Source organism: Charadrius vociferus, unplaced genomic scaffold (genome assembly GCF_000708025.1).
Source record: "Charadrius vociferus isolate BGI_N301 unplaced genomic scaffold, ASM70802v2 scaffold43, whole genome shotgun sequence".
Classification (NCBI taxonomy): domain Eukaryota; kingdom Metazoa; phylum Chordata; class Aves; order Charadriiformes; family Charadriidae; genus Charadrius; species Charadrius vociferus.
This window is the reverse complement of record NW_009648043.1, coordinates 3,891,273-4,035,451: the sequence shown is the minus strand read 5'-3', so window position 1 is coordinate 4,035,451 and position 144,179 is coordinate 3,891,273.

Below are 144,179 nucleotides of genomic sequence, written 5' to 3'. Positions count from 1 at the left end.
AATGTTCAAAAGGAAACACAGCCAACAGGTTCTCACTTGGTGTTTTTGTAAACATGATAATACTTCTTCTCCCCTGCCCCGCCCTGAGAAACTGGGAGATCACACTCTTGGAAGCCAGTCTGATACATAACATGGTATACTAGGTATAGAGACCCCATATTTTCTTAGCCAGCTGTTGGGAGACAGCAATCCTGCCTCTGTTGCCCCTGTAATATCTGCTGTCAGTGTAACTGTCAGAAAACATGACTTACTCACAGGAAATCAATTTTAACAAAGCCAACCATGTCCCCAGTCTGTGAATTAAAAGCAAAATTCAACTCATTGCAATTAACAAACCCTACATGCAATTTCTACATGTCTCTCCATCTGAACAGCCTAATTAAATCTCAAGAGGAAATGAAAATATACCTACCGGTTCATGAAGTTCTCAGTTCAGATTGCTGCTACATGAAAGTGAATGCAGCTTTAACAGCTTAGACATAGTGGTTTTCTAGATTTCTCCTGGTTGTCTTAAAAATTTTCTAGGTAAAAAACAAGGCTGAATTCTGCATTGTTTTATTTTCCATCTGTGTGCTTTGTAATAGTAAACAAGTAAATCAAGCAAGATAGCAAGGATATAATTATAATTATAGATAAATAATAGATAACAGATAATAATAAGAGAAAAATCTCATCTGAAATAAGTGTAAGTTTCCACTGATGAGCAAAGGGGAAATGTAACCTCCATTTTCAAAAACGGAAAAGAGGAAGACCCGGGGAACTACAGGCCATTCCGTCTCACCTCTCTGCCCAGCAAGATCATGGAACAGATCCTTCTGGAAAATATGCTGAGGCACATGGGAAATAAGGAGGTGACTGGTGACAGCCAATAGGGCTTCACCAAGGGCAAATCGTGCCTGCCAAATTTGGTGACTTTCTATGTTGGGGTTGCAGCAGTGGTGGATAAGGGGAAAGCAACAAACGTCTACCTGGACTCATACAAAGCATGTGACACTGTCCCAGATGACATCCTTGTATCTAAACTGGAGAGACATGGCTTTGACCAATGGACCTCTCAGTGAATATGGAACTGGCTGGATGGCCGCACTCAAATGGTTGTGGTTGGTAGCTTGATACCCAAGTCAAAACCAGTAATGAGTGGCGTTAATCAGGGGTCAGTACTGAGACTGATGCTGTTTAACATTTTTGCCAGTGACATGGACAGGGGGATTGAGTGTATCCTCAGCAAGTTTTCCAACAACATCAAGCTGTGTGGCGCGGTTGACATGCTGGAGGGAAGGTGTGCCATGTAGAGGCACCTGGACAGGCTTGAGAAGTGGGTCCATGCAAACTTCAGGAAGTTCAACCAGGCCAAATGCAAGGTCCTCCACCTGGGTCGGGGAAATCCCAAGCACAAATACAGGCTGGGCAGAGAATGGATTGGGAGCAGCCCTGAGGAGAAGGATTTGGAGGGGTTGGATGAGAAGCTCGATATGAGCTGGCAATCACAGAATCACAGAATCACAGAATGGTTAGGGTTGGAAGGGACCTCTGAAGATCATCTAGTCCAACGTGTGCTCGCAGCCCAGAAAGCCAACCATGTCCTGCACTGTATCAGAAGAAGCACGGCCAGCAAGTCGAGGGAGGTGATTCTACCTCTCTACTATGTGCTCGTGAGACCCCACCTGGAGTACTGCACCCGGTTCTGGAGTCCTCAGTACAAAAAGGAGATGGACCTGTTAGAGTGAGTCCAGAGGAGGGCCATGAAGATGATCAGAGGGGTGGAGCACCTCTCCAATGAGGACAGGCTGAGAGAGTTGGGGATTTTCAGCCTGCATAAAAGGAGGCTCTGGAGAGACCTTATAGTGGCCTTCAAGTATCTGAAGGGGACCTACAGGAAAGCTGGAAAGGGATTTTTGTAAGGGCATGTAGTGATAAGAGAAGGGGAAATGGATTCAAACTAGAAGAGGGTAGATTTAGAATAGATATCAGGAAGAAATTTTTCACTTTGAGGGTGTTGAGGGTTAACCAGAGAAGCTGTGGCTGCCCCATCCCTGGAAGTGTTCAAGGCCAGGCTGGATGGGGCTTTGAACAACCTGGTCTAGTGGGAGGTGTCCCTGCCCATGGCAGGGGGGTTGGAAGCAGATGATTTTTAAGGTCCCTTCCGATCCAAACCATTCTATGATTCAATGATTCTATAAATGAAGATCAGACCTCTACTCTGCTGACTTAAATGCTCCATTCTATATCTCAGAAACTGTCTGGCCCAAAAAACAGCTGGGTTCATTCTCACAAACTGCCTCAGAAAATCAGAAGTTTTACTTAAAATCAGTGTGGCAGTCTCTAAAGAGTATTCACTGTGGGGACAGGAGCCAAGACCAAGTCGTTGTTCTTCAGTTGTTCAGAACACAGGGTTTCTATCTTTTATTATAAACTTTCTGCAGATAATGCAGACACCATGCCTCCTTTCCCCTCTTTCACCCACATAAAGACTGTTTCCTTTTTTTTGTTCCTTTTTTGTATTGCCTTTGTCTTTCATCTGCAGGGCATTTTGCATAACACATTTTCATCACTTCTGAGAGCTGCGCTGGCAAGAAGAACTTATGTTTGATTTTATGTGTCCAGTACCCCGGTGAATCTCTGCTATTGGGTGTTAGATTCTGTTTCTGAGTGAAAAGAAACCTTACATTATTTCTTTTTGGTTATTACGGCACATATTAATTCACTCTTACATTCATTCCTAGTTAGTTTCTTGGCAAAACCTCCCATCATAAATTTTTTCTTGTCAGAAGCAACAGACTGGCCTAAGGCTTTTGGTAAATGCCAGCAAATTGTATTCCCTATCGTAATGTCTTGGAAAGGTAATTGTAAACAATTGGATTTGCTTGTGCAGCATATGAATGGAAACGACGACACCATTTTTCTAGCTGAAGCACAGTTCTGGATCAGTCTTTCACAGGAACAAAAAATTGACACAATACTAGAGCAAATGCAAAAGCTCATTTATTGGAACTTTCATCTTATCGTCTTAAAGAGTCTGTACTGCCATGACTTTATAAGCTCAGCTTTAGATCAAATTTATTAAACAGAAATGTTACTGTAACATTAGTACACTATGGTCAACTGCTATATTTATTGTGACGACAAATTCAATGTGCTGAAACAGCTTTCAGTTATAATTAGCTAGCTGTTGTAGATCTATTAAATACTCTTTCATTTTAATAGATTTTTATATTTTAATAACTTTTTTCTGCCTCTGTAATCCACTCAAAATATTATTTTGCAGTAAGTCAAACCATTATTTATCTGCTGCCTGTATAGACAACTTACCTTCATTTTTAGTCTATAAATAAACGAAATCAGGTTGTTCCAGACAACTTTCTGATACTCCATTTATTCCACAGCCTTGTTACTGAGCTTTACAGAACTTTGGTGTGTGAATTCTTTCACTCACCTCCCTTTTTCCTCCTCCTTCTCCCCCCCTCCACATGGTTTTATATAGTATGCCAGTTTGAACAAAAGATAATTCAATGCTTTGCAAACAGTTACAGTTTCCAAAACTGCTGTCAAAAGAAAGAATTATTAACCATTCTTTTTTCAAAGTCCTAGAAGCTGTGAGTAGTTTTATACTTGCATGTGGAAGATAGTGTTCATCTGTGATTGAAGTCTTAGAAGAACTAAGCGGCAGATTAAAAATGACACGTGAATTGCTGAAATCAATGTTATGCAAAGCAAACAATCTTCACTGAGCATGGATAGTAAACTGATTTAAATTGTCATGTTGTGGTTGGGTTTTTTTTCTTCACCCTTCTATTCAATTGCAATTCTATAACCCACTTTGATTTTGAAGGGTTTTTCCACATTCTTACCAAAGATGTGGCACTCCATCCATGCAATGAAGGTGTGAAGGTTTGAATTTCAATAAAATAAGACTGTTAAATGGTAATGAGGATCTGTTTGCATGATTTCAGGCATATCAGGTTTAATAGAAGTTTCATTGGAGTTACACAAAGTGATCACATCTAGGGAAATTGTCCTGTAACAAAATTAACTATGTGCACTCAAAGCACCAAAGCATTTTCTGAATTAGCTTGAAAGGAATAAACTGAAGTAAATATTCTAAAAAAGGTAAACAAATATACTGATGGAAAAATCTTTCTTTTTCTGGGATCTATAAAAGGACTTAATTCCATTGTTCTATATATGCTTATGAGGCTGCAAACTTGGACTCTCATGAAAGATTTTTAATCAGGGGTTATTTGGGGTGTTTGATTAAGTTTCAGGTGGGGTTGTTGTTGTTGTTTTGGTTTATTTTTTTCCCTTCAAATTCTTTTCTGTGCAGATTTTGGAGAAGTTGGAGAGAAGAGCAAAACATATAAAGGTATGGCTCACTGTCTACCTGAGTATTGCATTTGATTTTGTGGATGGCAGCAAACTTTCTGGGAGACAAAATCATCAGTTTGATGATGCTATCTGTTCTATATTTTTTGTCAGGTAGTGTATTATGTACCTCCAGACCAGGCATGATTACATCAATGGTACCCATCGGAAGGCATGCTTTTTCCCATGGAAGCTCAGTGTTACTTTGACGTATATTTTATATTCCTTATGTTATTTACATATTTTGTATTTATAGCACTGTTTAGACTTTTTCACTGCAAATTTTGCAGTTCATTTTGTAAAGATCAGAGCAACAGACTGCCAACAGCTCTACTTAAAGGTTTTTTATTGCCTTTTTCTCATACGCAAGGTGAATATCATTACTCTGTGAATCTATGTAGTGGAGCAAGCAAAGCTGAAAGAACTGCCCTTCTCATTGCAACAGCATGAAACAAAGCATGAACTCCAGATTATGAGTTTTTAGTTGTCCACTCATCTAAATTGTTGACCAATTCCTTTCCAACAGTAAAATATATCTGTGGGAACTCAGAGCAGCAAAGAATAAATGCTGGCACAGTGCAGCACTGTGTTTTGAAAAGCACTATGTTTTCTTCTTTTGTAAAGTCTGATTAACTGATCCAGATTTTGTATTGGGGTTAGCGAAATTAAACACAAAACACTCCAATGAGTGTTTTGGTTTTGTTTTGTTTTTTGTTTGGTTGGTTGGTTTTTTATGTAAAGAAGATAAAAGCAGTAGTCTTCCATGTCTTTGAAACATGGTTAATTAATGCCTGGGGTTAGCGAAAGCAGACTCTATTGGAGCCTTGATGGTACTTAACATGATTATCAACCTCTCTGTGATTGAACAGATTATTAGATTAGAATGGTCATCACAGATTGATTAGAATGGTCATCACTGATACTCTACATTTTGAGCATTTTAATGTATATCATTATTCTCTGAATCTTCGGTGTCAGTAGCATGTGGTTGCTGAAATCATCTTTTTGACACGAAGCAAAAAAAAAATTCTGGTAGAAAACTTTAACCAAACCATATTCTTAAATGGGCAGCATTTTTGTTTACTTGTAAAAAAGAGATTTGCCTGTTGACTTGACCAACAGGTGTCTTATTCCTATGCCAGTGATCAAATAGAAGGTAGATCTCATGAACGCAGAATGAGATCAAACGAGAAACATGTCAGGGAAACAAGACAAACCCTTTGATTTCTTAGTGAAGGCTCTACACATTTACCTATGAACATTTGTGGGCTTTAAGGACAAAGGTTTTACAAAAAGAAATCTAGATAATAAATACAACTCAGTGTAGATACCTGCATCTACATGTATGATAGTTATCTCTCCACCCTTCATATTTAGTCCAGGGAAACAGAAATCTCTAGAGTGTGAGTAATCGCATTTTACAATGGATGTTGTTATTCCAAAGTGTTTATCCTTCTCTTGACTAAAAATTGAATTCAGGAGTTAGACATGGAAGTCTAAGATTAGATGAGAAGAATACCTTCAAAGTCTGCAGGAAAATGTTTTCAGGGTTTGCTGTTCGGTTGTTTTTTTTTTTCTGTGTGTATATTGTAAACATCTTCTCTGAACACCTTGGAGAAAACTCTCCACTGACGGTTGCATCTTTTTCTTCATCAGAACATAGACTTACAAATCTATGCTCAGCACAACTCAGGTTAAATTTATAATGGTAGTGTATTTAAATGAGCTAATCACCCTGACAATCCTTCCCTCTTTGGAAATGTAGTTTCTAGACCACGACTTGTCAGATAATTACACAATACCACTTTTAGTATTCAGAGATGTAACTTAACAAGCTTGCTTAAGGAAATCACCAAAGTTATTCTGAAGAAATTTGTCAGTGCTGCAACTTTCTTGCAAAAAACAATGACAATTTAAATCCATTTTTGTTAGAGAATATACAGCTGAAATTAGGTTTTTTTATTTAAAATTTCATTTTTCAGTTCAAAATCACTTTTCACTTTTAAACATAAATTGTAGTAGCAATCACAAAAGACTACAAGGGTAACACATTCTAGTGAATCCTTTGCTGTCTTGGAATGTTTTTCCCACTTTTTGCTTTTCAATGCTTTTTTATATAGTAGCATTATCCTAACTCTTTAATTGGGAATACTTTTTAAAGAAAAAAAAATATTTTTAAATCTCAGCTAATTCAAAGAGTATTCTTATGCAAAAACTTGGCATTTTAAAATCAATTTACCGCTCAGTATGCAAATTCCTTTCCTACAACATCAATCATGAGGAAGTTCTTTGTAAACAAAGCAGTGCACTGTCGCTCATCAAAGGCTGTACCTCAGGTAAATACTGCTTGAGTAAGATGGGAAAAGAATACAGCATCCCCATACAAATTCTTCATGCATGCACCAATTAAACAGTTCTTCCATAAATATGTGGTAATTCCAGGCTGGAACACTTAATAGTCTTCCTTTGCAAAATCTTTGTAAAAGAGAAACAGAAGTTCCCATGCCTAAAATAGAAATATTGGAGATGCTGAGGTTATGTAATTTAGCTATCTAAGACATTTTGTGTGTCTAAATTTGACTCTTGAAGCTGGGTGGTACACCTAAAAGTATTATTTATACCGAGTATCTGGTAGTTGCCATATAAATTAAATTCATTAGATTGTCTGTGAGTGTGTCAAAAAATCAGTTCAAAATAATTCCATGGAGGAAAGTCTCAAAACTCGGTAACAGTAACCACCATTCTCCCCTTGCATTGCTCTGTGTTCACTGAAGACAGACTTGCTTCACACTGCTTGTCATTTGCTCAGTAATCAATACATGAACCTTGAATATGTTACTAACAGCCCAGTAAATGTTTTACATTTCTTATACTGAAGACATTGTGTGTTTGATATTTCTCTGTTTAGAGAAAGAGAGTCTGTACAGAAGGAAAATACAGACAGATGAATATATGAAGTGCAGCCTGCAGATTTTGCTCTGATTGACTCCTCTTGCTGGTCAGACAACTGAGATGAATCTTGTTTTTCTTGCTTTTATTGTGTACCTCTATGTCATTGACTAATGAAGCACAAAAGGATAGACTCTGGTTTGATTTGTTGCAAACCTATGCCCACATTGCGTTTGCCTACAGATAATGTGTTTGCTACATGTGGTAGCCTTGCAAACAGAGTTTGCACCAACTGTCAGTTGTAGGCACACATTTTCCTGATAACTATGCATCACCTAAAGGAAATATTTTCTGACAAAATTCCTCATGTTTTCTAATCACTGGTCTTCCAAAAATGCTAGAACAATCACGTGTCTTTCTATGTTACAGTTCAATTCTTGTTGTAATGATTTTTTTCTTATTTTAATCATTCTTGAAGGACTGAATGATAGGAACTTGCTGTCGTTTCTTTCTCCCTGATTGTCTGTAAGATGAAGATTGATTAGTGTAGATCAAGCATTTTTTTTTTTTTTTTGAAGAGGAATGATTCCAAAAGGTTTAGAATGAGCAAAAAATGTGTGCTTAAAGCAAAATTCTCTAGTACATGCTGATACCTTCTGAATAAGATTAAATAATCTTTCTGAGGCAATTATTGATATATCTTCCTATACAGTATATTGATTGCAATAGATGAAATATGAAACCAAACACTGACAAAAGCAAATGCATGTATAGAAAGGACTTTTTCTGATGCTCTTTTTTCTACACTTTGCTCATATGTTGAGTATGTTCATTCTCCCCAGATCATTGTCCTTAAGTCCTTCCTCAGTTTCCATTAATTTCTTTTAGTCATTTATAGTAATGCCTACTACTTCAACACACATTAAAAAGGAAAATTATATTCAAAATCTAAAGTTTTAAAATTTCAGAATTTCTTGCAAATAAGGGGAAAGGAAAACTTTTATACCATGACAATTTTAAAATGAAATAATGTAGCCGTTCTCCTCACTTACCTCTCTTTGTTCAGGAGTTTACACCAAGTAAAATATTATCCTTTTATTTGGGACACTAGAGAAAACACTAGAAACACAATAAAAAGGATGTCAGTGTAAACCTTTTGCTTTACATTTCCTTGACGATCAAGTAAATTAAAATAAATTACTTTTCAGAGAAACAAGGAAACAGCTCATCCAGCTACATCCCAGACAAATCATAGGACAGTTCTGCAGGCAACTTCAAAGCTGTTACATTGTTTCCTTGGGGATATGCCAATGAACCAAATGTTAAAAGCTGGAAAGGATTTGTATAGCTTAACATATGGCCTTCATCATGGCCAATAAAGGCTTCTGGGTGTCCTCAGGTGCTGTCTCTTCTGCAAAAAAAAAGGGAGGAACGGAAGGGAATCATAGCAAAAAGAGTCGCTTATTTCATTATGACCTAAAGCTACTCAAAAATAACTCTGAAGGTGACCTCTCAAGGCACAGTAGCAATGATGTGCAAGATCTTCACTCGAGTATTCTTCATTCAGTTCAGAAAAAGCAAAACTATTTCTGCTTATGTATAATGTTCACTGATTATTGATGATATTATAACATATTGAAGAAATATTATATAGTTGTTTGCTCTAAGACCAACGTTATCAGCCATTTTTTAATCACAGGTAGTTTACTAACACTTTTATTCTAATGTACTTGTGGTATATCTTGTATTTAAAGGTACTTATCATATAGTTCCACACAAAAGAATCCTTAGAATTGTCTTCCTTAATTCTACAGTTCAACATTACCCTTCCATTTTAGGTGGAATCCTCTTTCAGTGACACATTGAAAACTTAAAGAACTTCCCAAAACACACTTCCACTTTTCAGCTCTTATTCATTACTTTCATAGTAAATAAAGACTATCTTTAATTAAAGAACCCAGAAAGAAAAATGTAATGGGAATGTTTAGAAATGAATGAAAAATGTTTCTGCTCTTGAAATTTCCTTACAAGGACTTAGGTGGGTAGAAGTAAAGGAGATCCTACCATTCCCTTCTATTCTCGCAATCCTTCCCTTCTCCCACAAACTTATTTACCCTGCCTAATTCAGCAGATACTCTGCATCAAGTAGCAGGGGAAAGACAGCAAGGCACATTTACTGCATTATTCCACCTCCTGTCCTCTGATCCATTTTTCCTCATTGCCTGTGCTTTCCCAGTGGGTAAAAACCCACAAAACCAAACATTAAAGCAAATCATTATGGAGTGATATTACTCATTCAGCATTATTGGAAACAAATGTGACAGTACTTTTGCCAATTTTAAAAGTATTTGTACTTTTTTTTTTTTTTTCAACATCACCCATAAATCCACACTTTGCTGAGTCGTGGCTTTCAGTTAACATTCAAACACAGTGAACTGAAGAACATCACCTATGTCAATAGGGCTTAAACTACCCTATTATGTTAGCCCTGCACCTACAGTCTTTGAAAGGCAACTGTTCTAGATTGTCATTTGTCAACTAAAGCAGTGGTATTTAGTTCATTTAAACTTTCTTTGGATGCAAACACTTTCTTCTCAGATGACTATGAAGATTGCTGTGTTAACCATGTAGTAGCACTATGGGATGAAGTATTATTTAGCTGCAGCATGTGACCCTTATATGAAAGAATACTGAACAGTTCTCAAACTTCATTTTGACAAGAAAACAAAATGAGAATGAGACATACAATCAAATGTGATTTATCTTCAAACAAACAAAAAATACATATGTACTACAAAGAAAAGATCTTTCTATATAATGCTAAAAATGTCCTGAAAAAATACAGCCAAATTACTGGCAGCTGCAGTGCATGAGCAAAAGATATAAATAAACTTCTCTACTGTACATCAATTTAGATTTGGTAGTGACTTCTAATTCACTGTGGATTTTATAGGCACTTTTATGACATATTCATATTGCAACAAAGAAAGAGTGCTATTCTTCTACACAATACCTAAAGAAGAAACAAAAGTGAGTAATTGATCCCATGGCAGTAACCACCAGTAATTTATATTTTAGATACCCCATGTGAATCTATTTTATTTTATTTTTCCTGTGGTTGTAATCATCAGTGGAGCAAAGCAAGGAACAGGATAAGGTGATAAAAAGGGACCTCAGTTTAATGCTTAAATCTATTATAATAAATGTCCATTAAATGATAAATATTTTATGTATTATTAAATAGTGAATAAAATAATTTAAACTTTTTATTACCTAAGTCCATATTTTTTGCCTTATTCCTCCATAAGAACATAAGAAGTCAAGTTCCTATGCTGTTCCAAGATATGTTGCAACATAAGAAGTTCATATGCTGTTCCAGGACATGTTACATTCTATCCAAACCATTTTTTCTGATTTAGAAAATGGGAAGCTCAGTGAACAATTACAAAAAATGAGTTCTTTACCTACATTTTCTTCCCCCAAAGTATGATGTTCTGAAAGATTTTCGTGTCTAGTCTTTTCTTTCCTTTCCTGGTTTATACTTCCTTTTACCTCGGAGAATATTTCTTATACTTCAGTGTGGAGCTAATTAGATCTGGTCTCACCTTGAAGCAGCAAAACTACTTGTGTGTCTGCATACAGATTTCAGTGGCAGACATCAAGGAGATTCAAAGCAAAACTCTGTTAATTTGTCAGCTTTCTAATTCTCAGGAATGATGACACTAGTCATATTTCTCAAAATCTCAAAAAAGTTATGTATTCCATGATTGTATTTGCCACATAGTAAAGATCATAAGGAAAACCTATAATAAATACTTGAATACGAAAGGAAGAACAAAGACATGGCACAGACATAAGAAAAAAAATCTGCTGTTGGCCATGAAAATGCAACAGTTACTAAGTTCACTAAGTAATTATAAATTTACCTTAAGAGAAGAAATTATTCTGTTATATAAAGGGAGTATTAGGAACACCACATAGTAAAACATCAGAGATGAAATATTATGAACTTCAGAAGAAAAGCAGAAAGATATTTAAGTACCTGACTCCCATTGATTTCAATGGTATCTAGTACTTTTTGGATCTGGTCCCAGATCTTTAGCTGCAATTGAAACATGCTTAGTTTGCGGAGCTCTGCTATAACCATGTTTGCATTTTACCATTCTTAGGCTTTTAGGGAAGGATGATATGAAGCATAATTTAGAGAAATTGCAGGCCTGGTTTGTACTATGTGTGCATGTCGTAACACTTAAGGTATTTATTTGATAGCTCCTGAGGATGTAGTAATAAGGCAATACCCCTTTTCTCCTGGGACCTACTTACTCACTAATGGTCCTGGAAACTATGTACTGTAAAGTTACCCTGCCAGCTTTACTTTGCTGCAGGCAAAAGCCTTTCTCAGAAAAACAGTGAATCTAACCTTCCAACTTCATTCTAATGTGACACTGATGTAAACAACTATAAAGATCCAATGGTAAAACTGGTTTAAAACTCTTATAATGTTTATGAACAAGGAATTCAAAAAGATAACGTTAGCTTTTCTAAATCAGTGAGATACATTACTTGTTTCTGAAGTGAAATGGTCTATAGATTTTGGTAAAAAGAGCATTATAGATAAAAAACATCTCTGTGCTTTTTATAATGATATCAATTTGATCCCTCAAATTTGATATTAAAATGTCTTTAACATTCACTTCTTATTTTATACCATATGGAGTAAAATGCCATTAACTGCGTAATAAAGAAAGGAAAAGATGCTAATAGAGCTGAAATGCTAAGAGAGAAAAAATAAAAGACAGTTTTATTAGGAAAGTCTATTTCCCAAAAAGCGATATCAAGTCATAAATTTACCATTCAGTGGGCAGTTCATACCCATGGCTTAGGTGAAGAGATCTTTCTGTTCTGAGTGCATCTAGCCACCAACCTTCTACTGATAATGAGTTTATTATGTAGGAAGAGAGCAGAAACATTTAAGTAGATCATTTTATTATACGGCTTTTGAAAAAAAAAAAAAGTTTATTTCTTGTTTTGAAAACAATAATTAACCAGTAATTGTTCTAAGAAACACTTTGCAGCGTGACACAACCCATTTACAGAATTATGATCATGCAGTAAACAGTTATATAGCAACAAACTTATATGCCATAATTAAATAAATAAGATGTTGAACATATGCTTTAAAGAAATATATATTGTGGAAATATTTACTTAATGGTAACATTTCTTTTTCCTGGATGAGTGCACAGTAAGAAAAATCATATTCAAAGAGGTATCTGTAAAGAGGAAACCCTAAAATAAAAGCAACACAAAAAGTGTATGAGAAGACATTAAAGCTGGGAGAAGCATTTGAAGAGTCAAACTACTATGTAGAGGCAGAAGACAACAAACCTTGGTAACAAAGATTGGGAATGATGTCAAAGTTACTTCCACAACAGCTTCTGCAGCTGCCTAGGAATGACTGTTTCTGTTGTCTCTTGCAAAATGAACCCATTAATTTTACTTATTTACTTTTTAAACCTATTTTTTACAGTTTTAAATCCTAGTCACCATGCCACAGGGTGGGAAAGACCTGGGGCCTGCAGCGCAGGAACAGTGAAGAAGTAAGGGAGGAGTGGGGTGTCCTCAGAAAAACCTCTGCTCTTTCAGGGCATGCTGGGTTCTGTAAACCCTTTCACCAAACGCTGAGCACAGATCAGGCTCCCTTTTAAAAACTAGTCTGTTTTCTGGACTCCTTTACTCCTATTAGGTTGTTGTTCTGGATGTTAATATTACTTTAAGAATATGCATTCTCTTCATGTGTTTCTGTACTGGGTGTCCCTGCCCAGGCGGCGGCAGCAGGGGCTGTGAGGTGGCCGCTGTGAGGAGAGGCCAGGGCTGCCCCGTGCTGGACACAGTCAGTTCCAGCCGGATCCAACCCACCCACCGCAGGGCACAGCTGAGCCCCTCGGCCACCATGGCGGCGCCTCAGGGAAAACATGCTTAAGTGTGTAACAAAGGGCATAAAGGGTACATAAGCAGCGGAGGACCAGGGGAAAAAAACCCTGAGCAACACCACCTCTCGGAAAGGGCAAAACAGTGCCCGGCAGTGAGGAAAAACAGTGTGCAAAACAGCCCTGTGACGACCAAGGTCGGAGAAGAAGACCACACCAGAGTATGTGGTATTTCCTGAAGGACTGTAGCCCACAGAAATGACCCTCACAGGGGCAGGGAGAAAGTGTGGGGAGGAAGGAGTGGCAGAGAGGAGCTGTTATGGACTGACCACAGACCCGGGTCCCCCTCCCCCCGCACCCCTCGGCAGAAGAGTCAGGAATGAAGGAGTGAAGTTGAGCCTGGAAAAAGGGGGGTGGGGGGAAGGTCTTTTGGGTTTTTTTGTCTTTGTTTCTCAGTATTCAACTCTATTTTAACTGGCAGTTAATGTTCACCAAATCAAGTCTGTTTTGTCCCTGATGGTAACAAGTAAGTGATTTTGCTGTCTTCATCTCAACCGCCAAGATTTTTGATCTTATTTTTTCCCCCTATCCTGATGAGGAGGGGGAGTGAGAGAGCGGCTGGGTGAGCATCTGGCAGTCAGCCAAGGTCAACCCACTACAATTTCCAATGTAATACTTAAAGACATGCATATTTGTGTGTATATAAATATTTATGTGATCATTTATGAACAGTGTATCTACAGATATGTATAGAACTTTGCTATTACTCATTGTTCACAGTGAAAATAGACTTGTTATTACTGCATGTTCTTTTCAAATCTTTTATTCTGTTATTAATCACTAAGATTGAGGACCTTCTGTTTTGATGAACCCACAACAATTCAGTTTCTCATGACTTGTGGGAATTAAAGTTCTGTGAGAAGCATTGTCAGAAACTTTTCTGAACTTCTAAGTATATGATATCAAAAACTTATTCACATACTTCTGGACAGTTTTAGACAATTTTTGATCTGTTAGGTATGACTGGAATCCACTACGTCCATGTTTGTTTGCATTTTGTCTTTATTAGAACAAATATCCATGCATCCGCCAATTTAATTGTTGTTATGACATCCACCTGTTCGGCTAATATGGGAATAAAACTTTTTGATCTGTAATTTTTCATATCTGCCTTGGGACAAATTGGTGTTGCCTTTCTACTTGATGTTGCTTAGTATCAAGATTACTTTTAGCTACTTGTTTCAGGCTTCCATTAACCATTTATAAGTTTGACTATTATGCCTTCATAAAATATTTTCATGAACACCATCTAGTATGGCTATTTTTTCTGGGAATTTTTTGTTACTTTTTGACCAGTTAGACTAAAAAAGCAATTAAACCAGAAGTTCAAGTGAAAATGTGAAACACTAGCCATCCTTAAACTCTAATTATACATATTTAGAAACATTAATCCCTAAATAACTAGAGTTTAAATAACTTTAACAGTAAAAATACCCTTTAGGATAAAATATAAATGCTATGAAAGGGAAATATTTCCCTTACTATAAAAATCATTGAAGTGTAATATTTTTTAGTAAAGTTTCTAGTAGGACTATTTTAAAAAATATTTCTTTATTCTGTTAAATACAGATGGGTTCTTGGGCTTGGTCCTTAACTGTGTTGTGTTGACATTTACCTCCTTGAAATGTGCTATACCTCTTTCTTAGAGAAGAAAGAAGTAGCAAAGAGCAAAACATTGAAGAAAACAAATTGCACAGGTTCAATGGTCTGGAGACCATCATTTTCTTATTGTAATAATCAGTGTCATAGCATTTACTTACTGTAGAACTGGTTTACATTTCAAAACCCATAAAAATCTTTCAAGTATGATCTGTGTGCTTTCAGATGTCCTATGGGTTATTTTGACCTTTGAGTTTGATCAAATGTGCATTAAATATGTATCTTACAAATATCGAGTTGCCTCTTTTTTTTTTTTCTTCAATATTGAAGGTCTGGAACACCACGAACTTTCAATATCTTCAAAGCCAGATTCTGTGCATTTACCAGTAAACCTCATATTTAGTGAAAATACAGCAACAATAGCTCAATCAAATTGTTAACAAATGAGGATTTTGCACAATATTCTCCTGCACATTTCTTCCTTGGGCATTATTTTGTATTATGCTAAGAAGAGTAAACATTCCCCCAAAAATGTTAAACTTAAAAGAAAAATTGATTTCCACAGTGTGAAGACACATCATAAGAGGTATGTAGCAATGCTGAAGAAAATATATTTATTGCATATTTATAACTGTCTCCTTCTGTCTCCTTTAAAATAATCCTCACAGTATAATTTTTTTCAAATCTTCTTTGACAAACTGCTAAAGAATGACATAAAATTTTCTAATTACTAAAAAAATTTCTCCAGCAGCAATTACTCATGTATCTCGTATCTACAAAACAATTATTTGGTGGTCAGTCTAGCAGAGTGAAAGGAAATGTGCTTTAAGGGTTTCATTTATAGGGTGAAAAAAATGAGTTTTAACTCTTCAGAGAAGATGAGATGGGCTGAAACATACATATTGGCTGCAGAACAGATAAGTTATCCCCACTGCATAGATGTCATGAAACATGGAAAATGGATTACAAAAGTCCAAAAAAAAAAAGCAGTAATAAAAAGGTTACATACATGTTTCTTTCTAACAATATTTGTATTTAGAGTTAGATTCGTCTTGTCTAACTTTAGTTTCCTAACATTTAGACACTATCATTTAGTCACTTGCACTCCTCCATCATTAATGAAGACAGATAAGTATCGCCAGAGTATGATCCATTCCATCTCTTTCTGACATTTCTCTGGCTTTTCTCTAACTGTGAAGGAGATTTCAATTGAAATTCAGTACCTAGCTTTTACTTTGGACTAATTGCTGAGCTTTTAGTCTAGTTATCTAATTTCCTGAATGATAGATTATTTGAATGAAGGGAGCACACACTGTAAACCATTTTTTGTAACTTACACTGTTTCTTCAACTGATTTTGAAGTGTGATTTAAGACATTGGCTTGGCCAAACCAAAATTATTTATTGACTGTACAACCCAAATGACTTGTAAGTGCACGTGTGAACTATAAAAGGAGATTCACAGTTGATCTGAATAATGCCATAAGTCTGGAGAAAGGTATTGAGTCAGGTGGCAGTGTCTTATATCAAGACTACAGTGATAGGTTGCAGGAGATGATCATTTCTCTCTTTCCAGGAACTTTATGGGATAGTTTGATTTGCACCCAAACTCTTTGACTTAGATCCTTTCTCTCTCCTAGGCCTAAGATGGCTTGGATTTTTTTAAGAAATATAGTTTAATGTGCTTTCCTAGGGGATGAGATATCAAGGGGATACAGCATATATGGATCTCTGACTTTGAAAGAGCTCTTTATTTACGGCAGTTTGCCTTGCTAAGAAATTCATGTTTAGTATTTATATTTGATTTTAATATAATTTTAATATAATACAATTATTCCTTCTGACTGGTAGACTTACAATAATAAAAAAAATTGACTCCAAGAATAAAAATAAAAAATGTTTTCTATTTCATTGGTGTTTTTCTTAAATTAAATGAAAATTCACTTATACACTCCTTGGATTAATTTTTTGTCATATTTTATACTGAATATTTGTCATGGTTAGCATACAGATGCAGGTATATGAACTGTTGCATAAGAGTCAAAAGATAACAGTATTGTATTTGTAAGCATAGCTTACAGATAAATCATTGACAAAACTGAACATCCTCCATGGAGAAATGAAAAAAGTTGGGCCAGCAGCAATAGATAAAATGCCATCATTTAATCACATGAAGCATTTACCTACAATTCCCACAAAAAAGTATCTTTCTTTCTCCAAGATTAGAGAAATAGTGTAACAGAAAACTAAATGAAAGCCAGTTCCTTTAAAAAGCTATGTATATATATTCTAATTACATTATAACACATCAAAATAAGAACTAGTTTCAAGACGGAGTATCATCCATTTCAAATATTTTCTTATTCTTCTTCTATTTTATGATGCTCTGGATGGCTGATTTTTCCATACAAATATGTATCCATTTGTGTATAAAAGGTGACAGCAATAGTCAGTATACATAAACTACAGGCAAGTTTCCAGCTAGGCTGAACTATATCCTAAGAAGTAGGAGTACCCATCATTTTGTTCTTTGGGTGAAAATCTGTATGAATTTTGAAACTCAGGAATTCAAAATCATTAGAGAATAGGACGGTTAAGTAGAACTACATGAAATGCCAAGTATCTTTTTCAACAACCTGTCTCAGAGAGATGTTCTAATGTGAAGTGACATACAGTAATCCTGTGACACGCTGGACAAACCATATGCATTGAAGGATACACTCCCATTTATGCAGCCCCACATTTAATGAGATATCTGAACTGCAAGAATATTCATCTGAATCATAAACTAGTGAGTAATTCTGTTATTTGCGTAAAAGCATGTGCCTTTAATGCGATTTCAGGATTTTGTTAGGCAGGATCTTTGAATTGTGAGAACAGCTGGTAGCTGACGTGACAGTCTATAATCGTATTACGTAAAAAAGGTGAAAAAGGAAGAATTTTTCAAAAGTCCTAAAATAGTAAAATCTTCAGAATTCCTAAACGAGTTACAAATCTAATTTATATTTTTAGAAATACTTCAAGAAACTGGTCTCAGACATGTAGTTATGCCACTGTACATTGACAAATAATCACGTGTTGTATGAGCCTGGATAATCTCTTCCTTTGTGGCTTTCATTAAGACGGTCACTTTGGGTCTCCAATGGGTTGAGATTTTTGCTAACAGAACAAAAGTTAATACAATGGGTTTTCTGAGCCGTAAGTCTCTTTATAAGTCTCTTCTCACAATTTATGTCATATTTGAGAATAGGACCTGGGACTCAAATTTTTTTAGAAACTCATGAAAATGTTGTTCATTGTTGAGGTTTTGGGTTTGGGGGGATTTTTTTGTTTGTTTTTTTGGGGGGTACTGTGTGATACACCTTTCCTTCATATATTCTCTACCCTGACTTGTTTTCATTCAGATAAAATGAAATCCAAAAGATGCTATTATTCTTATTATATTTGCTCTTCCTTATTTTATTCTTTTCCCTTATTCTCAAATACACCACTTAGAAATATTTTCTTTTCTGTGCACCCATATGAGCACACACAAACCACAGTACGGGTTTACAAATGAATTTAAATACCTGCCAGGCAGACAAAATCATTACATAAAGCCATTTGAGGTACTTTTTCTTCTTGCTTGCCACAGTTTTAGCCTGACAGCAGTGATTTAAAGCTGCAAATTAACATTTAGTGTAATAATCAATAGCAATTGTTGTATTTCTTCTTCCTTTTTAAAACTTTTTTCATTATAATTTTACAACTCGTCTTTCCTAGCATTCTGTTCCCAAAAAGAGCTTCCAGCTGCTGTGCCTAGCCAGTGAGTCATGCTATCGAATGACTGTGGAGCGCATCAGCACAAAACAGAAATTCAAGATCAGGTAAGAAAGTCTCAATTTTCTATCTACCTCAGTTTTCGTCCCTTTCAAAATGAACACTTAGCAAACCCCTGTATGTAGCCCAGGGGTTTGTTCAGTTTTGCCATTATTACTCAAAGTATTATGATTCAGGGACACAGTACATGCAAATTGGTGCTGCAGACCGAACAGAAGTAAATCAATTAAGAAAGAAAATAAGGGAAAACAAATGTTTGTATAGACTTCTGAACCTCTTATTCCAACTCTGTACTTCAGAATTACTTACTGAGCAGAATTACTTTTCCCTCTTCTAATTCCCCCCGCCCTCCCCAGCAAAGACTCTCTGTGCCAGAGACTATTTTATTGCTTTCACAGGAAATCTGCTGGTGTGCTAGTTTGAAGATGGTTCTCTCTTTCAGGGGAAAAAAAAAACAAGCCAACAAAACCCCTAAGTGAATTCAGACTAAACGATATGGCTGAAGAGATTGTCTTATAAGGCCTAGCAGGCACATGAATCATTTAGGTTAGATACGGGTGGAATTACATAACCACCTTCAGTAAATTTTCATTTTTTACTTCTAAGCCACTAAGCTTTTTCTTCCAAATGTTGTGATTGGTTAAGAAGTCTTCCACTTTCCCACTCACCCAAATATTTCCCATTCTGGCAACGAATGGAGTGAGCTCTTAAGGGGCATGTAATTATGTCTGTAGGGAAGAGGACGTGAATATTTGGCTTGATTTGCTGTGGTTGCTCATTTAATTTAGAATTAAACAGGACTTAATCGGCAAAGCATTAGGCAGAACTGACATCTGTGTTGAAGACTTTTCTTTTTTGTGTCTTTCAGTAGCCTAATCTATGTAGCAAACAGAAAAAAATGAATTGAATATTTGTTAAAAACTGAGAAAAAAAATAGAAAATTGTTTAGCGTCCCTCTAGTTTTACAGCAGCCAGATCTCAATCCATTTTTCTGCTTATGAAACTCCTTTAAAAACACTATTTTACTTTTTTTTTAGAATTTTCTTTTTGAATACTTATTCACTGCTTTCTTAATTTGGGACCTGATTGTGGGAGTGTTAGAAACTAGACTGGAATAATCCAGACAAGTGAATTCTAATACCCCATGGCTTCTGCAGAGAAGCACATTAATGAGGTTGGAGGACACTGTGCTGGCTCCCTGAAATAATTGTCACTCAGTACTCATAGCATGGCTTGCTCACAAAGTAACAAGAATTTTTTTAGAGTTACAAGCTATATAGATACTACTGTCCCCACACTATTTTCAAGGATAAACTTTTTAGAGCGTACACTGAAACCAGAGAACCTATTTGTACTACGTTTGGAGTAGTGTCCCTTAAGTCTCTTCAAAATCACATGGGGTTTTTTTGTTTCAGATAGTGATTGTGCAAGAACAGGCATAGTCAACCTTCTGGGACAGGCCAGGCTGATAGTGTAGTTCTAACATACTATTGCTACCAGGACATTTAAGTGTCCTGGAGACTACAGAAGGGAGGTAAATCATCTGGGAGCCAGTCCATTTTCCCATCTCCTATGAAGACTGCTCTTTAAGAGCAGTGTGGAGCAGGCACAGCAATCCTTATTCCTCATCAATCTTTTATTGTTCCCTGACTTCCATGTACAACATGGTGCTCCTTGAGTCTCCTTTTTCTCCTGGAAAAATTGAATCACTTTCTTCTTCAATGTATTTGTTATTAACATCACTCAGAATCGTGACCAACACCTGGAATGGTTAAAGGCACTTGATCAATGATGTTTTCAGTGTTAACATTACCTGACAACCTTTTGTTTGTTCCTGGTTTCAACCAACTTTCTTTTGTACATAACTGTTAATCCAGGAACAAGAAATCTTGGGAGTGGAGAGGGGACTGCTTTTAAACCATGCACAAAAAATGTTGTCAGTGTGCTCATTTCAAATGATAAAGCTGCTAAATATGTTTTCAAGGAAGTTGCTCAGCTGGATCTGAATGGAGGAGGGTGGATTTATATAAATGGCAGTGGGTCTGTGAGTATGGCAGGCACCATTCCTCATTGTTTACCTGCTCTTCCTATGACATCTCTGGAATTATTTTCCGCTGCATTTTCACTCTGTTCAAGAATGCAGTAAAAAAGCATAGTGTGTGCATATACATTTGTGATGGGGGCTGAGGTGAGTGCAGCATACACATGTGTTCCCATAAACAAAAATACAGCTGCTAAGTCTAAATATAGGCATATCAGCCTTGACAGTATCTTTTTCAAGACGTTGCATTTCATTCTTATCTATTCTATTAATCACTTTCTTCCCATCAGTGTTATATTTATTATCTGTCCCTGAGAGTAACTCAGGCACATTTCTCGGTCACTCAGAAATTCAAAAATATTATTGATCTCATATAAAAACTCTCCGGAGGCACTTGCATGAAACAATCTTCTAAAGAAAGACATAAATAATGTACTACATAGCGGATGGCAGGTGCTTTGTTGGCTTGAATCCACACATACTGTTTAGGAGGGGTGTGAATACTTTTCAAAGCAGATGATCTTCTGGAGGAATTATTGGACAACAAATTATCAAGCAGAGATGTTAGAAATTCATTGGCTTTGGCTTGCAGCATCCGTGCAAAGGTTATATTCAGTTTCCATTCCTGTAACATTTGCAGCTTCATTTTTTTCATTAGAAGCTCACAATTTGGTCAAATCCATCCAAACTGCAGGTTAACTTGATTTGTCTTTGAATTTAGCTCCTCTCTGCATCTGCTGTATTCCACAATGAATATTTAAAACAGTGCTTGCTACTAAAGATTAACGTAAGCTAAATTCAAATGTTTTGCTCGTAAATGGCATTTATATTATTCCATCAATATCCCTTCCAGTGAATTTATGCTGAAATTTCATTTTTTTGCTACAAAAAAACAGAGCCACGTTTGAAATCTTTTAGGAGTTCTACCTTAAGCAACTGCATCTTGCCATGGTTTTCCAGAGGCACAGACTCCACTTTGAGAATACCTTAGGCACTATCAGTATTCTCTCTTTTCCACAGCATTGTTACCATTAGGAAATAGAAGTTTCAAAATAAGAGCTACTTGACAAGACTGTGCATGCCATCATAATACCTAGCTTTTGTAACCTTGTAACAAATAGTTTATTATAACAAATTAAGCTTTCTAAGGCTTCATTTAAATTATTGTACTCCTGTAGTGGCTGGTCCATTTTGCATGCCTTGTCCATTTAAACAGGTTGATTCTTTTATATCTTTTGTATCTTTTGTATTTGGCAGGTAAATCTCTGGCACAATTATATTGTTGTTTCTTTTAATTATTTCACAGGGAATTTTAAAGTTGTTTTTTTACCATAGTTTAAAAATAATAATTAAAAAATACTATGGATAGCATATATATAAAAATATATATAGGAGTAACAATAAGAATAACAATAATGCGTTACAAAATCACCTTATTCTACCTGTAGATGACTCTAACCCAAACAGACTGTGTTGTTATAGGTTTAATGACTCCTGTTTGTTAAACTGTTCTGGAGAATGATGGATACTCTTTACTTAAGATTTTTGATGGAGACACCTGATGAGATGTCTATATTGTACTTGTATCAGTCAGAACTAAGTATGGGTTTCATCTCACCCAAGTTTGGACTTCCAAAAATTAGATCTCAATGTCCGAATTAATCGTCCTACACTCTCTTTCTGAGTAAGAATGGATGGAAATGCAATAAGTCCTCTCACCTATCTTATGGTCCTCTTTATGAGGTGATAGATTATCCATAAGCAATACATATTTCTTTTCAGTGCGTATAAAAGTAAATTAGCTTAGAATTAAATATTTAATTTTAAAACTATTAGGTTAAAGCAGATAGCTGCTGTGCTAAGAATACTTTTCACAATAAAAAAAAATGTCTAAATTCTTTGCTAAGGGCATTACAAAGTATGCATAATGTGTCTGCTGAATGTGGATTTACACAATGGATTAAACCGCAGTTTAAAACACAGATATCCTTCTGATATTTTAATGACTGTTGTTAAAAGATCTTTTTCTACATCATAGCACTTGAGCTGATTTATTTAGATCAGATAAATTATTACCTGTAAGTTCAATTCATTTTTATAAATTGAGAATGCTTGCATGTTTTGAGTAAAGTTGAATTAGTAAAGTAAAACTACAGCTGAAAAAATAATTCATAACTATTAATTTATTTGACACATTTTGCCTTTTCTTTTGCTTGAAGATTATCCCAGCACAGGTGATAATATAGAGCACATATCTTCCATGTGTAATTATTGACGCACAGATAAGCCTAGCAGCAGTTTTTCAAAACCTTTCATATTTAAAATTCGTGAGATATTGGTTAATTTTGATTGCACCTTTGGGTTACCTGTTACTGTTCCTGTAATTTTCTTTAGGATGTTGTGTGAGCTGACTCAGGCAGGACACAGGAACGACCACAAGACCATGGATGAAAGACAAAGAACAAATTTAATCTCAATACCTCACTAACGGGGGAATCTTCAAAGCAATACCCGGGCAGAGGAACACGAGCAGGGTGTGCAGGCACCGCAGAGTGAGAGAAAGTCCTTGTTAGCAGGAGCGTGTGAGCTCCAACTTGCTGTTCTCACCTGCTTTTCAAGGGTTCAAGCAGGCGTAGTTTTCCACTGTGCTTTGATCTTCTTCAACAAGGCAGTGATCTCACCTATGCTAGATAAGGTGTCCCCGAGTCCATCCTAGGCTTACGTTATCTAAGTGTGGATGTTCTACTTGTGAGCACAAAAGGCTGAACAACAATTAGTGTGATATGTGTGTTGTCCAGCACCCCAGGTGTGAGTCACTTGAGCTAGTTTACAATCCTCCTCGCCAATCTTCTGTTATATTCCCACAGATGTCCATTGCAAAATCACTACTTTTGTTATTACTAGATTATAACTCAAATGTTACAGGATCAAAATCAGTCATGTACTTTATCTGCTTTTGCTGCTTCAGTTTAAACTGAATGGTGAAAGTCATTTTACTGTGAGAGTACACAGGGCAACATGGAAAAACATTTTTAAAATCTATTTCAGATTATTATGAAGTAGTTGTGAGTACCTACCAGCTTTATTTGATATTGGTTTTGTTCACTTTAACTCACTTTTTTCACCCCATACCAATAATAAGTTTCTTTAAGAAATGTTCCTGTTGAATTGACCTTTCATGTCAATTAGACCGCCTTATAGAATTAAGGTCTTGAGAATTGTCAAAACTGACAATTTAGTCTCTATGAGTTACTGATTTCTCCATACAGTTTCAATAACAGCTTCCTAAACAGAGTCTTTTCTGTAATGTCATGAACAAACTCTGCTGCTGTTCTTTTTTGTTGTAATTTATTAAACATTTTAAGAGTTTTAAACTTTACAGCTCCTGGCCTCAGATTAACACCAACACCGAGATTTGTTTTACTTTGTGGTAAACCACATCAGGATGACTGATCCAAAAGAATAACAGCTACTATGATTTTGCTGATTAGTTTTCAGTTGGATCTCTTCCCTGAATAATTCACTGGATAGCCACTGAAATGCTTGGTGCAGTACAGAGAAAGAGAAAAAGCAGAGGAAGGAAAAATGACTCAGTAAAATGTGAGGCAGATTGTTTCTCTTAGTAACAGCATTGTTTTATACCAGTGCCATTTTATACTTAAATTGTTCGATGGACCTCAGTGTGAAATGCCAGTACTGTTATTGACAAGCTGTTGTCTACTGGCAGGCTCATATGACCTTGAAAGTAGAAATTAAGCAGTAGATTTGGTTTAGTATATAGGACAGGATATAACGCTAGGATTCATGTCAATCAGCTTTTGATGTCTACCAGGTGCAGAGTGAGATCCTTGTGAGTGAAGATACTCAGATTTAGATGTCCATAGATATGCTGGTGACTGAGCTAATACTGACAGCAATGCAGTTGAACGGCTCAGATTTTTTGCCTAGTGGTAGGCATTTGAAATGCTACTTGAAATGTCCTGAAGTACTCTGCTGCCACTCCATAAAGGCACATGGATTTCGTGTCTGTAGTTTCCAGGCCTGGCAGGACGTCTCAGATTTTGCAGGGAGTTTAAAAGCTTCATTTGTGTGACAGATATAAGTTATTTTAGTGTTGGTGTCAGCCTCATCCATGATTTCTGTATCTAGGAAAGACTGTTTCTGTTTCTAGTAAACGAATTTCACTTACAGTACGATTTACCTCTTGTAAAGCAAAGTCTAGTGTGGGTCAAATGAACTGTGCTTTCTACTAATTGCAAAGGAATTCTAGACAACTATCTTGGAGGTCAAGTTGGGTGAGACAGATGTGACACGATATGTCCTTTCAGGTAGAATGTCCTTGACCTAATAAGACTTGGAGCGTGGAAAATAGTAAAATCACACATTCTTTCTGGCATTTTGTACCTTTGTCCTTTATACTTCAGAGAGTTGTTTCCAAACTCTCTGAAACCAGGTCATTTATACAGAAACAGGTGACTAGCTTCGGGCACACAAATTCAAGCATGTTAGATTCGATATGAGAAATAAAAGCCTCAGAATCCATTTCTAAATGATCTGAGCACCCAGCCACTGAAAATTACAACAGAATAAGTCATCCTGTAATTATTAATCAGTTTAGCCTCCACTATATGAGAATGAAAAGCTTAGTGACTTTTGGTTGGGATTATGACTGTCTCTTTTGAAGATTATGTTTGGGAAATAATAAGACCATCACTTCCTGCACTTCTTGGCCTAGGAGCAAGAGATCAGCCTTTGGAGCACCTAGAAGTGTAGACACAATGGCTGTCACACACATCTTCAGCTGTAGTAACTTGTTTATGCAAAGGATTTTACAGGGGGAAACAAAGCCATAAAGAATTGTGTGGTGTGTCTGTGTCTGCCAGTGTTCCCAGGGGTCATATTCAGTCATATAATGGGGTCATATAACGGGGTATTTAGTTGCCAATGGCCCCAGTGACAGTCTGGTCTATAAAACATATTTTAACAACAATAACAAGCTATAAATTATAAATAATTCTCCATTCTCCATGTCTGTTGATATTTCAAGCCAATTATTGGCTAATGCAATGTTTTATTTGCAGTATTTTTGAGGCAGCTGAAAGGAATCTAAGCATAATAGTTTCAGTCATTGTTTTGTTTGAAATAACCCTGGCATTGGGAGATTGGGTCTTAAAACACTACCACTCAAATTGCTGAAGAATTAGAAAGGGTGAGTATCTTGTGTGAAACTAAAAATGTTATGCAGGCTGGTAATGGGTAAAGTTTATCTGGTTGTGCATTAGAATGCCAATTAATATTTAGTCAAATTTCTTAAATGTCAGAGAGCAAAGCAAGACTTCGGCAGTGTGCTTAAACACCTAAACTTTGGGCAGGTAAAATTAAGTTCAGTTCAGGATAGCTGATGGAAGTAACTTCTGACTATAAAATATAAAACTGCTAAATAGTATAAATGCAATAGTTACCTTTGTTTGATCTGTCAAGCAGTATTCTTCTAATATACACAATTCTTTTTTCTGTAATAAAATAATTTAAGTAGAAAGGACTATAAAATATGGGATAAATGTGACAGGTGCCTTCAAAATACTTGAAATGTCATGGGGACTCCAAGCATTAGATGTTGCCATAAAAAACAAGTAAAAATACTCAATACAGCACCTAAGATACACTCTCAACTTAATCGTGTGAATAACAGACTGCCTCACTTGAGATATTTTGAAATAAAACTTGAGTTCTTCCTTTGCAAAAGTATATATTACACTTCCAACAATCTATATGGCCACTTACTACTAAACCACTTTTTAACATTCTAGTAAATACTATGTCAAGGAATGTTACCATTATTCTCTTACTCTTTCATTTCCTTGTTTGTAAAATGTATTGGAAAATCCAAAATAATAACACTTATTGTAGAGGAAAACTTATAGATCAGAGAAAATAGTTCATATAAACTTTTCCAAACTTTATTTTGTAAGATTTGTTTACTTCTTCATCTGATAAATAATTCCCTAAATGTTTTATCATTTCTTTCAACAAATGTTATCATTTCATAGCTGCTGATATATGCTGCATAAAACCAATTTAATGTATGATAATGGCAGAAACATTACAATGAATTTAATCCTGCAGGGAATGCTAATAATTTGCAATTTTTCCTCAAACCCTGTCCTGACAAAGAAATAATAGAAAAAATGGCATGTGAAAAATGTTACTGGAACTGAAGAGCTGAAGGAAGAACAAAAGAAAACATGGATTAAGAAGTAGTAAAACACTTAATTCTGAATCAGTTAAACAGTAAAGTCAATCTTTGCATGACCAGAGTCCCTTTTGCAAACTATAGTTCAAATGCAATTTGCTGTCACTGTTTCTTGAGACTATTATGGCTGCACTACCTGTGCTGAATATAACATCTCAGCCTGAGAAAGAGGTTTGCAGAGTCAGATGTGTAGGTTGTTCTTGGGCTGCAGTGTCTATACTGTGTGATAACTGCTATACAGGAGTTAAGATCAAAGTCAGAAAAAGATTAGCGCAAGTAGTAGGAGTGTGCATGGATCAAAATGAAATACTTAGCTCATAGCTTTACAATAACAAAATTAGTTTACACAAACCATATGTTTAGTTGAAATTACTGTTTTGATTTTAATTGGAAATTACTGATCAGTGCCAACTGCAGAGTTAGTTAACAGGATGATTATTATACTATTGATATTCATTATTTTTAAGAGCCAGCTTTTATACACCTAATCACATTGAACAGCATTTTTTTTCCATAAACACTCTATGAGTGTTTACACAGGAACCTTACTCACTGTGAGAAAGTTGTAAGAGTTGGGAAATCAGAATGTAAATTGCTATGATAAATTCTGTGATATAATAGTGAGTGATTATCTCCATATCTGATTCCATGCGCTGTTTTAATCCTCTGATGTCTTCTGTGTATCTTTTTATTGACTTGGACAACATTAATTTCAGGAGACAGTCTTGTTCATCATCTTTGGCTCTTAGTGGTTGAATTTACCTAATCAGATACAGCTGTCTTCATCTAAGCTCATATTTAAGACGTCATTCATAGTGAAAGTGGATCAGGTGTTTCTTAGTCATATCCTAGGAGGAGCTATTTCTCTCCATCTCCTATGCAGTCTGGCGTGATCGTTCTACTGATCAGAAGCCACTACTTAGAAGGAAAAATTCTAAGATAAATACCGTTCTACATGTGCACGTGCATATGTATGCATTGGTGCTTATATTTTAAATTTCTTTCTTATGAAAGGTAAAAACAAACAAACAAAAAAAAAGATTGCCAGATCTCTAAAGATTATCTGCAAAACTGTTGCAGTTTGGTCCTCACAGATTAACCACTGACTGATACAAATAATTTTGTCCTATAAAGAGAAAGTTTTGCTTGTCTTACTGACTATCAACATGAACCTTCGGGAACCATCTCACAATGTGGTGGCTACAACAGAGGAAAATCAGACAAAACCAAATCGCTGCCACCTCCATTGGACTTGGGATTTGGGGATATCTCTTTTCTGCAACATGCCAGTTTCTGAGAGTGTGACTACTTCTACAGCCAACCATTTAATCTGTCACAATTTATCTACTCCCAAATGTAAAAGTGCTGAGAAAGATCACAGAGGACCACCACTTAAGTGCTGCTTGGCAAATTGACTAGATTTGCATGTCTTATTATTTAATGTGCACAAGATCATGTAGGCTTCCTCAGATGAGTTTAATGTTTTGAATTCTTTGTTGTTTATCTTTATGTCTGTTCAAAAAATTAAAGAATTCAGAACTCTGGATGATATTTTGAAGGTTATTAGTTAGCTGTTACTGATCGCCTGGAATCACACTGTATCATTTGTTTCTGGTGCCCATGCCATATACATGATCACCATACACATGATCATCATATTCATGATTGCTTCTGTGTGTGTTTTTGCTATATAATTTCTCACGTACATGACATTTAAAGTTGCCTTCCTACTAAACATATTCACCAGAGAACTTCAATTCTTCAGGTATTCACTTAAATGGAATAATAAAGGGCAGGTAAGTGTCGCAAAAAAAAGCTTTAGATATAAAACAGAGTGGAAAGTAATGGAATCTATTTCTTTTTATTATTGCTATTTCCACTTTGAAGTTACCATGTACAGAATGAACAGAAGATATTTGTAGTTTTGTTTCAGCAAGCCTTTAAACAGAGTTTAGGTATCTTTCCTTTCGGAAGCTGTTATATCCACTACATTTTGTGACATTAATGAAATATATTTGCTATTCTGATAGAAATAGATACAAACCATGACCCTATACTATAATACAAGAAATAATAAAAAGACTCATCCTTATCTCCTCAGTCGCTAAATTCAGCTTATGGGCAAAATGGGAATTTTTTCTAACGCTCTCTACAATATTCTTTGTAGCCAAACACTGACTACATGTTTTACAGTACATGCAAGAAGTATTTCTACTAATTCTGCTGATAATGTGATAATGCCTGTTCAATGATTATCATCCCTCAGCTATCAAACAGGCTTGTTTATCTGGCGATAACCTGAACAGTCCAACTGATGGTCTTTAACTCAGTACACACACGATTTTAAAGAAAATTTTGAAATGCAGGTGGCCTTAGGATTCTGTATGGAAATCATTGGTGTTTTTTGATTTTATGTAGGAAAGAGAAGCCTGCTAACTATGGTATAGCCTACCTGAAGACCAGTAAATTATTTTCATGTTCTCATAATTTCCTTCCATCTTTACGTATGTCTTCATTTTAAAATGAAACCTGCACAAGCTATTGATTTTTTTAAGTTTTTCAGCACCATAATTTAGTGATTTTTAATCTGTTCATATTGCAGATACTGCAGAATGTAGATAATTTGCAGTTGTTATATGTGGCTATTACTGTTAATTCCAATTATTTCAATTGCTGAACTACTTTACTGTGTTGTGTGTTCTACATAAATGTTGAGACTTTTCAAACACAAAGGTTGCTGTTTTAATTTTATTTACAGCTCTTTTCCAATTTTCTGTTTTCCTTAGTGAGTGCCTTTTAAATGTTTTGATGGTTCTTTCTTCAGTGAATTTGGAAAACTGCCTGTTTTTTTAATGCTAAGAGTGAAGCTTTAAATATTAGACAAGTCAGGGTCTACTCATTGAAAAGAAAAAAGAAAAGAAAAAAGAATGTTGAATTGTGAAAATAGTTTTAAAGCCCTGAAAAAATGCTGTTTATAATATTCTTACACAGTTTACCCCATACAAGACTTTAAGAGCACTTAGTTTTGTGTTGGATATACTGTAGATAAGTGTTTATTTTGACATTTGCTCATAACACTGAATACATTTTAGTATTTTCCAAAAAGACTGTAACGTGATTTAAGAGCTTGATATATGCAACAGGAGAGAGAGAGAGAGAGAAAAGAAGCTTACTTCCATCCCTTACACAGCTACGGAAGGACTTGCACTACAGCAATCTGTGTTTAGGTGTCTCTCTATAAGGTTTAAACACAAACAAGAAAGTAAATTACATACTCTATATCTTCAGTCCCTTAACTTTTATATTAATGTCAGATTTAAGCTGGTCTGTAAACAATTCAAGTTCACTACAAACAGAACAATCATCTTTTTTGTTTTACTTCATCGCTGTTGTCCTCATAGTAATACTTAGTTACTGTACTTAATTACTGTCTTAGACCCTAATCTCTCTTCTCCTTCACACACACAAGATTTTTCTTCCTATCAAAACCTGTACCCCACTTCTTTTACCCACAGATAGCAAAAGTAATCTTCACTGCCATTTATGTTCTGAGGATCAAGCTCAATGGATTGTAGACATCTCAGGTGCTACTTACCTTACATAGTGCTGTATATCCATGCTAGTTACCCCATGTTCTCTTTTTGGTCAGTGGCAAGAAATATTTTTTCAGTGGAAAGAAATTAGGATTAGATTAATCAAATCTATTAACACAACTACTGTATGATGCTCAGAATTACGATGCAGAATTTTTTATTGCTTTCCATTTACTAGAAGGTTCTGCCTGAGTTTTATAAATCTTAATTTGATAAGATTATTATTGCTATTCCTTCTTAGTTTATCTTTTTCTGTCTAGTTCTCATATCATTCTTCTGCAATGTATATAAAACTAGGCAAAATATTTAAAGAGGAAACAACTTTGCAGGCGAATATATTGGACTTAAAATCTATCAAAGGGAAGATTTTGGGTCTAAGGCATTATGTCTGCTCAAATTGATAAAGAAATGGCAGAATTAACCTATGGATTGTGTATTCATTCTGAGCAAATACATGAATACAGATATGTAGCCCAAGCGAGGGACTTTACAGCCAGTTTTCCTGTCTCTTTCTCTGACCTAATAAGTATATAACTATTTCTACCAAAGAGAAGTTGAAAAAAATGAATGCAAATTCAATGATAATGGGAAAATGTCACTTAACTGAGGGAGATGAAAGAGTAGGGAGATACACTCCAGATTCTTCTGTTCAAATCAGGTACTTAACAACAGAATAGTAGCTTTGTTGCAGAGAAAGAACACAGGTTTTAATTATTTTAGATTGATTTGGTTTTTAGGAAATTTTAAACCTCATTGCAGCAAAAATAGATTGCAGGACCTTCTTTTTTCATCTTATGAAACTCCTGAGCTTTTGGCTTACCCACATACCTTTTGGGAGTCCTAATTGCTGTCAGCAAGTGAGTCAGTGTGCAAAAGACAGTCATAGAGCTTGTTGAAGCTAATGGGTTTGTCAAACACAGTTTCAGGCTGAATGAAAGGAACAATTAAGTCTTTTTATGTATCAAAGATAGCTGGAAGCAATGGAATAATCATCCAAGGCAAACAGCAGATCAGAGTTAGTTTGAACAGAGGCTTTGGACACATGGATAGATTAATTTATGTCAATTCTAGCTGTCCTGATTTTTAACGTAGTTGTGAACATGTGACAAATATAAAATATTATGCCACCACTTCTAGGTAAATGAGGGCTAAGCATCCGGGTTTTAAAAGCTCGTTTCTTAGTGAATAGTCATCACACACCTCACACTTCTCAATGCACTGTCTGCTTAGTTTTACACAGTTGACATGATGTAATCTGTGTCACTTTTAATACTCTAAATATTGCCTCTCTACATACATGTGAGCCTCATTGAGTGTGATACTTGTCTAAACTAAACAACTAAAGTTGCGATCATTAGGCATTTGGATGGCAAAAAGATGGGGTTTAGCGGAAGCTGGGAAAGACCTGAAGAAGTAACTGTCAATGTCAGTGTTCAGAGGTGCAAAGCTTTTTGGGTAAACAGTTCTCTGCCTCTTAGATTGTGGAGCAAAGCAATTGTGTCCTCTTCTACTTCAGTTGCACTTAGGAAAAGAGTAACTGGGTTCATATTCCTGTTGCAAATAAACCAGCCTATGCATGCTGGGAATATATATTTGGTATGTAACCAGTTCATCCTCCTAGCAGAAGCAATCCTTCCTGCCTGAGTATTAGATGGCTATTCAGACTGGCTTGGTAGTCTCTCTGTAAAGTTACAGCCAACATTATCTTCCTTGCCTGATGACTTTTACTACTTACTCCTCTCTCCAGATCTCCTTGCTGGCAAACCTTCACTGCTCTACTAAGTTTAATTTTCCAAGATTGTTGCTTTCAAGGCCCTGCACAACTGCCTGCATAGACTTTAATAGACTCACTTAGGTGAGCAAGCATTTCTCATCTTGAGTGAAGCTTGAAGAGCCTGGCCAGGAGAGAACAGCAGATTTTTTTCTACAGCCAATTTTGCTGCTATGCATTAAGTAGTCTTCCATGACCCCTTTTCATTAGCAGATCTATTTCTGCTGACAGACAGCTTTGAGTCTTGCCACAGCCTGAGATGAAAGCAGACACAAGTATTCATTTCACTTATATATCAAACTGCTAACATACAGGAACATGTTATCTGTAACCACAAAAGACAGTGAGTGACACATCTAATGTTATGCTGTATATGTATGTTTGTGTATTTACTTATATATCAGTAATGTCAATATATTTGCTCCTTTGCAGTTTTGCTGCCCAGAACATAGCAGGAATTTGTACATATATAATTTCAAGCTCCATCAGGCAGGAAATTCAATACTCTAAAAAAAACATTGTTCCATATACTTTTTCTATTTCCCATCACTGCTTTAACTACCGCAAAAATACAAGTAACTGAACTGAAGAACGTTACTCTGTGTTTATTGATTTGTGGATGGAATCACAGAACTTTACTTGGCCATGAGATTATGCCCTCTGCGCAGCCGGGTCTAGCATTGCAGGTATTCACTACCCATTAAAAAGCCTGTCACAGGCTCCAAAATCTGGCCATATGTGCAATACCAAACCTGTAATTCTATAACATGAGAATTTTGGTTGGTTGGTTGGTTGGTTGGTTTTAAAATATATGACTGAAAGTCTAGGTAATAGAAAGCTGTATAATATTTTCTGCTTTGAAAATACTGTTCTGACTCTGCAACTGTGGTTGGGATGACTAAGGTAAATGACAGAAACTGGATTTTTCCTGGGTGCATCAATTTCTTAAGGAGAAAGAGAAGATTGAAAGGCTATACCTGCTTTACATTCATTCTACACTGAAGAAGAAGAGATGACAAAACGATAACCCCCTTCAACATGCTACCTGCTTGCTTTGATCATGAAAACACCTCTAATATAAGGAAAAGGGTGTCCACATCCCATATATGTAGGCTTCTAACAGTAACGTCTGTGCTTTAAGCATCACTATCTTGCTGATGATTAAAAAAGTTCCTCCAGACTAGGGATACTGGTTGACCTCCAGGAGGAGCCTCTTTCTCCACTGATAAGAACAGAATACTGTAGAAGATTTTTCGAGTTTGTTGCACCTGAAAATAAGGTTGTGTGACTGCCTGCCTAAATATGTTTCCTGCAGAAATCTTTATCTTGCTTACAAACTTTCTTCAGCTTCATACTCTATTCATTTCATGAGGACTAAGTTCACTGAAGGGAGGAGGTGAAAGACCTGGGTAAGAAATTATGTTCTTCTTCCTTGTATTGTTTCTGAATCTACTTCCTGTTTACTCTGCTTTTTAATTTCTTGTATTTTCTTCTCCACACCATGCCAGCAGTGCTTATAACTAGTAGGATAGCATTTTAGTTGAATCAAAACAAATTTCTTCTTTTTTACAGAAGTTTTGCCCTTAAAACAGAAGAAATAGTCACCAACTCTGCTGCCTACTCCCGCCTACTCCTACTCTGAGTGTATCATTGATTTATTGATGCTAATAGTTCACTGGTTATATTAGAAAGGTTTTTCATTTTGGTTTTGGTTTTGGTTTTGGTTTTTCTCAGTTTCCCTTTAATGACAATTTCTCACTTGTTTCCAGTATTGGGATTACAGATGTATGTTTAAAATTTATGCCAGCCACCTATTAATCAGATGATCAATGAGGAAAAAAAGTATATTTAAAAAAAAAGAAAAGTATTTTTTTTTATTCTCATCCAGGACCCTTTATCAGTAGGCTAGTCTAATATTAATACTTTTTTCTAATATTCAGTTAAGAGTATGACAAGCATCATGCACATCCTGTGACTGTGACAGTTTTGAACTTCTCAAACTGTTCTAACGCTCCGCAGACTGGAGTATCTAAATATCTTGTTTGGGATATAGGAATGGAAGAGTGCCCTCTCTGCTTTTTGTGTTCTTTCTCCATTAGATGGCCACTGTCATTGGTTTTCTTAGGCTAAGCAGACTGTAAAACATGTAAATCTCAGATAAGCTTATTGCTGCCCTAGGTGAATATTTGAAGCTATACTTTTGCTATCAGTACTCATTTTCCCACTACATAAAACTTGCATTTAATTCAAATTATTAGTTTTTACATGACAGGAAGCAAAACAGACCTGCATTTAAATAGCCCTGTTAAGTCTCCAGTGACTGGAGAAAAGGGACTATCGCACCCATTTTTAAAAATCGTGGAAAGAAGGACCCTGGGAACTACTGACCAGTCAGCCTCACCTCAGTGCCCACTAAGATCATGGAACAGATCCCTATGGAAGATATTCAAAACATGTAGAGGATGTAGAAGTGATTAGGGACAGCCAACAAGGCTTCACCAAGGGCCATAGTTGCCTTCTATGATGAAGCGACTGAATCGGTGGACTAGGGAAGACCTACGTATGTCACCCACGTGGACTTCTGTAAGGCCTTTAATATGGCCCCCCACAACATTCCGCTGATAAATTGGAGAGATATGGGCTTGGTGGACAGACTTTTAGATGGGTAATAAATTGACTGGATGGCCTCATCCTAAGAGTTACAGTCGATGGCTCACTGTTGAAGCTGAAACCAACGAGTGGTATCCCTCATAGGTCTGTACTAAGATCAATACTATTTGTTATTTTCAGCAATGACATAGACAGTTGGATTGAGTGCACCCTCAACAAGTTTGCTGATTTCGCCAAACTGAGTGGTGCAGTTGATTCACCTGAGGGAAGGAATGCCATCCAGAGGGACTTGGTCAGGCTTGAGGGGTGGGCCCATGTGAACCTTGTGAAGTTCAACAAGCCCACGTGCAAGGTCTGCATCTGGGCTGGGACAATCCCCAATATCGATACAGAGGGGGGGATGAATGGATTGAGAGTAGCCCTGCATAGAACGACTTGGAGGTACTGGTGGATGAACCAACAATATGTGCTTGCAGTCAAGCAAGTCAACCGTATCCTGTGCTGCACCAAAAGAAGCATGACCAGCACGCTGAGGGAGGGGATTCTCCCTCTCAACTCTGGTCTTGTGAGACACCGCCTGCGGTACTGCATCCAGCTCTGGGGTTCTCAGCACAAGAAAGACATGGACCTGTTGGAGCAGGTCAAGCAGAGGGCCACAAAAGTGATCAAAGGGCTGGAGCACTTATCCAACGAGGAAAGGCAGAGGCAGAGAAGCCTGGAGAAGAGAAGGCTCTTGGGAGACCTTATTGCAGACTTTCAGCACTTAGACGGGATTTATAAGAAAGACGAGGAGAGACTTTTTACCAAGGCTTGTAATGACAGGACAAGGGGCGATGGTTTTTAATGGAAAAAGGGTAGCTTTAGATTGGACATAAGGGACATTACGATGAGGATGATGAGACACTGGAAAAGGTTGCTGAGAGAAGTTATGGATGCCCCATCGTTGGAAGTGATTAGATTGGATAGGAATTTGAGCAACCTGATCTTGTGAAATATGTCCCTGCCCATGGCAGGGGGGTTGGACTAAATGATATTTAGAGGTCCTTTCCAACCCAAACCATTCTATAATTCTGTGATTCTATGACTCTATGATTACTACAAAGCTAAAGGGTTATTTTCTTTTAAATTCATGTATAATTTGGGGGAAAAAAAGTTTAAAAACTAAAACTACCTCCAAAACAGGAGAAAGTATTTTTGTGCAGTATATTTTTGTCTCTGTTTTTAGTGTTTCTTTGTCTGTAGATCATTTACTGGGGCTATATTGATGTAAGAATAAAACAGAAAAAGCCCCTAAATTAAGGATCAAAGTGGGCTTAGCCACAAATTTCCAGGGAAGAGTGGCCTTTTCCCATGAGGAGCTGACTTCCTACGAGCTTTCCTACATCTCAGTTATTTCATGTCCTCCTCTGACACAGCAGTAATTTACAATAGGAAAGGAATTTTGGTACTAAGGAGAGTAACAGAAAAGTACTGCAATTCAACACTGAAAGTTCATAGTAAATTGTATCAAGTATGATGTCACCAGCGATTATGTGGTTAGGAGATAGAATTAGTAAGAAAATCACGGATCTGGAAGCCATTACAACAAACCAACACGCAGTAATACAGTATTTTCAGTAATTTTAAGCATGCTTGCATTTTGCAGGCTTTTTCTTTTGTTATTGCTACTCACTTAGCTATTTCTATACTATTAACCATGATAATGCCATGCTTCAAACCTGCCCTCATACATAGTATTATTCACACTACTGTTCACACTCTAAGGACAGATGAAAAGTGAAGCCATACAAGGTCTCACAGGATCTAGGATGTGGTACTACAGGAAACACTGGAAGAAATTGTGGTTCATTCAGCCTAAAGGTATCTTCCACCTTTTAAGAGTTATGTCTTAGATTAAACCCTTTCTCAGTCTTTGAAGAGTGCTAAAGAAATGTTCTCCTTTCATGCACTGTCTAATAATACTGCAAAGGTATAGCCATATTCCTCTAAAGTCACCATGGAAATAGCCACCTTTTTTAGAGGTAGTAGCACCAGTAGTGGCTGTGGGTTTGATTCTTTTCTTGCATGCTTTTTTTCAACACTTACATGTGTCTCTGTCTTCTCTCTCCATTCCTTGCACCATTTTAGTAGCTGGCTATCCAAAGAAAACACTGTGAACCAGACCTTGTCATTGTGTTTGAGCTGTGAATGAAATACCTGATGTAGTTCCAAGCAAAATAGTCACGTATTTTTAGTATTTTATACATATAATATGTTCTTTAGAAACATTTGTTGAGGTGAACCCAAGGAGTCTCCTCTCTCATCTCCACAGCTCCAGGACTGCTCTACTGAATAACATGCATCTCAGATGACATCAGGTGACAAGGTATGGTAGGGATTGGGGGGGTCTTTTGAAATGTGGGCATCAGAAACTGGCAATCCAATGCAACCTCAGGCTTTGTATTCTAAGCATGCAAGCAGGAAGACTGCAATCAGAAGAGTCACTCAAAGAGCGGGAATTAAAATTATTATCATGGTCACAAGTAGCAATCCATATAAAAAGCACACGTGCATATTTCAAAGTACTTAAATCTTGGCAGACGTACCTGTGCCACCTGTGTGCAATGTTCTCTGTAACACAGAAAATTGTGAGAAAAGGATTTGCAATGAAAGAAAAAAATAGCTCTTCTCCACCTGAAAAAGTACTAATTGCTGAAGCGGTGTGATTCAGATAAATAGATGAATATTTTATATTCCTCTTCATTAGAACTTTAATGCTGAGCCAAGATACATTGTGTTCCAGTGAATGCAATAGCTGCATCAGATAGTTAGCGGATACTTAATTAGAAAGCATCAGAGTTCTAATTGAATATAGAATTATTATTGAGCAACTGTGACGAGTCAGCTGCCTGTACATTACTATACATTAATGCACTTTAAAAGTAATCCAGACTCTGAATCAATACCTAATAGCTCAGGAGCTTTCCATACTTTATATACATATGTGTGTGTATATATATATGTATTCTGAACCAAATGTTATTCGGAGGAATTTGTACTGTCATAGTCTTGGACTTGGACCTAAGCTCAACATGAGCAAGCAACGTACAATCACAGCGCAGAAGGCCAACCACATCCTGGGCTGCATCAAATGTGTGACCAGCTGGTCAAAGGAGGTGATTCTGCCCCTCTACTCCACTCTCGTGAGACCCCACCTGGAGTATTGGGTCCAGCTCTGGAGTCCCCAACATAAGAAGGACATGGCCCTGCTGGAGTGTGTCCAGAGGAGAGCCACAAGGATGATCTGAGGTCTGGAGCACCTCTCCTATGAGGAGAGGCTGAGAGAGTTGGGGCTGGTCAGCCCGGAGAAGCGAAGGCTCAGGGGAGATCTTATTGCAGCCTTCCAGTACCTAAAGGAGGCCTACAGGAGAGCTGGGGAAGGACTTTTTACTAGGGCATGTAGTGACAGGATAGAGGGGAATAGCTTTAAACTGGAAGAGGGCAGGTTTAGATTAAACATTAGGAAGAAGTTTTTCACTGTGAGGGTGATGATGCACTAGAACAGGTTGCCCAGAGACGTTGCTGAGGCCCCATCCCTGGAGGTGTTCAAGGCCAGGCTTGACCTGGCCTTGGGCAACCTGGTCTAGTGGGAGGTGCCCCTGCCTATGACAGGGAGGTTGGAACTAGATGATCTGTAAGGTCCTTTCCAACCTAAACCATTCTATGATTCTATGATTCATACAGGTTCCCAAATGGTAAATCTGCTCGAGAGTTTAACCTGCAGTAGTGAGTGAAAAACTAACAGAACACAGGAAAAGCTCACACTAAATACACTTGGCATTACAAAGCATGAAATAGTTCATCTCTATGATAGACAAAAGAAGTAGTTTCATATCAGGATCACATGAATAAATTCACCTTTTGTTCAAGCGCATGCTCTGAATGGAAAATATATGTGAAGCGGTATGTTATCTTTACTTAAAAACATGGTTTTATTGGTGTGATTTAACAACTGAACTGTGGTCTAAGAAGAGAAAATTCCTCTGCTATTAATCTTTAATAGGCTATACCAAATAACAGAGCTATAATTCAACAAGATACAGCCAATAATTCCATATCACCTAGGATATTATATAACATTAATTTATTGAGAAATTATTGCCAATAAAAGTAGACAAACTCTTTGGACTGTATAGAAGGATGCTAGTTTATAAAAGGTTGCGACTAAAATTTGGTTAATGCTGGCAAAGAAACTCACTTTCAATTGCCAAAAGTATATATATTTGTCTGGGTTGTAATACTTCAGCTTTAACACAATAAAACAAATCCCTTACATGTAACTTTGTTTCAGGAACATTTCATGACAATATGCATGCAAAATCTTCAATAACCGGCATATTCCCAAACCTGATTTTATAAATGTAGTATGGAATAATCATTTGTATCAATAATAGTCATAGTTATAATTAATAATTTGTGCTGATTTGCACCTTGCCTTAAAGAAGCTGAGACCTGAAGTAACCAGAAGGAAAAAAGGATCCATACAAATGCAATAAATCCTAAGTCTTGTGGGTACCTTTATAAAATAAAATTAAAAAAATAATAATATAAAAAATTAAATTTAATTAAATTAAATGTTTTCTGTGATGAAAACTTTTATGTAGAGTATGGAAATATATCTTTACTTATCTGCACTTTGTTAGTAGACACCAGAAATGTGTTGGTAGAAAAATAAGAGAGCTCTGTCTGCTTAATTATGATAAGATATTTGCTTTTCTATATTATATATACATTTATATATATTTTATGTACAGAAAAGGAACTATTTGTGACAGTTAATGTGGGAAGACAGGAAGAAAATAAGAGTACTGAAGTAAAGAAAACAGGCACAACTGTCATACAGTTCATTTGTGCAAGTAAATCATTGTATTAGGCACAAAGTTTGGATTCAGGAGATCTAGATTCAACTCAAGACTCTCTCATGGGCTTCTTCTGTAATTTGGGCATATCACCTATTTTGTATGCATGTTTCATTTTTCAATCAATTACTGTTTTACATTTACACGCATAGTTCATTACTACAGGAGAAAGATATATCTGTTCCTCTAGACAGATTCCAAATGTTGATCACAGCAGATTTTCTTCTTGTTATTTTGCTGCTTTCTTAAACTCTAGGTTGGTCCTCTGAAGCCTCTGAAGAGAAAAAAGAGGTGGGTCACACCGTTTTTTCCCTGAACACTTATTATTCAATTTGTTCCAGCAAAGCTATTGGCATGGATAAGCTGATCTCCTGTAGGCAGCAATAATTGAAAGCAAACATTGAACAGCAAGTAAAATAAGAAAGAAAAATAATAGCAGAAAAACAACATTATGCAAATGAATAACTATTCATACAGCCTTGAACTTTATATATGTACACCCTTCAGTGTTGTTCTGTAGTACTCAAATGTTCTTTCATTTCTTCTTCAAATAATTAAAAGAACTATTCTGCACAACATGGAAATTTCTTCTCCCTGGATAAAAAGTGTTCTTTTAGGGGAACATATTCTACAGGCAGGTTTGAACCCCCCAAATTTGTCTGTATTTTCTACATTATGGTGATTCTCTGATGAGAAATTATCAAAGACTGAAAATAAGGCAAAGACCGGCCTATCAGAATCTGAAGTCTCTACAGAACAATCTAAACTTCAGAGGGTTTCAGAGGGTTTTGGTGGGTTTTCTATCCCCCCACCTCCAGCCCCGTGCCAAAATAGTTTGCAATTTATATGGAACATTCCAGACTATATTTAATGCCAGAATATAGAGCTGTTGTGCAGCCATACCACATGACAGAATGTGTGTTTTAATAAACTTAGTGAAAAATATCTTGGAAAACAAAACAAGTACAATATTGAGCAATAATTTATAAAATAAGGTCCTGTATGTGTAGCAAACCCAGGTTTCCATGACAAAAGACTAAAAATGAACTTTAGTAAAATGTATCAGCATTATCTGTAGGAATTCACAGATTACATTAACTTCACACTTTTTGCACTACCTCAAATATTGTTCCAAAGTAAAAGAGTCTAAACTAAAACTCTTTTCCTGAAAGGGACTTTCTTATTAAATATATATATATATCCTAGGGATTATTTTTAGGGATGCCTGATGAAAGCTACTTAAACATCATTTTTTCCTTGAGTTAAATCACTTTCATATTTCATCAGAAGCTCAGTTACAAATCAGATTTTGTAACTGATGCACCATAGCTTGCCATCCTAACATCAGTTCTCAAGGTACTTAAAATGATCTCTACTGACTTAAGTGGCAAGAGCAAATTATTACTCCTTTTTGTTCTTGTTAGCTCTACAGAGGCAAAACCATGGCCATATTATTTCTTCTCAAGTATATCTGAGAAAACAAAGTACTGATTTATAATCAGTAAAACCTGTGCAAGCCCAGTGGTTAGAACAATTTCTAACAGAAGAAAGCTGCTAAGTTTTTCTCTTCAAAACAGTAAAATGAAGAGTATGTCATGAAAATCTACTGGTCCGAGATTGTTATGACTGACCTGAACGGACCTCAAAACAATGAGTGATTTGGTACATAATTAATAAGTAACTGGAAATCTACTGTACAGTCTCCAGAAGTTTTGAGATTCTTCATGATTAATAAAAAATGCTGAGGTACTCCCTAGTTTTCTTAAAGTTTCCTTATGCTATCATACAAAAATTAGTATATTTTCTAGGGTAAAGTCCTTCAAATGCATGCATATGAATGGCTGATGCCAGTAACCTTCACAAGTATAAGCTCTTTATGGGCTGAGACGTGGCATTTTATGTGCTATATTTATGTGGCAGCTGGTATGGGTGGGGCTTGGCTGATAATAGCTTTAGCATACGAACTGCAATTAGCCCTATGGGGCAACGGAGGAGCATTTTGAGTGTAAACAACCTGTTGATCACTGCAAAAGTTGCAAACTTGCCAGGAAGCTTCTAGAGGAGCAGACTGTAAACTCCAGAGATGGCAACAGCCAGCTGTCAGGCACCACAGGTCAATAAAAAATAGGGTATTCTCTACCCAGTTCTGTAACTGAGGGTGTCCACAGTCACAGTCAGAGAGATTTCAGGGATATATGAAAGAGGTGCCAGGGAGACAAGCCCAAGAGATGTCCCTGGGGACTGAAGAAGAGAGAAACAAAGAATGAAACATCCCAGGAGAACCCGAAGCCCTGGCCCTGGACTAAGCACTGAAAGGCTGGAAAAGCTGTGCTGACCTACCAGACTTTTCTCCTGGAACACTTCACGTCTCCTGTGGGACAGGGAAGTTGTACGAGGAACCACTGTGCTAACCTGCACAATTCTGGGCTGCATCATATCTCCCACAAGCCAGGCAAGTCTTGTAATATGAAAAATTGAGTAAACTTCTGTTTAAAATGCATTGGTATCCCCATACACATAGTCTCCACACTGCCACTTTGGTCTTAAACTGTGACACAGTCATAAATAAGGCAGGGGGTACTCTGATCATTTAACAGTGACACACATAGAGTTTTGTCAGATAATAAAGAGATTCCATCAGGAGAAAGGTCTACAGCTATATAGGATCTTGACAGATGCATATCACATGGTAGAAAAATATCTATTTTATCAATAATGGATTTTTTACGCAACAGTTTTGAGAAATTGAAATAAAATGATATAATTTCTCTTTAGGCAGAATGAATGAAAAAACAAAGTCCACAAAATCAACATTGAAACTGCCATCTGCTTGTCTTTGAAGTTTTCTCTACTCCTGATTAGGGTTTTTAGACATAGCACAAGTTCCATCTAAGCTTTAAAGACAATGTAGAAAGCTAAAAAAAAATAGATTTGTAGAACATTAATATTTATTTGTAGCATGAGTGCATAGATAGTGATTTATTGGCATTCTGTTATAGTATTTTGTTATCTTATAAAAGATTGTAGCAAAAGATGAAAATAGTATCACAACTGACATTAATGCACTTTTAGAACAAGCTATAAATGGAGAAAAGAAATTAATATATTTTAAATCTTCCACAAAATCACTAGACTGTGAGGACCTTCTTTAATGACTTTACCACAGGCTACAAGAAACATTTTTTAGTATCTCTAATACATTTGAAATATGTGAGGTCTTTTATTTAAACTAATTTGAAATAAGTGTATGGCTTTTTATTTAAATTAATTTTATTTTAAATAGATATTTTAATTGATTCTGTGATAGCGTTATGCCTCTTGCCACAGGCACAATGTATTAGCATAACCAAAAGGTGATCTCTGCCTCATGAAACAGTTTATTGCACTGACCACCCATACCTTTTTCTCTACCTGCTGTGTTCCTGCATGACCACTGTATAGCCTTTGGTATCTTTACATTGTTTTCACCAGAAAATGTGATACTGTTCTCTCCTCACTTTAAATGTAATGTGGTCAAATCTGAGCTTGCTGTTTCCTCCACCAAGATCTCCATACTCCCTCTTTTGATATCAGTCTATGCTGGTGATAGAACATCAACCTTGCCACTCAGATCCACAGAGCAGACTCACCTGGATGGTTCTGTTCCTTTCCTGCACATGTCCACTCCCACATCCTGCTCTATCTTCTGCCTTCCTCCTGCCTGGTTCTTCTTCATCAAAAGAAGTCCAAACCTTCTCTTATCTTCAGGATCCACTGCAGCTCTGTCCCTTGCTGTTCAGTCTCTCATCTCTGTCAGCATCATTACCTTGTTTACCAACTTTTTGTTCATCTTTCCTCTTCTGATACTTTATCATGGTTCTAAATACCTTTTCTAATACCTAAAATTCTCTTGATCATCATAAATAGCTATAATATTGGCCAATCATTCTTCAGGTTCTTAGTTTTGAGTTAAGGACAGCCCTATTGACCTCACCAGGATTACTTTTACTTTAGAAATTTTTGCAATAATTCTTGAGAATCACCAGTCTCTTAGTTTGCTTTTCACTATAAAAAATATATAGTGGATGATATTCCAAATACATGATATCATGGTTTTCAAATTTTAATTAAAATATCTTCATGGTTTTGAGGAAAAAAAATAAATAATCAAGAACAGGCTTGTGCATCTAGGTAGTTTTCATTTACAAGAAAATAAAATTTATCCTAAGCTTGGAGTAATTGCCTATTATTTTTGTTTTCCCCATTATATGTTCTTTTTCTTCATTTTTTATTTAAATGGTGTTTTGTTCTTTTTCTTTGTTTGTTATCTTTTCAGAGATCACATTATGATGTATAGTAAAATCCCTACAGAGATCAGTTAGAAACATAACTTAACCATTATACAATTAGTCAGATGGACTGGAAGGTAGAATGGCTTTTCATTCATTCTCTGTATTCAAGCAGATAGCAAGCATTGTCATGAAGATCTTGACAGATGACAAATGAAAATTAAGGTGTTTTTTCTAGCTAACTTATTTTGATTGAAAGATAAACACAAATGAACTTTTATGCTTTATAGCTGGATTTACACAAACATACGGATACGAATGCAGGCAAAAAAAGAAAACCAGAGATATGGTAATGTGCTCAGGAAAAATAAAATCGAGGAAATTAAAACTCAAGCAGTTGATCTACACTGAAAATTCTGCCCCAGGCAACGGCTGTATTCACAGAGTGTGACTCTCAAGCTTTCTTTCAAAACAACCCCATAATGTGTAGAGATCAGTACTTTCAAATGAAAAAGCAGTGCTTTTCCTAAAATCTTTGAAGAGATGAGAGTGGTTCAAGAAGAACTCAGAGAAAATGTAAGCAGCAGAAATGACACGAAGATTTCTTCATTAAAAATAAGAAATTATACTAGCTTAAGACACAAAGATCTAGTCAGGTATTACTGACTAGACTAAAACTATGTAGTATAACTATATAAATAACTGTACTCCTTGGGTACAGTTATTAGATCTGATTAAAGTAATGATACATTATCATCTACAAAATCATAAGAAAAATAACCCCAAAATGTAACATAACATAGCAAAACTACACCAGAAAATGGATAACATGGATAGAAAAGAAGGATTCAGACAAGAACCTTAGAGAAAGATGAAGAGGAAGGAAACTAAGCTAATTTAAAATTGGGTTTGAGTGAAAGAAAGAAAAAAAAAAAAAAAGAACTTGGAAGAAATACACTAAATGTGTGAGAGTTAATCACGTGTTATGGGTTAATGCCCGTAAGCAGCTAAGCACCACCCAGCTGCTTGCTGACCACCCCCACCTATCCCCTGTGGGGATGAGGAGAAGAATCGGAAGGGTAAAAGTAGGTTGAGATAAAGATGACTTAATAGGTGAACAAAAGTTGCAATCACAAGTAAAGCAAAATAAGGAATTCATTCAGGCAAGTGTTCAGCCATCTCCAGGAAAGCTGGGCTCCATCAGACATAACTGTTGCTTGGGAAGACAAACACCGTAACACCAAATGTCCCCCCTTCCTCCTTCTTCCCCCAGCTTTTATTGCTGAGCATGACATCATATGGTATGGAATTTCCCTTTGGTCAGTTGGGGTCGGCTGTCCTGGCTGTGTCCCCTCCCTACTTCTTGTGCATCCCCAGTCAACTCATTGGTGGAGTGGGGTGAGAAACAGAGAAGACTTGATGCTGTATAAACACTGCTCAGCAATAACTAAAATATACCTCTGTTATCTACACTGTTTTGATCACAAATCCAAAACATAGTACTGTACAGCCAAAATCAGTACATCACCTTAAAGCAGGCATGTAAAAATAAGAAGGAATATCTTCTGTTTTCAGAGAAAATTTAAGAGTATGTTAAATTAAAATATGGATGAAAAAAGTAATATTTATCAAGGTTGTCATTGAAAGGTGGGTAAAGGCAGAGCCGCTCTTTCTACAAGAGATGACTGAACTCCAAAAAAAAAAAAGAAAGGTAGTGAACTAATGACTTTATTATGTTTTCCACGTCAGCATTTGAAAAACACAGAAGCAGCAAGTGCTGGGACCAGACGGTATTCTTACTTAGACCAGTACAGCTCCCGGTGGTTTTATCAGAACTCTGTGAATGAATGCTGCATGCCAGAGCAATACTAATTATCACATTTTGAACTACTAGCCTATCTCATGTTTAACCACCATGAGGTATCTGTTAACACTGTTTGTATCAGAACGTATCTACAACAATATATTTAGGCAAAGACATTTCCTGTGAGAGGCAAACAGAAAACAAGAGGTACCAAGGTTCAGATTCTGATTGACAAGCTAGTTATAAAAACTGTCAAATCCATGAAGACGAACCTCTGGGGTACTGTGGATGGATTACTACAATGTTTTTTATTCACACCTGTGTTTAGAAATGTGGAAAATACTGAGACTCTACACTACTGTGAATAATACAACAAATTTTAGAGTTTTACTACACATCACCAAAGACTGGTATTTAGCTATTCTTGATATCAGATGGGGATCCTTCAAGGAAGCTTTTGTTTGTTTGTTTGTTCTTCAGTATTTTTGTTTTGACTCCCCTCTGAAAAAAAAATGGCTGGACTTTAGCAGGGAAAAACATCTAATATTATACGGGTAAAACCTGAAATACTTGCAAGGTGTGATTAAGAGGACTGGACTAAGGTGTAAGAAGAGATGGTCTGAGGAAGTAACACATGATGATTTAAAAAATATAGCTGGCATGTCCTCTATAAAACTAAGAGAAACAGCTTTAAATCCATAAATCAAAAGAGCTCAACTATATAATACTAAATCCTTCACGCAAAATTAGACTATTTGTGAAAAAGAGGGGAAACAAGATATAAATAAATAGGATGGGTAAGCATGATGTGATGTTATAATGTGCATCATTAGTGGTTGTTCAGTGCTGATGCAGAACAGACACCAGAAAAATCATACCTAGATAAATTGTGGCCTTTCTGATAAGCACCACTTCTACATGGGCTGAAAAAGGTAAGAACCTTGCCTGAGCACAATGATTAAATGGTTTCATATTGGATTTCTATGGGTTGCTGGAAGCCAGAACATCAGACATTGTATTGATTCAAAAATCTTCCCATTCACAAAGCATACCTGTAAAGACTATAAAAGAAACTGCTTTTTTATTGGACAAATACTTGTCAGAGAAAGAAGAAAAGTTCTTCCACAAATCTCAATTGCTAAGGGAAGAATCTGTAAGAATAATGAGAGAAAAAGGGAAAAAGCTCCCGTTAAAATACCGTTTGTCACATATAAGTGCTCTGTGGTCTGAAAGACCTCGTGGTCTTAATCAGTTGGAGTTTTCCTTCAGCACATGTCTCCAAAAACCTTAATTTTAAACCTTTAAGTCATATTGCACATTTCTACAATATATTGACCTGTAAGCATACAACCGACACCAACCGCTGTGAGATTTTATTACTTCGTATCAATAGGAAATGAAACAAACAAACAAAACAAAAATAAATTAAAAACATTGTGTATACAGTAACTATTCATTAGAAAATGTTCATATTACTCTGTGTAAGAAACTTTTAAATCCTACAGGTGATATCGCTACTTCAAAATGTTGTCAAGTGTAGCTTCTCTTAGCTCTCTTGCTAAGTAGAGATGGTAAGCACAGAAACAACAGTTTCACTCTCAGCATTAGCAATTTCATTGCATTGCCTATCAACATGAAAAATACTGAGTCTGCAAATGAAAAGTACGCTGTCAGTTATTCATACGAGAAGTAACTAGTTGTCCTATTTCAGAATAGAAAGACTTAAATTTTTGTTTTACATTCAGTGCTTGACTTAAGATAATACCTTAATTAAACTAACCCAGAAGAATAAACAAATCTTTCCTGACAGGGATGAGCGCAGGAACAATGATTTACTAATGCCTTTATCGGTACAAAATTAGGGAAAAGAAAGTTAGAAAGTTAATGGATCTCATTCTCCCATCTCTTCTGAAAGTCTAGTACTAGACAAAATGTAATGGAAAAAAACCCCACCAGAATTCAAAGGTGAAGTTTTTGATTATCACAGCAAATTTTAAGGGGAAAGGTATAAGGACTTATTAAAAGTCCATTAAGAAGCTGAGGGATAAAATGAGGTTCCCAGAATTAAAAATATCTTTAGATAAACAAATCCAATGAATTACAAAACTTAATAAATGAACAATAAGACAAGTGTAAAAATGTTAAGAATTTTTAAATGAAGATATTGTGCGGCAGTTAGACCTTATTTCAAAAAAAGTCCCTTATCTTGAATGGATAGGAAAAATAATGCCTAAGCACATGCAAAGGAATCTATAGGACTTTGTACAGAAAGAATTTGCTGTTAAAGGTCCCACAATTTACCTTTATTAATATTTTTTCAAAAGTATTTTTAGTTACTTAAAGAAAATCCAAAACTAAACTGAAAACAAGTATCCCATTTATCATTTCAGATCTGAATATAGCCATGTATACCTATGGAAGGGCAAATAGAATGTAACATACAGTAATATTTATAGGAATTATCAGGAATTTGCTCCTGCCTTTTTTGCAGTCAGACTCAAGGGGATAGGCCAGTCTTTTCCTCTTTTAATAGAGAAGCTACTGAAAATGTTAATAAGGTTTAAAGGAAAAGCTTAAACAGAAATAGAAAATGAACTAGACAGGGAAAGTTGATGGGGTAACACTGGACTTCGGTTGCTTTGGTTTATCTGTCCTTTATTATCACCACTAATTTTACAATTTTTTCAGTAGTCGTTCACCACCTCTGCACCTTCCATTATAGTGGAAGATCTCTTTGTTTTAACTGAGCAATCTGGGTCTGTCTTTCAACCTCAGCAGGCACATGAAAACAGAAATCCACAGAGTTGTGCAGAGAAACATTTTGCTCTTTGTGCCAAATTTTCTGAATCCGTAAGCTTACAGTCTTCATTTTAAAAAATGGCCTCATTTGCATTGCAAAATTGTACTCATTGCAAGAGCATGGTTGTAGGAACCGTCAGTTCTGCTGAAGAATGCCTAATATTGATTTTGTTTAAGAAAATTCATTACCAATGTCAATAAAATTAATAAAATCAGAATAAAAGTGTCTCTACACAGAAGCTTCCATCAACCCAGCCAAATCATCAAGAGAATTTTTCTCATGGGCACAATCCCTAAATAAAGTGGAATATTCATGGACTATTGATGCCTGAGCATAAGATTAATAATCCTGTAAATGCTTATATGCATAGTTCATCGACTATTCATAGACTTCACATGGATCTCATAATTCAAGTAGATTAGAGTTGTGCTGATAGTCTATTGTTTTCTGTTAGGTGGACTCTGAAGTATCAGTACTACACTACTAATACAGATCCTCGTTTAATCACCTGAATCTATATGAGATTAATTCAACATAGCTTCAGTTTCCGTTGATACATCCTGATTCATGACCAGAGTTCTTAGGCACAGCAGTAACAAAAATATCTTCAGACTCCTCTTACTGTCATCCTATTGCCACATTGCTGCTTACTAAGATATATCAGTAAACTCCAGATCTGGAGCACAGAATGGAGTAACAGTAATATATTTATAATATGAATTGCACACAATGCTATGTGCATTCACAACAAACTTGCATGATAGAATACCATATGGAAGAAAGAAATTATACACCTTTTCCTCATACTGTGGTCATTCCATTTTTAATTCCCTTCCTTTCTAAATCTCCAAGTAGGGCAAGTTACTCACTAAAATCAAAGGGTAAGGTCTTATTTTGAAACACAGATGCTATCTCATAACACTTTTGTATTTGAAGAAATCACTCTGCAGATATTGACAGATGAAGTACGCTCTTGTCAGTGTTATTTGCAGGCACTTCAAATATGAGCTTCTAGGAGAAATTTTTCAAGAAAAAAAAAAAGATGCAATGAATGTATCACATTTATACTTAAACTAATACAGGGCTTAGAAGGATAAGTCATCCCAGTTGCAGATTGCATCTATTTCTGTAGATCCTTATTATTCTAAAGTAAGTACTGATAATAATCTGATCTATAATGCCCTCAAATGACAACAAAAAGTATGATGTAGGAAAATTTATGATTATGTTATCAGCATCATTAAAAACTAGTTGCTGTTACTTTGATAAACAAATTAGTATTTATGTGCTTCAAGCCAAAGAATTAGGAAACTAGAATCAACAAGTTATGTCCTCTTACATTATCCTCTGCTTCTCAGAAAAGAGAGTAGAGAACAGTCACAAATGAATATAAGGAGGTAGTATTTATATCTTAATTAGATCTCACTAAAATATGGGAATCTCATATTTTATGGGAAATGCTAAATGCTTTAAATGTTCTTTCAGTTGAAATAAAGGTGAAAATTAAAAATTTGGAAGACTTTTTTTCCACCAGAGAGACAACACAATAATGAAAGGATGTTCAACAGTAATTAGGAAATAATGCAAAAGCAGAAAAAAACAAACACTAAGTACTTCAAACTTTCAACACTCAGGTATAATTTGTGGTTGAAAATTCCAGTGTAATCCAGAGGTTCTTAATCCCTTGTTGCCAGTAAGCATTAAGTTGTATTTTAATATGAATAGCATAGTGACGTAACCAGCCAATATGAATTGAAGGCAATAGTGTAATCATTCATGAACTATAAATGACTATGTAGTATGAGGAAAGTAGCTAAATCTAACCTTGCTAAAATAATGAATCATTTTTCTTTGTAAAAAGCATTGATGTAAACTTATTTTCTAGTTTATGAAGAAAATGTAAGCTATTTAACATCTGAGTTTTATCACTTTGAAAAATGTTGTTTTCTTATCAAGCTGAAATTATATTAAGTCCTTAAAGAGTAACTTAATGGTTTCTTTTTTGTAAATATTAAGCACAACCTTCCTCATGCAAGAGGTTATTTTCCCTTATTTACAGTTATGCAACCTTTCTTTTATCTACTCCCATATAATTGCCTTTTTTTAATCGTTCCTTTACAGCCTGTATCTTTCAAATTCATGCTTACTTTTATGCTTACCTATGTTTTAGGAGTTGTCAGAATATGAAGTTATGGTATAAACATGGTTGCACTGAAATAAAAAACAATTCTTTGCGTAAGTTTCTTCTTAACAAACTTTAGCTATGTAAGTAGTAGGAATCTGACCTAAAATAGTCCATGAAGAGAGAAACATGTTGCCACAGGATTATTCTTCCTCCTGATTTCAGAAACCTATTTTAGAATGGGATGAACGCCTCTCTGGAGTTGCCTGTATCTTCCTCTTAAGAGTAGAAGAATCCTATACTACTATATTGTACTAAATATTTAAGTATAGAAGGGCTCAAATTATGTGATACTTAACTGGTGAGCTCCAGTTACTCTACAAACAAAATTACTCTGAAGATTTAGTCGTTCTGAGACCAAAAGAAAAGATCATTGCAGTCTTATCTGTATGATCACATCTTTCTCAAGCCTCTCCTGCTGGTATGCAGAGGGGAAAAGTGAGACCTTTCTAAAGCCAGCCTCCCTCAGTGGGAATGGTGATCTGCCTCATGGCAGCAAAAATTTCTCAGTGAGCAGGTGTACTCTGCAACTTTCCCCGTCAGCTGTAGACCTCCCTCTGGTCCAGTCAGCTTGGTACTATGATGTGCTCAATACCCAACAACAGGCTTTCCAGCCAGCTGCCTTTTCTACCTCATTGCTACCCCCTTCCACAAACCACCACATCTACCATATGTTTAGGGTGCAGCTGCACTCAGTTCTTTAAAAGGTAACTTGTAATAGCAGTGGGGTGCCTAAGGCACCAGGCACTTATTCGTTCTTGTCCTAAGCACATTCAGTGCTTGCACAAGCAGCGAATCCATTCAGAAAATCTGTGCACTTTTTTTTTTTTATCAGAATAAAGCTTACCTGGGCAACTATATGATAAATAGCAAATAAAGGTATAAAGTCAACAAAACTGTGGCAAATTGGGAAAGGATAAATAGAGGTTGGCCATTATTTGGGAGGGAATGAGGGTGGTAAACGGCATGAACCTGGGAGGAGAACAAAGTAAATGATGTGATTGAGATTGTAGGGTGTTCCTGTTGAGCAGACCTGCGCAAGATCAGTGGAGTTTGCAGCAGAACAACAAATTGGTAATTTCTTTGATATTTGCATCTGATTTCACCCTTTGACTCTGGCACCTGGTCTTCTCTCCCTAATACTGGCAACGGAATGCTAAGAGGGAATGGACCAGACATCCTCATTTCCTAACACCTGACACATACACAAACAGGGCACATAAGATTCAATTCCTAAAGAAAACAGGCTGAGGTGACTTTCTGTCACCTCGTTGTTCTTTTACTGGGAGCTGTTTTACATTATCCTGCCTCTATTTATACTACTGTTGTTAATTCACATTTACATTGGTCTGAGTTAAAAATCAGGTGCCAACAGAGTTCTTGTAACAATATTCCCCTAAGGCTTTGCTCTCCACTGTCTGTCTTTCCTGCAGCCAGGTGCCCTGTATAGAGTAAATATTAAGTACTAATATTTTTATATGATGAAAATTTACATTGAAATTAGAGGAATGTGGAATGATCAACATGTAAATTGAGTTCTCACACTCAGTGGCAATGCTTTTCATGATTGCCACTCAATCTTAACTGTGCCCTTGTCATTACCAAAGCCCAGTTAAGGATGACTTTACTTTGAATGTTCTCCTTTCATAAAAAGGATCCAGCAGGGGCTGATAATTGGCACAGTCAGTTATGTTACGTCTTTCAACATTTGTGGTATAGGGATTCTTCCAAAGTAAATGAGTGTGCCCTTTGCATGTTCGCACATTCTGATGTTTTCTGCCTGTCAGAGTGGTAGCGTTGGAGCAGAATTGAAGTAGCCACGCATGAACATAATTAGGTATATGCAGCACATATCGAGGTACAACGATGACAAAGTTCATAGGACAATTAGTGAAAATTCTCTGGAGTTCCTGAAGTGTTATATTGACGCTAAACCTAGCACTACTGGCCAGTTCAGTCAGGTGAATGGCTATATCCAGTTTCACTTGTCCTTGTTCATGTCTGATGTCTCATTGTCTGTGACTTCCTTAAGTAATTTTCATCTACTGTATCAATGGATCCTACATCTAACTCTATTCTTTTTTTTGGGAAACATGAAGTAAGTTTCAAAGCACAAAGAGAAAACAGTACAAATTAGCTACACACTTCGGACAGCAGATGATTTATGTAGCTTGACAAGGCGATTTACAGATGTTCTATTTCTGCATTCAGAATACGTTCCGTGTCTAACAGGAACTACTGTTAATTACCACACGAAACATAGTCATAGCTGTTGTGACATAAAATATGGATGATTATTTTAAAAAGTGCACATTTGATCATGTATCATAGTTGAATGAATTGAGAATCAGTGTAAAGGAAATTTGATAATGATTTGTCCCAGCTTGTGGTATATAAACCAAAGCAAAATCCCATTTCTCAGATAAGTAAAAAAAAAAAAAAAAATATATGGGCAATAAAAGGAAAAAAAAAACCCACAACCCAGCTGCGGCAAGTTAGTTGATTAAATATATATCTTGGCAGTTTCAGGCATACTTAAAGCCAACTTTAGTAGATGACAGGCCTGGATTTGCTGCATTTCTATTCTAATAATAATGCAACATAATGTAAGAGGATTTCTTCACTGGAGTATTTACTACTGAAGAGAAAATTGCTTTTATAATTATGCATCCCCATTAAAATTTACAGAAATGTTGAAGACCATAAAAAACCCCACAACAACAAATTATAAGCTTTACATTCTCCCAGTTACATGTGTACAACACTTTCACTACTGTTATAAGGATTTAGGTACATGCACTGAAGGATAAGCATAGCTGATTGGATTTTTAATTACACTTTGCATTGTAGTTTTTCTTGCTAAGTATTATCTACAGGAAAATTGCATTTATTATAATTTGTCATTTTTAAGGGTTTTAAAAAATAAGTTAGATATAAAATTTCTGTGATATAAAATATGTTACTGGCTCCCAGAAACTTAATTTCTCTCTTCTTTTATTTACTCCATAGGCAAAATTCAATATTTGAGCAGTGTGACAGATCGTCTAACTCACATGAGGTTGTTTCTGCACCCTGTATATATACCCTTAACCTGTCTTGATACTTACACTTTTTCTCCATCTGGAATTCATCTGGTTATTAAAAACCCCACTATCTCTCAGTAGAAGACCCTATATTTCTATTACAATAACAAATATAATCCTAACTGTTATAAACCTCTCTAACAACGACTTTCTATTAACACTTATGCATATACCTGTTACCTGAGTCGTGTTGTCCATAATACTTAATAACTTTCCAAAATTATTTTAAGCTTACTACTTAGCATCTTGGAAAGTCAAGATATTTGCTTCAGGAACCTAAATATCAATTTGGAAAGCTCTGCTACAATGAAAATAGTAATCTTGGTATTGATATCACTTGCACCAACCAGACATATTTTATGGGAGCAACGGCTAGGTTTTGTCTTCCCCTAGGGAGGGAAAAATGTAAGCAAAGAGTAGTCTCAACCAGATAATTTGCAGAAAATGAGAAACTAAATCTTCCCTCCTGTCTTTTTGAAGCTGGCGTAGCAGTTACATTTAATATTGAAGGGGATTATTGGAATATTTACCTGTTGTGCCATTGGATGTGTCCATGCAATGAAATGGAATGCTCTTAAGTTTAACTATAGATCTCTAAGTATAGAAAAGGCCACTTCTTGAGAGCCATCTGTTAGTTTGGATGCTACTCAATTTCCGTTTCCCACCAAGATCATCACTGCAATTGAGGGAATGGGTAAGTCATTGGCAGGAAAGACTCTGCCCGAGTTATTCTTATGTTGAGCATATGATTCCATTGTCTGTCACCACTTAGACCTGCTTCACTTTGTTGAAATGCTATTTGACTTCTAAATGTGCTTGAGATACAAATTATTCTCATGGATCAATATGATCACCAGGGGTTTCCTTCATGGGCTTCACAAGAATATTTTCTCTGTTAGGACCATGAATTCTATTTGAAGCAAGTAAAAGGAATTTTAAAAGAGTGCATTGTGCTTAATTCCACCAATTCTTTTTTTTTTTTTTTTTTCTTATGAATGCCTCTAATTAATTTAGGCTGCCCTTTGCCAAAATATACTTTAAAACCTCCATTCAAGGACTTTTTCCCTGCTCTGCCAATTCTTGCTTATTTTTTATGTGTCTGTGGATTTATATAGTATTACATGAACTGATCTTTTTTTTTTTTTTTTTTCCTCCAAGCTTCAAGGTAATTCATTCCAAGACTAGTTCTGTAAGAGTGGTCTGAACCATAATGGAGCACACAGAAGTGCCAAATTTTAAAGCGTATTGGGAGGCATCCAGTGCTTTGAATACTTAACTGAGTGGTATTCCACAGTGAAGAGCTGAAGTGATTATGAAGTCAACGAATAAAGACACAGAGAACTGCAAAATAATTGCAACGTCACCCTGACATGACCGAATGTACTTTTGTATTGATGCAACATCACAGTGAAAACTGCACAGCAATATCAAGGCACCCTGTTGTGATCACTTTGTGTTTCTCCATGACTATTCGACACTGGTTTTCTTATCTTGCTTCTTTTCCTCTTACTCTGAACTTCTTAGAGGAGCCAGGTTATTTCACGTTGTGTATCTCTTTCCTTCTATTTTAACCCCTTTTTCACTAATTTTTTTTTTTTTTTCTGTCATGGATGATTTTCAATGATCTAGGTTTATTTGTCCTAATTTTGTCAATATCAAGGAGCATTAAGGCAAGAGCAGAGATCTCACACTCTAGGTATTTTCTAGTCAGAGACAATAGAAAAAGAGCTTTATTATACAGGAACTATAGGCAGGAATCAAAAATATATATGTCCCTGTACTCCAGAAGGATCCCAGTAACTCAGCTCTTTGTGACCCTTGATATTACAAATATAATTATAATATAAGGAAATATGTGGACATTTTAAAAAGGAGAATCTTCAAGCTTTCAGTGTCTTGAATTTCAGCCCTGATGCAAGATGTGTGAGGTACAGATTCAGCACAGCATATGGCTTTAAAGATATTATTACAGACTTAGAGCATGCAGCCGTTTTCTGTCCTGTGAAATTACTTCCCATGAAATATAGTCTTTGATTTGCATTTTATTCTGCTATCCTCCATTATTTGATCCTCCATTTATAGTTTAACTCCCACAGCACTCACTACTGGGTAATGCCAGATGTTGAGTCAGCAACATGAATGCAGCTCAGACACTATGATTACTAAGTTTTATCTTCTAGTCTCTGAAGACGCAGCCACCTGCTTTGTTGCAAAGAAAAATGATTCATATTGCACATAGACAGATACCTGGATACTCAGGCTGAGTTTTATATGATGTTCAGTATGAACCTAAAAGGGAAATACAATGATATATCCCACAGGATGTGTAACAATTGCTAAAGGTAGATTTGGGGGATATATGATTGATGAATGTGCAAAATAAAATAAAGATGGGCCAACTTTACTCTCTCTGTTCACCTCACATGGTGCCCCAAAACATTCTAAACACAAGGATAGGAGAATATTTCTGAAATAAGTGGGCTATGAGTATCCTGGATGTGTTTTACCACATAGGCATGAATACTGCTTAAAAGTCAGGAGTAAGCAATGTTCATTTTGAGCTAGGAAGACTGTGGTTTGGATCCTAATAGATCAGATGCTGCTAATGAAACCTTGAAAGTAGTAATGCAGGTTACATATCTAATGTAAATTGGTGAGTATAAGAGTATCGTAGAAAACTGGAAGAATGACATTTTTCAAAGCCATTCAGTTCAATAAACGTTCCATTCCTGTTAGAAACTAGAGAAACTAGAAATTGAGGCTGAAATTAATCTGACATAAAATTTAAAGAGCTGACTTGTAAAGCTTAGCTGGTCACCTATGGTTCCCTTTACTGTAAATAGAGATGAAGCAAAACATCTAATTCATCTCATAATAAAATAAATACCTAAACTAGATTAAATTAATCACACCCCAAAAAGCACTTATTCCTCTTTTTTTTTTTTTTTTTTTTTCTATAAAAACAGCCTCTCTGCTTAGCTATGCTCTGGATGTGTACATCACAGATGTTTAAAGTTAAGCTAGATACATCTTATATTTGGTGCACAATTCTTCCATGAAACTGAAAAATTTTAAATGTTTTATACCTATAATAATTGTAAAATCAGAATTCAGAGAATTGCAACCTTTACATCTGTACCTTTTTTTTTTTTTCCTAAACTATGCTAGAAACAATCACAGATATAAATAACAAGAGGGACAAATCACAGAATCACAGAATGGTCAGGGTTGGAAGGGACCTCTGGAGATCACCTAGTCCAACCCCCAAATATTCCACATATATATTACATCCTATCAACAGTGAATCCACAAAATATTTCTGAATGTTAGAGACAAGTAAGTAAAAGAATAAAGTATTATTATTAAAGTTAATGGTAATAGAAGAAAAACTGTTGTATTAACAGCAAGCCTCCAGTAAAAGTAAGTAAACCTGATTATATTCTGCATTCTTTTAATAATTTGCTGAGAAGCAGAAAGTGATCAGAAATTATCATCACCTGCATTCTTCTCCTCTGTCCTTTCTCTGACCTTCTGTCACTCCTTATTTGCTTGCTTAGTATTTCTGTAATAACAGAATAAGGGAAGCAGCAGTTCACGGGAAACCCACATGGAGGTAGTGAAAATGATAAAGCACAGCTTGGGCTTTTTTCCATGGAACTAAAATATTCCTCTGTGTCTCTGACAGTAACATACCTAAAGAACACCACCTTTTTTCTTTATTCATGATGGAACGCTGTCATTTCAAAGATGAATGGTTGCTGCTGATGCTAACTTTTTAAATAATTTCATAGGAAAAAAGCATGGGCCTATGATGTTCCAGCAAAGATGGTTTCAGTTGTGTGGTTTGGAGTGCAGTTTGGGACAAGCTTCCAGGAGAGCACCCAGTGGCCGAGATTGAAGCATTTGTTCTAACTATTGAAAAGAGGTATCACATTTTCCTTGCTGTAAGTTTTTAAAACAACAGCGTTTCTGTCTTTCATGATCTTGCTCCTCTAAGTTGATTATCACGTGGCCTTACAATACCTCCCAGCAACATTTTTAACTTACTAATGATGACTTCCAAGTTCTGTCTCTTCTGCCTCTAAAGTAGAAGTCACCATGGTAGTGATGCCTATAAAGAGCAACTGATGTGAGAATCCCATGTGGTAAATGTTCCTATATTCAGCTATATATCCTATCCTATAGGATATATATAGGACATATATAGGACATATATAGGACATCCTATATATGTCCTTATTCAGCATCATTCATGGACTGGTGTCATTGAGTTTTCCTGAAAAGGAGAAACTTTCTTTCAGCAAGTAACATAAAATACTGGCCTGTGAACACTTGCCTGTAATTCTTGCCATCAAATTTTAGATATGCAATGCTTACATCTTATTTTACATCTTTACGTCTTATTTTTAAAGTGGCCCTAGACCTTTTCATCTTTTTTTTTCTGCTTATATATAGAAAATTTTGACTAGATGGAAGAATATATCATAGCTGTAACTCCTGATAACACATTTAGACAATCTATTACAATAAAATATTAGGCACAAAACGTCTGTGGTCATTCCCTCCAACAAAGGAAAAACAAGAGGAAGAAATTCCCGTTTCCAAAGTGAACACTCAACTACATTTAAAAGCTTTGCTTTCTGTTTCACAAAGAAAATGATCCTTCCTTTCTGATTGCATATGTGTTACACTAACTGCCTTAAGTCTAGTAGAGGGGTTTGGATTTTGACTTTCATTCTAAAATAAATTCTTCCCTGGGATGTCAAATAGGCATGGGGTCTAGAAAAGCAATGCAATTTCAGAGCCTGCCTTTGCTCCTTCCCTAGGTTTTTCCTATCAGGTCACTTGTGTGTATCCCGCATGGTATTAAAAATGTTGCTCTGAGATTTCCAGGTCTCCTCTTGTTCCATCTAAGAGATACTTTTTAATTTACCTTATCATTCTCGATTCCCCTTCAGAGCTTAAGTGGCTGGTTTATAGTGGCTTCAGTGTTTAATTTGGCCATATTAAAGTCTGCTTGTGAATACGTGTGTGGTGTTGGTATGTAGTCCTATAATACAAATTGCATATCATTATCCTAAAATCACCCATGGCTTTTGTGATCACTTTTTCACTTTACTCAACAGCTGATGGAATCTTTCCTCATAAATCTCATTAATCCATACATCACTGTCTATAAGACTAGCTGAGTCACTTGCAGTGACATTCACACTTACAGTGATGATTCAGTGGTTCAGCTGGAATATCTTCATGTTGTCTTATAAAACTGGATAATTCTGAGACTTATTTGCAGATTTTTCCACAAACTATACTTTCCACTGAATCTGGACTTTGCATGTTGAATATCTCACCATGACAGCTGAACCAGAATACATATTCATTGAAACGGATTCTTAAAACCAAAAGACCTTCAGGTTAGTGGCTGTGCTGCCATCCAGCGTGACCTGGACAGGCTGCAGAGCTGGGCAGAGAGGAACCTAATGAGGTTCAACATAAGCAAGCACAGGGTCCTGCACCTGGGGAGGAAGAATGCTAAGCACCAGTATAGGTTAGGGGTGGACCTGCTGGGAAGTAGCTCTGAGGAGAAGGATTTGGGGGTCCTGGTAGATAGTAAATTGTCAATGAGCCAGCAATGTGCCCTTGTTGCCAAAAAGTCCAATGGAATCCTGGGCTGCATAGGGAAGAATGTGACCAGTAGGTCGAGGGAGGTCATTCTCCCCCTCTACTCGGCACTGGTGAGGCCACAACTGGAATACTGTGTCCAGTTTTGGGCTCCCCAGTTCAAGAGGGATAGGGAGCTGCTGGAGCGAGTCCAGCGAAGGGCAACCAAGATGATTGAGGGACTGGAGCATCTCCCTTATGAGGAAAGGCTGAGAGAGCTGGGACTCTTTAGCCTGGAGAAGAGAAGGCTGAGGGGAGACCTTATTATTGCTTACAAATATCTAAAGGGTGGGTTGAAGGAGGATGGAGCCAGACTCTTTTCAGTGGTTCCCAGTGACAGGATGAGAGGCAATGGGCACAAGTTGGAACATGGGAAGTTCCATTCAAATACAAGAAAAAACTTCTTTACGGTTAGGCTGACAGAGCACTGGCACAGGCTGCCCAGGGAGGTTGTGGAGTCCCCTTCTCTGGAGATTTTCAAGACCCGCCTGGATACAGTCCTGAGTAATGTGCTCTAGGCAGACCTGCTTTGGCAGGGGAGTTGGACTAGACGATCTCTAGAGGTCCCTTCCAACTCTGAAAATTCTGTGATTCTGTGATTAGGATTCACTTCTGTAGGAAGAGTACACGTACTTTTGTACTTATGGTGTACACGCTTTGTATAATAATCTGGTGATGAAAACAGCCATGTGAGAAGTAGACCTTCTTTGTCTTTAACAGTTTTGGACCCACATCCTAAAATATATCTTCCTAAGAATAAGTTATTCACCCTTTTGGTGAAGGTAGGCTGCTGATTATCCCAGGAAACAAGGCCAAAGTGAAAGCCAACAAAGTAAAACTTTACTTCAGCCTACTGATTAGGTTGTTTAGTTGGCACTCATCCTGTTTATAGTGATGATATCCTATTCAAAAAAATGCTTATGCAGATACCCTACACGCTTCCCATCCCTTCAAATACTTCAACACTTATGCATTTTTCACCAAATCTTTGACAATGACTTGGTGACTTCAAAAATGAACTATGGGTTTTGGGCAGAAGACCTACTAGTGATCTACAACTTCTTCAACTGAATAACAGGAAAAGACAGAATCAAATGCTTCTCAGAAGTTCACAGTGGAAAGATGAGAGGCAATGGTCGCAAGCCAACTTAATATAAGGGAAATATTTTTTCCATGAAGCTGGCCAACGGTTGGAAAAGAGTCTTAGAAATGTTGAGGAATTTTAATTGAGCATGAGGTTGGACTAGATGGCCTCTGGAGATACCTTCTAATCTATATATTTTTATGGCCTCACTGTGGGAAACTTCAGGAACGCTCAGAGATTTCCCATCATTTTTAGGCAACATCTGCCTGTCCACTCAACATCTGCAGGAGACATCTCTCTAAAGTATGTGCACCTGCTGACAATCCATAATAGTGATGTGATTTTTAAAATTTTACAAACTCCTTATGTATTGAGGTCAGGGTTCCTTGAGAACATAGAACCTAAAAGTGTTGTAAGAAAACACCAAACACTGTGCTGAAAGGTATGTCAAATGGATATAATAATGATAGTGAACAGCTGGGAGGCACAAGGATAGTTGCAGATTTGCCATAGGAAACCAGAAAACATTTTTTCTACTTGTGACAGAACAATTCGTTCTGTTTCATTTTTTAAATACAGAGACAGTCTAATCTAAAACACCTACAGATTGCAGAGGCTGGGGATGACTAGACAACTGTGCCTTCTCTTTCTGAAAATTGCCTATCTTTCTTGCTCAACATTTGGTTCCAGGACACACTCATTCCTGGCTGCATAGTGGTCCAGATATGACATTTGAAAAAGGTTCAGTCCCACAGAGTGCTCACACGGGTTGTTGATAAAGTTGTTCTTAGATACATAGGAGCTTTAGGAAGTAATGCCTTGGGTTTGAGGTGTTTGCAAGACAAAATTCAAAATATGAAGAAATGGTTTGCCTGTTACATTTTTTTTTTTTAAATCAAAACAATTCTCTGCTTCATTAGATATCTATTCTCAGAAGCTGTCTATTGTTTCCTATCGTTACAAACCCACATTTCCCAAAGAGACAACAGTGTGCGCTGGGAAAACCAGTCTTAGAACAATAGGGCAGACACTCCTCTCCCCATTTCCTACAACAATTATAAAAGTTTAAATAAAATTCACACAATTTTGTTTTAAGACTACTAATAATTATGACCAACTATAATGGTATTACAATCATCACATTTGAGTGTTTTTGTGAGGGCAGCTCAGAGAGAAAAGAAGCTATTAAGGGCCAATCTCAAATTTATAAAGTATATTCTTTTACACAGAATAAATGGCTTATTTACAACACCTCAAGAGTGTTGCATAGTGTTGTTAGAGGGAAATCTTCTGGGTAGATTTATAAAAAGAAGTGCCTCTAGGACTCATCACACTGTTAGTTCCTCAGATAACCAACAGAGAAGAAAGACATGAGCGTTCTTTGGAAATCTTCAGAAACCTCAATCTCTCTTCATGTTTTTTATAAGAATTTAGGCACTTCATTTAGGAGGACCAACTGTCCATTTATGTATGTCAAATTTAGATGTCTAAAGTCTACAGTATATACATCTACATCCGAGATAAACTCAAAGATCTTCATGGTCAACAAAAACAGAGATTCCTGGAAGTCAACTGAATTCCTGCTATCATAGTATGGTAGAATCATAGAATTATGTAGGTTGGAAGGGACCTTTAAGATCATCAAGTCCAGCCATTAACCTAGCACTGCCAAGTCCACCATGAAACCATCTGCCTAAGCACCACGTCTATACATCTTTTAGATACCTCCAGGGATGGTGATTCAACCACTTCTCTGGGCAGGCTGTTTCAATGCTTGATAACCCTTTCAGTGAAGAATTTTTTCCTGATATCCAATCTAAACCTCCCCTGGTGTAACTTGAGGCCATTTCCGCTTGTCCTATGATTTGTTACTTGGGAAAAGAGACCAACACTCACCTCACTACAGCCTCCTTTCAGGTAGTTATAGAGACTGACAAGGTCTCCCCTCAGCCTCCTCTTCTCCAGACTGAACAGCCCCAGTTCCCTCAGCCACCTGGCATAAGACTTGTGCTCCAGACCCTTCACCAGCTTCATTGCCCTTCTTTGGATACGCTCCAGCACCTCAACGTCTTTTTTGCAGCGAGGAGCCCAAAACTAACCACAGTACTCAAGGTGCGGCCTCACCAGTGTTGAGTACAGGGGCACAGTCACTTTCACAGTCCTGCTCACCACACTATTCCTGATACAGGCCAGGATGCTTCTTTGCCTTCTTGGCCACCTGGGCACGTTGCTGGCTCATATTCAGCACCAACACCCCCAGATTCTTTTCCACCAGGCAACCTTCCCCAACCCTGTAGCGCTGCGTGGGGTTACTGTGACACAAGTGCGGGACCTGCCACTTGGCCATGTTGAACCTCACACAATTGGCCTCAGCCCATCAATCCAGCCTGTCCAGATGCCTCTGAAGAGCCCTTCCTACACTCAAGCAGATCAACACTCCCACCTAACTTGGTGGTGTCTGCAAACTTACTGAAGGTACACTTGATCCTGTCGTCCACGTTGTTGATAAAGATAATAAAGAGAGCAATCTACATTTAAAATAAGGTAAATACTGTTCTACCTATGACTATTTCAAATGCTTACCACTCTCCAACTTCTATACAAGTAGGCTAGACGACCACCTCAGGCATAAACATCCACATTGCACTCATCTTTGAGATAAGCAAGATCCATACCTTAAGCAAGCCCATCTTCAGTTTCAAAAACTGGCATATCGTGTCTGACTCTCAGTCAGGCTCAGTGGATCCCCTTTTTCATTTCTGTAATTCTAATGTTTCAAATGCCACCATTTACATAATGCTAGTAAAAGCAACAGTAGTTTCTTATGCAGACTTTAGCCAAGTTTTCCCTTTAAGATTTTTGTTATCTACGAAATAATTTACTGATTATTGTAAAGGTAATTAATATTTCTGAAGAAACTAAAGATGTCTATTGTAGTGACTTGGGAATCCTGATTTCCTCAGGTAAACTCATCTACATTTTGGTAACATCTGTTCCCTAGCCACCAACCGCTAAACAGAATAATGGATGATTAATCTTAAGAAAACAGGCTTTCTAAAAAAATTTACTGTGATGAGTAAAAGTAGGTAGATTGACTCTGGCCTACATATTTTCTCATTTCCATGGCATCCAGCCATATAATCCAGTAGACAAATGCTGAAACAAGGAAATCTATTGTCATGATACCAAAGGCTAAATGAACACTGATTGATATAATTCAGATTATTCTCACTGATTTCAAGTCCTATCTGAGCAAGAAAACTATCAAAACCTGTCATATTGAATGTGCTATACAAAGCTTCCATGTAAAGAGCAGCCTTTGGGTATACCTGTATTGAACAACTTTTAGTGTGGTCAAGAACAGCCTACCACCATATTCTGGGGACTTTTGCCATGCAATGATTCCATTGCATTGAGAGGTCTACTTAGTTAGGTATTTTGAGGTATACTTCTATAGCCTTCCATGCACTCACTGTTCATGGAATAAACACTCATGGACTACAGGAATAAAGAGGCAAACAACTACTGCATTGCTGGTAGAATAGACAAACTGAGGTCCTTGCATTTTGGAAAGAATTCAGATTTTCAGTTCAAATTCTGACATGAAGTTGTCTTCACTAAGATCTGCAAAGCTGCCTGACTTTTTCTAATTTTACTCCTGTGAAGAAGGAAGACCATAGTAACAAAAATACTGTCAAGTCTTGCAGTAACAGAGTTATTCCTTCTAAAGTGAAGAAGGTTGGGGTCGATCACTTTATATTGTCATATGCTTAGTTTAAGGAAGACATGTTAAAGTACCTTCCCAAATGAAGGTGATTGATAGACAAAAGGAATATAAATGGAGATCAGTTATGTTGCTATTTTAGTCTGTTTTTTAAAATTTTGTTTCCTATACTAGATTTTTGCGGATGTCACATTAATGCAGTATTTCAGTTTAATAGGCGTTTAAAATATTTGACTAAAATTGTCTTTAATTTAATTGTTAATGTTTTTTTAAAGCAATTTCCAAAAAGTGAAAATTACCCTTTCAGTGTAAATTGCATCATTTCATTGGAGAGATGTTTTCACTTCATGATTTGCTTTCCCTCTGCTGAACAACTAGAAACTGCATAGTAAAAATCCTTCTTTACTGACAAACTAAAAAATTGTCCACAAGAAAAATGCTGACTAGATTTAAATCCATCATTTCAATCAAACATAAATCATAGTGTACAGTGCTGATTTTTTTTTTGAGAGACAAAACCTTAATTGCATATGTATAGCACCTTTTCTTTTGATAAATTTTGTGAAGAAGGAAATTTTTGAATTATTTGCTTTTATAAACATAATCCAATGCAACAGAGGAAAGCATCATTATCCCTGTACTGTACATCAGTTAACTGAGACAGAGAAGAGAAAACTAGTATTAGCAAGGGCATACAGTTGTGCACTCAAATAAATCAGAAGTGTGGTTATATTTGAGATTAAGGTCCTGCTTTAAGGTGTCTTCAAGTAAAATTCTTTGTATGAGTTAGATATCTGAGCTTCTATTATACTCAGTGGAAAGGGACTACATTAGTTAATGGTGCCTTAAGTAGTTTGCTTAAATATAAGCCTCTAAAGACATTTGAGACACCCTAGGATATCCAAGACATCTGCAAGGGTCCAGCAGTGGGAGACTGGTTACCTTCTGGAATGGTAGATGGAATGGCAGAGAGAATACCCCAGGTCAACTCAAATTACATTAAACATCTCTGTGTAGGCAACTCAATCAAGTTCAAGATTTCCACATTAGACTGTTCCAACACTATTTCAGACTCCATGGACTGTATTGACTTGGTCTACACTAGCTATAATCTATGTCATGTAGATATCTACAGATGAACACCCAAATGTAGTTGTCTTATTCTTGTACTTGATTATGCCCCTTAAGCTAAGTCCAGCTGTCTAAACGTCATCATCTTATGCTGTTTGAGATGTCATACAGTATCCAAGATACTTATATAGTACTGGCAAACACAGTGCCATACGTAAATATTAATCACCATAGACTCATAGATTATCAGGTTGGAAGGGACCTCAAGGATCATCTGGTCCAACCTTTCTCGGTAAAAGCATGGTCTAGACAAGATGGAGCAGCATCCTGTCCAGCTGAATCTTTAAAGTGTCCAATGTTGGGGAATCCACCACTTCCCTTGGGAGATTATTCCAATGGCTGGTTGTTCTCATTGTGAAAAAGTTTCCTCTTGTGTCCAATCAGAATATCCCCAGGAGTAGCTTGTACCCATTACCCCTCATCTTTTCCATGTGAGTCCTTGTAAAAAGGGAGATTCTGTCTTCTTTGTAGTGACCCTTTAAATACTGGGACATAGTGATAAGGTCTCCCTATAGGTTTCTTTTCTCAAGGTTGAACAAACCCAGTTCTCTCAGCCTTTCCTCATATGACAGGCTTCCCAGTCCTTTGATCATCTTGGTGGCCCTTCTCTGGACCCTCTCCAGCCTGTCCACATCTTTTTTGTGTAGCGGGGACCAAAACTGAACACAGTATTCCAGGTGTGGCCTGATAAGTGCTGAGTAGAGTGGAATAATGACTTCTTTATCCCTGTTGGTGATGCCCTTGTTGATGCAACCCAGCATCTTGTTGGCTTTCTTTGCACAGCAGCACACTGTTCACTCATATTGAGCTTGTTGTCCACCAGGACCTCCAGTTCCTTTCCATGGAGCTGCTCCCCAGCCAGGTAGATCCAAGCCTGTGTTGCACTCCAGGATTATGTTTTCCTAGGTGCAGGATCTTACACTTGTTCTTGTTGAACTTCATAAGGTTCTTGTTAGCCCATGCTTCCAGCCTATCCAGGTCTTCCTGCAGGGTGGCTCTCCCTTCCAAAGTGTCCACTTCCCCACCCAGTTTGATGTCATCCGCAAACTTCATCAGGGTACACTTGGTCCCATCATCCAGATTACTTATGAAGATATTAAACAACATTGCCCCCAGTATCAATCCCTGGGGGACCTCACTTGTGACAGGTTGCCAGTTTGAAAAGGAGCTATTAACCACCACCTTCTGGGTGTGGCCTGTCAGAGAGCTTCCACCCACCACACAGACCACTTGTCTAGACTGTAATGCATCAGTTTCCCTAGAAGGTGGCTGTGGGAAACCATATAAAAAACCTTGGACAAATCTAAGTAGACAATGTCCACCACTCGCCCCACATCAACTGAGCAGGTTACTTTCTTGTAGAAGGCGATCAGGTTTGTCAAGCATGATTTGACCTTGGTGAATCCATGCTGGCTTTTCCCAATCACATGCTTCATTTGACTTGTGATAGCCCCCAAGAGGATTCTTTCCATAACTTTCCCAGGGACTGAAGTAAGACTGATGTGCCTATGATTTCCTGGATCCTCCTTTAAGCTCTTCTTGTAGAAGAGGATGGCATTAGCCTTCTCACAGTCTTCTGGGATGCCCCCCAGTCCTCACAACTTCTCAAAGATTATATAGAGCAGCCTGACAATGATGTCAGACAGCTCTCTTAACAACCTCAGGTGGATAATGTCAGGGCCTACCAATTTGTGGGGGTCAAACTCCTATAATAGTGCACATTCCAACTCTTCCTTCACTGGCGGTGGGTCTATATTTGCATTAACCTGGATTTTTGTTCCCAAGGCCTGGGGCCCAACACTGCTGGTAAAGAGAGAGGTGAAGAAAGTGTTGAGAACCTCTGCCTTTTTGGTGTTGTTGGTGACTAACTCACCTTTCCTGTTTAACAGTGGGCCAATATTTTCCTTCTGGTTCTGCTTGTTGTTTACACACTTGAAGAACCCTTTCTTTTAGTTTTTTTGACATTTTTAACTGCAGTTTTTAACCTGCATTTCTGCACACCCTGGCACTGTCCTTGTAGTTCTCAGTGGGTAGTTGTTCACTTTTCCATCTCTGGTATGCTTTTCTTTTGGTTTTGAGCAGACTCAGAAGCTCACAGTTAAGCCAAGGGGGTCTCTTGCTCTGCCTACTTCCCTTACCTTTAAAGCAGATTAACTGGTTTTGTGCTTCCAGGAGAGCATTCTTGAACAACTCCCAGCACTCGCTAGCTCCTTTATCCTCCATGGAAGCCTCGCACAGAATCCCTCCCTACTAAGCTCTGAGTGAAAACTTTGTCTTAGTACTAACCAGCTCAGCAGGATCCCAAACTACACAATACTGTGAACACTGCAGTCAAGGCTATCACTAACCGAGATATTACAAAGCAGATTTTCTTGGCTTCTGAGTAGGAAGTCCAGCAATGCCTCACTCCTGGTTGACACGGCTAATATTTGTATGAGGAAGCAGTCCTCTACACATTCCAGGAACTTGATGGATGACATGTGAGCTGTTGTATTGTCCTTCCAACAAATATCACCCATAAGAACCAGGTTCTGTTGACTCAAAGCTTGCTTAAATGACCCAAATATTGCTTGTTTGGCTTTTTCGTCTTCATTTGGAATTCAGGAGCAGATGCCTACTGTAAGATCTCCCTTGGAGACAAGCCATCTGATCTTGACCCAGAGGCATTTGATAGGGCTTCCACAATTACTTTAATTGACTTCTATACATTCAAGGTTCCCCTTAATGTAGAGCGTGAGTACTCCTCCTATTCTTCCTTGTCTGTCTTTACAAAAGAGCCTATAGCCATCTTTTCCAATCATCTAATCATGTGAGTTGTGCCACCATGTTTCAGTTATTCCTATGGTTTTGTCATTTTCTGACTGGACATGGAGGTCCAGTTACTCCTGTTCGTTTCCCAGGCTGTGTGCATTGGTATACATACACTTGAGGTGGTTGGTTTTCCAATTCTCATCTTGAGAGGCAGCTAAGGAACATTTGTTGCTGCTCTGGTTGGCCTGGCTTATTCCCTAGTTGGTTGCAGTGATGTGAGCTTTGCCAATTTGGACCCCACTCCGAGTCCAAGTTGGACAGCTTGTTGCCAAAGATTCCCTTGTCTCTTCTAGACAGGTAGATCCCATCCCTCCCTAATAGGTTGTATTCATGGAAGAATATCCCATTGTCATAAAAGCCAAAGCCCTCACCATGGCACCAGCCATGAAGCCAGAAGCTGATTTACATTATATGTCTATTTCTGGCAGGACCCTTTCCTCTAATTGGTAAAATCGAAGAAAAGATAACTTAGCACCAATACTTTTTGCTTGCACCCTCAAGGCTTTGTAGTCTTCCTTGATCCTGCTCAGGTTCCAGCTTGCGGTGACATTCACTCCCACATGAAAGAGTAGCAATGGATAGTAGTCTGTGCTCTTGACAAGTTGTGGCACCCTCTTGGCAACACCTCGGACCTTAGCTCCCAGAAGACAGCATACCTCTTGTGAGTCCCTGTCAGGCCAGCAGATGGGTGCTTCAGTGCCCCTGAACAGAGAGTCACCCACTATGAGCACTCATTGTTTCTTTTTGCGGTATGCACTGTCTGCTGCTGCTACACTTTCTCCTTGCAGACCTTGCTCGTGGGTGTCTACAGCTGTTAAAGTTTCATATCTGGTTTTGGATTATTGGATATATGACCGTCTCCTTCTCCAGAGAAGGAGCTAGAAGCCAGCCAGGACATCCTTGCATACCTCAAATAGCCCTGGGTGCCTATATTTAGATGACTAAACATAGCTGGGATTTTAATTTTCCAGTCTAATTAAAATAGCTAGCTGGTTCCAGCATAAGTGACCACCAATGAATTATACTGATACCAGCCAAGCAATCTTAACAATATATTGTCTTCAGGGGTTAATGCTTCTAAATCTGAATATTCCCAGATGGCTTATTTGTTCACGTAGTTTCTGAAAAGAATTAAGCCATCATATTTTTATTTAAGCTCTGAAAAATCCAGCTGACAAATTTTACATGTTTTAGCCTGAGTATGAAGACTCAGAAGCCATCTCTGAAAAGACAGCAGAGAGAAAGACCTAAGTCAGTATATGTATGTGCTAAAGCAAGCAATTGTAAATATTATGTCAGCTTTCTATTTCAAAGAAGCAGAGAAGGAAAGAACACTAGTAAATTTGCTTCCTAACAGTTTTTAATTTAAAAGTGAATCATTGTGATGTTTTCTTACTGCATTAAATCTTTGCTTACTAAGAAAAATAATAATATTAAGGTGTTCTGAAATTACTTGATACTCACCCTTGTCAAGATGTTAAACAATACAGTCATAATCATGAAGGGTTTTTTTTGGTTTTTTTTTTTAACAGAAATCTGGCTTTTGATTCAGCAAGGACTTAGGCTGAGAAGCAAGAAGAAATGCACAGAGCAAAATTATAATCAGGTGTGCTAAAGAAGTGTTCTTGATATATGGTAACCATATATATATGTATATAACCACATAGTTACGTATATATACCGTATCATATAGTAACCATACTATTGCAACAGGCTGCAATCATTGATTAGTGTCAGTCTCTTGAAACCCATGTTTCCCTGGTTGTTGATAACTGTGGCCAGTTGAAGGTTTCCCCATTTGTGAGACTGAGCAAGTGAGTCCTCTGGACTGCCAGAGGTTTATGGTCTTTACTTTGTTCTATGGCTTCCCCTCCTTACAAGTAAGCTGTGAATGTTTTGATTTTTGCTGCAGAGAAGTTGATGTAGGAACATCTGAAATGAATTTGCGGTATCTTCTAATTTGTTCTGTCTTCCAAATCCTTTTCTTTCCCCAGCATGCTGCTTTCCTTTTTGGAGATAAAAAGAAACTAGTCACCATCACACACCCATGATATTTCTGCAACCTTTTTGTAGACTTCAGTCCCCCTCTCATCATACCTACAGCAGAAATGAAAGAGCACCGATTCCAATTCTCTTCCTTTTCACAGGGACATTGGGAATGGGAAGGGAGTAGAAGAACTCTGTACATTACATGAGGGAAATGTAAAAGGATTGCTTTTCCTAATCAGCTATTTCATTCTTTCAATCTGTTGCAGGGTAGCTTGCTCAACAAAGCAAGCAAAGACATTGCAAAACTAGAAGATTAGTTCAATGATGTACTCAATCAGAGAATATGGTGAGTTTTTAAAATCTGTGGTATTAACCATTGAAAATTTCTAAGGGGACCTGGTTTCATAAGACTCGATAATATTCTGGTTCAAACAAACAGCAGTTTTTAGGGTCACTTAGTTTTAAGATTTTGGTGGAGAAGAAAGCCAGAAAGCCACTCCCTCACGGTCTTCTTTTAGTTATACATTAGTTGACACCTTACTTGATTGAAGATTCCTCAGATTAAGTCATTCTTTTTAACTACATCTTATTGATAGAAGTGAGAGGTGGAAACAGATAAAGAAGTGGAGAAAAAATGAATGAGAAGAGATGCTGTGAAGATTTCAGCATCACCCTTATTCTCAGGGAAGGCAGCAGACACTAGAGGTGGTCCAGGCAAGAGGTATATCTCACTGTTTTGCAAATAGTGCTACTGCAATGCAAGATAAGGAAAAGACAGTTGGAATTTGAGTTTTATTTTTACTCTGTTTGCATTTTAATATTGCTTATTCAGAGGCATGATGTATGTTTAATGGACTAGTGTTAAGTGAAGAATGACAACCCTTCAAACTAGAATGCATTCAAAAAACTAAATTATTGAGAAGAAAAATCATACAAAACTAGAAAAACTGAAGATAATTTTATAAGCTTTCTAACAAATCTGAATCTGCTGGGTTGATATATTATTTTGGAAGGTGTATTTGAGATTGCATTGTAATTCCTAATTTAAGATCACATTGTAAAGGAGACTAAAAACATCAAACTGAGAAAAAGACTATTAGAAGATCCCAATCAAGATTTTTTTAAAAAATCAAAAGAACACAGTAAAGTAAAGCACAGAATGAGAACTGATTGGAAGTACTGTCCAAAAACCCTAGATGATACCATGGTAGAATGAGGTACAAGAAGAAAAATCTGCACTCATACATAACTTGAGAAAACAGGCCTGTTCTTTCCCTTTGTCTTTTTTTTTTCAGTGATTGCATTTGGAAAGGATCAGAGGCTTTTTTTTTTTTTTCTTCTTCTGTTGTATAGCTTTGAGGTACAAATTATTTTTGCTTAAACACACAGATGTAGCTTTCACAGAGTGTGGGTTCTTTAATTGAAAAAAAGTCTTGAAACAAATTTGAGGTAAAGAAGTTTTTGTGTCAGCACCACATAACTGATACTCCTCTGAAGACACCAAAGAATTAAATTAAGGGGGGTGGGGGGTGGAGCCAAGATCCTCATGAAAATACTAAACACAAGTCGAGTTTTTTCTTGTTTTTTTCTTTTCTTTTGTCATTAAGAAAAAGATTGGTACTGCAAAACCAATTTACATAGCAAGAATATGCTGTTGATTTGAGCATTTAGTTTCTTCAAAACCTTAAGTACAATCTAGATATTTCAAAGTCACTCAAAGTTGTGACAAAGTCACAAGTTATTATTCATTATAATTATATTATTCAAGTTATCCATAATAGATAATAGATCCATAATAGATAATGGAAAAGATCAGGAAAGATACTTCTGGAAACACTTGTACAGAATTAAATAGCTATGACAACAAGTATTTTTAATCCTTTGATGTTCTGTGATGTCTAGCACATCCACTGAGGCATTATTAGTAAAGGCACAGCTGTGAAAAAATGTAGTTTCACTGGATGGTAAATAAACGACCCCAGCACCTGTCCATAGTGAAGTGCAGCTCTGACTCGGGAAAAGTGATTCCCCAGAAAGTTCTTCAAGGTGTCTCCCATAAGACCCTTACAGAGAAGCTGATGAAATATAGGCTGGATGAACAGGCAGTGAGCTGGATTGAAAACTGGCTGAAGGGCTGGGAATGGTTGGTGGTCAGTCACACTAAGTCGAGTTGGAGGCCAGTAACTAGTAGTGTACCTCAGGGTTCAATATGGGATCCAATCCTGTTTGTCATCTTCATTAATGGTCCAGATAATGGCGCACACTGTACACTCAGCAAGTTTGCTGATGATGCAAGGCTGGGAGCAGTGGCTTGTACACCAGAGGGTTGTGCTGTCATCTAGCGGGGTCTCAGGAGGCTGGAGAAATGGACTGTCAGGAACCTCATGAAGTTCAACAAAGGGAAGTGCAAAGTCCGACACCTTGGGGGGAATAATATTCCTTTAGTCCTTGACAGACTGGTAAAAGTGGTAAGATCCCAAGAGGGTTCTCCCAACAGAAAGGTTTGTGGTATGGCTCCCCAAAATAAAATAGGAAGAAAATTTGACCTAAACTGTAAAGTGTACAACCTCCATCTTGCTGGTTTTGCTCAACAGAGAAAATAATGAAACTTCCAGATTCAGAGACGGAAACTCATACGATTTAATCAGTCCATAGCTTCATTCATTCATTCATTCAAAAAATAGTCTATTTAACAGGTAAATATTTTGACTTTTCTTGTAAACACAATAAACTCTTCATGGAGAAAAAAACAGTAAAATCAGAAACCAGGTAAATGTTCTTGGAATTCTTTTTTTTTTTTTTTTTTTTAAATAGCACAAATCATACAGGTGAAAAGTTGGACATAGTAACTCTAAATATACAAGGCAAATATGTTTCACAGTGTCCAGTATACAGTCCCCACTCTGAGAGAACATGTAATTAATAAATATTTTGAAACTCTTTAACACTCTAAATTTAAAAATGTAGTTTCATGCCTTGTCACTGAGATGCTAATGATTTTGGCCTTATTTAACTAATTATTTTATGACTTAGTGATTTCTTGACTAATTTTTTTTTACTTCTTTTCTCCTCCTGACTTGAACTGTTCATTCCATGGCATTTTTCCATTCCTAACTGCTCTTATTCACCCACAAATCTATTTTCACATTACACAAACCCTCAACCAAAGCACATAGATGCCCACTCAGTAGTACCAGTTGCCTGAAACACTTCATTCCTTTGTTTCCTGATTATGCCTTCCAATGATTCCTTGTTACACTTCCTTATGCAAAACTGTTGATCTGAACTCTTCTAAAGTGATGAAGTTTAAAAAAAATATTCTGGTAATAACAGCTAAAGGTTATGTAAGAATACAGATTTTATTGCTTTGTGTCAGATTAAGATAGAACCTCATGCAAATATTTATTTTGTAAATATTCTTTTCTGTGAATATTTTTAATATCCTATGCATTTTAAGTTTGATTCATTTTATCATGCTCTCTATTCACTCTTCCTCACTGTCTTTCTTCCTACCTTTTTCTCCACTCTCTTACTCTTTAGCATTCTCAGTTGCCAAAAAATTTTGACTTTAAGACCATGTGGCATTTTAGTTCTTTTTGTTTAACATTTTATAACAGTGAAACACACAGAACTTCTACAAAACAACTTTCATGTTATAAGCGTGCTGCTGCTCTCGTTAAAAGCTCCTATTGACTGCACTGCATGCAGGTTCTGTATAAGACTATCTCTTTTAAAAGATTATTTTAAAGAATTTTTTTTTCATTTAGTATTCCCTTAAAAATGAACTTCAGACATAGTAGGAAAACAGTAGAGCTATTTCAGATGAGCCTAACCAATGTTTTAGAACTTTTTTACACCATTGTAGTAGCTGCAAATGAAATGGAGTGTCCAATGACAAACAGTGGTGGCAGCCTGTAAGCTGAGCAAATTATTTTATTCACTAGACCCCTATTCTAACATTCTATCTGCTGATACAGCTGGAAAGTAACTGTATTTTGGAAACCAAAAGCTTGAATAGCATATTTTTCATCATTGTTTGGGAAGAGCTGAGGATAGAAAAGTAATTCTCCTCCACAGATCTCAATTTTCTGTTAATAATAAATACATTCAATTTTTTTCAGTTTAAATTGGAAGGCAAAATGTTTCAAGTGAAAGAAAACTTCTCTGGGTGTGAAGCCATGGATCCTAGAAGTCATAAAGTATCTAGGTCTGTAACTGGAAAGGTAGACCCAGATCCCAGTCCATGAAAGCTTGGTCTGCTGAGCAGCTGGGCTCTTGGAGCTGGAAATGCAAGTTTGAGGGGCTTCTCAACACTCCACCAGGCAAGCTGGAAGCAAGCCAAAAGCCATGAAACTTTGGCTTGGCAGAGTGACGTGGGAGCCAGGACTCATAGCTCCTCAACAGCCTGCCAGGTGGCCTGCTGAAAAGTTGGAAGACTGGAAGTCCACCAACCGCCTTCATAAAAGGCAGGTGGGTGAGCTAGCATTTCAGATGACTATTGGAAACCTGCCTACTTTCCGTCACAACTTTGTCAAAATTGAACTGTCTCCTGCAAACACTTTTTTGATGAATATGTACTCTGCTCCATCCAACAGTTTCCAAAACACTCTGATTCTGGAGCCTACCATTTGGAAAATAAGGCTCTAGGCACTAGGAAAGCAAATGTTCTTGGGAAACACATACAGTTTTATGCAATTGACAAAAATCCACACTAAACTAATTAAAATATTCCTTCATGCATGATGAATGAAATCTTCTTTTTTGCTTGGCTTCTTTTAACATTTTTGGTTTGTTGGATTGCTCAGCTTCACTTTTGAGATGGAGGATATTGTCGCTTGCTTGTGCACTTATTTGTCAGATACGTCTGTTCTTAACATTATTATTGAATGGGATGGTAGTAACAGAGTACATTAGTGAAGTAACTCAGCTAATGACTACCTCATTAAAATGCTGGTATTTCTAAAAGTACGCCTAAAAAGTAAAAAGGAAAGTAGAAGCAATTCAGTACGTAATTTTCCTTTTTTGTAAACAGTCTACATAAATTTAGGGTTTGTAAAATCTATATTAATTTTTATTTAATCAAATGGTTCTATAACTGGAAGGACCAGGTGTAAAGAATTGAAGCTTGTTAGTAAAATATTGTTCTAATTTTTGAATTTTCATATTATTAGTATAAATTTTTCAACAAAAGAAATTTCATATTTTTTTGCCTATTTTTCACTATTTTTCATCATAGTGAACAACATAATGATAAATCACTTTATTTGTGTTATTTACCCTGTCAACATAGAATGACATTGAGATTTTGCAGGGTTTTCATCTCTGGTCTATGCAAACACTGTTTAAAAGTAATATTCAATATTTGTGTAATAGATTTCGGATAGTTCACAAGAACAGTAAAAACAGAAAACAAATAACACAATGGTAATACTTCAGCAGAGGTTCTGCAGTTCTCAAGAGTATCTTTCACACAAATGTAACCTGACTGCACTAGCAATTGCTAGATGTTTTGGATTTCAAAAGGACTGTTTGTTATTCATTTATTATGGGGAAATTTCAAAGAGACAGAAGGACTGAAATCAAAGCCACTAAGAACTGGATATTTGTCTTCTTTTTACATAACCTTGAAGAGTTTTTGCTAATTTCATGCCCTCTCACCGTATTCCTCTTTTTTTTTCAGAAGTTAACATTTCTGTGAGGGGTTGTTTTTCAGGGGTTTTGGGGTTTGGTTTGGTTTGGTTTGGTTTAAATTCTGTCTATGGTCTAATTTGGATTTCATTATGCTTTCATTTGCCATACAACTAATGTGTAATTAAATTTTATAGGTTCTGTGCAGTAGTACCTAATTATATAAGATTCCCCATCTATTTTTTATTAATCAATAATATTGGAAAATTTATAGCAAAGTAGTAACAATGCATCTCAGTGAAGCTTTAATGAGATATCAATGTCTGAGCCAGATGTTCATTTTTTTGTTCCTACAGGTGTCATGTGATAACATCAGGTTTTTCAAAATTATTCAAATTAACTCATAGTAATTTGTCTTTGTAACCTATATCTAGAAATTTGGAAGTCACTTCATCCCTATTTTCTAGTCATCAAATGCTGTGTTAATAAATTGATTGCTTTCTTTCAAAATGTATTAATCGTGTCAGGCAACAGATTTGACGACAGTTACATGGAAAGAGACACCAACAAAGGCACAGATTCATTTGTGCTATTTCAGTGTGAATGCATTAGCTCTAACAAACACCCTGAAACCACCAGGAATGCTATCATTTATAACAACGTGATGGATGTACCAATCTTCCCCATTGCTCAAAATCACCATACACTTACACAACTTTTAAGTGCCTGAATTTACTGAAATTAGTATTTTCCTCTATTTTTTTTCTCAGTAGTGGTTATGGTTCACATTTACTTGTAAACTGGTATAGACTGCCCATTTCAAGAGGGCAGTCAAATAGCCCGGCTATTCCAAGTATTTAGACCTTTTTTTCATGGTTCAAAGCACCCTTCCCTGAGAATGTAACACTTTGGATTAAACTCTGAAGAGATCATAAATACTGTGCAAACATGCTGCAGAAATTGAGGTATCAGTTTGATATATGAGTACCAGAATGTTACCTTCTTGCATCTCCTGCAATAAGAAGAAGAAAAATGAAGGAGAAAAAAAGGGAAAAGAGGAAAAGGTGTGTGTTGGGTAATACAGATATATTGACCTTGTTTCATGGGAAAGAGAGAGAGAATTGGGCTGTTATGCTCTTGTATCATGCTGTTATGAGGAAAGTCACCGCAAGGGAGAAAAGTTTAAATTGACTGCTGTAAGAAGTAAAAAGTTTCAACAGGATTTCTGTAGCAAATGATACCTTCTGATCAGACAATCTCCTCTTTTCCATGTTTGATCTTTGAACAGTGAGAAATTGTCTGTGCAGGCAAAAAAAAATATTAATTTCTTTCTAGTTTCCATTTTAATTTGATCCAGAGAATATTTTGTGAAGTATGACTAATAGGTTTTGAATATGGAACAAGGGTACTACTTTCAAATCTCAAAGTAGAGACAAAACTGAGTTTTCTATAGGTAGTAATATCAGGAATTCTCATTATAGGGCTGGAATAGCAGACAGGGTTTTTCTGCTGGTTTTGTCTTTTTCGACTTTCAAGAAAAATTCAAGGTATTGTATGGTATCTCAGAAGAAAGCTCCTTCCTATATCTTATCTGTCACTTTTTAAATTATCAAGAAAGAAATTTTCTATCACCACCCTCAAAAGGGTTATTTAAAAAAATCTCCTTAATTATCAAATTCAATTTTTAATATATATTTTTAATATCTTTCTAACTTTATTGCATTCTCCACCACACCGGTAACTTTTGTCACTAAGTTTCACAGATTGTGTGATGTAAGAAGTTCCTAAAACCTTTTACCTGAATGTGTCATTAAATACTCACATATTCTCCAATAAAAATCTGCATTTATGAGGACAAGTTTTTTAGTTCAAACTTTTATTATTTTTTCTGTCTGCACCTTCTTTCATCTGAATCATCTCATTGACTAAACAGTCTCAGTGTCTTTTATCTTTTTTATTACTTTACTACAAAATTTCAGGTCTGGTTTTAGGATTTGAATGATGTGAACAAGGAGCCAAGGTAGATCTTGTGGGTAGCCTTCTGATCTAGGCTTAACAGACTATATGAATTTACCCAAACACCCTTGAATCATTTAAAGTGTTTTGATAACATTGTCATAGAATTTGTTCTTTGCCTACAGTTTCCACTACTCTCATAGCCAAACTATGAAGTGAAAGTAGGTTTTATTCCAAGCTTGTCCCACAGACACTATCTGTTGTTGCTGCTCCTGGCCATTTTATTTCTCATTCTACACTCTATCTGAAAAAACTGAGTCAAATTGAGCAAATCCTTCATTCCATAGCTGAAGAAGGACCTGATACAAGACTCCACATGAGAAAGGATGCATGGCTTGACTTTCATGAAGGAGAGCTTTCTAAAGAGCTTTCAAAATGATGCAAGAGCAGACAAGGAATTCCATGTCTGCTATTGAGATTTAACTCGTTGATTGTAAATCCATTTGTCTATCACCTGCTGAAGTCTACATAATCTAGAAGAACTAAAGTGCATCATCATGTGTATGCAACAACATATCTTAGGTTCACAAATTTCAGGCTTACAAAATTATAGGGCTACGTATCTAGCTAGTGTTCATTTTGAAGCCTAAAAGACATCTGTGGTACTAGAGATTAACTTTTCAACATACACAAATCAGATCAACATTTCAGATGACTCTAACTCACGCTTAAATATTCAGTAAGCAACTGGATTTCTCTAAAGGGTTTAGTAACCAGTAGCTCATGGATCCAAACTGACTGCATGCTCATCACTAAGCTTCTTTGAAAAGCTAATTCTTAGTCAGTATCTAAGAGCAAAACTTTGTTAAAAAACAGCTGAGTTTTCTAGTCCACCTTTCAGGTTTGTGAGTGTGTTGGTTTTGTTTTGATACCTATTTTCCTAACTAATCAAGAAACACAGTGGCGTAATAATTGTGAAACTGAATGAATTCATTTTCAGTAATGAATTCCATATGAAAATGCATGAACACTCGGTGACTGAATAGTTGTAACAAAATTTCCCGTGTAGTACTTATATAAGATGTGTGCATCTGGCTTTGGTTTGCTATTGTATCTATTTTTTGGTTGTTTTAGTTAAATGCAATTCAGCTACCTGTCAGTTTGTGACAGATTCAGATTCAATTTCCAGTCTTATAAGCAATTTTGAAAATTGTGTTTCATTGTATCAGGTATTGCACACACTGTATACTTACCAGGCTGAAAGATCATTTCAATTTTGAGGCACAGATTCTGCTTCACCTTTCATGAAGAATCTTAAGCTGTAAACTATGGCAAGGTCACTTAGGTAAATACAGACCATTTTTATAAGGTGAGTTTTATACATTACTATACCGTGTACTGACATGAAAAGTTGAATAGTATCAAGCTACAAAACAGAATCCTGAAAAATACATGCACATAGTTTTAGATAGCTTTTATTACACATTGCAATGTAATAACTAGTTTTCCTTTTCTTCCTATAAAGACAAAGCAATGGATCAAAATCTGTTCATGCTATTTACAGGCAGAGAGTTAGATCAAATATAATGGTTTTTGAATTATCACTCTCTCATAGTGAGAAATATGGTTATAGAAATCTTTTCTTTCAGCAAGTTGTGCTGTTGGAAAAAAAAAAAATTGTTCATTTCAAATAACTAATCACAAAGATTACAGTGAACATAAACAAACCAGGAATTAGTTATTTCTGACTCCAAACTATCCTGAACTTGCTTCAGTCTTACATGTTTTTATGTATGTTCTAAGTTGGATTGAAAGAGGAGGAAACAACAGAGCAGAAAAGAGAGGGAAAAATATGGGGAGAAAAAAAAAAAAAAAGAGAAAAGATAGAAAGAACTGAAAACAAGTTTAAAATTAGACCAAATAAAGGATTAGATAAGGAAGTAAAAAATGATCTAATGAAAAAAAAAAAAAAAAGTAAGATCATCATTTACCCCAAACTGGATTATTTTTGTTTGTTTTATCCATGAACAACATATAGCTTTCTCTTTCCGCTAGCTATCAGTAATATTAGCTTTAGTTTTATTGATTTCCCTAGCAGGAAATTAAGTTGGCTGTAAACTTTACTTTTCCGTTTTTTTTTGCTGGAAAACAAACAAAAATACCCAAAGAAATGAATATGGGCTTGAATTGTACTAGGGGCTATAAAGCATGGCTATGAACCTTTGGCAGAAGGGCCTGTCAAAGCAGCGATCCGGCATTCATCCATGAACCATACACTTGTTTGTGTCAGCGCAAGTGTTTCTGCAGCAGTGTTGTTTTCAACCACCATCAGTTCCTCTGTTTGGTCTACCTTGTCCATCTCACCCACTAAAGTTTTTATTAGGTCAGCGAACAGTTTAACAGGGAAGTGAGAACACAGGGTATGGGAGGTGTAAACTCAAACTACGATGACAAGAAATGGTTATCAAATTGTGGCCTCATCAGCAAACTTTGAAAATCCAAACATTTTGCAAGAGTTTTGTTATCTTTTAACTGTTGCCATTTATTGCTAGACATAGAGCTAATAATGTGGTCCAAATGTGATTTCACTCACATTAACTTCACTATATTGAAGATTAATTTGACTTCAAATGGGTGTTAGATATTATGTTTGTCATCAGATAACTCTTTGATTCAATGAAAATTTCCAGATTGAGTTAAAAGTCAACACATTTACAACACTTTTTTCAATCTGATGGGAGCCTTTGCATAGAAGAGGCAAATGTTGCACGTATGGAAATGTTCGAGAGTCTGGGAATTCAGAGAGCAAAAGTGGGATGAGTTTTATTAACTAAGAGGCTACAATATGCATTTGGCTTTGTAGAGGCATGATATGCAAAGAATCCTTTGTGACTAATGCCAGGAATTTTCCATTAAAACTGTGGTTTGTTGTTAAATGTCATTTCACTAAACTAAAAAGACTGTTGTGAAAATGAACCTTCTCTGATGAACAAATGGCAGAAAGAATCAGGAATACCTTTCTATCTAATACCGATGGTGAAAGCAGATGATTGACACCTGAAAGATCTATGCTTCCATCTTTGATTTTCTTTTAATTTGCATTTTTACTTTGTTTATCCTTCCTTAGAGATTTCTGTTTCTGACCAGCTTGTACTCTGAGTTACTGTTACCACTTTATATTACTGAGGAACCCTATGACTCACACTCTTTGTGGGTTTTCAATATCACAGTGATTCTCTCCAAAACTTCATGCTCTGTTTTCCTGAGTAATGTAATGACCAAACCTCTGGAGCTGAACCTCTTATACTGTTACTTGGTAAAAAGTACCTCAAAATTTCAAAAGAGCTTTGAAATTCTAATGTTTGCCTTTATTAAAGCAAAAATTGGAACAAGTAACTCTTTAAATAAAGAAGATTCATCCTTTCCGGGTGATTAGAATAAAAGGATGCAAACCCAAGCTTTTCACCTTCCCACACCTCTTTGTTATGCAAGTCCTTTCCCAAGGTGGTGTTCTCTAGCCATCAGTTTTCGGTAGTTTCACGGGTTACATCAAAGATCACACAGACTTTTCCTGGTCTCTAGAGAAAACATCTTTCTTTCCATCAAGATTGAGGCTGATTTTTCTGTTCCCTTCTCTTTTCAGGGGTCTTCTCTTTTGTTTTTATTGCTGCTATATGTTGCATTCCTGTCTGACCTTACTTGAACTCAAGATATTTCTTCCAGTAGAGAACGACTTATTGTCCGTTTCAGGACTTACTGTCCATTTAAGGATGTACTATCAGGAGAGGACCCCTCATTGCAGAGAATTTTTTCTGACCTTTGATGCAGTTATGAAAACCATTTATATTTAGCAGAACATGAAGTTTCCACAGTAGAAACAGTCGTAGAAAGCGAAGAAACAAATCAAGCAGGTACAATGTACTGTGGGCAATGATAATGTAGACTGTCTGTCTCTTAATACATCTGTCAGCTTTTGTGTTTCTGTCCCACATGTCACAACATCTGTAGCGGTTAAGCTGTGTGGTTATGAACTGGATCAGTAAACAAACTTTGGATAAATATGATCCTTTCCACAGATTTTTTTAGTGATAGACCTCACAACAAAACCCTATGAGCTGCTGCACTTGAATAAATGAGGGGCAGTAACCTCCTAAACTGATTTTGCCTCTTGAAAGATGGAACATGAATTCACAACCTTATTAAGTCTTTGGGAAAGATCCTACCTACATTCTAGGCTGGGAGAATCAGGCACAATACAAGATAGCTATAGCATCTACTTTGTGCCCAGTATACTCTGTCTGTTCAGGGTCAGGTCACAGAACCAAGCTGTACAACACAAAAATTAACTGCTTTGTAATCTGGTAGCAGACGGAAGTCCTCGTGTGTTGCGTTTTGGGATTGAAAAGCCATCACTGCAACTTTTTCCACGTCTTCTTTCTCTCATTCATTCTCAGGGCATTCCAGCCATACTGAGAGTTGTTTCTTACCTGTATTATTCAAAGCTATTCTGTTCTTTTTAAGCTTGCTGAAGTAATGAAATTGCTTTACAACATATCTATAATAAACTCAGGTGTCGTGCTTCAGGCACGGGTATGACACATGTAGGGTTTGGGACACAAAATGGTATTATCTCACCTTATCTGAATGTGAAGCCAAACCCAGACTTTGTAGGAATAGAAATTCTTTTGCTACATTAGCAATGCAAAAAATATTTTAGGAGTAGGTATTTCTGTCTGCTATTTGGTTAATTTACATGTAGTGCTTTTGCCTCTCAAGAACAAATGACGCATTTCATACATGCTGGCAGGTATGTATTTTCAGATCTATTAGTAGTGTCACAGAATGCCCAGAGCTCTTAATTTCCAGGTTTCCTTCCTGTGTGGCAAATTAACAAACTACCTTATTGAGTACTGAGAACAGATTAACTGATCTTATTCCCTTTCTTAGAAGACAAACAGAATGGGTAGTCAAGTTAAACTATTTTAAAATGTCTGTCTAAACAGCATATTTTCATACCTTGGGGAATTTTTCAAAGTATTTTGATGAAAATGATTCAATGAGTTTTTTGTGATTCATCCTGCCCACTACCTGAAAAGCTCCAGCCAAACATTCAAAGCTCAGTTTGGGATCAGATGAGGGTGAGAGTGTGGGAACTGGCATGAGAGAACTTGCAGACCCTCAGTGAGAGCTGGGAGATAAAACCAGAATGGAGTGATGCCAGATGCATCACATGAAAGAAAATCAACAGCGGGTTGGTGCACATTCTGAGGGGACAGAATCTATGATGTTCAGCTGCGGTGAGGTCTAAAGATATACTGAAATAAGGTTTATATACATTTTCCACAATTTTCTGCCATCTGGATAGCCTATAACTTTACAATTTGTTGGTCTTTGAGTTAATAACACATTAAAGATAAAGATTTAGTAGAGGCAGAGGGGTACTGAGAGGACTACAAAACATTTACCAGCACTCTTTGATACTGAAATACCATACCTTTCTTCTCTTCAGGCAGCATTTCTGACTCCTGGAATTTTTCACCATCTGGGATTTGAGATTTTCAACTTCTATATACATTTTCACCCCACAGCTGGAAGTTCTCTGGGATTCAGTAATGTTTGCTGAATGCAAACAGATCAAATAGATTGACCCATTACACATTTAAATAACCTGTGATTTAGGAGACCTACTGCACTTACCTCAGCAGTCTGTATGGGCTGGCCTATACAGAAAGCAATTTGAGAAAGTTAAAAAGAAACATGGTATCAGCAACAGGAAGGGAGCTGATGCTGAAGCTGAATGTCCATCCAGTTGTAGGAAATGTGCTATTTAATTCTTTCACTGTGTTTTTGTTATTCTCTTTAGCTCAAGGAATCTTTTTACCAAAAATGACTATAAAATCATATTATACAACTACTAATGATGTCCAAGGGTTTGAATTTGTTTCCTAAGCTGGAACTGAGTTACAGCTAGAAATAAGGATTCATGATAGAAGAGTTCCTTATTTTAAACAGTGGCTAACAATTGGATCTGGTCTGTACTGCTATTACTGCTGTTTGGAAGAAGGGCTGGATGAGTCTTCTGAACTTATTTCCCATGTTTAAATGGAATTCAGCAGATGTGTGCAAATCTGGTTCATAAAGCTTTATATTTCTGCTTGAGCTGTTCATTTGCTCTAAATAGGAAGTGCAGATGAGGACTTCAGAGAGGACAGAAAGGTAACTGAAGGGCCTATTGATATATAAAGAGATGAAGCATTAATAATGTAGTAAAATTAACCAGAGTCTGCTGGGAGATGACAAGGAGAAATGTAACAGCATGTGAAATGGAGTTGAGGGAAGAGACTGCATGAAAAATTACATTTACCAGTAAGTAATTCATTCTTTCATTCCTTAAAATAATGCAAGACTGGGGGAAAAAAAAAAAAAAAAGTGGGTCAAGTTGTGGCCTGCTATTCTAACCACTTCATCTCACAGTCACTTTCATAAACATACTGAGCTCTGTCTCATAAGTGGAGATTTTTCTGCCTCCTCTGACCCCCAACAAGCCTTTCCTGAACATCTCTTATTTGATCATTAAGAACTTTCCTCTTACCCTAGATTAAATTTTTCATCACCTGTTTGCACTTCTGTGTGATGTGATAGTTTGTCAGCTTAATTGCTGCTGGACTCTTCTGCAGGGTCTGCTGGTTTCAGAAGTTAGTCGTCAGGGACCTTGAATTCCAGAACCACAAACTGGACTGGACACCAGAAATCTCACTCTGGTTTCTTTCACCGAGGCAACGTGGCTAGAATGGCAAGGCAAAGCATTGACAAAATGCTGGACAAATGATAAAAAAAGTCACATAACTGTTCAGCAAGGAGAATCTGAATGTGACTAGTCAAATTGTTCTTTCTTTACATGTGTTCCTATCTATTTTATATAAAGAGATGCATGTAGATTTGGGGCTTCACACTGTATTTACACAGCCTAGTAGCAATCTAGATCAGGAGTTTTAACTTTGACTTCTTACCCACAGTTTGGGCATAGTCTTTTGAACTAGACATAAGTACATAGTTTTCCCCCAGTCCAGTTTAGGGCAGCTGAATTGCATGGTTGTTTTTTCATTAATCTCTCAAGGTACACACTATCTAGCATTTCTCAGCCCTGTATAAGCTGCAATAGACGAGAGTTCTTTGCTAGTCGCTACATTTAGTTTTTCTTATTAGTTATGCCTAAAAATACTTTTTTTGATTGTAGCAGATAGCAACTGAGTAACTTCTCAGCCTTCCTTAGCTGGATTAAACAAGTCACATTCTTTAGTCTCCTGTCAAGTAGTAGCTGCTTCATTCCCTGAACACCCTCCTCGGGCTTCCTGTGTTTGTTCCATTTTGAGTTCTTTATTTATGAGCGTGAGTAACCAGAGTCATACATGCATTCTGCGAGAAGGGTAACCTGGCCTAAATTGTACAGTGGGATCAATTTCTTCCTACCTCTGCTGGAAGCCTCTGTTCTGCTGTACTAAGACTTCATTTGTCTTTTCCCCAGCTACATCAAGTTAGCAGCCTGAAATTATGCTGTGATCAACAAACAGATCAAAGTCCTTTCATCTTTTTTTTCTATAGATAAGCTCTTAGACTGATGTCATGGAAGTTTATGTTATTAGACCTGAAGCACATAATCCTGCACATTTATCAATTGCATTACACATTAAAATTCCTGTCATTACAGTAGTTAGTTCTTCCTGTATATATTAATTCTTTTCTTATGGACAACACTTCCCAACTTTATTTCATCACAAATTCTGAGTCAAATGCTATCCTTTGTGGTTTAGGTAAAAATACTCAACCATATGTCCTACAAATTCTTCTTGAGAAATGCCACTTTACTCATAGCTGATCTTTTAAAATACATTGTCATCTTCTTGTCATATTATCGTTTCTCCCTTGCTTTTTAATTCAACGGCATTCCCATCTTCACTATTTTTTTTCATAAAGAATCAAAATAGATGCTCTGTTCTAGTCCTAATACAAGAAATAATGTAAGTCTCATCAATGTTAAAAAAGAAAAAAAGGTATTTGTAATTTATGTTAGCATATGTTCTGATTGATAAACAAACATTACACTTATTTCATTTTTGTTTTATTAAATCTTTATGTATTCTTAATACGTTATTCTAAGATTGGTAGAACTACAGAAGTCAGAGGGCTTCTAACTAAATCTCTTATTCTTTCTACTCTCCTCTTCAGCAAATATTCTTTTAAATAAGAAACATTTTGCATTATACTATATAATGACACATTCTATTCTTCAACTGTACAGGACCAAAACATGAGATAATAAACATAATTAAAAAGTTTTCTATTATGTATATATTGTTGTGTGTTTATTCTTTCAAAATAGTCAGATGGCAACATCCAAATTTTATAAATAAAATTAATTAAGTAATTTTATTTTTGCTTCACTTGAATTATGATTATTTCCATTCTATACATTTAATTTCATTGGTCAACTTATTTTTTCTCTTATATTCAATATCTTCCTCTTTTCTGAAGACAAAAACTTGAATTAACTTTATGATTCAGATTTAACTACTCAGGCTTCTACTTGTAACTGATTTCATTTGCTGGTCCTGTTGTTAATAAAGACGACTTTTTTAATCTACATTTTACACACAGATTTTTTTATTATTATTTTTCATTTTTCTAGCTAAATTCAAGTAAGCCTGTGGAAGAGTCTCTTAAAATAAAAATTACGGTTTTGGGACTCACCTGAAGCATAAAACTTGGCTAATTTACATTTATATCTGAAACCTATTTAAGCCAGGATCTTCCAGTAGAAAGCAGGCTATGTGTTACTGAGAATGTATTGCGTGGACTTTAGATTGCCAGCAGAAAATAGCTATGAATAAGTTGAATTTTATCTCTGGGTACCTCCATTTCCAGTTCAACACAAGAGAAAGATTGTACCTGGATCTTTAGGTGGAGTTATTGGGCTGGTTGTAAGAGATTCCTGTACAAATGAACCTGAGGTCTCTGTTACATACCCTGGCCTTGTTTTCAGGTGAAGAATTTATTTGTACATTCTGTAAACCACCATTTTTGATTATTTTTTTTTTACTATTAAAATGTTCCTTCTAGAGCCAACAACTTGATTGCTTCATCTTTTTAACTGTTTTGCTTAATTAATACACCTAAATCACAATTAGTCAGATGTATGGGGGTTCTGATATGTCTGTCCCTCAGGGACATTCAGGATGCGAAACTTTCTTATATTTTAGACTCTAAAGTTAGGCAAGACAATAAATTTTAGATTTTCAGGAAGGAACTATTCTAGATCATACTGTCTATAATAAAAGAAAACAAACGCATGTTGGTGCGTAGTGCATATTCAGCATCTCCCTTAACAAAGTCTTGTTACAATCTACTTTCACCTTAGTATGACACTAAACAATGAACTGAAATTTGAGCAGATGCAGGGGATGACAGTAAGACTAAATAGAAAAACAGTATGTGTTGGTATAAATATTTTTTTAAAAGAGTTTTCACACATCAACTCTATGAATAACATGATGTAAAATATCAATATTTATTTTTCTTTTCCCAGGAATCTGAAATCTTTGCATCTATTTAGTAACAATAGATACTGTTCTGTATTACTGTAAGATGTACCGTAAGCATCAAGTAATGAAACTAAACTTACTTTTTTCTTTTTTCTTCTTTCTTTTTTCTTTTTCTTCTTTCTTCTTTCTTTTTTCTTTTTTCTTTTTCTTTTTTCTTTTTCTTCTTTCTTTTTTCTTTTTTTCTTTCTTCTTTCTTCTTTCTTCCTTTTCCTTGTCTTTTTTCTTTTCTTTTTTCTTTTCTTTTTTTTTTCAACTTTGTTATTGAATCAGTTCCTTTAAGCAAACTGTTCCTGAAAGAAAGAACTGGCAGCCAGTTGGAATAGGGAAGACAACATACAATGTATCCTGAAGCAAATTTTTTTTATAATGGCTTAATTAATAAGTCTGTTTTAATAGTTACTAAGTTTACCAGTTTACTAAAGTTATTGTAAAAAGAATATTATTCATTTCCGGAGCATATAGTTTGCAATGTGTTTTTCAACAGGTAAAATCGCTGCAAAATTTCTTTAGAGAAGAGTATTGTGCTACTTTGAGAATTATGTGCAAAAAACAGCCTTTTTGCTCTTAATATTCATTATATTGCAAAACTGTCTTACTCATATCCCAAGTGGTGTAATGAGTTCTACTGGAATGCTACAATTAATCATACCCTTTCATTTCATCCTGCTTGTGAATGATGAACATTTGTTCTATATTCAGTATGGGAAGAGAATTTTAGGTCATAAAACTCATATCAGAATAAGGAGTTACTTACTAACAGCAACTTTTAAATTATTATTATTTTGAGTTGATACATCCATTATTCTCCTTGGACAGAGGTTTTGTTTTTTTTTTTTTTTCTCCTTCAAAATAGGAAATCCATTGGTTTAATCTGGATGAAACTTAATGATCCGTGTTCTACATTAATTTGGACTAGAAAGCCTAACAGGATCTCCTATATCCAGCATACCTATGAAACAATAGATTACAAAAATAAAATAAATGCAAACCAATATAAATATTAATAGAAAATTGTTAAATCTTATATTCTGACATTTTTGAGAAGGGTATTATAGCTAAAAGTGACAAGCAGTTCTAACTCACACCAAGTAACACCATCAAGAAGTTGTTTGTTCAGTAAAACAAAAATGTAATATTCAAGTTATGATATCATATGTGTAGACTCTTGATAAGGCATAATTACATTGTTCTTCATTCTTGTTTCTTCTAGTTCTACTTCCTACTATTTACATTCTTTCTGTTTTTTAAGTCTCAGGAATTCAAAACTGTTTGTTATTTCCTGGAAAGTCATATTCAATTTCAAAATTAACCGGGGTTTGTCACAGAATTAACCACACATACTGATTAGCACCACATTTTTGAGTGTTTGCTTCTGAAACACCATCATACAGTCATTTATACATATCTCTGTGTAACAGGTTCTGCTGTTTAGTTTTATGCGAAAACCCACTTAGACTATTAGGCCTAGATGTGTTGACTGATTGTGTCACGGTTTTTATTAGGAAGGCTATGTTGTCTGTGACCTTGCACCTGCTTTTATTCAAAGAGCTTGTGATGTAACATGGATTATTTTAAGTCAAATAAATTTTCAGTTAACTGCTTAGGTAATTTTATACCTGTATTTTGAGAGGTGTCTAAGAAGTTTCTTATAGCCATAGGAATTTAAATCAGATTGTGATTGTGAATGACCTACAGAACTAAGCACATATTTACCAACTCTATTCCCTAAATTTCCTTACTCTCATTCCAAGATGCTCTGGGTTAATTTTAAAATGTAAGAAATATTTTTAGAGTAATTTCTTCTTCTGGTGTTCTAAAATGCTGGACACTTTTACAGGTATATCTCTCTAAAAAAACACACATGGTTCTTGTTTTCCAAGCTTTTCTACCAGTGTATTTTTTGTGAATTCTGAGAGCTTTCAAATCCAGACTAACATATTAAAAAATGACTTTTTAAAAGTTTTGCTTATATTCAAGGTAATTACAACCATTCAGACAAGAATAGATTCTCTGGGGCACAAGAATTGGAAATATTTTGTTTAACATTTGTCTTATTTATTTGGGTTACACGATCCATGTATGAATCTTGAAAAAATACGTTCTATTTTTTGGTGTTTCTAGTTTAATTCTAGAGAAGTCTTTGGTTTGGAAGACTTTGGTTTGGAATTCATTTTTTTCTTTTTGGTCCTGGCCTTGTCACAAGAGTTAGGAAGGGATTCTGATGCTTGGAAAACTCAACAACCAAATGTGGATAAAATTTAACAGTACCAAAAATTTCACGGCTCAATATTAATGGACTTGTTGCCATACTTGCCCTGAAAGCTTTTTCTTGTTTTCTTTTCTAGTTTAGCTTAGTTTTATTTTATTTTACTTTATTTTAGTTTTTTTGTATTTTATTTTATTTATTTCCTGTACAATGGGTTATGGAATGGGGTCCAAATGCAGTCTACAGACAACCCTAACCACTTCTCTATATACTTTTCTCCATCACGTCACTGCATGTTTACATTTACATAGAGCTTTAACTCACTAATTAAGTGAATTAAGCTTATGCTGGAGATATGATGCAGAACAGCTGTACAGCATCAAAGAATCTGGCAACTGATGCATACTATATTAATCTTATGGGACTCTGCTGCCTCCTGATTCAATAAAGTCCCCTATGTTAGGGATCCAGGTGGAAGATGATTATGCAACATCCCACTTGTGGTATGAATATTCCCCAGCCTCCTTCCTGGTTATTTTGGAAGGGAAGAGTAGGCGCAGACAGATAGACAGTGCTTCTTTACCTATTTTTTCAGCTTCAATAGACACAGATTTAGCAACTCATCCCATTTTACCATATGTTATGACCTATATCTAGGTCATATCTCTGGAGAGTCCAGCTCTGAATGATTTTCTAAAGAAGTCTAATTACAAATTTCAAACTTTTCTGTATTGTCTATAAAATAAAATCAAAATTAACTGGAGACGCTTGGGAAAATAGCCTAACATGAATAAGTCAAATAGGCAGGGGTCTTAAGATCTGCAAGAGTGTGAATTATTTGGACCTTTGGTAGAGGGTCACCCAGTAATAAAATTAGATTTATTATCATAGACCTCAAGATATTGTCAAAGGCTTTTAGAAAAGAAGCAATTTTATGTCTATCTATGCAATTTAAGCAATTTTGCATGTGACTGAGAATTCTCTGTAGTTTCTAGAAATGAGACCTTTAAATGTATCTTTAATTTATGCTTTCAGCACACTAGACTTTTAAGAAAAGTAGTGGTACTCTTAAAACATCAGTAATAACTGAATTTTTTTTCTGTGTTTTGCTGGGGGTGGGTGTCTGTCCGCCCTCCCTCCCCCTTTCTAAATAAAAAATTGCATAATAATACAACCCACTGGTATACTCTTTCTTTGTAAGAACAATACAATACAGCCCCCCAATTCAAAAACCTCACAAAATACACAAAATACCTCAAATCCTTTTGAAACTTTGACCAGTTTGAAACAGTTTTGTCAGAGGAACAGAAGTCACAGAAAAAAAGATGATGACTAGATTCTATCAAGTTTTGTGGGGACTAGCAACTGAATACTGAGAAGAGACCCACTAATGCCCACAGGCAATGCTTTAAGACAGAAAAAGATAAATTAGCCTTTCGAGAATCCACAAAGAACCTCTGTATGAAGAAACAAAAACTGCAGTAACCAAAGCCTTGTTGGCTCTGCTACTGACAGAAACATTCATTTTGCAAAGCTTCTATGTGTGTGTTGTAACAGGAATTCAGAAGGTTGAAAGAGTGGGTGTTCAGAATATAAACCACAATGTATTCCTTCTCTATTTGTCTGTTTCTTTATGTCTACTAGATTGTGTTCTCATACACTTGAACACTCTTACTTCATTTGAAAAAAGATTGGAGAACTCTTTTTTGATGGCCAGGCTCTCTAGAGCTAGAATGAAATATTAGCCATGTGAAGCAGATGACCTAGAGACTGTCGCCTCTTCCCTACTTCAGTTTTGCATGTCCTGTGAACTGTGTTAAGTGGACTTATATCAACTTGTACAAAGAAGTACTGAAATGAGGGAAGGCGTAAATAGAGGTATTGGACGGCTTTAGATTTTCACTTTAGGACTGAGGTGATCTAAAATATTAATCAAACCTATGTCTGGGTTTAAAACACATGAAGTTAAAAAACGTTCACTCATGTTTTGAGCATGTCTCTATATTTACGCAAAAACCAGTTTCCCTATATGCATATATATACACACACATATACATATATATGTTTGATATGTATGTATATTTATATTATCCTATATTGAAAAGCAAAGGCACAATTAGATGTTTAAAAAAAAAAAAAATCTGCAATGTTGCTTGAGAATAATATTCTCTGTAGCAAAAGGCAAGAATATAATAGGTGTGATTCATCATCAAAACAAATTTACTTGGTATGTTTATCTACAAGTAATGAAAGAACAGTACTTAGAATGTGAGATTTCATCTTTGATCTGTTTACAACAAAATCCTCCTGACACTAATGAATTTCTGTGTACAATGTTCACTGTGGAAGCACACATGAAATATTTAAGCAGTCACTGTCATACTATCACAAGGACACCTCAGCATGGACCTCTCTTCTAATATTTTTTCCAGGTAGATGTTTGAAGAAAGTAACAAGTTCAAATTGCTGAAGAGATAAGAACGTGCTGGAAGTTTCTGCATTTGTCATTCAACAAACGCTTTTTATTACATTCAAAGAAACAGCTCATTTCTCTGAAGGACAAAATGACGCATATCTTTTATACCCAAATGTATTTACAATTGAGAGACTGGGGCTGATGTGCCAAGGTTGAAAAGTTCCACCATTGTAACTACGTGCAGGTTATGTTGCAGGAGGCTCAAAACACAGGAAAGGTAATGGCATATTTACCATTGAGAGATGGTCCTGTCTGTTGAGATAAAGTTCTATTGTGCATTATGCACAGTAGGCTAAATGCTTCCCTGTTTGCTATTGTTAACAGAAGAGGTGACTTCACTGAGGTAGCATTGTTTTTTTTACATTTTCTGATGCATTGAAAATGATCTGACACCATACAAGTATTAAGAATCAACCTGGTTTACATCCAGCTTTCACAGAATACTTTTTTTTCATCTCCATTCCATCAAAAGTAACAGAATGTGTGCTCATGTTTAGTATATTCAAAGTAAAAATAAAATTAATTTATTTTGCACTCAGAATAATTTAATTTTATATTTTATCCATTTTACTTTACACTGAAATGGATTAGGTATGCTAGCCAGAGCAATGATATTTCCACTGAGAAGTAACTTCTTAAACAGCTCTCCAATAGTCACCTATAATTACCCAAATATCTCTTAATGTTTGTTGGTATAGGTTATTAAAGATCTGGTATTTTATAATGTAGGTTTGCTTTGTCCCTGCAGAAAATTTGATAATATATTAGATGTTCTCATGTGTATTTTTTCCAGTCTATCAAATAGATAAACTATCCCTATTCAAAACAGCGTGTCAGCATATGGTTAATCTTGTGTTTAAGATTGTACAACATTAACTTGAAAATAATGTGTGTAAAGTTAAGTGTTTTACATCATAAAAATACTTAATTTAAATGCTCAAATGTCTGGAAAACTTGACTTTAAAGATATTCTGCAGCTCAGAAAGTACTCCATAATTCACTGTTTATTTGATTATTCTCCCCTATTTTTCTCAACATTTATTGATTGTTTTCAAACAGATTGATATTTCTTGACATTTCTTCTCAAGGATGATCTTACAGAATTAATAACTTTCTATCATTATTTGATTTTCCATTCATGCCATCACATGTGACATTGTTTCTAATATATAATGAGATAAGCATTATCTAGGAAAACCACATTCAGAATCCATTGCTCATTAGTCATAAAGGGTGAAGCATTAAACTATTCTGTCTGTGAGGATTCAGAACATTAAAATCCAGTCACATGGATATTTGCAAATGATCACAGGACAGAAACCCTAAAGCTGCATACACTTTTTAAACAGCTTCCATAGACAGGCAGGGCAGAGAAGGTCTGGTAGGTACCACAAGCTCCATTCTCACTAAATGTCGCTGTCTCCCTTTTCCAGTACTGGTTCTTCCTGACTGACCCTGTAGATGGAAAAAGGAAATTTTGCTTTAGGATTAATCTGACCAAATGTAGACCCTAAAATATAGGCTGCTGTGTCTGAACTAATCATCTAAAACTCCTTTATAGCCAGCGGGAACAGGAAGACACTTTAGGATGAAATTAATGTAACGTCATCTGAAGGTACTTATCCATCAGATGAGTCACACCTTAAAAGAGCCCGTTCTCTCCAGTGACTTTAAAGGACACCAGAAGTTACTTTCTTGCATGTAGACATCTTCTAAATTTAGGTGAGAGAAGGTCTGTATTCGAGGATTGACAACACGGGGAGGAAAAAAAATTCCATAATGGCTGAAAATTGTATAATTTTAATAAAACTATTACAAGTATAGCATTTTGTAATAACATATGGCATATTTCATAACATATAGCATATTTCATCCATCACATAAGAAAGGCTAACCTAACCTTTGATCAGATAAAATACGTTGTAAGAACTTTGCTGAAAAGAAAAAAGGAATGAAAACTCCATCTTTCTTTTACCTCGATAGCCAAATACATATATATAAGTCATTAATATAATTTGAGTACTGAATGAATTGCAGTTAGTTTTGGAGCAATATGCTGTGGCAAATTCTTGTACTTGCTCTCTCAGACCAAAGAAATGTGAACAGTCCTAGTTAGCAGGCTACTGTATAGTTCAAAGGCAGAGGGAACACAGAACATTTTTTTGTATTAAAGGTAAAAAAGTTATATTTTACTATTAACTAATTCGGTCATTCTCTCAGCTTATTAAACAATGCAGGCAAGACTTTGGTCGAGGACATATTTTGAGGTGTTTCTAACTCTGTATTTGGTGAACTAGAATAGGACTACCTATCAATGTGTTATTTCATCTGTTAAAGTTCTGAAATAGAAATGATTTTCTGTCATGAAGTGCTAGATACTATTTAAAGTCAACAAAATATGCCCAAGGACATTGAGTGTGATGTGTTCCCATATCATCTGTTTTTCTCATGCAGAGTCTATTTGACTACCTTGTTGGATGGGAAACACAGAAATGAACTAGAAGAAAATAGAAACCAAATTTCATTCTTTTTGTTTTTGAGGACAAGATACTTTCAAAGTTATATAGAACTTCAGGACTCTGACATACACAACACAGAGCTAAAAGTAAGCAAATACAACCATTTTCATAGCCTACTTTGAGGAAGCTGTGATCATCAATCTCTTTCCTGTTAAGAATTTAGAAATCATTTTATCCTATGATTGAGAGTAAAACTGCCTCCTTCAATCATTCAAAATAGACTTTTAGAAACAAGCAGATATTTACTTACCTAAGAAAGGTACACCGCACCTGACCTAAACTTCACTTAAATATTGGCCTGATTCTAACCTCATTTACATTAGTTAAAATAAGCTGAAGTCACTGATGTTACAGTGTGAATCTAGGGAGAAGCAGTATGTATACAACTACAGGAACTTCGTGTGTTCACCAATATGGAATGAGCACAGCACGCTGTTGTTTGAAGAAATAGTGTAGCTGTGAGTTTTTGTCAAGCTATAGACCAAATGTGTGCTGTTACTATGTACTTTACCATTAAATGTGACATATGGAATTAGTTATTGCTGAGGTACCTCAGACTGCATGTGGTAGGTTGTCCCTGGCTGGACCCCAGGTGCCCAACAAGCCACTCTATCACTCCCCTCCTCACCTGGACAGGAGAGGGAAAATATAATGAAAGTCATGGGTTGAGATAAGGACAGGGAGATCACTCGCCACTTACCATCACGGGCAAAAGAGACTCAACTTGGAGAAGGTGAATTTAATTTTTTACCAATCAAATCATAGTAGGGTAATGAGAAATAAAACCAAATCTTAACAAAATATCGTCACCCTGCCCCTTCTTTCTTCCTGGACTTTAATACACTACCGATGTTCTCTTCCTCCCCATCCTGAGTGGTGCAGGGGAATGGGGGTCATTGTCAGTTCATCACACATTGTCTCTGTCACTCCTTCTTCTTTGGGGGGCGACTCTTCACACTCTTCCTCTGCTCCAGCATGGGGTTCCTCCCCCAGGAGACAGTCCTCCACAAACTTCTCCAGTGTGAGTCCTTCTCACAGGCTGCAGTTCTTCATGAACTCCTCCAGCCTGGGTCCCTTCCATGGGATGCAGTCCTTCAGGAACAGACTGCTCCAGCGTGGTTCCCCCACAGGGTCACAAGTTCTGTCAGCAAACCTGCTCCAGCGTGGGCTCCTCTCTCCATGGGTCCAAAGGTCCTGCCAGGAACCTGCTCCAGCACGGCCTCTCTATGGGTTCACAGCCTCCTTCAGGCAGCCGCCTGCTCCAGTGTGGGGTCCTCCATGGGCTGCAGGTGGATATCTGCTCCACTGTTAACTTCCAAGTGCTACAGGAGAACAGCCTGCCTCACCATGGGCTGCAGTGGAATCTCTGCTCTGGCTCCTGAAGCACATCCTGCCCATCCTTCTTCATGGAACTTGGTGTCTGCAGAGTTGTTTCTCTCATATATCCTTACTCCTCTCTCCGGCCGCAATTGCTGTCACACAGGCTTTTTTCCCCCTTTCTTAAATACATTATCACAGAGGCGCTACCATCAGCGCTGATGGGCTCAGCCTCGGCTAGTGGCAGATCCGTCTCGGAGCCAACTGGCATTGGGTCTATCAGACATAGGCAAAGCCTCTAGCAGCTTCTCACAGCAGCCACCCCTGTGGCTATGCAAACAATAAATTTGTATTATTTGACAACTGTTTTATATAGTGTGCCTATATACACACACAAAAAAAAAAAGAAAACCAAACCTAATACAGTTATATGTGTATTTATATATATATGGCTTTGTGTCAGTGTATATATATATATATGAGTATATATCATTATATACACAAATATACTAGTGGTTTATTTTCCCCTAAGAGAAAAAATTGTGACCTCATAATCAAGTCTCGTATATTTGTATACTGGTACAAATATGTACGTGTGTGTGTATGTAATTTGCCTTTATAAATTTCTCTTTGCTTTTTTTTTTTTTTTCTGATGCTCAGATCTTCAGAAAATCAACATTTATTTGCCCTTTAAAGGCCTTGGATGACTAATAATCTTAGGAAAAGTCATCTAATCTATTTGAGATGGATTTTATTTAGGATCCTATTTAGGATCAGATGAATCACACTCTGGAGGTACCTTCTTCTCTTTTCTAAGTACAAAGTGTTTGTAGGGTGACTTAATTGGCCTCGAATATCTACTTGTTATATTCCTATGTGAATGTAGATAAATATCTCCAGAAATAATGCAGACAGAAATTCATTATTTTAAGCAGAATACTTTCCAATTAAAGCACAGGCAGAAAAAATGAAGTAAGACAATTAAATCTTGTTAGAATTTCAAGAGTAGAGTAGAAAGGAATAAAAGCCAGTGGGATAGACTTCACGTGTATTTTCTTCTTAAAGGTTCATACATTTGAGAGAATATCCAAAACCATTATCAATTAATGAATTCCCCATTGCTCTGCCTACAGCTTTAACAATATCTAGAAAAAATAACATGCTTATTTGTACATTTCCATTGCTGCCTAATTCTGGAGGTCCTTAAAACTGTCTAGGATGTTACCTTGTCAACCTGAGAGCCACCCAGAACTTAACTGCATGTGACTTTTGAAAATCCTGATCTAAACAGCAACACCTTTACCACTTGCCAAAGCCCTGACTAATCTAAACACACCATAATTCCTTGTAATGGACAATTTATTAAACTTCTGTCCTTTCCTACCACAAAGCAAGAGTCATAAGTTCAGCACAAAGCACAGGGTTTGTGTCTGATTTCATTAAGCTGGATGAAAGATGTGGACATGTTGGGCAACAACTTTGGGGTTAATGACCTTTCCTGGGAAGCAAGTGATAAAAATTCTTAGGCCGAGAAAGGATTCAAAACTGCATTTCCTAAGACAATAATCTCCTTCAATAAGTTAGCTAATTGTGATATTGGGATGAAGATACTCATCTGCAAGTCCTTGATAACTTGAATATATTTATTTTAATATGATGTTAATGATATTAAATATTTAGAGACCTGGGGACTGAAGTCTAGCTGCCAGTTGCTACCTGAATAGCTAGTTCCTAGAATCAAGCTCTTGCTTCCTTGTTTTTCCTCTTGTAGTCCTTTTTATACAGTGTCATCTACAGGACTGGTAAAGACAGCCTGTTCTTCTTTTATGTTTTATACCCGAAAATAACATGCTGTAACTACTATCTTGGAATGCAGTTCACGGTTCATTTGAAGAGCCCAAATTTCCTATTTCTTGGATGACTGTTATGTAAAGAGTGGGTATTATCATTATCACGCTCTGTTCAAAAAGTTATTTGCTCTCCAGTGAGGTTTCAATATTCTGCACAGTGAGTGGACAGATTTATTAATCTGAGCTCAAATGAGGGTAGAATTTGAGACGTTGCTATGCCTGGCACCCCTTTATTTGCTACTGCTATGCTGGCTTTCCATATTTCCTTGCAAGCACTTTCTACTCCCCTGCAGCTTTGGCAATATGAAAAACATTTCACATGTGAAATATCTGGTTTTCACTAACATTCCAGTTAGCTCCAAAGCAGGCATTTTCAAAGTGATTTGCTCTACTACGTAGAGCAAAACAAGGAGCTTCACAAAACAGCTAGTATGAATCTGTGAACATGCAAACAATACTCAAAATACCAAACGAGAAATTATTAGAGGTGAACTGTGAATCTGTATGGGAATGTATTACCAACGGCTAAACCCTCCTTTCATTTCTGATTAGCATGTCTATTACTAGGTACTCAAAAATATAAATATCTGTCACAGACATGAAAGCTCTATGTTGAAACAGCATAACCAACATTGCAATGGTATCACAGAATCATAGAATAGTTTGTGCTGGAAGGAGCCGTTAAACGTCATATAGTCCAACCCCCAACTCTTTCCAAAAGTTATTAAATATCATTTCTATGGCAGTCAAAACACCTTAATTTTTATGTGCTTGCACTTTGATGCAGTCTTCTCTTATATGGTCACAATTTTTCCTACCTTTTTTTCCCACATAGTCTATTTCTCATTCAGTTAACGTGACAGAAAGCTTTTGAGACATAGACCATTGATTAATACTGGATTGCATTTTATTAATAATCATTTTTTAAGCCTAGCTTTTTTCTTTTGCCCGTTATCCAAACTCTACTTTGAAGACAGAAATAAGAATTTCCTCACGTACTTTTTATGGCATTCATCACTTGCTAGAGTGCTGAAGTTTTTCAAAGATGTCAATACATCAGTTTTCGTAACACTACTTTTCCATTATCTCTCCAGTAGGTAAACTGAGCTAGATTCTAGAATGAACACAGAACAAAGGTTCTGACCCTGTTTAAACAATTTATGCATGTTTTTTGCACCTTACTTTTCTTTAAATATAGTGTGTAAGTTAAAAGCACAGGCCTGATTAATTTATGTAACTCTGTGCTTTTTTAGATTTTCTGCCAGAAAAATCCAGGTTCTTAAGGCAGTAACATACAGACTGTAGGTACCTAGAAAAATTCTGTTAACTGTTTTGCCTATTATTACCTGGAGCTTCATGGTACAGTAAGTAATAGAATCCAGTTCACTAGGTCATTGTTCAACTACCCTAGAACACAATTTTTTTCTATTCCTTTGCTCAATTATTTGCCTTGTTTACTAGAAAAAACTCTAGACTACTTTTATAGCAACCTTATTCTGACAGAATTTGTTGAGATCAAACATGTTTAGACAAATGTGATGACTTTATCAGATCTTCTGAAAAATCAGTCCAGTTTTGAAGCTCACTTTCCTGGCTGGTTTTGGTTAGCTTCCCTGTCCACCTTCTTTGCTTTTTAGTTTTAGGCCAGCTTATCCACACACTCTTCTTCAGAGCAGGATCACAAAATTGTCTATTCTCCAGCTTCTAAGGCTTCTTATTTTTCACCTGCCTGGTCTCAGGCACCCTGACCAAGGAGACAAGGGAGTTTCCAAAATCTGTTATCTTACCCAGAGACAGGTCCTCGGCTCTCCATGAGTTTAATCACACACAGATGAAGTTTTACAAGCGTTAGTCTCAGACCAGCAAGTTCAATGCCTTAGGCATGAGATTCTGCCAGTGGGACACTACTCCCCTCCTGTTTCCAAATGCTGGAATTCCAAATTCCTGTAGTGTCCATACGGAAGCCTCTGCTTTGCTCTGGGTCCTAGCAAATCCCTGCATGCTGTCAGATACCCCAGCTCTTGGAAGAGATGTTCAAGGGCAGCAGAGGAGGGGGTGAGGGTTCAGTGGAGCTCAACCAGAAGGGCTGGTCTTCTGCGGCACCCCAGCTCACCGCACAAGCCAGTGTGCAATATGCGTGCTCTCCCTGGGCAGCAACTGTACGGAGAGGTCTGCATGAGCTAGAGGAAACTGCAGAAAGTGTGGGAGCAAGCATTCATTGATCTCCATAAGTAGATCATCTAAATGCGTGCATAAATAAGCAAAAAAACAAGTGTTGCACTGTGAAAAGACTTGATCACACTTCCAGACAGGCAAAGAACCCCCTTTCTTGGTGCTATTGAAAGTGTGTCACCTGTGGGTGTTCATTTAACGCTAGCTTGAAATTCCTTTCCTTGCTACTCCAGTATAAAGGTGACTTATTAGTGCAACAACTTTATGCATTCTATTAGATATACTGTTAGAATATTATTACAATGTCACTTTTTAAGTTTTCCAAAGAATCTATTTTCTCCAAATTTTTGTAGAGATATTATAGCCAATGAAATGTTTTAATAGCAAGTTTGTGAAAGATTGATCATTTTTTCCAATTGGCATTATGAAAAGCTTTTGTTCATTATCTCCTAAATGTTCCTATTATTGAGACATTTTACTCTAAATTTGCTTCTGACTTATAAATGTTCTGTCTTTGAATAATTATTGATTAAAAAGTCATTTATTCCTGCGATAAGTAAACATGAAACTAATAGGGTATACATATTTACAGTAATGGAGTCCTCTTGTTTTTCAGTTTCATTTTGGTTTGGATTTTTTAATTTCATTTTTGCTTTATTACTATCTTTCTTCCCATAACCTTTTCAGATTTTCCATTTTATTATTTTATTTATTTAGTTTTATTTCTTTAGTGTCTCAGTTTCTTTTAGTTTCACTGAAGTCTGAGTTACTCGGTGTCACACCATCTTAGCCACACAAGCAGCTAACAATGCTGGGAAAAAAAAAAACAGCTGGTGACACCTTATAATAAGGTATTCAAAATGCTGGCAAGCTCATAGAGAAAGTCAGGGAAGTTAATCTTACCTGAACACTAGCACCTGAAGAGCAGTCCCTAAGTAATTGATTACTACGCAAAATTCACCATTATAATGTTTCATGGGTTAGCGTATTTATTTGCTGTATTATTTCCAGCCTTCTTGAATTTTTTGTGTAAAAGTATAATTTTGTAGATCTTGATGTTAAGACACAGAGGCTATACATAGTGGCATTTGTGCTTATGTTTGGGACCAGCACATGGGTAGTCTCAGGGACCGCATCACCACCGTCTGGATATTCTTCACAGAGTAAGGCTACAAACATAGTTTTTCTTTGTATTATTAAAATTCAGTAATTTTAATAATGATTTTTCTTAGGAAAAAAGGAATTTCTGAGAAAAAAATTGATTTTCTGTCTCACTCAACTTTTATTGCTATGTATAGAGGGACAAAGAAAAAGTTGCAATTACAGTTTACCTATAGCAAAACAAAAGAAGTCAGAAATGTCAGGTGGAGTTCAAAAGAAGAATTCTCCATATTGGTTGTATTTCTCATAACACAGGTAGAGCTGTGTGACATTGTTTTTGCTATCCTATTCATATCTTTCTGTTGCTAAATAAGCTACATTATATTTGGCAATTCTAGTCCATCAAGAAACATGATTTATAGAAGACTAGTAGACTGAATTAGAGCTCCTATAACACAAGGACATAAAAAATACACTTTAATAATTTTGTTCCTTTGCTGAAGTGGGGGCACCTGCATATTGAGGATTATGTCCGTGCAGCAAAATATTCTGACCCAAGTCAAACCTACCCAAATCAAAATAGCAAATAATTATTTTTACTTTCTCTCTCTTCCCTCCTCTCTCTCTCAATAAATATATTTATACACACCTATATATGAAGCTGAAGTTGTTACAATTTTTTAAATTTACCATTTTCTTACAATACTTTTTAGAAAACTGTGTTCTTCTCAAGGATGTATTATAATATAAAAGAAATACATTGTTTATTTTATATCAGTAAATAAATATTAATACATTATTCAGGCAGCATATACATGCCTTTTAGAATTACTTAAGTAAATGTTCTACACTGTAGAAAAATACAGCTAATAAGAATTTATAGTTACATCAGTGAAAAAATCCCAACACAATCATCCTTTGAGACTTATCAGAATACAAAAAAGTTAGGAAATATGACTCCTTAATCATATGTCCCAGTAAGCATTGGGAGAAGTCAGTGTTCAGTAATCCTCTGAATCTCTAACTGCAGTTCCTGGTCATAGCACCTGCCTAGTAGCAAGAAAAGGGAAGACATACTGATATGTTAAAGTTTCATTAATTTTCTTATACATTTCATTTAACCTTTTATATATATATATTAGAAGAATTGTGTCTTTTAGTAAGAACGAGATGCGCTTGGACATTCTTTCTTTCCTTGTTTTGTGTTTAAGCAATTGGTTCACAAAAAGACCCAACTATTCTTCGATTTAACTAGGTAGAAGTAATGCCCTTTGCACTGAGAGAAAAAAAAGTGGAATTAACTGGTGTCTAACATGAACGGCATTTCTGTATCTTTCAGAGTTTTGTACACAACCAGCTGCAAAGAAGGCAGACAAAATCTTGGAAGAACTGGATAAAAACACGAGTTGATGACCTGTCACAAAAACATTTCCTTTGCTCAGTAAGATGTTCTTTGGAAGCTGTTATAAGGAGATTAAAATGATGGATGATGACACAGTCTAAACAGCCCTCAGTATTTCACTGGTCATATGTGTAAGGCTGAAAGTCACCTGGAACTTTTTCTGTCTTTGTCTTTTCAGTATTGATACATTTTGTTCAGGCCCGGAACAAAAAAAAAGTAACCTAAATTAAAGGAACCGTTTCACAGTAATAATATTGACTGTTTTTTTATCTTTCATATCACATCAGAACAGTGCTGACTGAACATTCTAAAAGCCTTTCAATATAAACAAATTGCTTTTCACTCACTACTGCAAGTTAAACTCTCAAGCAGATTTACCATTTGTGAACCTGTATGAATCATAGAATCATAGAATGGCACCTCCCACTAGACTAGGTTGCCCAAGGCCATGTCCAGCCTGGCTTTGAACACCTCCAGGGATGGGGCCTCAACAACCTCTCTGGGCAACCTGTTCCAGTGCCTCACCACCCTTAAAGTGAAAAACTTCTTCCTAATGTTTAATCTAAACCTGCCCTCTTCCAGTTTAAAGCCATTCCCCCTCTTCCTATCACTACATGCCCTAGTAAAAAGTCCTTCCCCAGCTCTCCTGTAGGCCCCCTTTAGGTACTGGAAGGCGGCAACAACATCTCCCCCGAGCCTTCTCTTCTCCGGGCTAAACAGCCCCAACTCTCTCAGCCTCTCCTCATAGGAGAAGTGCTGCAGCCCTCGGATCATCCTCCTGGCTCTCCTCTGGACACGCTCCATCAGGTCCATGTCCTCCTTATGTTGGGGACTCCAGGGCTGGATGCAGTACTCCAGGTGGGGTCTCACGAGAGTGGGGTAGAGGGGCAGAATCACCTCCCTTGACCTGCTGGCCACACTTCTTTTGACGCAGCCCAGGATACGGTTTGCCTTCTGGGCTGTGATTGCACATTGCTGGCTCACGTTGAGCTTCTGGTCAATCAGCACACGCAGGTCCTTCTCCTCAGGGCTGCTCTCCAGCCATTCCCCTCCAAGCCTGGATTTGTGCTGGGGATTGCCCTGACCCAGATGTAGGACCTTGCACTTGGCCTTGTTGAACTTCATGAGGTTGGCATGGGCCCACCTCTCCAGCCTGTTCAGGTCCCTCAGGATGGCATCCCTCCCTTCCAGTGTGTCTACCTCGCCAAACAGCTTGGTATCATCGGCAAATTTGCTGAGGGTGCACTCGATCCCACTGTCCATGTTGCTGACAAAGATGTTGAACAGTACAGGTCCCAGTACCAACCCCTGAGGAACGCCCCTCCTCACTTCTCTCCACTTGGACATGGAGCTGTTGACCACCACTCATTGAGTGCGATCGTCCAGTCAGTTCTTTATCCACAGAGTGGTCTATTTGTTGAATCCATGTCTCTTCAATTTAGAGACCAGGATATCATGTGGGACAGTGTCAAACACTTTGCACAAGTCCAGGTAGATGACATCCGTTGATCTTCCCTTGTCCACTGCCGCTGTAACCCCTTCATAGAAGGCCACCAAATTTGTCAGGCATGACTTTCCCTTGGTGAAGCCATGCTGGCTGTCAACAATCACCTCCTTGTTTTCTATGTACCTCAGCAGAGTTTCCAGGAACATCTGCTCCGTGATCTTGCCAGGTACAGAAGTGAGACTGACTGGCGCCACAACTTCTCAAATATGATGGCTAGTGGCTTAGCAACTTCATCTGCCAGTTCCCTCAGGACCCGCGGATGTATCTCATCAGGTCCCATGAACTTGTGCACCTTCAGGTTCCTTGGGTGGTCTCGCACTTGATCTTCACCTACAGTGGACAGTTCTCCATTTTACCAATCCTCACCTTTGCATATAATAATATTTTATATATATATATAATATACAACTTTCACTTGCAGCTAAACTCTTTTGAGGCATGAAATCTGTTCTTCTTAGATTTTGATAGACAAAATAGGCTTGGGAAATCACATTACATTGATTTTTTACAGCATGGTATTACACTTTCCACTTTATTCGTATATCTATGAACAATCAGGTGTTTGAAAGTCTGTAAACCAGGAATTTACACTGAAGAAACCTGATTAGAATAACTAGGTTTTGATCTTGTTGGTACTGTAGCACCACAGATTAGTTCCCTCTAAACTGTTACTGTTGTCTCCTATTGTATTCACTTGTATATACGAACAATAATGTTAGTCACCCCTGCCAGTGTACGATGCACTTTTTTGTTCTTTGTATGATCTGACTTGATGGATTTACAGTTCATGGGGTGACTGCTTTCAAACTGTGTGGTGTGAATATGGACTGTTGGCATTACATTGAAAAATGAATACGTTAGCGTCAAGGACTCTGATCTCAAGTCCCAGTAGAACCAATAGGACTTTATCATCTGAAAGCAAGCAGGTTCCTGACAGAACTAGGTCCTTACAGTCTCGGGACTCAGCCAAAATACTTTTCCACTCATGAAATAATGGCAGAATTTCTCCCTTAACAGAGGAAACTTGCAAAGTGTGATTAATGCTACCTGGACAAAGATCTTATGAAACAGCCATCCCACGTGATGTTACAAGAAGCAGAAAGAAACTGGGTGGAATAATGCTATCACTATGTAGCTTACACCCCATGGGAGAGTAATAGTGAATAAAAGCTGCGTACCGATAACACTAACCAGGGGTGTCGTGCTGCTGAATGATGTAGAAGAAAAAAACAAAAATACTGAGGAAGAATAGATGCAAAGCATGCAAGGTGGAACAGAAAAATAGCTGAAGAAACTGGCAAAAATGAAACGGAACAGATCATTTTTCAGGGACAAGGGTGCTTGACAAAATTGATCATCTTGGAGGGAAGAATAAACCATCGATTCAAAAGCAAAAGAACGTGGTAGCAAAATTAGATTGAATATATGTATCCTCATAGAGATAAATGGAAGTAAGAAGTAAAATGTGGAAAGCAAAAGAAAATTGTCATCTTCAAATTGCCAACCCTTCAGTGATACAGGGAAATGTAGAAATGGTATATTAATAATCTTTTTCTTTTTTTTCAGGTGCATTAAACTTCAAAGCTGGACATTATAAGAGTAAAGGAGGAAAACCTGAGAGTCAGTGGATGGTAACACATGCAGTTTTAGCTAGTTTCAGCCATATAAATGGTAGTTCCTGACAGACATTGTTGAGCTTTATCTGCCTTTGGGAGTCTAAGCCAAAAGTTGGATTCTGAAAGAAATATGGAAAACATTTCCCTTCTGACACAGATACAGGAATTTTTGAGCTAATACACTTATGAATGCAAGATTATAAAATCCACCCTGCTTTCTGTTGACAGTATAATAAAAACAGCGCTAGTGTTATAATGTGTTTATAAAGAAACTCTATGTGTGTAACTGGGAATGGGCTAACGGTGAATCCAGGTGTATTGGGCCATAAACTTATGGGTGGCTTGTAACCATTTTAGAAGACTGCATTCATTAGCTGACGTTTTCTCAAAGGGGAAATGCCTCCTGTTCACAGACCCCGATCCTGGCTCATTTAAATTGCTTTTATATTATCTGTTCTATTGGACTAATTTCTGACACACAGAGAAATGAATAAGAGCCGTCATGTGTGGCTCTAGCTTTCACAGTGCCTTTAAGAAGACCATTAGGAATTTTTTTTTTTTTTTTTTTTTTTTTTTGAGAAGAATGTTAGGGAGAAAAGCAGGAGAAAATGACAAAAGGAAGGGACTGAAGAGTGGTACGGATGGTTGCAGGTAAATGGCAGACCCGGAGCTCACTTTAGCCGCAGTTCAGTAACTTGGCTCCCTGAGGCTGGAACGATGGTGAAACTGGTGATAAGCGTAGAGCATGGGTACTGCAGGCAACATTTAGCTTCCTCAGGTCAGTGAAAATGTGATTCCAAAAGTATTGGAAGTGTCTGTTGTCAGCATGTCTCCTCTTCTGTGGTTTTGCCAAATTTGGGATGGATTCCTGAGGAAATTAACAGGACCCCACAATGGCAGGACAAAACCAAGAGACTTCTGTGTTGCCAGCAGGTGTCTAAGTTGGTCTAGGTTTGTACAAGCTGACTCTATTTTATGCCTGGACCTCTACTTTCTTCTTCGCCATCTGGCCTTTTGCCAGGACGAATGGTGGATCCAAGCCAACATGAGGGTGAGAGCAGGCAGAAGGTCTGTGATGCCCTTTCATGTGATTTGGTTTCTAAAGTGAGAAACATGGTCCAGACAGGAAATACGGTTTGGACTGTAATTTTGTCTTCCATAAAAATGAATCAGTGTTCCCAATTCCATTAAAAAAACTGAAATCAGAAAGATTTGGGTTATTTTACCAAACAATTTATTTAAAAAAAAAATATTTTGATCTTATTTAAAGAGACTTACAGTTTATTAAACTGTAAAGGATCTTAGGCAGTAGATAAGACATGGGGCTCTTTCTTCCCTCCATTCTAAATAATGAAAGATTCATATTATTATTTAACTAAACTTAAATGTGCAATCTCCAGCAGCTGCTCTGATGGTTCAGCCCCAAACTGGTTCTGTTCTTTTGTAATAGTCTTTCCAATTAGTACTGAAATTGTATTTTGTTTTATTTTATTTTATTTTATTTTATTTTATTTTATTATGAGCGTTTATGAGACTAGCAGTAGTCGCCTCCATTTGATTTGTATTTCTCTGTTACCATTATTATGATGCTGAAGTCAAGGCAACTTTAAGTGAAGAGAAGACTGTGAGACACAGAGAGGTTGCACAGATTTTCTTTCTGACCATGTAATTCAGTCACCAGAATAGACAGGCTCAAATAATACAATATTTGTGTTGCAAAACAATTTGTATGCCAGGGTTTTTATCAGGTTTAGTTTAGCTCTCGCTGAAGGTCAAGGTATGTTTCTCTGAATAGAAAACAACTCAGGATCCTCAGACTGACACAGCATAATTTTCATAGATCATATTATAGGATGATATGTACTCCTCTTACTACCTTAGCTCTGTCAAAGCCTTGGATAAATCTGAATATATCAATTTTTATAAATAATGTTATAAAAAATGAAAATATGCAAAGTTAACAATAACGTTTCAGCAGCTTTTATCTAGTTATTTGCTTATACGAGCCCTCAAGAACTAACTTGATTCTAAAAATGAAAACAGTAGATTTGTAGATAGAGGATGGTTTTGTGAAACACACCCGCTCTAACAGGTGCATAAGTATTTCAGTGCTTTGTCTCCTTCCTATAGGAATCACAAGTGAGTGAAATAACACAATCTAAATACAAATCCTTTTAAATTCATGCTAGTTTAGCCACATGGATATGAGAATATGATGTGTGGGAAATATTAAGTACAAGGCAAATCACGCAGAAACTATTAAACTCAGAGGTGTGACGGACACCTCTCTGTTGGAAGTGGTCACACCTCACAGCCCACAGTCCAGACAGCAGGTTTGGGATAGAAGCAGTGTATTTCTAATGAGTGATCTTCCTCAGCTGAGAAAATCACCTCCCACTTAGGCTGGAGCTTTAAAGCTAATTTGGAAACCAAAGTAGTGTTTGGCAACCAAAATAGCCTTTGAAGTAGTTTGTGTGTTTTGTCAAGTTCTTCAGGAACACTGGTATCACTCAGGATGTGTTTGTTGGGGTTTAAATTATCTCAAATAATCAAATGAAGACAAGGAGTTATAACTGTCAGATTATACATTTAGTGAAGTAAGTGAAGTATGGGTTCTGCTCACTTCCCATCCTGCTCAGGATTTCTTTGAAGGTTGGTGACTTCAGCTGCAGGTTTTGCAGTCCAAAAAGTGATGGTCTGTTACCACTTTCTCATATACAAGACTTCTCTCTCTCATAATTTGTGTATGAACAAATCAGTTCTGCTGCTTCTTAATGCTTGATGCCCAGTGGATACTGGAAGCAGTACCTTGTGCTAGTATCAGTGACTTTTCCATCCTGCAGGAAAACTGTTCTTTCAGGTAACTATGACCAGTCTGTTACTTGGAACCTCAACATACTTGTTTGCCTTGTTGCCTTCTGCAGTATCTTGAAATACATTTCAATAACACTTTTCTTTTGCTTTTGTTTCATTCCCTTGCAAGAACGTATGCTCATTGCTAGTATGAAATACTAGCATTTTCCACCTAACTGGAGGTTTTCTAGGAAATGCAGTACTGTAGAAAAGAAAGGAGGCAAGGAACCAAAGGATCTCATTATTGTTGATCAGTGCCTTGCATATGTCCACTATTTTACATAAGTATATAAGTATGTAGGCATATCTGTGTATGCAGATTATTTATGGTAGAAGAAAATGTTTATCTATATTAGAAATTCTATGTTATTATCAAATAGTACCTGACCATCTTACAAACGCAAGAATAGCATATTTATCAAAATTTTGTCTTATGTATTTAAGATATAGTTTAGTGGTGGATTTGGTAGTGTTAGTTTAACGGTTGGACCTGGTGATCTTAAGGGTCTAAATGATTCTATTATTCTATTATTCTGTTTCAATGTCTTCTTGTGAAGGCAGCTGACGGAAATATTACATTTCAGATCTCTCACTGAGAGCATACGTGAATGTACTTTACAGTAGCAAAATCTTGCACAGTATCTCATAAGCAGCAAAAGCTGTATTTCACAAAGAATGAGTTCCATCAAGTTAGTTGTTTCAGGTTTTATTATCATGCTTTATTGATTATTTTTTTTTTGGACATGAGAATAATATATACCAAATTAATATATGTGCAACAAAAGCAATTTCTTATTCCTAGGAATTTATCAATCCTTGAAATTGTCTTTAGTATTATGAACTTTCAGTGTGTTAGTAATTTGTATTTTCCTACAAATTTTGTTAGTTTACAGCCTTAGAAGAAGATATGTACTGAGGAGTTTTTTAATATTGAATAAGTAATATTTATAATATTTTCTTATTGATATATGTTGATTATATCGTTACAATATCTGAGTTTTTCATTTTCTCTTCTTGTCTACAGAATTTAATAAACCCCTCTAGCTTTGTTAAATCAATGAAAATCTGTTCATCAGTTATAGAGAGTAGGATTCCATTTCAGTAAATAAATATAGAATATAGAAGAATATCAATCTATCTATTGATCTATCTATTGATCTACATAGCTATCTATAGGACAGCACCCAAATATATTCTGGTCAGTCCTAAGGCATCAATCACCTTGTCATCTGGGAAAACTGGAGCAGAAAACACACACTCGTCTTTTAAAAATTCTTGTTTACTTCACTCGGTTGTACTGTAAAAGATCACACTACATATAACTACTGTAGCAAAGTACAGTGAATGCAAATGAAAAAGCAATGTTCTTTGTCTACCAAAGGGAATGGAAGAATTACTGCATATAAGTAGTAGCATTGATCAGGCACAGCATCCTTAAACCAGGGGCAATACTAGAACATTTCTTTTCTTTATTTTTTCATTCCTCCCTCCCTCTTCTTGTAGAGCTTGTGACCATCATTAAACTTCCTTGTTATTAGCTTTGTTTTGGCAACATGTGTGGCAACATATGCTGTATGTATGGGTTTTATTCTCTTTGTTTCACCATAAACCAGCTCTGTCCACCCTTCAAAGTTGCATCCCTTTAGTGATCAGCAATTGGCTGTTTCTGATTTGTGGCTATATCCCCAGAGCGCTTGGTATCATCTGTGCCTGTATTCTCAAAGCTGCTGTTATTATCTTGTGCTCACACACTTAGGGCACCATGTTACAATCTACATTGTATCTGTCTTGATAGATAGATAGATAGCTTGTATTTCTGTGTGTGTGTATGAAATTGTAATTATGGTTTTCTTTTGCCAGTGCCAGTTTTGTATTCCATTACTACCTGCTGTGCTGTCAATTTTGTCAGAAGTACTTCTGGGCATAAGGTTGAGGCTTGAGCAAATGAAATCATGAAGAGGGAAAGGATTTCTGGGTTTTTGAGTGAGCAGAGGAGTGTAGAAGGAGTTGATCTGTAGCATATGTTGAAGCGCTGATAGAAAGACTGGATTGTTTACTGAGGTTGTGTTCAGACTGTGGAGAAGGTACGCATAGCAGCACACCAGCTGGAATGCACTGAGGTCCTATCAACCTCTTCCTGCTCATGGTTTTCACTTGCAGAAGAATTGGGTGCTGTCATGGAGTCAGGACATGGTAATGATCCAATTTTGGAGCTGTGATCGTAAGCCAGGAAATGCTGCCCTGTCTCACTGCATATACAGAGACTGACTGAGCAGACGTCTTGTCCCAAATTCTGGACTACCATCAGAGAACTAAAATGATTTAATGGTAAATAAAACGGGAAAAAAATCAGGAGTTGACCAAGCCCCACTTTAGTGTAGGTTCTGTATCTATTTAGCAACTGAGTCATGTTATACAATCCAGGAGAGGGCATCAGCCCCTACTAGTGACTGAACACTGATCTTGCAGTAGTCCTCTCAATCTGCACCTGTAAAATCATCGGGTTTTGCCATAGGATGGAAACTGGGCTATTAGAAAAGATCTTGAAACGTGATTATTTTTCTGGACCTGCTATGTATCTCCAGGAAAGACATTCATCTCACTCTGCCTCACTTTCTCATACTTTTGTAAGTCATGTTACAAAGCAGAATATCAGGTCCAGAACGATACTCACTAATACTCAATTCAATTTTGATATGGGGAGGTTAAAAAAAAATACTAGAATCCATGTAGAGTTCCAAAAAGGGCTTTGGCATTGGTATTCTGAACATTACAACACATAATTTACTGGCAGGTGGTCCACAGAGCAGGGTTCACAGCTCACAGATGTCCTCAGGAAGTGTCGACTGCATAAATACAGGATAGGAAATAACCGGCTTGGTAGCAGTTTTTCAGAAAATAATTTAGGTGATGAGTCAACAGTGTCATGCTGTTGAGAAATAAAACAAGCGTTACACAGATGTATGTGAACAGGAACCCATCTAAAAAAAAAAGAAGAAAAGAAAGAGAGAGAAAGAAACAAAGGAAGAAAGGAAGGAAGAAAGAAATATGTGCACTACACATACCCAGAGAGATGACTTCCATTCCTGATCATGCTCAATTCTGTTATCTTTAGTTTCGTATTAATTTATTCAGTGTTACTGCTATTTCAAATAAATAACACAAAATCTTTTTTAACATTAAAACTGCTATTTAAAGTACTGATATTTTTATGACATTTGCAGCCTTTACATTGAAATAGCCAGGTTTGCAACTTCTATTAACACTAGCTGAAGTTATCTATTTATAATCCAAAATGGTTTGATATTATTGTCAATAGCTTTTATTTACAGATGCTCAAAATTAAAATGTAATTTTTGTAAAGCAAAAATTTCAATACTAATTTCCATGAAATGTTGATGTTCAAATAGAATACCATTTACAAGAACATCCTGGAGCTCAGCTTTGAAAAGAAGAAATGTTGCCTGTTTTCTGTGACCAGTATGAGGAGTAAATGCTTGGGAAGTGCTGAGATATATCCTTATTGATGACTCAGTTAACATCTTGAAGTGAAGAGAGTATAAACCAGACAAAATATGTCTTCTTTTTTTTGTAACTCAACATCAAGGGCATGCAGTCATTAAAAAAGGAAAAGGAATGAAATCAGAACAAGTAAAAGACAAAGTCAGACTGTGGTGCTGATGACTCATTTTCAAACCCCTTTTCAAATTTTCACTTTATTTTCTAGGGTGGACAACTTACCTGTGCCAGCTTATGTGACACTTATTAAAAAAACCATGGAATTTATTTATGTAAAGTACTCCTAATGTTTTATGTGCATCTGACAGATACAAATGTATTTCTATTACATCTTTGGATACTCAAGATAAACTATTTCAAGCTAAGGTGAAGACTGCACAGTGACAGTGAACCCTGAGTCACAGGGCAGACAGCGGGTATGACGTGCAGCAGACATCTCCACCAAGGCTAATAGACTGATACCCGCCGTGACTTTAGGGCCCTCCCAGTAATGTTGGGATGTGTCTTACAGGAACTTCCTTAACTTGGATTCAGACTGACAGATACAGTATTTGCGAGGCTGATGAGAGCCTAGGATGGCCAGCTCCACACTAGTCTAACAGCAACCAGCATTGCAGAGGAATTTCAATTAGTCAGGTGACAATCAGCTGCAATCCCCAAGGAGCTGGCTACCACCTCTTCTGCACAGTGCTCTTTCACCGCTCCGAAAATCTTAATTGTGACACCGCTTACATTGTCAGGTGTAAAAATAGCTACTTGTCGCCACTTTTCCTGTCCACATGCGTTAATTTAAAAACTGAGATCTTCTGTACTGTGTTCCCCTGAATATGAATCAGTTAGTTTGTAAACTAACTGAAAAAGATGAGTTTAGCATGGAGAGACAGCTGAGTCATTCTGTAATCCCCGTCCCTTGAATGTATATGTCAGGGATTTTCTTATTTTACTTAATAGCATCTATTTTAGCTTAATGAGCTCTGGGACTTTTGTAGTAAAATGGTTCAGTCAGTGCCTGCACCTTTAAACTTTTCTATCCAAGATTTCACTTTTTGCACACTATTAAGAGAAACTTAGTATATTGTCTCCAGGAATTTTCTTTACTCCTTTTCTTTCTCCTTATTTTAGCTATTTATTTTAATAAACAGTGTTTGAATTAATTTGAGTACATCTCTGTCTTATGAAGATAGTGGGTTTTGTTATGCTATGCCTTTTATACCATTTACAAAGGAGACACATTCAAATTTTGATATTAAATCTTTGGAGTTTTGATTCTGAAGCAGAAGTTATCACAGAAGATTATTTCTAGTTTAGATTAAAATAGCTAAACATACCCACCAGTCAAAAGAGGAAATCTTTCACAAAACATGAATATATTTTTTTTTTTCCTTCGGCACTACAACTTTGAAAAAAACAATATGAATAAAGCAATAATGTTCCACAGAAATTGACATAATTAATCTTCTGTGTGACATTATACTTATTTGCTATATTGTATATATCCTTTGAAATAAAAGGAAAATTCTGCCTGGTTAGAATACCTTACTTAAACAAATTTACTGCTTTAAAAGGCTAAAGAAAGTTTAACATCCTCTAATAAATTCTTTGAAAAGAAGTAAATACTATTTTGGATGTACGTTTCCACCAAAAATTTTATTTCAAGCAAAATGGAAATCCAAGTCTAAACATTTCCTCTTGTCATTGATACTATTGGTAGTAGCCACATGAGAGAGGGTACTTCAAAACAGCTGACTATATTCAGAGAACAGGAGTCTCTAGGGTAATAAGTTACAGCATTAGTCAGCAAACACCTTTCTACACCTTCCTTGGGTCCATAAATAGCAATGTTGAGTATAAAACAGTGATTTTACTGTGTTCAGAGCTGATAAACCCTTAGCATTTCAAATCCAGGGCAATGCAAGTTGAAAGAAGTGATTCAACTAACGAGACTCCCAAGGAGAGCAGGAGGCTTTTCAAAGGTCTGGAAAATCAAACATCAAAAGGAAGATGAAAGGTATGTTTAGTCTAAGGAAAGGAAAAGATAGTAGCAGTGTTCATATATGTAAAACATAACTTTTAAGGAGTTTATTCCCTTCTCAAAATTCACTGCAGATCAGAAAAGTGACTTTAAATAATGGAAAGAAATTGCGTAATGTTGAGGACAAAGAAGTACTACAGTGGTTTGTTGGGAGGCTGTGACAACTCCCTCAGCTCTAATTTATTTATTTATTGCTCATTTTATTATCCAAATAAAATCATGAAGAAATTAATTCAAAGTGCTGAAGTCAACAAAGAATTTTAAAAAGACTGAAACACAAGGCTATGCCCTGGACTTTAGATGGATATTCTTTAAAAAATTTTGCTTAAAAAATAACAGTATTTTCATTTAAATTTTACAGCAAATATTTTCAGATTGAACTAATATTTTGTCTTCAAGTGTTCTAACTTTTCCATAATTACTGTATTATTACCCCACCCAGTGATGGAGTCTACTACAACATTAGCAAAATATTTTTGTTATTTGCCCACTATCATATATACATGCCACACATCATATATACCAGTATTAAACACTAACAAGATTGATAAATGCAATTTCATGTTGCAAACTTGTGATAGTAAGGGGGTTTGAAATTTCATGCCAATCCATCTAAATACCACAAAATATAGCTGTGAATTGTTCTTTTTCTTTTTTTAATCTCCCTAAATATTTTACGCTGCTCAATGAGGGTGAGACAAATTATAAGTTCATTATAAGAATTATAATAGATGGCAGTTACATTTGTATTATTGCCCATTTTCATTTTTCTCATTATCCTGACAATAGGCTGATGTTGTTCTGCCTCATGTTCTCATGACAGTTTGCCAGAGAAGTGCTGTATCAGAATACTAATGTCTCATCACATCCATTCTTTGACAGTTAATAGTAAACTTCAACGCTCAGATTTTTCTGGTGTTCAACAGTTTTGTTCAGTGGGTCCATCCTGCTTTACAGTGGCAGTAACCCATGTGGACATGTTAAAAATGGACTGGCTGTCAAAATATGGAAAAGGGTGAACTCTGCATCTGTAAGTCTACTAAATATTTAAAGATTTTTCAAATAACACTCTAAGGCTTTGCAATTTAGGTATATTTTTTAAAACTCTAAGGCTAAAGAGATACTACTTCATTTTTTAAGTAAACCATTCCCAGCTATAAGTTAAGAGATTATCTAGGAGATTTATGTGTGATAATTGAGGTGCCATATATTTTATCTGAAAATTATTCTATTTCAATATTCAATGAGCCAAACAGTGCATGTATTCTTGATCAAAATTGATCCAACATCTGTCTTGCAGTGTATTTCGGCAATAATCAAGCAGATCTGCTTTAGCTAAATTTTGTTTAGAAATATGGTATCTTAGCAAAATATAATAGGTTTATTGAATACTAATATACTCATCTGCACAGTCCCTATCTATTGCCCAGCATTATTTTACATATCCATTTCATCATGTGCATAACTGAAGCTGGTGAATAATCATCCCACTCAGTAAAACATAAATATTCATTTGATTTTAAGTTCACTGTCTTAGACATTCTAACTTCCTTAAATGTGAAAAGGTGTTTAAGTGCTATGCAGTGACGGGGCCTAGAGTTTTTAACGAGAGTAATTTACTCAATGTGAGAGATAAAAATAAGAAGCTAGTTGCTAATCATCTAACCTTAATTACTATAAATCTCCAAACTCCCAAGTTCATGAGGAACATTAACTTTGGATCCAGAATGAAATTTACTTTAGTGGATCAAAAGTTGATTCTTTCTTTGCATGAGAATAGATAAACTGGTGTGTACGAAGTTGATTATTATGGTTAAAAAAAAAAAAAACAGCTAAAAAACAAGGATAAAAATAAGGGTACAACTTGTCTTGGATTTGACAAAAAAATATTGAAGCTATAGAATTAGCACAAAGAAATAAAATTTCCTTTGGTACTTTATCAGTATCATGCTTTAGGAAGAATTTCAGAATTTCTTGTGGGTGTACTAGAGGATGTTACCATAAAAGAGAGGGATTGCATAACAACGCTGTGTTAAAGAATTGAAGTTGAGATTAGATCAAGACATTCATCCACTTAATTCAGTTTAAAATATTGGTTTTGATGGAAACAACTCATCTGCCTAAACATTTGAAAAAAACTTTTTATTTTATTAATCTAGTATTATTTGAAGATAGAAAGGAGTTCAAGGGGAAAGAGGAGGTAAATATACTATTACAGATACAGGTCATAAACCTGTTCTCCATCTGTTTCTTGTTCTAACATAATTTACATTGGAATACAACTTGATAGTACTAAATTCAGCCCATCGAAGCACTTCTGCCTGTTAAATCCTGGATATCAGACATAATGGAATTTCACAGGGGTATGAATTAGTCATATTTCTGCAGTCATGATTGTCATGGGCCTAGAGCTCTTTGAAGCAGTACTGGTGAAATAATTAATTTCCCTGGTTCCTTTATCAATTAATTCAAATGTTGATGGACAGTCAGAGTTTCTGTGCTCATAGGATCTTCTGTATACCAAGTGTCATGGTTCTAAAACAGCCTAACCTGACTAAGGCTCCAAAAACTTACAGACAATTTGGGAATTTTTAATAAAATAAATTGTCCAAGTATTGAAATAATTCACGAAACAAAATTGCCTGTCATCCCAGCTCAAGTGACTATATTTTAGAGTCAGTTAGCAGATCCATCCATTTTCTTGAACGGGCAAGTTAAATCACCAGCCATCACAAGTCTATGAAGAAATCATGCCGCTGTCACAGAATCATAGAATTGCTGAGGTTGGAAGGGACCTTTAAGATCATCAAGTCCAATCATTAACCTACCCTGACAAAACCACCTCTAAACCATGTCCCCACGTACCACATCTACCCTTTTTTTAAACACCTCCAGGGATGGCAAATCCACCACCTCCCTGGGCAGCCTATTCCAATGTTTAATAACCCTTTCAGTGAAAAAATTTTTTGTAATATCTAATCTAAATGTCCCCTGACATAACTTGAACCCATTTGCTCTCATCCTTTCGCTTGTCACCAGGGAGAAGAGGTCAGCCCCCACCTCTCTACAGCCTCCTTTTAGGTAGTTGTAGAGGGTGATAAGGTCTCCCCTCAGCCTCCTCTTCTCCAGGCTAAACAACCACAGTTCCCTCAGTCGTTCCTCATAAGACTTGTCACCTAGGTATTTTGAATGTAAAAAACACTGGACCTCATCGATTATCTTTGTTTCTTCTATCCTTCACTCTTCCCTGTTTATGATGATGTATTTAATAATTTGGAGTAAAACACAGACCAAGTAAAAATGTACATTTTTTACATTTTATTTCTGCTATGTATCTGTCTATATAGGTAAACCCTCTTTGTATATTCTGAAAAAGCAGAAACACACATACATTCACACTTCCTAGCATAGTATGTGTGATGCAGCTTACAGAAAGTTAAAAAGAAATAACAAAACCTCAGAGTGAAGAAGGTTTCATCCTCTAAGATTCATCTTTGTAGACATCAGTCATTTTGTTTGAAGATCCTACTTTTAAAATTCATTTGAGAACTTAGCCTACACTTTTCTGGAGTTTGGAAATTTGTATAAAGTTGTCTCAGGCAGCCTTCACAAATATTTTTTTCTGCAGGTGCTAAACCTTTATAGGTATTGGGGAAAATAATAATTTAAATCTAATATCTAACTGTGATCTAACAGGAAAGCTACACTTTTTTTCAAAGGTTAGGAAAAAATTAATCTTTACTGTAAACAGCAGAAAAGGCTGTAGATTGGAGATGAGCATAAACATGCTTTAAAGCTGAACTGTGAGTAACGTTTGGAAATCCTTGTGTGCCACAAACGTTTTACTATCTGTTGTCCTTTCATGTCATGTCACATGGCTTTCTGATCCGTGTTTTGACAAAACACTGATCACTCGATAAAAACCATTTGGAAAGCATTCTGGGTATATCTTATAAGTACAGCTGGAAAAGCATGTAGGAATGGGTGCTGTTTTCAGGTGACAATCAACAGCTAAACAACTGTCTTTGCTAAACAACATCATGTAGTGTTGCTAATAAAATGATGTTCCCCTAATTAAGTAATTGGATTGGATTTGGAGTTAAGAGAACTGATGAGTTCTTGTTATGCATGACAATAGCATTAGAAGCAAAATAAAATGCAAGCTTTCCTTATTCATGACTTGATTCACTAAAACCTGAAAATAAACAAATAGTATAAACCAGTTCAAACGACAGTAACTGGAAGTTACAGCACTAAATGCATAATCCTCTGTCAAAATCACCAGAACACTTTCAAAAATAAATAGTTATATTTTAAAATTTCACTATTTCAGATTCCAATGCAGCGTTGAATTCTATCGTTTAGACAACCTAATGTAAATATGATGGGTTTTTTCTAACAATTTCTAAAGCAAAGAGAAGATAGACACATTATACGGTGCTACTCTAAGTGTCATTTTTCATCCCTTTCTGATGTTTCATTTCATATTACTCTGCATAATACACCAAAGCAAAAAAAAAAAAAAAAAAAAAGCATAGGCTGTTCTTAACAGTGATGCTATTTTCTGTGTTCTGTTAAAGGCAGAGAAATTTTGAAATCCAGATTGCCACAGGCAGGTTTGAACAAACCTGTTATTGAACGTTTGGTTAAACAAAAAATTGCTCTCATTCCGCAATAACAGAAATGCAGTGTTCCCCGCATATCAAACACCAAAGATACATTTCCAAAGTGAACCTCCTTTGCAAAACTGACACAACCATTTCTGTAATTATCATGATTTTTTAAAAGATTTCAGAGTATTTTAATAAAATGGTCAGAGTGTTCTTACAACCCTACTCCACTTTCTATTATATTTTATTTAATCTGCTAGATGCTTTAGGCCAACTGTATAAAAAGGATTGAGAAAAATAATTCTGCTATGCTGTGAGAGATGAGTGGTGTGTGGGTGTTCTCCTTCCCTTCCAAAATCAGGGAACAATTAACCATTAACTTCTGCTCCAGCTGAATTGTTCTTAAATGACTCATTCTGAGCAGGTATTAAATGTTCATCCTTCCAAATTGTGAACTACCATATGATAGGGTATGCATCTGAGAAATACCTGAATGTTTGGTTTGTTTTTTTGTTTTTTTTTTTTTTAAGGGCCTCTTTTATCAGGTAGTAACAGGAACACTTTTTTTTTCTGGGAAAAATTAAGATTTTTTCCTTACCAGACTTTGCCTTCATTAATAATTTTTCCACTAGAATTGTAATTTGGAGACTTCTCCTACAGAGCTATCTGTGGCATGATGATATTGTATCTTGCCTCTTCATTATGCTGACTCCAATTATGATTTGCTATCTTTACCGGTGCATGCATTTGTCTTACTCTAAAATTGACAGAATACACATGCCTAGCCTGAAATATATTGGTAGTCACTGGTGACTTATGTGTGTCTAGAAGTTTTGTTTATAATCAAGTTTCTACTTCTGAATTTACATGAAATCTGGTGAAAGTTCCTTTCTTTGTTTTTTATGACTTGGGTGCTATTTGGATTAGAATAATACTAGAATTGTGAAATAATTTTCAGTCTCTGGAAGATGTAGTAGTCTGCATCAAGGGAAAGTGTTGAATTATCAGCCACTCAGGAGGCAAAAAATCAACAAGTCAGCAAAATAATGACAAAATTTTCTGTGGCTAACAACAGAAGTATCTGCTTTCACAGGAAGAAAAAGAGCTCATCACAAGACATTTCTTTATTTTCTTATGCATTACCAAAGAAAGGGAAAACAAAACAAGGCACAGCTCAAATTGCATCTTTGTTTCTTCATTATTGCCTTCTGCACTATTAATTCTGATTTTATTTCGAACTTTGCTGTCTGGTAGAGCCTAGCATCTCAGTTATAGAACAGGACTCTATTTTGCAGGATAGGCCTTAGAGTATTACATTAAAAAATAGATCTTATCCAACAAGAATAAAGATGCTGAGCAACAAGGATGTGTTCCTGATGGCAAACAGAACTGAACCATTTAGTTGTTGTTTTTCAAATCTTAATTATATATTTCTAAAAAGTACAGTCTAATTTCTCACAGTTGTCATTTACTAAGCTATTAATGTTATGTAAGTAATTGGTATTCTTTATTTTTCTGGGAAAAATCAAACTCAAAGAAATGAATACAAAAATGCTTTGGTTTGGATCAACATTTGGACTGTAGCTTTTATAATTGAAATTACAAGCCTGTATGATTAATTCTATTTGTTTTTCTTGCATCCAACACAAGCATTCCACTTACAAATGTAGACGGAAAGTAAAGGAAGATTAAAAATGAAAGAGGATGCCCACCTCTTATTGAGTAGCTCTGGTGTCTGGAGATCTTATGACTGTTATCCTGCTGACAAGTGCTTTTTGCCAATTTGGAGTGAATTTGCAAATACTTTCAGAAGAACCAAATGCACAGCTTTTTTCACATTGGCTGTATGATGGAGTAGATAAAATTCATAGACAAAATTTCTGATATCAAAGGGATAACTTACTTCTGTATGAAATCCTTCTCTGAATGACCATATCTACCTCCTTCCATTCAGCTCTCGAGACTATTCTGGTAGAAGAGAACGGATCCCTAAGAAAAAATAATTTTGGGACCTTTAATGAGGTTCGTCTCAATATTTTGCTTCTGCTTTGTTTTGAGCAAGGACTTACTATCTCAAGCTGGTTTATTGATTTGTTCAGGAAAATCAATCCCTGATTTAACTCCACTGCCATGAACTTATGATTCAAACAACCACGACATAGTTTTGTGGCATTTTTATTGCTGTTGCTACCAACTATCAAACAAACTTTACACTACTGTTAGGCACAGCAGAGGGAGAACACCAAAAAAAATTGGCAAGCAAAAACATTGACTAAGTAAAACATCTTACCAGGTACTCTACTTCCTATTTCAACTGTTCTTATTCTGGAATAAAGGGAGAAACACTTTGTTTTAGTTTTTAAAACTATTGCAGCAAGCCCTTCCATGCAAATTCTCTTTTGTAATCATGAAGGACTAAGCACATGCATTCCACTCATCTTCAATATTAGATAAGGGTCGGTGGTAAGAGAGTTGTGACTCTAAAGGAAAGTTTCGATTTCTTAAGTTAAACATTTTCTTCAGAGTTGGAAGGCTTAAGTGCCCCTAATCAGGCACCCTGTTTCATTCCTTGATATGACTTAAATTATATTGTCTTTCTCCATACAGATCAACACAAATTTGGCAGTGCTTGTTGTATTAGCTTCATGTCTGGAGATCTTAAGCCATACATTAAGGACACAAAATTTTCCCTCAGAATATAGTAAAAAGCATTTCTCTAGGCACAATCACTAAGAAAAACATAACGATCAGGCAGAAAAAAATACATTCTTTACTGAATTTCAAGTTAACACTTCGGAGCTAAGATCTAATGATAACTTAGGAAGCAGGCAATTACTAATAGAATGATACAATTAAAGGTAATACAAAACAGTACTGTTCACTATACTTCTGTGGGGTCATTCCTCCCTTCCATTAAGGAAAGTATATGTTTTACATGAACAAAAAAAATCTGCAGTATCTACTAATAGTTTAATTAGGGGCAGTAAGAAGATGTTATGAGCACTTATCTCCAAGCACTAATTGCAGAAAAACAATTAGGTTTTATCTTGATGGCCTGTCTGAAACTGCTACCTCAGCTGAGATCCAGTCCTTCATTGTTTAGAGATCACATTGGATAATGTCCATATAACGAAAAGTCAATTCGCATCACAGTCACTCTTTGCATCCAGGAAAATTTACTCAGAAGAGAGAATTTAACAAGGTTTTTAATTCTTCTAGGGATAGTGCAAACTTGTTCTAATCCTGCTCTCAGATCTCCTTTGCGAAGAGGAGAGTTAGCCTGTCAGTTTTTATACAGATCTTATAGCATTTAGACTGAAGGCTGAGTAGAGATAAATAATGACCATTAGAACTGCTTAGGGAACTCAAAGAAATTTTTAAGACATAATTAATTGGGTTTTTTTCCATTCATTTTTTTATTCTTATGAGAATTTTTTTCAAAATATCACTTTTCTGTTCTGCCCCTAGTATCAGTAGTAATCTCAAGAATACAGACTAACATCTGTGATTGATTAATAACATATTTTCATTATAATATCTTCCTGATTTTAAAAAATTGGTTTTGTTCTACTCATCAACCATAAATAGCCATAGATTGTTAGGAAGCTAAGCAAAATAAGGTAAGTTAGAAAATGGCATAATATAAACTGCTTGAATTGTTAGGTATACAGTAAAATTACCCCAATAATTAATATCTGTGATGTCATCTTAAAATAGAACCAGTAAGAAAAACAAGTGTATGTATACATAAGTGTCTAGGAAGTATTTGCCTATTTCGTGTCTATATAGCATTACCATGAATATAAATATTGCATCACAGATATAAATGGAAGAAGTTCAACTTTCCCCTTAACAATTGCTTTAAAGACCATTAATAAATTCCTGGGTGTGCAGTTGACTCGTTACACCCCTCTTGCAGGAGGTGCAGGTGCTGCGGTTCCAGGGATGCGCTGCGGACAGGCAGATGGGCGCACATTAGTGTGGGTTCCTGTCTGCAGGGTGCAGCTCCCTGGGGTGTTCCAGGGGAGGCTGGATCACCCCCCAGCAGCACCCACCTGCCTTTGCCCTCCCTGTTTCCCTCTCAGTGACTTTCCCTCATTAAAAATATTTATACCTCTTTTATATTACTTTTTAAGCTGAACCCTTCTCTGTTTCAAAAGTCTCCTTCTAGTTCCCTAGTTAATGTTTAATCTAGTTGATGATCACTTTCCTCTTTCGCGTGACCAATTGGAGGCAAAAGTGTTTTCAGACAGTTTTGGGTGTGCTCTTCCCAAAGCACTCGCATACCTGTCCTAAGAGCTGAGCGTGCTTATCTGAGCACCCCCACAACAGCCTTCTCATTTGCATCCTTTCACTGTAAACAACACTTTTTTGTGCATCAGAATTAACTGGCTGACAAGGTGGGTTTTGCTTCTGGTGTCAAGGCTTATTACCCAAACTCTTGTTTTGTTCAGTAATAGAGGTTTGCTCACGAAAAGTCTTTAAGTCTCACAGTATGAACACATTAATTTAAAAAGAATGTCCACATAGCTATGAGGCACAAGCCTATCTTTGTGATGTGTAGACAGTTCCACTACAGTAAGGGAAGCACCAAAAATCTTTTTCTATAATCTCCCGTAAATTCTGCCATGGAGAAAAAAAAAAACCAGATGAATGACAGAATATTCCTCTTCTGTCAATATTTCATGCTACTATGTTCTTCCTGTCTCCACACCTCAGAAGAAGAGGAAGAAGCAACCTGCTAAATCCCTTAAATGAAAGGCCTACACTTGTGTCTGCTTTTTTTACAGTGCACAAATTGTTCCTTTTTAGTTTGCAGGGAAAAAAAAAACCAAACAACCCAAAGGTCTAGTTTTGTCAAAATGGGATATAGTTTTAAGGCTGGATTTGCTTCGCATCTGTCTAAAGACTCCAGGCCCTCCAATCTCCAGCCAAAAGTAGATAGATAGGAACAGTCATAACGGCCTGGAATAAGAATGAGTTTTATTCTTTTTAGCCTGTGATTCTTTCTTTCTGCTTGAGTCCTGTTTTTTTCATAATGTAGTTGTTCTGATATTACACTACAGCTTACTTTCTCAAAACAGGACAATGTTGACAAGAAAACAATTAGCTTTCCTTAATTACTTTTATAGGAAATGTATTTAATCAGATGGTTCATATCCCCACTGTCCTCTTAGAGAAAACCCCTTATTAATTACTGAGCAAGCACTGAATAAAGACAATGAAATATGCAAAATTGTTACAAATTAATTATATAGACATGAAAGTTCAAATAACTAGTTTTATATCTATGTTGTTACTGAACTTCCTTGATTTCCAGATAGAAAGTTGAACATATAATTTATATGTTTTGCAAGACGTCTTGGAATGTCACCAGTGAGTTAGTTGGACACTATAATAAAAAATTATTGCTATACTATAAGTAAGCTTTTCATCGCCAATTGACCTGTTAAATATTGTCTTAGAACAATCATGATGTAGATGATTATGCTGAATTTGTAGACAAAAGTGCTAAAGTACAAAAATGACATCTTGTTCTGGTTTAGGCCAGATTCACGACCATTCTTGTCGTGGTTTAGGCCAAATCGGCTACTGGGGACCTGAAGGACCCCAGATGGGACCGACAGATGCTCTCCTCTACCCCTCTTCAGAGAGAGAGGCAGAGGAGGAAAAAGAGACTTACGAGTTTAGAAGGAACTAAACTACTTTAATGAAATATTAATAATAAAATAAAATTTTTTAAAAAATGAAATATATACAAAACCGTATCAAGCTCCCGAGATGACAATCACGACACCGGCTGGCACTGGGGCAGTCCCAGGCTGGACTCAGTGACGGACGGGAACTGGATTCCGGATCTGCATTCAGGATCGGGATCGCAGGCAGACGAACAGAGTCCTCTTCAGACGTCGGCCATTGCAGGAAGAGAGAGAGCTGTCCTTTCGATCCCTCAGCTTTTATACTGAGCATGAGGCAGATGGGATGGAATACCCTCGTTGGTCAGTTTTGGGTCACCTGTCCTGTCTGCTTCTCCCCGCAGGTAGGACTCTGGGCATCAGCTATAAACATAGGTCTTATCACCCTGAGAGAGTGAACATTGTCTGCACAATATGCTGTTAATTTCAGTTGTTAGAGAGGCCCAGCTAAGAAGCGAAGTTACTGACCAAAATTGGTTCTGTTTTACCTCAAACCAGGACATGTGACAACCAATCTTTTGGTAGCAGGAGCACAAACAGAATATCTAGAATCATAGAGGAGAATCATGGAATCATTTAGGTTGGAAAAGACCTGTGGGATCATCACGTCCAACCATTAAACTAACACTGTCAAGTCCACCCCTAAACTATGTCCCTAAGCACCATGTCTACAGGTCTTTAAAATACCTCCATGGATGGTGACTCAGTCGCTTCCCTGGGCAGCCTGGTCCAGTGTTTGATAACCCTTTTGGTGAATAAGTTTTTCCTAATATCCAACCTAAACCTTCCCTGGAGCAACTTGAGGCTCTTTCCACTTCTCTTATTGCTTGTTACTTGGGAAAAGAGACCAACACCCACCTCACTACAACCTCCATTCAGGCAGTTGCAGAGAGCAATAAGGTCTCCCTCAGCCTTCTTGTCTCCAGGCTGAACAAGCCCAGTTCCCTCAGCCACTCCTCATAAGACTTGTGCTCCAGACCCTTCACCAGCTTTGTTGCTCTTCTCTGGAAATGCCCCAGAATCTCAATGTTTTTCTTGTAGTGAGGGACCCAAAACTGAACACAGCACTCGAGGTGTGGCCTTACCAGTGCTGAGCACAGCAGGACGATGACTTCCCTAGTCCTGCTGGCCACATTCTTTCCGACACAAGCCAAGATGTTGTTGGCCTTCTTGGCCACCTGGGCACAGTGCTGGCTCATATTCAGATGGCTGTTGACCAACACTTTCAGGTCCTTTTCAGGAAAGCCAGGAAAGCTGGGCAGCTTTCCAGCCCTTCTTCCCCAAGCCTGTAGCGTTGCATGTGGTTGTTGTGACCCAAGTGCAGGACCTGGCACTTGGCCTTGTTGAACCTCGTGCAGTTGGCCTCGGCCCATCGATCCAGCCTGTCCAGATCCCTCTGAAGCACCCTTCTTCTTTCAAGCAGATCAACATTCCTGCCCAAGTAGGAGTTCAGTAACCAGTACTGACAGAATTTCTCCTTTTCCTATTTTATGCACAAAATATTGTTTTGGAAACTTTTTTTTTTTTTCTGTTAGTGACATTAGTTATTTCAAGTTATTTTGTCTGGTTTGCTCTAATTTCTTGTACGTTATTTTTTTCTTCTGAAAAGAGGTGGAAACTCTTGATCTGTGTTTCCCAGAATACCCTCACCTTGCAGCAGTAAACTGCTCTGCCTGAACAAAATTGCCATTGCCATGCTTTTCAAAGGTGCGAGTAACAGAGTACTAAACTGACAAAGAAGAAAAAGAAATGTTAACACCTGTGAATCACAGTTCACCTAAGAGCAAAAATGACAAAATTTTTGACAGGAAATAAAGTGGTACTGAGATGCTGTGTGAGATGGCACAGACAAGTCATCACCAAAAAACAGAGATCTTCTGTGCATATCTGTTCATCAGAATGGATGAATGAATTGACAGAGCACATGTTGAATATAAGGCAATGACATATGGACCTATACACAGAAAAATGAGCCTTGCAATCAAGGCTTGAAGCTCCCCTTGGAGCCATAAAAGAAGATACTTATCTCTCCTGTGTTATCTCCAAGTGTAATGGCACAAAATAAATTTTTGGAAGATCACCTGCATTTTCAGATCTTTATAAAGAAGGATAACATTTATTCAGTTGGTCTGTTCTGATTCTCTAGTATGTTTCATGTATTTTAAATTTTTGAGACATGCAGGTTACCAAAGTACATTTTCCTCAGTAGTTTCAATTTTATAGAGGCAGATGGGAACCACAGAAATGTTTTATTATTTGCTCAGTGTATAATGCAAGTGTTATAATATCAACAACATTTTCTGCTCACCTGAGAGACCTATGTGAAAGGAAGATGAAAGGCATGTTGACTGCGTAGGAAATGTAATGCAATAGATCAAGCTCCAAGCAGAAAAAGTAGACATTTGTCTTTAGTGATTTATGCTTTGAAAAAGAAGGAGATCAAAAATGTATGGGTTTACATGAGGAAAAATTATAACCAATATACATATATGACTGTTCTTACAGTAGTTTGCACTCTGTTTTATCTTGTTTGCTGGTTAACTGGAAATATTTGGTATTAAAGGTATTATGTTTTGGGTAATTTCCCTTAAAAATAAATTGCATTTTCACATAAAAAATATTTATTTCAAAATAAATAACTGAGGAATCGCAGTTTGAATATGCCTATGTTAAAGAATAGAGATTTTTGTGCTTCTTCCCCGTTTTTTGAACCAAACATTGACCAACTCAATGTGGGCACAAAGGTAACTTCAAAGAACCCCTATCTCTGCTTTCTAAAGGACAAAATGAGTAAATAAGATTTTTTTTCAGTACATTATAATGGTTGGTATGTTTCTGCCTTGCTGTTAAAACACTTCTGCAATCTAATCTACTGAAGTCCTTTGCACGATCTACATAGCAAGAAGAAAAAGAGTTGGCAAAGAATTAAAGATAAAAATAAAATTTAGGAATTTAATAACATAAATTTATTAAAATAGTCAGGTTTCTGGGGGAGGGAACAAAACTTATACATCAGGAATTCATTAAATTTTATTTATTGTTATTAAAGGGATTCACTTGGTTGTCACTGAATGTTGAAACATACGGTGGTTGAAAAGAAATTACAATCATGAGAACACTTTCAGCATTACACCAGGGTGAAGAATTTTTCCCGTTTTGTTAATCCTTTCAAATGTATTGTTCTTTAAAACACTCATTTAATCTCTAGAAAAACAGAAACAGTATGACAAAGCCAATCACTAACACACAGTCAACTTGTACAATTGTTGACTTGTATACTTCACAGATAACAGACTCTGAAAACAGTTTATCTCGATTATTAAATCAATATATATGAATAGTGAGTGTACTGACATGGAACCTTACAGGATCACATATTTGTGACAATATTCCATGTTCACGGACTCCTGAACTTACAGGTTCTAAGAAATCTATTTCACTGTTTTTATTTTAAAATCCCCATATAGACAATGCAGCTTTTACAGTCAATATTAATCGAAAAGATGCTCAATTGATTCTAGTGTCACTATGGATCCAGTAATCAAAGTCCACAAAAGATGGTGAAAAAGATTTTTGCTTTCCAGGAAAGCTTGAATCAAACTGCATAGAAGAAACAACATATACAGGCATGAGAGAAACTAAAGGTCTTAAAAGTTTATAAAATTCTTCAAGTGCAGTTATTTTTTTTTTTCTTTCTCAATTTTATAACTCTCTGGCAAGAGCTAGCTTTCTAAATGTGTTCTTGAGCGTCTGTGATATACTTACAATATTTATTGTTGGACTGTTTTCAGGACCATCAAGGCAAGCGAGATGTAAAATTTGCCATAATTGAGTTCTTAGCTATAGATAACTTACTCTAATAAACAGTCAATCTCCAAGTAAAAAAAAAAGGACTCAGTCATCAAAACTGAAACCTTGACTTGATTTAATATTCTGAATATTCTTATATTTAAATTATTTGAATTATGATTCTCCATTTCTCCACTCAGATTGCTTGAGTTCTTTTTTTTTTTTTTTTTTTTTTCATATCCAGAAACTACTGTTCACAAGCTTGGCAAGGTATACTCCTATCTTTAAACTTGATCAAATGATTTTTCATACTCCTGAATGTTATAGCTTAGATGTTACAATCCTAACATTCTAATTAAAATCAAGTGTGTACTTTAATAGAAACACATTATATATAGAAAAATCAGTAAAAATGTCTCTATAAGTTTTTCTGTACAAGCAAACTTAGGTTTCTTTTTCTATCTTATTTTTTAATTGGTCCATGATATGCTGCCTTTGGCTTAACAGGTTTTTTTTCCTGTCTGTTTTCTAAAGATGTTTTAAAACTTCTGTGTCAGGGGTATCACACCTTTATCAGAAGTGAGCACCACATATATCCTTTCATTTTGATATCTCTCATTAGAGGAGTTAAAAGAGCTCTTGCACAAACCATTCTGTCTTTGGAAGCTGAAAATAGATTTCCATCATGTTGAAACCTGAAAATCCAAAGGATGCCCTTTGGACATCTCCTGAGAATAAGGACTGATGCTAACAGCAACAGCTACTAGTATATCACAATACAAAACAGTTTAGAGGAAGTAATAAGACTAATCACACTGCTGTGTCATCTCTTTTAAAACGTTCTATCTATTAAAAAAAATAAATACAGAAAAGTCCCGCTTTTCTTTCCTAATTATCATGTGAAAAGATAAATTCAAACAGTTTTTCACGTTTATACCTTGTCAGCTAAATGGATCTAAGATGTCAACACTTCAAAGTGATCTTTATTCCATTGTTGAGAAAACATATGGAAATAGGAAATTACAAAGTGAGTGAGAGAGAAAGAAGTTAAAAATGAATAAAATACAAAAAAATTAAAAGCTCAAAGCAAAAAAGTTTGTTCTTTAGGGTTCATCTGACATTCATGACAGAGTGAAGGTAAATGGAGAATGGATATCAGTATTAGCAACCTTTTATCACAAGGGCTTTCCAGGCAGTGATTCGAGAAGAAGAATGATATCACTGTAAACAAACAGCCATTAGTGTAGGTAACTACCTACAGGGAGAGGAATTCAGGTTGTTGGTGGAAAAACCGGTAATGCTGGGAATGGCTAATGAAAGACATTTGAAAAGAAATAGGCTTTCAGAACAGAGAGTTTTGTTCCTAAGCTAGCCTCAAAAATACAGAAAATTGTGCTCTGTCATCAGGTTCTCTATGCATTGCTCTAGCAGCTGCAAGTTGCAAAGAAGCCCGGGTATCCTGACGATGCATCAGTATTACATTATATGACAACCGTAAAAGAAGTTACATAATTCTGAACTTATCAAAGCATTGCATGCTGTTTGATTTATGGATGAAATTTAAGCTATTGTTCTTGTTAAATTGGCTTTAACACACAAATTTACAAAGATAGAAAGGCAGGAAATAGGACATGCTATCCACTAGTCTGTTTTGCCAATCCAAGAAAAAAGTACTCTAGAGGAAGATAACAAAAAATTACTGGAAAGGGACACTTCAGGGAACTTGTGTCTTACAAATGATCAAAATACAGGAACAGTTCTATGATGAAGCTAATTTTAACCATAACAGGTACAATCCAACTTGAGCTCCACTTCCTTTTGGTGTCAAAACAGGATTGTCTTCGTGTATTTGCAAACAACAGTTAGTTTCGCTGTACATCTCCCTACATTTACATGATTTCATGGTATCTCATATTTATTTTGGAAATAAAGCAACAGGAAAATTCTTAAATGGGATGGGTGTTCATCATGATTGTTTTCAATAAGTTCTCTTGTTCTGTAACATTGCAATTATTACAACTATAACTGGACCACTTGAGGATTAAGATAGTCTCAAGGTATTCTGTAACAGTATGCTCTTTAACAAGGATACGGAATGTCCCCTTGTGGAAATACTTGCTATTATTCTGTTTTAGAAGTTCTTTTCTATTCAAAAGCCTTAAGAAATTTCAAGCTGGGCATACTGAAGGGCTTAGGTTTTACAATAATAAGCACTGAATTAGGTGGCTAGGTTTTCAATACAAAATATATGAAGAATTAGATACATCTGGTCATTGGCATAAGCAAAGAAAGTTCTATACTAAACAATAAGAAATGTTGAAAAGATGAGTAAGATATAATTCTTATACCTTTAAGAAATGTGCTCACTGCATTTCAGCCTTTAGGAATCATCTAAACTCCATGCAGATTCACATATTTCCATCCATCCAATGAGACGGACTGTCTGCTGACTAAGAAGTGTTCATTTAAATCCTTCACAGGGCAAAGTCCTTTCACTCAGCAGGAGAAAGTTCTTAGAATACGTGTGAGCTGTCTAAGTCCACAATCTTCTAATAATAACAATTTTTAGTTACAAAGTAACTTTCGATGCTATATTTGGAAAGCATCTCTGTAATTATTAGTACTTCTCATGACAGAAGATATTTAACTAAGAGTTTCTGTGAATGAGTCCATTTATCATAATTTTAAATATTTTAATCTACTTCTCATACTTCAGTGCACACAAACACTAATTAAAACAGCCTGCTATAGCCCTAATGCATTTACTCTCAGTTTTGCTTCATGCCAGTCCTCATTGTTGATTTTTCTTCACCTAAAAAAACTGGAAAATTCTTGTCATCTTCATACTACACCTGATTCAAGAAGCATTAATTAGAACAGAATAGTATATTTATCCATACAACTCATAAATGGACTAGCAAATGGTGGTGAATAATGAGTTTATAAAGTTTGGTGATGGCCGTGAGGAGCTGTAGAAAGGTATCCTAATAATTATCACTGATAAAATAGCTGATGACATTCAGTGCCAATAAATTACAGGTAAAGTGTGTGAGGCATCCTTAGTAAAACACAGGGAAAAAAAAAGAAAAAAAATATTATAATAATTCTTTGAAGACTGTTCAATGCCCAATAAAGAAAAACAAACAAACAAGCTCCCCCTGCAAATACTGTGCAGTTATTACAACAGCACAGAGAACAAAATATAAAACATCATTATGCCAGTACGTAAATTAATAACATTAAATATTTGGTCCAGCTCTGACAGTTAATGTCTGAAAGTAAAAAATACTATTAGAAAGGTATAATTGTGGAGGGCTGTAACTGGGAGGAGCTGGGATGACTACAGCTATAGAGCAAGTTCCATGCAAATAGAAGTTACACAGACTCTGATTCTTTGGCCTTGTTTCTTGTCACAAAAGAGAAATATCGAAGCCTGAGTTGCACAGAGAAATTGAAGAGAAATTAATTATTCCCCATTTCTCAAATAGTAAGCAGGAATCAAACCATATTTTCCAGTGATGGGTTGAAAACAAAAGGTACACATCCTTCAACTCTGAAATTCCTTATAATAAGACATTGTAGGCATGAAAAGTTTATATGGGTTCAAAAATTGATTGGACAAATTCATGGAGGAGGTTCAGAGAAACCTTTGTCTCAGGCACTTCAGACAAAAATTTTACAAGGATATATGAGGAGAAGCATAACAATCTGCTTGCCTTGTCCTGCACTTTGTCCTAGACATCACTTATGACTGAGTGTCAAAAATATCAGGCACTCTCTCTGATAGAAAAGAGAAGAAACCCTGTGATACCAGAAATATGTTATGTTTTTATTTGCTTAGCTGTGAGTCCACTGCATTGGGATAACTGTTGAGAACTGACCTCCTGGACTTTTTTAGCCACCACCCAGGATATAACCTTAAATATTACTTAAATAAACATTTTGTTATTGGGAAGCAGCAAGGACCAGCAGCTCCAGGAGGGTTGGGAAAACCCAGCTCAGGCTGTGCCCTCACCAAGGAACACAGGCACATGGGCTCTGGACATAACAGGCAGCACCAGTTGATGATAACAAGATCCATCAACAGCCCCAAACATGGCAAGCGATGAGCCAGGTCTGGGGGTTGTCCAGGGAGCCAAGTTAGGCACAAAGGAGATGAGTTCAGGGACATAAATGGGAGATAACGTGACTCAATGAACCCAAGTGAAAGAACTTCAAGCAATGTCAATTTATCTCTCCTGTTGTAGATGGGATAAATAAGAAGTTGTAGCGTGGGCTCACGTTTTGGGTCTAGATCTCAGCTCAACCCTTTGGGTTTATGTATTTTTTTGTTTCACTCTGCTTTATGTAGAGTCCATAAAAGAACAAAAAGTTGTTTTTCAGTCTTACAATGTATATATGTTAAATATTTATCTTAACATCGTAGGAGTATAGATAGGTAAGAAATCACAGTACCTTTTGGCATTGATATAGGTTTACTCAGGATTCAAAAATTAATCAAAAAACTTATTCTGCAAATATATGGAGGTATTAGTAAAACTGACACTTTAAAGATTACTGGCAGCATAAATTTAATTTCGTTTCTACAATGTCAAGAATGAGTCGCCTTACATCTAAATAGACCATAAGAAACCATTTTAAACTTGAAGGAAGTCATATATAATCTTTGTGAGAAGAGGAAATGAAAATCAAATTCTCAATTCTACTTGAATTGAAACATCTCAGGAAAAGGTGACAGAATAGATAAAACATTTATATTAAAAAAATGCATGTTGCCTGGGGTTTATTGATAAATACTGCTTTATTAAGCTCAGCTATTCCTGAAGATATGTGCGTACAACTTTCATTGATTTCCTTCAGCTTATATTTTGATAATCATTCAGAGTACCAGTGCTTCCTGACTTTTCATGCTACTGAGTCAAATTGGTCTTATTGAACAGCCATTAAAACTGTAGAATCACTGAATCATTCACACTGAAAGGAACCTTGAGAAGTCACCAAGTCCACCTTCCTGCTCAAAACAGAAGTCAACACTGAATTCAGACAAGAGATTTAAGGCTTTTTTCAGTAGTGCCTTGAAACACTCAAAGAACTCAGCTTCTCTAGGCAATCTATGCAAATTCTTAATCAATCTGGTGGTGAATAGGGTTTGATTTTGTTTTGTTTTGGTTTGGTTTGTGGCGTTTTGGTTTTTTTCCCAAGCTAGGCAGTTGGAAGCTCTTCTGTTTCAGTTTATGTCCACTGTCTCTCTTTTTTTCACTGGGCACTTCAGTGGAAAGCCTAGCTATATCTCTTTGGTTACCTACTTGTAGGTATCAGAAGTCTGCTATTTACTCTTCTCCTAAGTGTTTTTAGTTCTTCAGGCAAAACCCCCACAATTCCCAGTAAAGCAGGATAATATTCCTTAATTTAACCTACTGAATCCTGCTAGCTCAGGAGCTATTGGCTAGTTTTGCTGCCAAGGCACCACTAGCTCATGCTCATCTTGCTGCCCATGAGGACGACCAGGTACTTTTCAGCACAGTGGCTCCGCAGCCAACCTGCCTCAGCCTGTGCCGCTGCTCAAGGCACAGCACCTGCGGAGAAGCCTGCAGAGAAGGCGGTGGCTGCCGGTTTACCAGGGGTAGTTTCTCCAGCCACTGACAGCAACTGGGCTCTGTGGCGTGTTAGCACCATTTTGATTTCAGAATTCAGATATTATTTTTTTTTGTTATTATTTCATGCTTTTCATTCTTACTCCTTGTTTTGCCAAACTCAAATCAAACAAAGCATGCACAAATACACACAAAACACTTCTCAATTTTACCTTGAAAACCCTAACATTATGTTTTTAAAGTCACCATTACATTTTTCTTTTATTGTTTTTGTTCTACTAAGTCTAGTAAAATGCATGTCTTCACACAGGAAGAAGTATAGAATCAAGATAGACTGTTGTTTAAAATAACAAGATATAAAGAAAAAAACATCTCAAAATCTCTTGATGAAATGTTATGTCTAGTCAGGAAAACAGCCAAACTCCTATTAAGTCTGATGAGAGTCATGATTTCACCTCATCCCACCACATAAGGCCTGTGTCAACTCTTTGGCAAAGTAAAACATTACCTTGGGAAACAGCCAGTAAAGAATTGTCTTCTGCCACGTGCTGATAGGGAAGGACTGGACAATCTAATCTAAACAATTTCCTCACATAATGAGGAGGAGCTGGACTTTATAAAAAGGTATCTTTACTTCAAGAGCATCCTTCCCTAATGCAAAAGTCTTGTCCCTGTACCCTGTCCTGAGTATGCCCTCTGACAACAACAGGAACTAAAAGCTCAAGAGGAGAAGGTTGAAACATTTTCAGTTCAAAAAAAGAAACTGGACTGCCAGGAAATGACACTAGCCTAAGGTCAAGGTTTCCATATAAAATCCATTTATTTTTGTGATGTGTTTTAAAGTATTTTTACAAATATACTTTATTATTCCAGGCTTTGAACACTTTTTCATATCATAGTTTGTATAGGTGATAACACCCATGTTAATGCTAGAAGAAAGAAAATATATCAAAGTCAAGAGAAAATTTTCAAAGAAAAGCCCAAACTGGGTAAGAACATGTTATAAATCAAACATTTGCCTGTGATGCTCTGCCGGATAATAGGCAGAAAAGTAACTTCACTTTCCACTCGGCATCCAAATCTCCTGTTAAGCAGCTAGCCACTTTCCTATAACCTCAGAGGTTCATTGTACTTTGAGAGTGTCCTTTTGTCTTTGTCAACAGTTACGTATTATTATTGCTACAACCTATATAACTAAAGAGACTCTGTGATGGCACAGCTGTTGCTGAAGAGAAAGGTGGCTGCAGCGATTATGTTAATGGGATCACTAATTTCTTGTATAAACATCGCTCTAAGCTGTTGTGTTACTTCATGTGTCACTGGCTGGGTCAATGAAGAATCTTGAGCAAAGTATAAAAATGTTAATAACTTGGTTGTTATTTATTTGTATTTCAGTAGCACCTATAAGCCACATTAAGCTGAGATCTCAGTATTTGAGGCAAAAAATACCCTGTCTCCTTGTAAAAGCCTATATAATCAGACAACAGGACCTGAATCTGCCCTCTCCCCAGCTCTTCCTCCCCTCTACTTTGCCCTTATGAGACCTCACCTGGAGTACTGCATCCAGCTCTCGAGCCTTCAGCACAGGAAAGACATGGACTTGTTGGAGCAGGTCCAGAGGAGGGCCATGAAAATGAACAGAGGGCTGGAACACCTCTCCTATGAAGAAAGATTGAGAGAGTTGGCATTGTTCAGTCTGGAGGACAAGGCTCTGGGGAGACCTTATTAATAAGACCTTTCAGTATTGTCATGGTTTGGGCCAGAATGGCCACTGAAAACTAATGACAGATGGTCTCCCCCATCTCCTCTCCAAGGAGAGGAGGGGGAGAGAGCAAGACTTTTGAGTTTACAAAAAACTAAACTACTTTAATAAAAATATTAATAAATTAATAAAATAATTTTAAAATAATGGAATATATACAATATATACAAACCCAGTACCATGGCAGAGAGGTTGGAACTCGATGATCTTTAAGGTCCTTTCCAACCTAAACCATTCTATGATTCTATGATTCTATGATCAAGCTCCCAGGATGATGATTGAGTCACCCACAGGCATGGGAAACGTCCCAGACTGGACTCAGTGATGGATGGGAGTTGGATCCTGGAGCTGGATTCAGGAATCCACAGATAAGGATCAAAGGCAGATGAACAGACAGAGTTCTCCTCAGACATCAGCCACTGAAGAAAGGGGCTGACCCTTTGATCCCTCAGCATTTATAATGAGCATGAGGCAGATGGGATGGAATACCCTGTTGGTCAGTTTTGGGTCACCTGTCCTGTCTGCTCCTTCCCGCAGGTGTGACCTAACAAAGTTAGCTGACCTTGGTTGTTATAGCGATAAGTATAAGCAAGAGCCTTTCTGCATACCATTCCTTGGAATAAAATATAACTAATCAGGTCTTAGTACTCTGAGAGTGAACAGTTTCTTCACAATATGTTGTTAATTTCAGAAAGTTCCATTAGTTAGAAGAGGCTTAGCTGAAAAGTAAAATTACTAAAAAGAAAATGAGTTCTTTTTACCTCAAACTAGAACAAGTATATAAAGGTGGGTTATAAGAAAGGTGGAAAAACACTTTTTACCAAGGCCTGTAGTGACAGGGCAAGTGGCGATGGTTTTAACCTGAGAGAGGGTAGATTTAGATTGGATATAAAGAAGAAATTTTTACGAAGTGGCACTTCAACAGGTTGCCCAGAGAAGTTGTAGCTGCTTCATCATTGGAAGTGTTCAAGGGCAGGTTGGATAGGGCTTTGAGCAACTTAATCCAGTGAAAGCTGTCCCTGCCCATGACAGGCGGGTTGGACTAGATGACCTTTAAAGGTACCTTCCAACACAAACTATGATTCTATGATTCTATGATTCTATGATTCTACGATTCTATGAAAGACAGATAAAAGATCACAAAGAAATAATGAGATAGTGAAAATATTTACCTAAAAGAGTAATATACCAATTAACAAACTGTCATTAAAATATTGGAAGCATCTCTGCTCCTATATTTATCATATGACAAGGAAAAAATATTTGTTTCAACATGAACAAAAGGAAAGCTAACATTTCATATGTAAGGTGGTCAGCTTTCCTGACCGTACAAGCCTCCTTTCTAGCCCCACAAGATATACACCATGTCTCCCATAAAGTCGAGTAGGAAGGATTTCAGACTAGTTCATACATGTGCTGACTCTGGGACTTGACAATATGTCCCTGGAGATCTTTTTACATTTCTGCAGATAACAATGACTTTCATGGTTAGTTTATTCCCATAGAGAAGGACTCAAGTTGCCCACCAGTTCATGGGCCACTGCAGATACATAGCTGGCCACATGATGTAGCTCATGCCTCAAAGCCTTTCTTGAATTGTCGACATAGAGGCATGGACTGCTTATTCTTGTGGAATATCTATTGATGACAAGAGTCTGTCAGGATTTTTGTAACTGACTATAAATAGAAGCTCGACTTGGACAGCTGATGTGTCTAATGCTAGGTGACATGATATCCATAGGTGTCTCTTAACAAGGGAGCACTGTGTTTTCTTATGGGCACAGTTGCCTGTATGTGTCCAATTGCTGTTACATTCATATTCACAACAGAGAGATCTTAGCCTAAACCCCTTGGAAGATGGCAGCAGTTACAGCAAAAGACTAGGAAATAATCAATCTCGTCTGTAGACAAGACCTCCAAATCTTTAGAGCTTTTGCAGTCATATCCATTTCCAATTAAGCTTTCCACAAAAATAGGCAGGAAGCCAGGACAGATCAGCCATAGTCTGCTCTCAGCAAGAAATGTCACTTAGGTAGACAGCACTCATGGGGTCCTTTTTTGCATATTTTGAATATGTATAGTGCGATGTACTTGCAGAGCACATCACAGCACTTTAGACAGCAAGTGTGAGAAGCATGGGAAACCTCAGGCAATGTCCATATCCAAAGATAAGCCCAACGTCCTTGCCAAACACAGATGGAAAGCTTTATTCTGTCAGCTGCTGATCCTTGGATCTCTAAAGGTTTTAAGCTTATGTTATATAATGTGCAAACACAAACATGTGTACAGACATAATCTAGAGGGTACCATGCAAGTAACATTGGCACAGCCTCTCTTCCAATAATGGCTCTTTTCTACATTCTACCTGCACTTAGGCTTTGGTTTTCAAAAGCTTCAGTTTTGCTCTTCAAAGATAAGATGCAGTATTTTCATTATATAGCATACTGCCAGGAAATTTGTGTAGCAGCTTGTAGTAACAGTTGATTGAGGAAGACACATACATGCTGCCCAGTCTCAAAATAAATATGGAAAAATATGAAGTAAAGTGACAGCGTAGTGTGATCACAAACAGCTGAAAAATAAATGTTCTCATAAAGAAAAAAAAACATAAACAAACAGAATAAACAACTCAGAAGAGACTGCAAATGGCTGCACTTTGGTTTATTTTTAATTATTTTTTTTTTAAGACTGAAGTTGTTCATAGGTACACTAAGTACCTTTGAATGAAGTAGCTTGAGTGCTGAAAAACATCAGTGCTTCGTGGCGTTTTTCCAAAGTTTTTACACCATTTCTCATTGCTCCTAATGGGAAGACTGCCACACCATAATAGTAGTCAACACCCAAACTAGGTTGTTTGGAGCTAGTCAGACCACTCTTTTCAGCTCTGCATTGGTCTGTGCCAGCATCCTTCCTTATGTATTTCATTCAGCTCTTGGGCTAGTTCAGCATTTGCAACCATCGGTAAGCCCCCTAAAACTGTGTGTTAGTATCTTTCAAATCTTATGTATCTTTCAAGTTCACCTTAAAATAGGTTTGAAAAGCAGCCTATGCTGAATTATTTCCAAACCTCTTTTAAGCACTGAATGTGAAAAAGATTAAACTGTATTTATACAATATTAAGAATGCCTCTTCAGTCTTGAATGTTGCTAAGATCTGGCTTTACACTGGCTAAAAGTACCTATACAACATGCTTGAATATGTAATTCCATCATATTTTGAGAATGAAGTCATATTTTCATGGTAAAGATAGATGTCCTGTTAAAAATATGAGTTGAATGACACAATCACTTGTTGGTAAAGAAGTAACTTTACAGTACTGCAATACTTCACTGAACATTTAGTCTTCACAAGATACTACAAGAAACCTTTCACCCATTAGTTTTAGGATATGCAACCCTGGCAGTAAATTCACACATATCATTCCAAAATAAGCCTATAACAGGAATTGAGAATTGCACAGTCCAGGTACAAATATATTCTGATGAAATTACACCATTCAAGCTTCTGGAAACATCTAAAATATAGAAATATAGATTCAAAGAATTAATAGTGGCATATTATTCACTGACTTCAATAGGTCTAATTCTGTGAGGTCAGAAAGGCAGGCAGATGGCTGAAGCACATGTTCTTTAAGTAAAAGAGCAGTATGCTGCTTTTTATACAAGCTTGTTTCCTTGCAACTAACTGGAAATTATATGCTCTCTAGTTACTGCAATGGGGGATACAGACTTTGCAGTGGCAAGGCAATGAGATTTGTGCATTTGACACATTTGCAGTTGGTCAGTTCCTGTTTTCCTGAAAGCTGTCTTTATAGGCCAGATGGGTCATTAAAATTCTAAAATTGCAACAATAGGAGCTATGCAACAAATTGATACCAACAAATTGCAACAAAAAGATAGCCATGTCTCTTTCTGCGTATTCTTCATTTTTTCACTGATGTTTTACTCTGTTAAACTTTCAAACCAAGATACCATACAACAAAACATTCAGAGAGGTCTTTAGGAATCTTGTCAGAGTCTGCTTCGGTGTGCCTGAAATAGCCAAAGGCATTCTGATGTAGTGTGAGGTCACCTAAGCAAACTGCCAGATCAGCATTCCCTATTCATGACAGCTCAGCGATTGAGCGTCTGAACCTATGAGTCTATGGTGTATGTCTGACGATAATTCAGGGAACACTATCTGCAGTTTGGCCACACGCTATTTATTAAATATTTATTTTTTTAATTATTAATTGTAATTATTAATTAATTTCCAAACTTCCATTTGATTTTCAGAATTGCTGGAAGTGTCTGAAGTAAGTCCACTTGTCCAATCCCCGCTGGAAAGACTGTCTGCTTCTTTCAGCTCAAGTCAATATCCTTTGCTGGCTGGTTTCCATCAGAGATGAAACTGTTTATTCTTCAGGTACTTTCACTGTAGGAATGTAATGTGATTCATGTTGTCTCTCCTTCTGAGATAGGACAAGAAAGTCAATTTCTCACAAGGGTTTTGGCTTCTGTAGACCCTAACTCAAATTGATATAAAATTCCCTTTTATTCAGGCAATTTATAGTACTGGTATTTTTCTGACCAAAGCCCCAAAAGTTAGGAACAGTAATTCAGCCTGCTACAGCTATGATTTCTATTTTAACCTATATACAAAACTTAATTCATCATACTTTACATTTCACAATCAGTTACTTGGTAAGCTTTTGCACTTAAGACAATTACACATAAGTTTGATACATATAACCACTAAAGATACAAGTCAGCTTAGCCTTATTTGGAAAATCACGTATCAGTCTCAATTGCTTAAAACTAGGGTCTTGAATACTTCCTTCTATTTACTCAGGCTAGCTAATGCCTTCTGTTTTTCATCTAATTTAATATACAGAATTTATATGTCTTACTATACAAACATCTTGTTTGTATTTTAGACACTCTCACTGAGGCGCATATACTTTTAGTATACTATATGTCTACTATTAGTAGACATAAATTGGTGAAGAATATGAGACTATTGAGATATACATTCAGTACATTTGTTTAGAGGTGCTGCATACAGCCCTTGATCTTAAAACCCAATAGTTTTAAATCAGTTTCTGCCTCCATTTTCCTCCTTCCTTCTCTGTTGTTTGAATTTGCTTTGTGGCCCCACGGAAGGTACTATTCCTCAATTTCAGAATCACTGTAGGTTTAGGTATTCCTATGGAAAGTTCCAGGTCTTTTCTACTAGTTTGTCTTCCACCTACTGGCTCAGTTCTGAGCAATATGAGATTTGATTTCAGAGGAAACTGTCATTTGGCCCAAATCATGCTATTTAGGATCATGAAATTTTGTCCAATTTATAAAGACAACTGAATTAAAGAAGTTAAATATCCCAAGCAATATCTTTACATCCAGACTATTGGCTATTTTAGTATGATTAGTAACTGTTCCAGCTGAGACTGTTTCACTCCCTGTTAAATAATTGAACGTTCAATGGGACTGAGAGAGAGAAGGAGAAACTGCAAACCTGATTGTACCGCTTGTTGGTTGGTGTTCTCTTCTGGGATACAGAAAAGTCGGGTTACAAACTTCTGTTCCAAAATTCAGTTCAATTATTTATACAAAGAGAAATAGCTTCAATTGTATACTGAGAGGAGTTCATGCCAGGATATCCAGTATCTTGATCATTAGGGTCCTCCCCTGGGATGCTGGGAGACCTCTCTTTCAACGCCTATGCCAGTGAATATTTAATAATTTATACACAGTAAAACAGCTTCAAGATAAGCTCATGCCAGATTACCCAGCACCTCAATGATTAAGACACTCATTTGTAATTCAAACAGACCTGATTTCAACCCTCTGATCAAATCAGAACCCCAAATCAGGAAGCACAAATTTTTGAAAACAGATTCCTCTTTCCTAGACAAGTGCTTTGAACTCTGGACTGCTGAGTAAAACAAGGCCAAACTCCTTATCAGCAGGTTTTGTGGAGCAGAGAATTTTTGAGACCTGACCTGGAATTAGATATTTGTTTCCTGAAGACGATTCTTTATTGAGAATGTATAATATCAAGTGTTCTCAATACCTATCTCAAAGTTCTTCCATATGTTGGCATTCTCATCTTGGACAGCTCGTAGCTATTAGCTTTTGTGAACCTTACTTGTAGACATCAAATTCTCTATACCACGCATAAGAAGTGTGGCCTTTGAATTTGGGACCCAAGGTTATAGTAAACTGCAAAGTGCCTAAAGGTTATAAATGTTAAAATTCAACACTAGCCAACATCATTTGTATGCACGGGAGAAGAGAGAAAATACTTATCTGTATAAAAATTGCTTGTACATCTATTTCACGGAAGAAATAAGGCTACTTCAAAATGAGTAGCAGTACAGATTACTTCCAATTGGCCCCAAAAAGAATATTTTACTTGAATCCATTCTCTTTTTAATCATATGGAAATGCTTAATAATTAGAAGTATTTCAAAGAGTTCATAAAAATAGAAATAAGTGATAGAAAACCTATACTTTTTCTGGCATCTCATGGCTCATTTACTCCTTATTATTTAGCCTTTATAAGGTATACTCATTTATACAATACATTTGATGTATCTGCAAGTATTCATTAGTGTATAAGGTAAATAAAAGCATCAATGACCTTGTTAAACACTGGAAAGCAAAACAGAAAAAAACTTTTCTACTAAGAGGGAAACACATTTCTTTGTCTGAAGAATATTAGCTTTTCAAGTATCTAATTCATAGTGCTCATGAGTCAATGAGTCAGGTGAGAATATCATACATAAATATGCTTATTCCCCTTGGACACCTATATTACTTAGTTATTCATAAGGTCTTTAAATTTCTCAGACTATCTGAATGAAGCTATTCAATCCATACTTAGAGAAAAAACAGGGAAAAAGGAACTTTAAGCGCCACCAGTTTAAAAAAGTGACTGAGATTTCACAGAAAAGACCTTGGATTGAACTTTACTGATAGAGGGGAAAAAAAGGAGTTGCACAGCAAACTATTATTCTGAACTATAACTATCATTGTTATTGTAAATAATAAAAATAATAATACAAAGATAAAATATGCATCATGATTTTATTAATTTCTATTAGGTGTATCTGAAACTCCTAAGTGAAAGAAAAACTGTTTAGAAGCAACTGCCAATTTTCATATCTCCCCTAAGCAATGAAAATTTTCACTCAACAACAATAAAAATTGTAATTTATCACCATGAAACAAAATGTATAATCTACACTGTGCAGGGAAATAATTGTCGTAGTAATAATATTAATAGTAATGATAATGTTACCACTTCACCCATAAAATATATTTTCCTTTTACAACCATAAACAATATTTAACACTTGTTTATAAGGCAAAAATTGCTTTAATTTAACATACTTTTTACCTTTTACGTGTCTATTTTGTTATATCACAGAAAGTATATGGCTCATTTTCTGGCCAATTATTCTGTCACACCATTTTCAAACTGCATGTATATCACAGGCATTGATTGCCACAGAAGTAAAAAATGGGACTGAAGTACACAAACTATTAAAGGTGCATATGATTCCAATATACAATATGCTCACATCAATTTTTAAAGGCAGCATGTTATGACATGCTTAGAATGATCTCTTTTATCTGTTTTACTGTGTGACCTTCTCTCCATCCAGCAGTTATATATTTTAGTGTACACTTGCTAGGTACCCACTAATTGAAGTATCTGAAACTTGTATTTACACATCTGACCACTACATGTCCAGAACAGCCAGCAAAGAGTTGTTTGAACTGAACAAGTTCATTGTGAAGCTGGCTAGAACTAATTATGAAGGTGAGTCTAAAAACTGCCCTTATGGCATTTTACTAGCAGATCCAGGCAGCCATGTCCATTGCATTCTGCATCTAGAAATGTCGAAAAATCTCCTGAAACTGGGTGTATATGTTTCTTTTAACCATTTGAATAGAGCTTGGTGCTCAAATGTGGTCAGTAGTTGATACTGTCCTTATTTAAGCCTTTAATCTTACACAGAACTTGAAGGGAGGCTTTTTCAAGTAACTGTAACTTTCCACAATTCCACATTTCCACAAACATTGATTTCCCTTCCTTCTTCCTGCTGTGACCCAAGCCCCCATCATTCTTCCATGACAAAATTCTTTCTGCTGTGTTTCCACCTACTTAGGTGCCTCTCTCCATGAAACTCTTGAAACTCTCTGAGAGCTGAGACCTCAGTGTGCCTGACAGATTTCCTCTTGGATATTTGGCCCAGCTCCTTTAGATCCTTCAAGGAATCCAGATACCATAGCTGCTTGTACCTGGATGACTAGCAGCACAGTGACACAGCCACAGGAGCTGCATTTGAAATTCCTTGCTAAATCTATACCTTGCTTAGTTTAGGGAGTAAGATTAAACAGCCCTCAAAAGATATGTATAGCCAGGTTTCTTTCCTGGCAATAGTAGGTTATAAAATTCTTGTGGTGATCCAAGATGATAGTTAGTTGTGCTGAACGTTGTCTATGCTATCCTATCAGGCAACATAGGCAAAAAAAGAATAAGACTTCATTACAAAACTGGAAACATGAACAGAACTTCAGCAAGTAAGGAATTTTGAATCAAAAACCATGAAAAGACTGTTGATTTTGCTT